This window comes from Castor canadensis, chromosome 13 (assembly GCF_047511655.1).
Source record: "Castor canadensis chromosome 13, mCasCan1.hap1v2, whole genome shotgun sequence".
Taxonomy (NCBI): domain Eukaryota; kingdom Metazoa; phylum Chordata; class Mammalia; order Rodentia; family Castoridae; genus Castor; species Castor canadensis.
The window spans coordinates 123,031,541-123,175,719 of NC_133398.1; the positions used below are offsets into that span (position 1 = coordinate 123,031,541).

Below are 144,179 nucleotides of genomic sequence, written 5' to 3' on the forward strand. Positions count from 1 at the left end.
ATACACAACACCTCTGTCCTTGACTGTGGTCTTTTTCCAATCTCAATAGTCTTTTAATGGACCCCCAAGCCAACCCTCTCATGTCCTCCCTCAGGGTGATGTTCCAACACTTTCTTCAACTTCTCTCCCACTGCTTTCCCTCTCACTCTTGCCCTAGCTAGAGTCACTCATCTATCCATTGTAGGGAGGTCAAGCATCTTAATAATGCCACACAAGTCTACACACAAGAAGTAATCCTCCCTAAAGTAAAAGAGAAAATACAAACTCCCTGGCAGGGCAATATACAATGTGTCATGCCAAGACATTGCTTACCTCTTCAGTGTGCTCTTCTACTCACTTTCTTCATATCCAGCAGTCATAGATGATATTTTTTGTGTTACCTGATCTCTCTGCTTGGACCACCATGCTCCTTACCTGGCTTCATTCTCTCAAGCTTGATTTTCAAGAATCAGCTCAGTCTTCAAAGACTTTTCTGACAAGTCCTTCTTTTTTCCTCCAGCTTGGGATGGCCTTCTCATGTGTTCCCACACCACCCATATGTAGTTATTAAGATGTGTTCTCCTCAGAGACTGTGGCCAGGGCAATGTCTCATTCACCTTGCTGTTGATGCTTAACGTAGCACAGGTATACAACAGGCACTGTTTATTAAATGCATAAACTCAATCCCCTTCCTTATTAAAAACCCCAAGTATGGGCACTTTCCTCCCTTGGATAGTGATGAGAACTCCCAAACCAACTTCAATTCTCTTAGTTTACCTTTTACCAAAAATGTTTGTTTTTCCAAAATTACCATATTGGTGTTTTGGTATTCTTTTGTTGGTACTGGGGGTTAAACTCTAGACCTTGAGTTTGCTAGACAGGTGCTCTACCATTCGAGACTCTCCACCTGTCATTTTTTACAGAGGGTTTTTGTTGTTTTTTTCCCCAGATAAGGTTTTGCTTTAAGCTTGGGCTGCCTTAGACACCGAGCCTCCTCTCTATGCTTCTCCTGCATGGCTGGGATGACATGGAGTCTTGTGAACACTTCTCCCATGCTAGCCTTGAACCCCGATCCTCCCGAACTCCACCTCCTAAGTAGCTAGGATTACAGGCTTGAGTCACCATGCCTGGTCCCTATTGGTGTTCTAACATGAAAAAATCCTCGTGTTGGAGTTGTGTTAGTTACTTTTCTCGTTGCTTTGACAGAACACTTGACATAAAGATTTAGTTGGCTACTGTTGGGAGATTTCAGTCCCCAGTCCTTGGCTCCACTGACTCTGGGTCTGTGATGAGGCAGAACATCATGGCTGCAGAAGCCATGATGTGGAGGAGGAGGCTGTTCACCACATGGTGGACAGGAAGCAGAGAGCCAGCAAGAGACTGGGGACCAGGTAAAACCTTAAAAGACATGTCCCTAGTGGCCTGCTTCCTCCAATGAGGCCCCACCTCCTAACGTTTTCAGAACCTCCCAACATAGTGCCGCTAGCTGTGGACCAAGTATTGAAAACGTGAACCTCTGGAGACATTTTCTGTTCAAACCATAAAGGTGTATGGAATCTGCTTCCTGAACTATACACAGTTTTACCTTCATAGTATTTGTCTGTTCTTGTCAGCTTTAGACTGTGGCCTATTATTCACTTAGTACATAGAAGTACAGTCCTTAGGTCCAGGTGTTTGCAGCACCACACAACTCCTATGAGACCATTTAGTATACCTAAAAGCCCTTCTGTATGCCATATTTTCCCATCATGTATGTCTTCCAGTGTCATCTGCATCATGGGGCTAGTAAGGGCAGTCTTACAGAACTGAATAGGAAAGCATATGCAAAATATGTCTCAGAGGGCCTGTCACAAGCATGAATTTGCCTCCTAAATTGTTCTGCACATCCTAGGAGAAGGATTGATTTCTACCGAGCTGTAAGAGCTAATAGGACCACTTGCAAAGTTAGAAAAAATAGGATGTAGAAGCTGTACGTTCATTCTTCCTTTTATGGAATGCGATTTTATTAGGTGCAGCAACGCACTTAGGTAAGATTATATTTCTCAGCTAGGTGAGGCCATTTTGCTAAGTTTCAGTCTGTAAGCTACAGATAGTTGTTGGGTGGAAATTCATTTTCAAAGGCCTCTTTAAAAATAAGGACATGATGGCTAGAGCTTCAACTACCATTTTAACCATTGAGGCACACTGATGGATGGAAGGAAAGCTATAAGGATCACAGAGCAGAAAAAACTTGGGTCCCTAGGGCAACTGTCCAACTTTCTTTTATGGGGGGGGTTGGAAAAGAAACCTTAAGAATTTAGGATTTGGGAATTTGGGGGTTTCTGTTACAAGCAGGAGACACCAGTCACTTAATTAACTACTGAGCCCTACTCTCATCCTCGGGTTCCATTCCTTGGAGGATTTCTATTCCTTGCTCTATTCCTTGGAGGATTTCTAGTCCCAGCGTGACACGGCCTCCTAGAGTCCCCACACCGTCCCCTCAAACCTTCTCCGTCCCCATCTGATCAATTCTAGTTTTAGGCGGTGCCTTCAAGGTCCCCAGCATCCTCCCCCTGGCAGCCCGCGCCCATTCGAAAGGGCTGGGAGCCGCCCGCGGCGTCCCTAGTTACCTCGGGTCACCATTGGCTGCCGTGTGTCACGTGCTGAAGACGACGATTTCTATTGGTTAGCGGGCGGGCGCGCGCGCGGGGGCGGGCGCGCGCGCGGGGGCGGGCGCGCGCGCGGGGGCGGGCGCGCGCGCGCGCCGGGGACGCGGCCTCATCCAAGAGGCCGGGCTTGGCTGCTGTGTGGCCCGTGCGCGCGCAGAAAGGAGGACGTTGTCTGGCGCGCCGGGTGGGGACGCCTCTGTCCCAAGGTCGCGGTGGGGTCCGCTGGGCCCGGGGCGGCACGTGAAGGGTGCACTGGGGCTGCAGCCAGGCCCTCCGCCCGGAGACCCAAGGGGCAGTGCCCCGCCCCGCCCTGTCTGCCTACGCCTCCCGGCCCTGGACGTCGTGCAACAGACCCGCTGGCTCGAGGGTCTCAGAAGCCGGAGAGCGAAGCGCGGAAAGAGGTTGGGAATCCGCCGCCAGTTGGCTACACGCGCCATATGACCCCCAGTTTATTCCTTTCAAGTGTCTAGTTGTTACGTGATGCGTTTTCAAGACACATCCCTCGTGGGGAGGTGGGGGGCGGGGGGACGGGGACGCATGAGCCTTAGTGCAGAGATCTTGGGGTTCAGGGTCTCGTATTCAAGTTCCGGCGGGGGCGGGGATGGGGAGCACCCTCCCCCACCCTCAGTCCTGCCAGAGTGATGTGATCTTCTGATTTCTCGTGAGAAATTGAATATCTGGATTTTTAGGTCAAATCTCTTGGTTTTAAATGTTGGCAACTAATTTTAAAGATAAAGTGGGGAGACAGACAAAAGATATTTGCAAGCTGTTTCCAGATTGACAGTTTACGACGTTTAAATGAGACTAATCCTGCCACTAAGTTAGGTGACCTTTTGCAACAGATGGTAGGGACACTGGGACAGAAATTTAGCGTTGTTAGAGCACTGCTAAGTCTTGTAAAAGTACTGATAATATATTTCAACCACACTTTTGAAAGTTTTTTTGTTGTTGTTAATTATTGTTAAAGTACTGTTACTGATAAACCTTTGTCATAAGCACCTTTCAGAGACAAACTGTCATAACTACCACTTCCACCTGAGGGAGCACTTTGGCCCAACAAAAAACCTATGATTGATGCAAACACAATCCTTCATCTGCTTGATAACTGCACCATGATTGGTGCAAAGAGGAAGGGACTGTTGTGATTGGTGCTGACACTCCCATTTGGGCTATCTAAGCGGCTCTTCAACTCTGTGAGCAGCTAGGAGACAACTCTCCTGCTGCCCTCCTGATGTTATGACATCAGTTCCCAATAAAGGCTTTCTCTCCAGTGGTCCTGCTCACCTTTGCTGAGCTGGTAATGAGAAGAAGCAGTGGTGGCAGGCAGGAAGTCCCCCTGGCAACAGAGCAGCAGTGAAGCTGGCAAGCTGAGTGACCCAGGGCAAACTGGCATGAGAGGGAGGGGTCGCAGGGGAGAGCTGTGACACTCAGGGCCTAAGCTCATCTGGGGTACAAAGAGCTATAACACTTGGGGCCCTCAACAGTGGAAAGACCCCTCCAGCCTCAGGAACGGTAACACAAGGCCCAAGTCCCTGTGCTGCCTTAGCTGTCAAGGGCCTTGGACCAAAACCCCATGTTGCCACCCTAGCTGTCAAAGGCCCGAGGCTGACTGCTCTGCCCACTGTCTTCCACTCTGCCACCTGCAAATACCTGCAAGGTCCCCGGATAACAGGAGGAAGCTACTCCTCACTCACCTGTGATTTCTATGTGGACAGAGCAAAAGAACGTCAGCCAGCTAGTGTGTAACACCTTGACTGTCACTTTTCTGGATGACATGCATTCTCAACATGGATGAAACTGGTCATATTCTTGGGGCAGGGCAGGTGAAGGTCTTGGGTATTACAGGGTCTGTGGCCTTCCGATGGGCCATAGAACATGAGCATATCTAGTACATCTGTGGCACTGAAATTTTATGCAGCAGCAAATCTGGGAAGAAAATGTCAGAAAAGGCTTCTGGGAGAAGCGGTGGGGGAAGGAAAAAAAGGCTGAGAAACACTGTTTTAGGGAAAGTTAAGCAGGCATTCATGTGGCAGTTTTGTATGGTAAAACGGCTTAACTCAAACTAACCCTCACAGACACAGAGGTAGAGGAACCTGAGAAGTCATGGGCTAAGTTTCACGCTTGGCTCTGTTGAGCTGGTCATACATGTACACGTACATCCACACACATTTCCACAACAGAGTGTCATTCTACTTCCTTATGAGAAAACTGAAGCTTTCCAGGGCTTGGATGAGTTGCCCTAATCAGCTATTAACTAAAAAAAACAATTTGTTAAACACATGGATGCGTGGACCCAAAGCCACTCACTCATGTCTCCTAACCTCCTGTCCAGTTGTATCCAGACCCCAGGAATACCACTGGGTATCTTTGACCCCAGGAATACCACTGAGGCTTTTCAAAAGTGTGAATTTCTAGCTCTCACTCCGGAAATGTGGATTGAGTATTTGAGTCTGGCCTGAGATCTGCACTTTAACAACCTTCCTAGGTGATTCCAGGAACCATTTTGAGAATAATTTCCCACCCAATCCCAATGCTGTCATTGGTCACATTTAAGAGACTCAAATTTCTCATTCCAAGCAGTGCTTCCATCTCTTCTTCCAGGCAGGTTGACCATCTTCCCATCCACAGCCTCCTGGGTAGCTGGAACTACAGGCCTGCACCACCATGCCTGGCTTATTGATTGACTTGAGGGGGTCTTACTCAATTTTTGCCCGGGCTGGCCTTGAACCATGATCCTCCTGATCTCCACCTCCCTCATAACTGGGATTACAGATGTGAGTCAGTGGGCCTGGCCTTGTTTTTCATTTTTATATGCACTTCCTTCAGAGCTGCTCTGTTTTTTTAGTCTCCTAAAAAAAAAAGCTCAGGGCATCTGTTTTAAAGTTAATATAAAACAAACTTTGAAACACCATGAAAAAAGTTTAAAAACCGCAATTCACTCATTCTAACAGAATGATATTCGTGGTCTCTTTTTCAGGTTCACAAAAATTTAGAAAACTTCTCTTAGGAGATGGGCTTGAACATCAGACTTTCCATTAGAAATAGAAAATTATCTTGAAGCTAGCTTTTAATTGTGGGTCTTAGTACTGGGGATTAAACTCAGGGCCTCCAGCCTCTTATCAACTTGAGCTGTTCCTCAGTCCTTTTGTTTTTTAGTTTGTTGTTGAGATAGGGCCTTGCTTGCTTTTGCCTAGGCTGGTCTTGGAGTATGGTCATCCTGTCTGCTTCCTGAGTAGCTAGGATTACAGGCATAAGCCACCATGCCCGGCATGATCTTATAAAAATCATATAGGAAGAAGACAGTAAATAAAACAGTATAATTATAGATTGCGATAAATGCTATACGGATTATCTATAGACAATGTCAACAAAGTTAACATGGCTAAAAAATATGTACCTCACTGAGTTTAAATTTGTGACGATATATTAGGAAATTCTCTGAAACTCTTAAATCTCAGTGAAGATTGTGAAAGTAGATTGTGTGCCAGAAAATGGGGGAATTTAAGGAGCATAATTGAGAGTACAGTTAAAACATTTCCAAGCCTAAAGAGTTTCATGGTTGATCCAAGAGACATAATTTATAATTCTTCCATAAAATGTCATTGTTTTGATGATTGTTTGGCTTAACTTCTATGATGTTGTAATTTTATTTTCCTTGGAAATCATTCCCTTCAATAACAATTAGTGTGGGCACTTAGTTTGTTAGAAAATTGTGTCCAAAGAGATCTCTCTCAGTGGTTTCTCTAAGATTGTTTTATATTTTATTGTAAATTGACAATTTATAATTTTACATGTTTGTAGAGTACAAAATGATCTTAAGAGTTTTGACTAGCATGTGAAATAATTAAGTAATAGGTAACACTTCGAATATTTTTTATGGGAAAAACATTTGAAATTTACTTTTAACAATTTTGATAAAATACAATATCATTGGCACAATGACATAGTCACCATACCCCCCCTTAACTCCTCCTCTCTGAGACTGCACCTTTTGACTGTCATCTCACCATTCTCTCCTCCACAGCCTCTTAACTACCATTCTACTGTCTACTTTTATTATCTGCATTTGGCTTATTTCATTAGGATAGTGTTCTCCAGTCCTACCCATGTTGTCACAAATGACAGCATTTCCTTCTTTTTAAAGGCCGAGTAGTATTCCATTGTACGGATATGAATGGCCTTTCCTGTAGCTGTCAATGTTGAGGGGCATGTTGGTTGATTCCATAACTTGGCTATTGTGAATAGTGCTACAGTGACCGTGGGAGTGCAAATGTTGCTACCACAAACTGATTGCAAATCTTTTGCAGTGGGATTGCTGGATATCGTGTATATATCAGTTTCTTTGAGGAGCTTCCATATTTTTCCATAATGGCTGTGCCAATTTACATACCTGCTAACAGGGCACACTTGTCTTTGGAGTTTTGGTGACCATCTTCACAAGCACAAGGGGATACCTCCTCCTCGTGGTTTTCGTTTGCATTTCTTTCATGATTAGTGATGCTGAACACATTTTCAGATTCCTTTTGGCCATTTGTATGTTTTAGTTGGAAAAATTTCTGTTCAGGTCTTTTGCCCATTTTTTAAGTTTTACCCACTGTTTTTTTTTTTTTTTTTTCTTTCTTAAACCATTGAGTTGTATGAGTTCCTGGTGTGTTTTGGATATTAATCCCTTACAAATAAATGGTTTACAAATATTTTCTCCCTTTCCATAGGTTGCTTTTCATGTTGTTGATTGTTTCCTTTGCTGTGCAGAAGCCTTTTTAGTTTAGGGTACTCCTAACTTGTTTATTTTTGCTTCTGTTGCCTGAGCTTTTGGAGTCACATCCAAAAATTCATTGCAAGACCAATATCAAGGAACTTTAGCTGTCTTTTTTCTTCTAGGAGTTTTACACTTTTAGTTACATTTAAGTCTTTTTATTATCGTATCATTGTTGTACTGATGGCACACTGTGACATTTATAAAAGTTCTTACAATATATCATAGTTGAATCCACCCCCTCATCATTCTCCTTTATTCCCCCTCCTCCCTCTCCTGGAATAGTTTAACAGGTCTCATTTTCCCATTTTCATGCATGAGGACATAATATTTCACCACATTCGCCTCCTACACCCTTTCCTTATAGCCTCCTCCCTCCCACTGGTACCAACCCCCAGACAGGACCCATTTTGCCTTCCTGTTCTCCGTTTTTGAAAAAAGGCATTTTTGTTTGTTTAAGATAGCTGTACAGGGAGTTTCATTGTGACATTTTCAGGATATTTGTATTATAACCCGAATTGGTTCATCCCCTCTATTTCTCTCCTTTCTGTCTTGGTTCCTTTCTTCTGGTTTAAACATTCTATATTCATTCTTGTGTAGAAAGTACATCAACCATGTTCACCTTCTTAATTTCCTTCTTTTACTCTCCCTCTCCCTTTAGTGACCTCCCCTTAGCGTTAATCCATTTTGAGTTTAATTTTATAAGTGGTGTAAGATAGAGATCCAGCCTCTCTGCCCCTCCCTCCCTCCTTTCCTCCTTCCCTCTGTCCTTCCCTTTGTCACTTCCCCTCCCTCCCTCCCTTTCTTTTTTGCATATGGATATCCAGGTTTTCCTAAGCTCTTAATTAAAGAGACTGTCCTTTCTCTATTGTTGTGCTTGGCACTCTTTCCAAGTATTAGCTGACATATATGCATGGGTTTACTTAGATTATCTTCTTTGTACTGGTTTAAAATCTAACATTTGTCTTCTGGGTGGTAAACCTTATAATCAATGACTATTTTACTTTTTAATTGGCTTATATTAATTGTACAAAGTAAGGGGTTTCATTGTGATTTTCCTTAATGCACATAATGTACCCTGATCATATTTACCCCTCTATTACTTTTTCTTCTCCCCTCCCCTTTTTCCCTATTCTGGTAGTTCCCTCTTTACTTTTATGTCCTTTGCCCTCCTTAGAGTCTAAATATGAGAAAACATGCAACACTTGCTTTTGTGATTGGCTTCTTTCACTTAGCAGGAAGATCTCCAGTTCTATCCATTTCCCTACCAAAGAGACAATTTCATTACTATATATGGCCAACTAAAACTCCATCATATGTGTGTGTGTGTGTGTGTGTGTGTGTGTGTATATACATATATATATATATGTATATACACCACATTTTCTTTATCACTTGGCCATTGTGATAGTTCATTGGGTAAACATGGATATGCAGGTATCTCTATAGTAAGGTGACTTTGATTCTTCTGAGTGTATACCTAGAAGTGGTATTGTTGGATTATATGAGAGTTCTATTTTTGAACTTTTTGAGGAGCTTCCATACTGACTTCCATAGTGGCTAGATTAATTTACATTACCACCAGCAGTGTCTAATGTTTTTTCTTGATGATAGCCATTCTTACTGGGGTGAAATGGACTCCAAATGTCATTTTGTTAATGAGTACCTTTCTAAGCGGTGGGCTCTACCACAGGCCATCACCTAGTCTGATTCTGGCTGCAACAAAAGCACACTTCCTATCTTTGATCTTTCTGTATGAGGATGAATAAGTGTCAGTCTCTTGATCAGACTTCCCTGTCTGGATGCTATAATGTTTATACAGCACAGGGAGCTGGCCACTGTAGGTGGAGATGTGTTAGGAGAAGACCCACAAATAATTACTTAAGGGAAACAAAGTCATGTTTTTTTGACGTCAAAAGAGTAATTTCTGTTGATTATAGTTCAAGTAACACTATTTGTTCTACAGACACCTGTTTCATCTTTTAATTTATGACATTCTGCCCTTCAAAAAGAAAGTTGCCTTTCCCTGTGTATGAACTCAGGACATTTTTTTCCATCAAAAAAAAATTTTGAGTACTTACTATGAGCCAGGTATTGTAATGGTTTAAATGGATCTACTATAGGATTCCATGGAAAATTCCTGCATATTTAAAAAGGGCTGTGTGACCTTAGCTGCTCATGGAAACATTTTCTTGTTAAGATTCACACCTTTGCAAAGTCAGCCTTGATAGTTTTATATATATATATATATATATATATATATGCATATGTATTTATGCAATATAAGATTACGCATTTTTTTATGATAAGGTATATATAAACTATATATACCATCATCTCCTAATAAAGACGCATCCTATTCAAGATGGAAAAAGTTGTAGAGAATTTACATTTTCTCCATTTTCTTGAGTTTTAGGGATTAAATTGCCTTTTTAAATTGATGTTATGTTTTTGTTTTCTTCTGTTCCCAATACTGTTTGCCAAGAAGTTTGTAGTATAATTATCTTTTTTAAAGTAACATTTTTCTTCTAAAGATAATTATGTATTTAGAAAATAACAATCGGAGAACATAAAAAATCCACCTATATAAAAGAAAACCCAGCTATAACCCACCCTGTCAACATTTTAGAGTATATTCTTCCAATCTTTTGTCCATGTTTTCTATGTAAAAATGAGGTCACTTCTGTATTATATTTTGTATTTTGTAGTCTTCATCTAGTAATATATAGTAAATAAGTATGCTTTTTCTCGTGATTCCTTGTTTTTTAAATTAATTTATTTTTTGGCAGTATTGGGGGTTTGAACTCAGGGTCTTGCACTTCCTAGGCAGGTGCTCCACCACTTGAGCCACACCTCCAGCCCTCCAGTTCTTTTCTAAACAGATGTTTTGTTGTTAGAACTGGGATCAGAAGAATCCTTGTAGTAATTCACTGTTCAGGATAAATTCAAAAACCTAAACTGCCGAGCCAGGAACAAAATCCATTTTTTTCCTGTTCCCTTTATTAATTCTTCTCTCTTCCCCCTCCCAGCCTCATCACAGGAGGGTTCTATTGAGGTGTTTCCGAAGGAAGAGCTATCTAATCAGACATGTAGTCACACTGTAGTTCTCTTTTCCAACTTTTCCAGCCAACCCTTCAGAATGTTCATTGTTTTATTATTTTTTACTTTACTGCTCCTTAGAGGGAAAGCCTTGAGACCAAAGTGAAGAGAATTTTGACTAATAAGGGGAAATAAAATTGTATGCTAGTGGTCCTCAAAATTGTAGGTAAGGGGGAGATATTTCAATAACTATGTTTAGCTGGTGGAGTGGCTTTAAGTAGTAGAGCGCTTGCCTAGCAAGTGTGAGGTACTGAGTTCAAATCCCAGTACTGCAAAAAGAAGTCTCCAACTCAACAAATATGTTTAGAGTTGAGTAATAGATAGTCAAGTTTAAAATTTTACATTCCAAAAAAAGGCCCCAGAGTCTATTTTGTCTCTTATATATGACTTTGGTCTTTATAGCAGTTTGTTATATTTGGCTGCTAGTGTGCAAATGTATGTAACTGTGTTTTGAAATAACTCGATATTTTGTCTTCATTCTAAATGATGTTATAGTCTATGAGAATTTGTATTAAAATAATTCAGACCACAGATCCAGTTTATACTAGATATTAAAAACTGGTAAGAATGCATGTTAAAATGTAGCATGAAAATTCCTTAAAATGTACATAATAGTAAACAGTTTAATTATAATCATTTAAAAATTGTGTTTTTATTCCTAAAAAGTAAAACTTTGAATTTGAAAATTTAGCAAATACCAATAAGACAAAAAAAAAAAAAAAAGGAAAATTAACTTGCAATCCCACTACTGTTAGTATTCTATTAGTTTACTGATCTAGTTTACCTTTCTCTCTCTTTTTTCTTTGTGGGATTGGAATTTGAACTCAGAGCCTCGTGCTTGCAAAGCAGGCTCTGTACTGCTTGAGCAACATCTCCCGTCCATTTTGCCCTCATCATTTGGAGATGGGGTCTCCCCACTTATTTGCCTGGGCTGGCCTTGAATAAAAATCCTCCAATGTCAGCCTCCCAAGTATAATTCTAGAATTACAGGAGTGAGCCACTGGTGCACAACCTTTCTCTTTCTTAATCTGTGGTGGATTCTATTCATAATGATTATATAAATTACATCTCTCCTGTGAACTTTTCAACCCCTGTTAAAAATAAAATTTCAACAACTTCAGTTTAAAGATCTAATCAGCTCTTGTTAGAGTCTGGCAGCGTCCCATCTGGAGATTTGGAAAGGCGCTCCTGTGAGCTGAGTGGAGAGCTGGCTTTATAGTAGAAAAGGCTGAGGAAAACAGAACAAAGGAACAAAAGCAGATTGGTCTTTACAAAGTTACTTTCCTTTGACAGTTAAGAGGTTTTCCATATCAAACAGCTCAGTTAAACTGAGCCCCTTGTGATTGATTGGTTGCTGTGAGTCTGCCTGTGTTTGGAAAATTGTCTGCTTTAATATTCATTTTGATGACCCAGAATTTAGCACATGTGACTCCATTTAGGCCTGGCCTGCTGGTCCTGGTACAAGAGCTCAGTCTAAAAGGTCAGTGTCTCTCATAATTTTATCTGACATCCTCACTATTGGAATGGACTGTGTATGCATTATAAGTATTTCTTTTTTGGGGAAAGTTCTGAGCATCAACCCAGGGCCTGATACATGCTAGGCAAGCACATACCACTGATTTACACATCCAACTTTTATCTATTTATAACCTATTGTAAGAATGGATAGTCTTATTCCTAAGTAATGGTCAGAATTTTTTTTCCAGCCTGTGTATAAACTGCAGCAAGTTTTTAATTCCAGGTTTACTTCCCTTAGAAATCTGTAGTCATCTGAGCTCTCATGAGTCTTTGGAAAAAGATATGGTTAAACTAACTTTTTAGATTTGTTTAGTTACCTGAATAATAATAAAATAATTATAAAATTTTAAAAATGTAGAAACATGTAAGGAAATAGTCATCCATACTGCCATTGTTAGCATTTTGTCAGTCTCTGTCAAGTCCCCTTTGGATGCATACTTATTTTTATGTAGTATATATGGAATTTTACATGATAGACATTTTTACCAATTTACATTAATTTTTAACATTTTAATGTGTTGCTACGATAATGTACTACAGCAAGTGCTAGCACATGTCTTTCTCAACTCCTCCCTCCTGAGGTTTCCTAGATGCTGACTATCTTGACATGGATAATTTACCATCATCACGATCATTTCCTGAATACTTCTCTTGTATCTGGTTCTTTCTATCCGTGGCCCACCTGGACAAGCTTACGTCTGCCGTACCCTGCCGAATACCACTTCTCTTTGTCCCCATGCCTGATTAGCCTCCATGCTCACAAATCCTCACACCCTGCTCCAGACTATGTGCCTATTTTGCAAAGGCCCTAGCATGCCTTCAACTTAGCCTGCCTTATTTTGTCAGGAAAAGGCTATACAGAATCAACTGACTTTAGTTCAGTGCTTATTTTCCTTTGAGCAAAAGCTCTTTGTAAACACAGATGATAAGCAAGGACCACAGGGAAGGTTTCTCTCTCTCTCTCTCTCTCTCTCTCTCTCTCTCTCTCTCTCTCTCTGATTAGTTGTGTGTAATCCCTGGTGCACATGGGAAAAGCATTCTCATTTAGATCCTTTTCTTTTCCATCTGATCCAAATAATTAGACAGCCTCAAACATGGAAAAGAGTTCTTTTAATTACTTGTGGATTTTGAAGGGTGAATGCCCTTAATGATTTAAATTGTTATAAACAGATGGCAGCATAATTACACGTTTAGCTTCTGCCTTCCAAATTCTGTTTTCTAAGTGATTATTACTTGGATCAGTTGTAGACCTCCTTGATAGACAAATCAACTTAGTCCCTCAAATTAGTGATCACACAGATAAAATTGAACAAATTTTTAGATTAAAATTTAAACTTCTAAATGTTTATATTGTTCTAAAAATTAACTTTTCTAGGTGATGATCAAAATACAGAATGACAGTATTCTTTTGTTACATAAATTATGGTGAAATATATTTCTTTCAGGAGAGTGACTCTTGTTGTGTTGGGTATTTTGGAAGGACATCTCAACATATATTAATCACTTTGTGCCAAACATTAAGCCCAATTCAGCCTGTTACAGAATTTACCCTTCAGCTGGTTAAGGTGACTCTAAGCCTGTAATCTTAGCTGGTTGGGAGGCAGAGATCAGGAAGATTGAGGTTCAGTTAAAGCCCCACCTGGGAAAAGTGTTCACAAGACCCTATCTCGACCAAAGTCTAGGCATGGTGGTTCACATCTGTCATCCCAGCTTCATGGGGAAGCACAAATAGGAAGATATCTGTTCAGGCTGGCTTGGGCATAAAGCGAGACCCTATCTCAAAGATGACCAATGCAAAAAGGGCTGCAGAGTAGCTCAAGTGGTAGAACACCTGTCCAGCAAGTGTGATGCCAAGTTCAATGCCCAGTACCCCCTAAAAAAAATTATCCTTCATTCCTACCTAAATCTATCTCTCAGGTCATACTGATCAAATCTGATTCCTTTTCCATACAACAGTCCTTTGAATTCTTAGATTCTTTATTCTTTCAGTGTATTCTTTCAGCCTGTTTACTGAAAAGTTTTAAAAGTCAAAGACTTTTTAATTTATCCTTGTACCCCTCCCCATATCTCTGATAGTTCTTGGCACCCAGTAGGGGTTCAAATATTTGTTAGATTTAATTGGACTATTGTTCGTGTGTGCCTGTAATCTGGTTTCTTCCTCTCTGCGCATGCTCCAGTTTGTCCCTTTTAATCTGCAGTCCTTGTACTTTGGAAAATGCACTTGTGCACTGACATAATTTTATGTAAGTAAAAGATGGAAGCCAGATGGTACACAACTGTAATCCCAACTATTTGGGAGGCAGAGATAGGAGGATCACAGTTCAGGGTCAGCCTGAGCAATAGTTAGAGAGACCTCATTTCCCAAAAACAAACGTGACATGGTGGTGCATGCCTGTTATCCCAGCTACTAAGGAGGCAGAGGTAGGAAGATCACCGTCTGAGGACAGCATAAACAAAAATGTAGGAACCTATCTAAAAAACAAGCTAAAGCCAAAAAAGGACTGGGGGTGGCTCATGTGGTAGAGTGCTTTTGCCTACTAGCAAGTGCAAGGGCCTGAATTTAAACCCTGTATTGCCAAAAAAAAATAGAAAACATCAAAGATGACTTAACTTTATTATTGAATGTATCAAAGGTTTTTGTTTTGGCCATTTTTAACTGACTGCATTATTCATTTTGTCTTTTTTAGTGGTAGTGGGGTTTGAAATCAGGGCTTCCCGCTTTTTAGGCACCTCCAGCCCATACTCATGTTGTTACTCGAATTATTCCAGCTTCTGCCGCTGGGGGCTTTTTCAGTTTACTCCTGTATCCTTCTGACATTCCCATCAGATTGTTTTGAGCACTTCCCTGTTTGGCGGCACTAGGAGATGCTCCAGGCTCACCTTGAATATTCCCTGCTCCAGCCCCAAAACCAGCCATTTCAACAAAGATACCTTAGAAATCAGATTTTCTCTGGCGCTCTCACCCAGCTGGGGTATCATTGCCTTTGGGCTCTGTCAGTGCCCAGAGCTAAGAAACGTGCACGTATGTTAACCTTTGTGTGCACACGTCTGTATGGCAGTGGTCCCTCTTACCCATGGTTTTACTTCCCATGGTTTAAGTTATCTGTGGTCAACCACAGTCGGAAAATTCCAGAAACAAACAATTCATAAGTTTTAAATTGCATGAGTAGCTTAATGAAATCCTGTGCCCTCCCACTCTGTCCTGCCCTGGACATGAATCACCCCTTTGTCCAGCGTATCATGCTGCAAAATCTACCTGCTTATTAGTCAGTTAATTGTAGGCTGCCACAGTGTTTATGTTGGAGTGCCTATGTCGTTCTCGTTACTTCTCTTGTCACGTGGGGATCAAATCATCACACATCATCTCGAGAAGAATGAGTACAGTATGGTAAGGTATTTTCAGAGAGATTCATAACTTTGCCTGGTTTTATCCTGTTATTGGCATCTCTTATGGTGCCTAATTTGTAAATTCAACTTCCTCATAGAAATCCGTGCCTGGGAATTGTTACTCTGCATGGTTTCAGGCGTCGCTAGGCGTCTTGGAACATTGTACTAAATGCTGTGGATAAGGAGGAGCTCCTACACTTCACTTTTTACTCCTCAGGGTCTGTTAAGCTAAATAGGAATTCACCCTCTGTTGTTGATTCAGACATGGTTCATTCTGACCTTTCTTCCTATCTGTCTTCCCAGTTCCCAGTGATATACCTAGATCCTATCGTTCACCACCTTGTTGCTAATTTTTCAATCCCAGTATACGTGTACAACAGGATCTGAATTGTTAACTTGTACCACCATGAGAAATATTACCTGAGGCCCTGAGTTCAGACCCCCTTACTACAAAGAAGAATTATTTAGTTACAGTACAATGCTTATGTACTTTCCTTTTTCTTTCTGGGTTTCCATTCATTTCCAGTGCTACTCACACCTCTTTCTCGCTGTTCCCTTCAGTGACATTTGTAATACAGTTAAATTCTTTTGTCTTCTATGCTGGAATCCACCCTTCCTGTGGATTAACTTGCATTTAAAAAAATGACATTAAATTCATTCTTTGTGCTGTAAAGCTCCACAGGTTTTGACAAATAGATAACATCATGTATTCATTACAACAGTAAGAGTATTTCAAAATAGTTTCTTCTCTGAAAATAATTTGTGTTTTACCTAGTCAGCCCTCTGCCCTTCTCAACCCCTTGCAAAAACTAATGTTTTCTGTCTCTGTTCTTTTATCTTTTCCAGAAAGCCATATAAGTGGAATCAAATAGTGTGTAGCCTTCTCAAGCTGGAATTTTTCATGTAGCATAATGCATTTCAGATTTATCCATATTCACAGATTAATGGCTCTTTCCTTTTGATCATACAACCATATTCCTAGTGTGACTGTAACATCCTGGTTGTTTTCAGTTTTGTACAGATTCACGTGCAGTTTTGTTGTGTTTTTTTGTTTTTTTGTTTTTTAGTGGCATTGGGTTTGAACTCAGGATTTCATGCTTGCTAGGCAGGCACTTTACTGTTTGAGCCATGCCTCCAGCCTCATGTACAAGGTTTTGAGTGGAAATAGTTTTCAAATCAATTGGGCAAATACCTAGGAACATCATTTCTGGGTTTCATGGTAGGACTTGACTTTATAAAAAACTGCCACATTTTCTCTGAAGTGAGTATATCATATTACATTCATTCCACCACAATGAAAGAAAGTTCCTTTGCCAGTTCTCACTGTTTACCAGCAGTGGTTTTTGCATTCTTACCATTGTAATGCACGTGTAATGGTGTATCATGGTTTTAGATGTCACTTCCCCTGTACTGAGCATCTTCTTTTATACTTCTGTGCTGTCTGTATATTTTCTTAAGGTGTGTCTGTTCGGGTCTTGGGCCAGGCTAGTGGAAACTTAATCATATACCATCAAAATTTTATTTGTAATTTTAAAGTTCAAACAATACACAAATGTGTAAATGGAATAAAATAGGATATATTCTCTCTTCCAAACCTAAATCCCTTAAATAACTGGTATAAAAGAATGGTACACATGCTGCTATTTTTTTCCTGATGCTTCTAGCAACACAGATGCATTTTTCTATTATTTTAAGTTTTTTCACATAGATATGACTACACTGAAGAACTCTGCAACTTGCTTTTACTTTACAACTCATCACTGTGTCACTTACCATTGTTCACAGTGGTAAGTTAACTTTCTAGGTCATTCCATGTGAATCTAGTTAAAAACATAACTGGTTTATATTCCATGAGAACTATATGCTAAAACAGACATGGTGGTTCACACCTGTAATCCCATCTACTGGGGACACACTGGCAGAAGGATATCAAGTTCAAGGCCAGCCTGGGCAAAGTTAGCAGAGACTCCAACCCAAAAAATTAAAATATAAAATAAAAGGGCCAGGGAAGTGGCTCGAGTGGTAGAGCACTTGCCTAGCATGTGCAGGACACTGGGGTCAATCCCCAGTACCACGAGAGAGAGAGACTAATTTTTTTTGTTTTTTGAAGCAGTATCTCACCATATAAACCAGGCTGGCCTCGAACTTGTAGCTTGAATTTGCAGTCCTCCTGCCTCAGCCTCTCTAGTGCTGGGATTATAGGCATGCACCACCACACCCAGATTATGCTATAATTTGCTCTACCATTTCTTCCTCAAAAATTCTGAAATTCTTACCAATCTTTTTCTACCACAATGATACCTTAGTATATGAAAAGTGAATGTACCTTTTCACACGACAGTGGCCTTAGGGCACACACACTTTCTCTTTTCCTTAAATAAAGTATTCCATATAGAAATCTAGAGTATCTATAATTGCTGATCTATAAAGAGAGGAGAGAGTACTGGTCCATTTTAGGAATGTTGTCATTTTCTGTCGATCTGGAACCTTTTCCCTTTCCTCCTCCCTTCTTTTCTCCCTCATTTTCCTCCTCCCTGCTCCCCCTTTTTTTTGTGGTCCTAGGGATTGAATGCAGGGCCTCACACATGCCATGGGCATGTACCACTGCACTACACCCCTAGCCCACCCATTTTTAAACTGAGTTGCTTGTGTAGTTGGATACATGACATCTATCACTACGTAATTTACAGATATCGCTCCGTCTGTGGCTTGTCATTTCATTCTCTTCTATCTTGCACAGAGCAAACGTCTTTAATATTTAAATCCAGCTAAAATTTAGCATTTTAAAGCTCATGAGCAAATCCAAGGCCACGTGGAGGTTCTCCTGTATGTTCTAGAAGTGTCATAGCTTTTGCATTTACATCTAGCTGTATGGTTGGTTCATTTTGAGTTAATTTTCATGTAAGGGGTGATATTCAGTTCATTGCAAATGCCTCCCATCATTTGTTAAAAAGACCCTTCTTTCTTCAGTCCGTTGTCTGTACGTCTTTGTCAAAATTGAGTTGACTGTATTTTTCTGGATCGATTTCCAATCTCTCTATTCTGTTCCATTGATTGATGTGTCTTTTTTTTTTTTTTAACCCTTCCATACTCATTGCTGTAGCTTTACAGTAAGGCCTGAAATTTGGTAAGGTGAATCCTCAAACTTTGATTTTTTTCCAGGATTGAATTGGCTAATTTGGTTCCTTTCTTTTCACCTTATCATGCTCCCAATATTATTTTACTCTTAATATTGGAAAACTATTTAAAAATAGTTTTCATTAGGTTGTTGTCACATAAATTTTCGAGTAAGCTCATGCACGTCTATAAAACACTTAGCTAGGATTGCAATATGTGCTTTCTTATACTTATAAATCAGTTTCGGGAGACCTGACATCCTCACTGTGTTGAGTCTTCAAGTCAAGAACACAAAATCTGTCTCCACCTATTTAGAATTTCTTTGATTTCTTTTATTAGTGATTTGTATGCTTCTAGATCTTGTGTACATTTTGTTAGACTTTTACCTAGGTATTTCATTTTGGGGAATGCTATGATAACTGTATTATTTTTAAAATTCAAATTCTAAATGATATTGCTGGCATATAAGAAAGCAGTTGACTTTATTTTGGTACAGAGGATTGAAGCAGTTGATTTTTGCATATCGACTTTGTATCTTGCTGAACTCATTTATGTACAGTAGTTACTTGGTAGATTCTTTGAGGTTTTCTGCATAGGCAGTCATGTTTATAAATAAAGATGTCTATGGGCCAGGTATGGTGGTGACACTTACAATTTTATCTACCCAGGGGGCAGAGATGGGAGAATTGTGGTTTAAGGCCAGCCCAGACAGAAGAATGTTAGTGAGACCCTATTTCAAATGACAAAGTAGGTCTATAATCCCAGCTAGGCAGGATGTCGAGGTAGGAGGACTGTTCTGTAAGGCTGGCCAGGCAAAAAGTGGAAGACTCTACCTGAAAAACCTAAAGCTAAAAGGGCTAGAGGCATGGGTCACATGGTAGAATGCTTGCCCAGCAGGAACAAGGCCCTGAATTCAAACCTTAGTACTGGCTAAATAAGTAAGTAGACTGCTTTCTTTCTTTCTTTCTGATTTGTATGGCTTTCATTTCTTTTCTTGCACACTTAGCTAAGACTTTCAGTGTTAAATAAAAATAGAGAGGACATCCTTGTGCCATTCCTCATCTTAGGGAAAACATTGATGTTTTCCATATTAAGTGTGATGTTAGCTGTGATTTTCTAAAAATAGTTTTATTAGGTTGAGGCAGTTCTTAATGTGGTTTTGGCATTAGGTTAATGCCAGTCTTATAGAATAAGCTGGGAAATTATTGTTACTCCTCTATTTTCTGAAAAAGATTGTAGAATTGGTATTATTTCTTCCTTAATGTTTTTTGGAGTTTAGCATCTGAGTCTGGTGTTTTCTTTTCTTTCTTTCTTTTTTTTGGATGATTTTTTAGTATTAATTCAATTAATTTTTTTGAGGGGGGGCATAAAGGCATTCATATTATCTAAATCTCTTAGAGTGAGTTTTGATAGTTTGTGTCCTTCAAGGAATCAGCCCAGTTTTATCTAAATTGTAAAATTCATATATATAAATTTATTCCTAGTTTCCTTTATTGTCTTTCTGATGTCCACAGGATTAGTATGATGATCCCTTTTTCTTCCTGATGTTGGTAATTTGTGTCTTTTCTCTTTTTTTTCCTTTCTTTTGTGGCATTATGGGATTTGAACTCAAGGCCTCATGCTTGCTAGGCAGGAGCTACTGCTTGAGCCACTCCACCAGCCCTTTCTTTTCTTTTCTTTTTTTTTTTTTTTTTTTGGTGAGTGGTTTATCATTTCCTTCCTTTCATTGCTTTAGATTTAATTTTGTTTTATTTTTAAATTATTTTTAATTGTGGTGAAATGGACCTAACATAAAATTTACCATCTTAACCATTTTCAGTGTACAGTTTAGTGGCATTATGTGCATCTACAGTTGTATTAGTCAGCTTCCTGTTTTTGTAACAAATACCTAAGATCAATCAACTTAAAAGGAAGAAAGATTTCTTTCCACTCATGGGTTTAGAGGTTCCTGCACATGATCAGTTGGCCCTGTTGCTTTGGGCCTGTAGCAAGAAAACACATTATGGCAGGAAGCTCTTACCTTATGGAGGCCAGGGAGCAAAGAGTAAGGGTCCCACATCCCCCAGTCCCTTCAAGGACATGGACCCAGTGACCTATGACCTCCCACTAGGCACCTCCCACTGCCCCTCCCTCCTCTTTCCACCAAGTCTGTGTTAGGGTCTCCGTGCTCGCGTGGCAAGTGCTATGCCACTTGAGCCATGCCCTCAGCTTTTTTGCTGTAGGTATTTTTCAGGTAAGGTCTCACATTCATGCCTGGACAGCCTGGTCTGCAGTCCTCCTATTTATGCTTCCTGTGAACTAGAATCTGGGATGACAGGCATGCCCACTGCACCCAGCTTTTGTGGAGTTGGGGTTGTGTGGTTTTTTTGCCTGGGCTGGTCTCAAACCACAATCCTTCCTAGCTCTGGCTTCCAAGAGCCACTTATAAATAGTCCAAAATTTAAAAATTTCTCTTGAGACTTTTTAACCCTTGTGTTATTTAGAAGTATGTTATTTTCCAAATATTTCTAATGTTCACCTGTCTTTCATTATATTCTAGCTTAAGCTCTTATTGATTTCTAGTTCAGTTTAGCATGCTCTAAGAACATACCTAGTGTGATTTCCATCCTTCCATGTTTGTGAAAGTGTATTTTATGTCCTGGAATGTGACCTGTCTTGGTGAATGATCCATGTTCAATTCTGTTGTTAGATGGATTTTCTACAAATATCAATTAAATCAGGTTGATTGTTAGAGCTGGTCAGGCCATCTGTGTCCTTACTCATTTTCTGCCTACTTTGTCAATTACTGAGAAGGGGGTTGAAGCCTCCAACTATACATAGTGGATTTGTCCATTTCTTTTGGTTTTGTCTTCTTCTTTCTATAAAGTTTATATTTTTAATTTTTGGACTTGGGTGTATGGTCAACGTTGAGTGGATTTTTGTAGGTGATGTAAGGTTGTTTGAAGTTCATGGGTTTGCACGTGGATAGCTATCGCCTTCACATCTTGTCAGAAAGCAGGTATCCAGCAGCTGAGTGTATTTCTGGACATTCTGTCTTTGTCCCATCACTGCATTGCTGTCTTTCAGCTACTGCCTTACCACCTGTATTACTGTGGCTTGAAATGTTTTCTTCATTTTCAGTTATTTTGGCTACCCCAGGTCCTTTGCATTTCCATGTAAGTTTTAAAAATTGGCTTTTCAGTTTCTCTAAAAAGCCCCATGGGATTTAGATTGGATTGTGCAGGTCTGTAGGTCATGAAGGGCAAAGGTGATACATTCATGTCTAGTCTTCTGAAGTGTGGGTAGAGCAGAGCTTGCTGTGTATTTAGGGCCTATTTACTTTTTCTTCCTTTTCTTTTCTTTTTGCACTGCTGGCGTTTGAACTCAGGGCCTTTACCTTGAGCCACTCTACCAGCCCTTTTATGCTGGCTGTTTTTGAGATAGGGTCTCACAAACTATTTGTCCAGGCTGGCTTCAAATCACAATCCTCCTGATCTCTGCCTCCTGAGTAGCTAGGCATGAGCCACTGGTGCTCGCTCTATTTAATTTTTCTTAGCAGTTTTAAGTACAAGGTTTTTATATTTTTGTCAGATTTATGCTTAACCTTTTTGCTTTGTATACGCTTGTGAATATGTTTTTCATTTCTATTTCATTACTCATCCTTATTGTACAAAAATATGATTAAGTTTTGTGTGTTGATTATGTTTACCATAGCCTTGCCACATTGGCTTATATCTTACAGATTTTTGCAGACTTCACTGAGTGTTCTACATACACAGGTGAAAATGTCATCTCTGAATAATCATTATTCCACTTCTTCCTCTCCAATAGGAAGCCTTAGATTTCTTTTCCTTGCATCATTTCTCTGACTAGAACTCCATGCCGTATTGAATAGAAGTGGTGAGGGTAGACATGCTTGTCTCAAGAGGGGAAAAAATGAAAATGTGACCTACAAGAATTTGTGAGCAACACCTAAAGCAGTGTGGAGAGGGATGCAAAACTGCAGTTTAGTCAGTGTAATTTACCATATAACAGGCTGAAGAAAAAATTCACGTGATTATATCAATTGATGCAGAAAAAGCAGTTGATGCAACTCAACTCCATTATTTTAAAAAAACCTCAAAAACAAGGAATAAAGGAGAATTGCCTCAACTTGGAAAAGGGCATCTTTTTTCTTGCAGAAAGTACAGAAATACAAGAAAAATTTAATTTAAACTTACTAAAATATTTATCCTGCCTTCTGGTTGAACTTGTTTATTCTAGTAGTGTTAGTAGATTCCTTAGAATTTTCTGGATATGTTATTACATCATTTGCAAAAAGAAAAATGTTTACTTCTTTCCAGTATGGAAGACCTGCATTTCTTTTTCTTACATTATTGCACTGGCTGAAACTGCCAGCACAGTGTTGAATAGAAGAGTGTGTCCATGACTTGTCCCTGATCTGGGGAAAGCCCTTTGCTTTTCAGTTAGGTATGATGTTATTTGTGAGTTTTTCATAGATGCCAAGGAGACTCCTTTAAAATTCTAGTTTTTGAGTGCTTTTCTCTAGAAAAGATTTTGGACTTTGTTAAATGCTTTTTCTTTTCTTTTTTAAAGGACTCATTAATTTGCAAGGGGGTTTCATTGTGACACTTCCATAGATGTGTACACTGTACTTAACAAGTTCACCCTCTCTATTATACTCCTGTAGTCCCTCTCCCTCAGCCCTCCCCCTTTTCAAACAGTATTTAGTGGGTTTCATTATGCTGTCTTCCTATGCTGGCTGTATATAACAATGTATTTCAATCCTGTTCACCCTTTTCCCTCTCCCCTCCCTCTCACTTCCTCCCAGACAATTCCCATTTTATACTCATGTCCCATTGTTACTGTTGTCATTATCCTTTTAGGTTTACATCCCTCATATGAGCAAAACATGCAATATTTAGCATTTTGAGCTTGGCTATCTCACTCAACGTGATGATCTTCAGTCCCATCCATTTTCTTCAAAACGACATAATTTCATTCTTTATGGCTGAATAATATATAATACTCCATTGTGTATACACTCTACATTTCCTTTATCCATACCTGTTGTTGGGCACCTAGCTGATTCCAAAAGTTGGCTGTTGTGAATAGTGCTGCTACAAAACATGGGTGTACAGGTATTTCTTATGTTTGATGATGTACACACCTTCAGATATATGCCTAAAAATGGTGCAGCTGGGTCATAAGGTAGGTCTACTTTTAGTTTTTTGAAGAACCTCCCTATTCATTTCTTTTTTTTTAATGGGTAAACTTTTTTTAAAAATTTTTATTTTATTCATATGTGCATACAATGTTTGGGTCATTTCTCCCCCCTTGTCCCCCGCCCCTGCTCCCTCCCTTACCCCCCCTTACCCCTCACTAACCGGCAGACTATTCTGCCTTTATCTCTAATTTTGTTGGAGAGAGAGTATAAGCAATAATAGGAAGGACCAAGGGTTTTTGCTAGTTGAGATAAGGATAGCTATACAGGGAGTTGACTCGCATTGATTTCCTGTACATGTATGTTACCGTCTAAGTTAATTCTTCTCGAACTAACCTTTTCTCTAGCTCCTGGGTTTCCTTCTCCTATTGGTCTCAGTTGCTTTAAAGTATGTGCTTTAGTTTCTCTGCGTTGAGGGCAACAAATGCTATCTAGTTTTTTGGGTGTCTTACCTATCCTCATACCTTCCTTGTGTGCTCTCGCTTTATGATGTGATCAAACTCCAATCCCCTTGTTGTGTTTGCCCTTGATCTAATGTCCACATATGAGGGAGAACATACGTTTTTGGTCTTTTGGGCCAGGCTAACCTCACTCAGAATGATGTTCTCTAATTCCATCCATTTACCTGCGAATGATAACATTTCGTTCTTCTTCATGGCTGCATAAAATTCCATTGTGTATAAATACTACATTTTCTTAATCCATTTGTCAGTGGTGGGGCATCTTGGCTGTTCCTATAACTTGACTATTGTGAATAGTTGCTGCAATAAACATGGGTGTGCAGGTGCCACTGGAGTAACCTGTGTCACATTCTTTTGGGTATGTCCCCAAGAGTGGTATTGCTTGATTATATGGTAGGTCAATGTTTAGATTTTTAAGTAGCCTCCAAATTTTTTTCCAGAGTGGTTTGTACTAGTTTACATTCCCACCAACGGTGTAAGAGGGTTCCTTTTTCCCCGCATCCTCGCCAACACCTGTTGTTGGTGGTGTTGCTAGTGATGGCTATTCTAACAGGGGTGAGGTGGAATCTTAGTGTGGTTTTTATTTGCATTTCCTTTATGGCTAGAGATGGTGAGCATTTTTTCATGTGTTTTTTGGCCATTTGAATTTCTTCTTTTGAGAAAGTTCTGTTTAGTTCACTTGCCCATTTCTTTATTGGTTCATTAATTTTGGGAGAATTTAGTTTTTTAAGTTCCCTATATATTCTGGTTATCAGTCCTTTGTCTGATGTGTAGCTGGCAAATATTTTCTCCCACTCTGTGGGTGGTCTCTTCAGTTTAGAGACCATTTCTTTTTAGTTTTATGAAGTCCCATTTATCTATGCTATCTCTTGGTTGCTGAGCTGCTGGGGTTCCATTGAGAAAGTTCTTGCCTATACCTACTAACTCCAGAGTATTTCCTACTCTTTCCTGTACCAACTTTAGAGTTTGTGGTCTGATTTTAAGATCCTTGATCTATTTTGAGTTAATCTTGGTATAGGGTGATAAACATGGATCTGGTTTCAGTTTTTTGCAGACTGCTAACCAGTTTTCCCAGTAGTTTTTGTTGAAGAGGATGTCTTTTCTCCATCATATATTTTTAGCACCTTTGTCAAAGACAAGTTGGTTATAGTTGTGTGGCTTCATATCTGGGTCCTCTATTCTGTTCCACTGGTCTTCATGTCTGTTTTTGTGCCTGTACCATGCTGTTTTTATTGCTATTGCTTTGTAATATAGTTTGAAGTCAGGTATCGTGATAGCTCCAGCATTGTTCTTTTGACTGAGTATTGCCTTGGCTATTCGTGGCCTCTTTTGTTTCCAAATAAATTTAACTGTAGCTATTTCAATCTCTTTAATGAATGTCATTGGGATTTTGATGGGAATTGCATTAAACATGTAGATTACTTTTGCAAGTATAGACATTTTTAGTATGTTGATTCTACCAATCCATGAGCATGGGAGATCTCTCCACTTTCTATAGTCTTCCTCAATCTCTTTCTTCAGAAGTGTATAGTTTTCCTTATAGAGGTCTTTCACATCCTTTGTTAAGTTTACACCTAGGTATTTGATTGTTTTTGAGGCTATTGTAAATGGAATTGTTTTCATATATTCTTTCTCAGTTTGTTCATTATTAGTGTATAGAAATGCTAATGATTTTTCTATGTTGATTTTATGTCCTACTACCTTGCTATAGCTATTGATGGTGTCTAGAAGCTTTTTTTTTTTTCTTTTTTGTCTTTTCTTTTTTGGTGCTGGGATCGAACCCAGGGCCTCACACATGCTAGGCAAGCGCTGTACCACCGAGCTACATCCCAGCCCATCTAGAAGTTTTTGAGTAGAGTTTTTTGGGTCTTTAAGGTATAGGACCATGTCATCTGCAGATAGGGATATTTTGACAGTTACTTTACCTATTTGTATTCCTTTTATTCCTTCTTCTTGCCTAATTGCTCTGGCTAGGAATTCCAGTACTATGTTGAATAGGAGTGGAGATAGTGGGCATCCTTGTCTGGTTCCTGATTTTAGAGGGAATGGTTTCAGTTTTTCTCTGTTAAGTATAATGCTGGCTGTAGGTTTGTCATATATAGCTTTTATAATGTTGAGGTACTTTCTTTCTATTCCTAGTTTTCTTAGCGCTTTTATCATGAAATGGTGTTGGATCTTATCAAAGGCTTTTTCTGCATCTATTGAGATGATCAAGTGGTTTTTGTCTTTGCTTCTGTTAATGTGGTTTATTACGTTTATTGATTTTCGTATGTTGAAACACCCCTGCATTCCTGGGATGAAGCCTACTTGGTCGTGGTGAATAATCTTTTTGATGTGTTGTTGAATTTGGTTTGCCATTATTTTATTGAGGATTTTTGCATCAATGTTCATTAAGAAGATTGGCCTATAGTTCTCCTTTTTGGAGGTGTCTTTGCCTGGTTTTGGGATAAGTATAATACTGGCTTCATAAAATGTGTTAGGCAGTTTTCCTTTGCTTTCTATTTCACGGAACACTTTAAGGAGGGTTGGTATCAGTTCTTCTTTAAAGGTCTGCTAGAATTCAGCAGAGAATCCATCAGGTCCTGGACTTTTCTTTTTGGGGAGACACTTGATTGCTGCTTCAATTTCATTTTGTGTTATAGATGTATTCAGGTGATTATTGTCCTCTTGGTTCAGTTTTGGATGATCATAAGTATCTAGAAATCTGTCCATTTCTTTAAGATTTTTTAATTTATTTGAATATAGGTTCTCAAAGTAGTCTCTGATGATTTCCTGGACTTCCATGGTGTTTGTTGGTATCTCCCCTTTTGCATTCCTGATTCTACTAATTTGGGTTTTTTCTCTCCTCATTTTAGTCAGGTTTGCCAGGGGTCTGTCGATCTTGTTTATTTTTTCAAGGAACCAACTTTTTGTTTCATTAATTCTTTGTATGGTTTTTTTTGTTTCCATTTCATTGATTTCAGCTCTTATTTTTATTATTTCTCTCCTTCAGTTTGTTTTGGGATTTGATTGTTCTTGTTTTTCTAGGAGTTTGAGATGTATCATTAGGTCATTGATTTGAGATCTTTCAGTCTTTTTAATATATGCATCCATGGCTATAAACTTTCCTCTCAGGACTGCTTTTACTGTGTCCCATAGGTTCCGGTAGGTTGTGTTTTCATTTTCATTGACTTCCGGGAACTTTTTAATTTCCTCTTTTATTTCATCAATGACCCCTTGTTCATTAAGCAATGAGTTATTCAGTTTCCAGCTGTTTGCATGTTTTTTGTCTTTATTTTTGTTGTGAGTTCTAGTTTTATTGCATTGTGATCAGAATGAATGCATGGTATAATTTCTATTTTCTTATATTTGCTGAGGCTTGCTTTGTGCTCTAGCATATGATCTATTTTGGAGAAGGTTCCATGGGCTGCTGAGAAGAATGCATATCTTGTAGAAGTTGGATGAAGTGTTCTGTAGACATCAACTAGGTCCATTTGATCTATTGTATATTTTAGATCTAGGATTTCTTTATTGATTTTTTGTTTGGATGACCTATCTATTGATGATAGTGTGGTGTTAAAGTCTCCCATGACCACTGTGTTGGAGTTAATATATGCTTTTAGGTCCTTCAGGGTATGTTTGATGAAATTGGCTGCGTTGACATTGGGTGCATATAGGTTGATAATTGTTGTTACCTTTTGGTCTATTTCCCCTTTTATTAGTATGGAATGTCCTTCTTTATCTCATTTGATCAATGTAGGTTTGAAGTCTACTTTGTCAGAGATAAGTATTGCTACTCCTGCCTGTTTTTGGGGGTCATTTGCTTGGTAAATCTTCTTCTAGCCTTTTATCCTAAGCCTATGCTTATTTCTGCCAGTGGGATGTGTCTCCTGTAAGCAACAAATTATTGGATCTTCCTTTTTAATCCAGTTCGTCAAACAGTGCCTTTTGATGGGGGAATTAAGTCCATTAACATTAAGTGTTAGTACTGATAGGTATGTGGTGATTCCTGTCATTTAGTTATCTTAGTTGTTTGAAGGTTTGATTGTGTGTATCTAGATCGAGGTTACTCTCTACTTTCTTGCTTTTTCTTTTCCTATAGTTTGGTGCTGCCTGCCCTTTCATGGTTATGTTGAGTTTCACATTCTGTGTGCAGAATCCCTTGAAGAATCTTTTGTAATGGTTGGTTGTGGTCATATATTGTTTTATTTTCCACTCTTCATGGAAGACTTTTATTGCTCCATCTATTTTGAATGATAGTTTTGCTGGTTAGAGTATCCTCAGGTTGAAGTTATTTTCATTCAGTGCCTGGAAGATCTCACCCGAAGCTCTTCTTACTTTTAATGTTTCTGTTGAGAAGTCTGCTGTGATTTTGATGGGTTTACCTTTGTATGTTATTTGTTTTTTGTCTCTTACAGCCTTCAATATTCTTTCTCGAGTCTCTGTACTTGTTGTTTTAATGATAATATGCCGCGGTGTAGTTCTATTTTGGCCAGGTCTGTTTTGTGTTCTGGAGGCCTCTTGCATCTGTATGCGCATAGATTTCTCTAGATTTGGGAAATTTTCTGTTATTATTTTGTTGACTATATTACGCATTCCCTTTACCTGCACCTCTTCTCCTTCTTCAGTGCCCATGATTTTCAGGTTTGGTCTTTTGATGGAGTTGGTGAGTTCTTGCGTTTTCTTTTCACAGGTCTTGAGTTGTTTAACTAATAGTTCTTTGGTTTGTCCTTTAATTACCATTTCATCTTCGAGTTCTGAGATTCTGTCTTCTGTTTGTTCTATTCTGCTGGATTGGCCTTCCATTTTGCTCTGCATTTCTGTTTTTTCTGAGGTTTTTCATATCCGGAGTCCCTTCCTCTTTAATGTTGTCTATTTTTGCCCTGAGTTCATTTATCTCTTTATTAATTGTGTTCTTTGTTTCACTTTGGTGTTTATACAGTGCTTCAATGGTTTCTTTTATTTCTTCTTGTGCTTTCTCAAATTCTCTATTTTTGTTGTCTTGGAATTGCTTGAGTGTCTCCTGTACATTTTGGTTGACCATATTCAGTATTATATCTGTAAAATTCTCATTGATTACTTGGAAGGTTTCTTCTTTCACATTATTCTTGTGGGCTTCATTGGGTTCTTTGGCATAGTTTATCTTCTTTTTGTTCAAGTCTGGATCTGAGTATCTGTTTTCTTCATTTCCCTCTGGTTCCTGTACTAAATTTTTGCTGTGGGGAAACTGGTTTCCCTGTTTTTTCTGTCTTCCCGTCATTGTCCTTGGTATTGTTACTGTCCCTGTACTGTGTGCAATTAAGTATTTTCTAGCTTGTAATAATAGCACTGGTGATATTTAGAATGGAAGGGTGAGAGGAGAGGGAAAGCAAAGAAGGTAAAGAAAAAGGGAAGAACAAATAAACAAATAAGTAAAACAAAACAAAACAAACAAAAAACCATGTCAAAGATATAAACAGGGAGAGATAATGTAGTAATCAACAGTAAGCTAAACAGGCATTAGAGATACAGAGGATTAAAATTAAAAAAAATCTCCAAGTTCAAATGCAGTAAAATTTCAGTCTTAATAATTTTGGTGTTAGTCCCTCAGCCTCCAATCCTGGAGATGGTGTCTCAGAAGTAGTTCTGTTGTCTCATCTAAGGGGAAAAAACTGAAAAAAAACCCAAAAAACCAAAACACCCCAAGGTGTCCCAAGTTCAAATGCAATACAGTTTCAGTAAGTTTTTCACCATGCAGGTGTAGTTCAGTTGTTGTCTCATCAAAGGAAGAAAGGAAAAAAAAAAAAGAGTCTGGAGACAGGTGTGTGAATTTCTATCTGTGGCTGTGGCTCACCTGCCCACTGCTGTCAGGCTGCTGTTGCTGGCGGCTTTATTTATGCAGATCTCAGGGGTGAGCTTAGCACTCACCTGGCCCTGCAGGCTTTGTTTACTCAGCGTTCTCCTGGGCGTGAGCCACTGCTACAAGCTTTCCCCTTTCCAAGCAAGCTTCTCCCACTGGCTTGTTTATTTACAGTTCATGTGGGAAGTGGGCCTTGCCCCTCTGCAGTGGGGCTTTCCTCACACTGCCTCTTTTACAAGCTTTCCCTCTCCAAGGTTGCTGGGCGGGGCCGCCACTCCTGCCTTCTCTGGCCGGCTTGTTTATTTACAGTTCCGTGGGGGGTTGTCCCTCCCACCCCTTGGCGCTCAGGGTGCCCTGCCATCTTTGCTATGTGTCTTTTTTGTTGTTGTTGTTTATTCAGTTTGTTTTTTTCTCTTTTTTTCCCCTGGGTGGGGGTCAATCTGTCCAGGGGCCTATGCTGATCTGGCCTAGGGTTGTTTGTGGAAGTATCACATGCCACTTAGCTCACCTGGTGGTCTGCTTCTCTTGAGCCTGGAGGAGCTGATGTCTAGCAGCACGGGAGCCCTCCTGGTTTCTCCGTTTAACGTGAAGTGGAGATGCTATGCATGGGCTGGGGGTGTGGAGGTGTTGGAGTTTTGCCTCTTCTTAGTGGTTTTTCCTGTAAGGTGTATCTCCAGCGTCTCGCCAAGATTTTACTTTAGGAAGCACGCGTTCTGCTTCCTCCCTCTAGTCACGATCTTGGAATCTCATCCATATTCATTTCTTTAGTGGTTGTACTAGTTTATGTTTCCACCAACAGTGGATGAGGGTTCTTATTCCCCACATCATTTACTGTCTGTTTTCTTGATCATAGCCATTCTGGCTGGGTTGAGATGGAATTTCAGTGTTGTTTTGATCTGTATTTCCTTTATGACTAAGGATATTGAACCTTTCTTCTTGTAATTATTTGCCATTTGTATTTCTTCAAAAAACTGATCAATCCGTTTACTTATTTATTATTTGACTTATTTGTTCTTTTGGTGTTTAAGTTTTTGAACTGTGTATATTCTGAACATTAATCCTGTTTTTTCCATGCACTTTTAAAAATTATATTATTGGGATACATTGTAACATTTACAAAAGTTCTCACAATATATCATAGGAATTCACCCCCTCCATCATTCTCCTTTATGCTCCCCTCCCCCATTCCTGGAATAGTTTCAAGAGGTCTCATTTTTCCATTTTTATATGAGTACAGAATATTTCCACCACATTCATCCTCCTACACCCTTTTCTTCTATCTTCCCTCACCCTCTGGTCCCAATCCCCAGACAAAACCTGTTTTACTGTTCTTAAACATTAATCCTTTGATGAATAGTTGGAAAAAATTTTCTCTCATTCTGTGGGCTGTTTCTTGATTCTGATAAATATTTCCTTTTAAATTTGATGCAATCACATTTATCAATTCCTGGCTCTTATTTCCTGGGCAATTGGAGTCCTAATCAGAAAGTAATTTTCTATGGCTTTATTTTCAAATGTTTTCCTGAAGTAGTTTCAAAGTTTCAGATCTTAGATTAAGATCTTTGACCCATTTTGACTTGATTTTTTTACAGGGTGAGAGATAGGGGTCTAGTTTCAGTCTTCTACATGTGGGTATTCAGTTTTCCCAGCATGCCTTATTGAAGCTGTCTGTTCTCCAGTGTATGTTTTTTGCTTCTAAATCAGATGGCTATAGCCACATGCATTTATTTCTGGGTCGTCTATTCCATTGTTCTTTGGTGTCTGGTTTTGTGCAGTGCCGTGCTATTTTTGTTACTGTGGGTCTGTAGTATAATTTGAAATCTGGTATTTTGACACCTCCAGCATTTTTTTCCCCCTCAGGATTACTTTTGCTCCTTCTGTGAAGAATGACATTGGGGTTGATGTGAATTGCATTGAATCTGTAGGTTGCTTTGGTAGTATAGCCATTTGCAAAATAGTAATTCTGCCAATCCATCCAATCCATGAACATGGGCAGTCTTTCAGTCATCTAGTGTCTTCTTCAGTTTCTTTCTTCAAGGTTTTATAATTTTTGTTGTAGAAGTCTTTCACCTCCTTAGTTAAGCTTATTGCTAGATATTTTTTGAGGCTATTGTGAATGGGGTTGCTTTCCTAATTTCTTTCTCAGCTTGTTCATTGTTGGCACATAGAAAAGCTACTAACTTTCATATGTTGATTTTATATCCTGCTACATTGCAGGAAGTGTTTATGAAATCTAGAAGTTTTATGTTTTTGGTATACTCTTTAGGGTCTTTTAAGTATAGGAGCATATCATCTGCAAATAGGGATGATTTGACTACTTCCTTTCCTTTTTGAATCCTTTTCATTTCTCTCTCTTGGGGATTCCAGCACTATATTTAATAAGAGTAGGGAGAGTGGACACACTTGTCTCATTCTTGACTTTAGAAGAAATAATTGGTTTTTCCACATTTAGTATGGTGTTAGTCTAGGTTTGTCAAAGGTAGCCTTTATTATGTTGAGGTATGTTTCGTCCTTTCCTACTTTCTTCAGAGCTTTTATCATGAAAGGATGTTGAATTTTATCAAAGACTTTCTCTGCATCTATTGAACTGATAGGTGATTTTTGTCCTTGATTTTATTTATATGCTGTATTGTGTTCATCGATTTGGGTATGTTGAACCCTCCTTGCATCCCTGGAATGAAACCAACTTGATCATGATATATGATCTTTTAAAATGTGTTGTTGAACTTGGTTCGCAAGTATTTTATTGAGAATTTTTGCATTTATGTTTATCAATGAAATTAGTTTATACTTTTTTTCAGTTGTAGTAACATTGAGTTTTGGTATCAGGGTAATACTGGTTTCCTAGAATAAGTTTAGTGGCTTCCATCCTTTTCTATTTTATGGAATAGTTTGAGGAGCACTGGTGTGTATTCTTCTTGAAAGGTCTGGTAGAATTTGGCAGTGAACCCCTCAGGTCGTGGGATTTTCTTTGTTGGAAGACTTTATTACTGATTTTTTAATATCCTTTTGGTTCAATTTTGGTAGGTCAACTGCATGTAGAAATCTGTTGCTTTTAGACTTTCCTGTCTGTTAGAATAAAATTTCAAAGTATTTCCTACTGATCCTCTGAATTTCATTGATATTTTTGTGATAATTCCCTTTTTCATCTCTAATTTTATTAATTTTGTTTTTTTCCTACCTTCTTTTGGTTAGTTTGGCTAAGTGTTTGTCTATCTTATTTATCTTTTTAAAGCTCCAACATTTTTCCCCATTGTTGGTTCTTTGTAATTGTTTTGTCTCCATTTCATTAATTTCTGCCTTGATCTTCTTTATTCTTCCCGTCTACTAATTTGGGGTTTGGTTTTTTTCCTCTTTTTTTCTTTTTTTTAGGAGTTTGAGATACATCATTACGTTATTTATTTGAGGTCTCTCTGGGGGTCCCCCCCCCCAATTGGTGCTAATAGCTATATGCTTTAGTCTTAGCACTGCCTTTGCTGGTTCTGACAGGTTGTGTTTACATTATCATCAGTTTTTTAGGAATTGTTTTTTATTTCTTCTTTTACTTCTTCCATGACTCACTGGTCATTTAGCAGTGTGTTGTACAGTTTCCATGTGTTTGAATATTTTCTGTAGCTGTTGGTATCTAGTTTTATTCTATCATGATCTATAGAGTACAGGGGTTATTTCAGTTTTCTTATATTGGTTAAGACTTGCTTTATGTCCTAAAATATGATCTGTTTTGGAGAAAGTTCCATTGGCTGCCTAGAATAATGTGTATTGTGCAGCTGCTGGATGAAATACTCTATAGATGTCTATTAAGTTCATTTGGTCTTTAACATTGTTTAATTCTGAAGTTTCTTTGTTGATGTTTTGGTCTTGGTATTGAATTCTTCTACTATTATTGTTTCGAGGTTTATCTGTGCTGGTATGTGCAATAGTATTTGTTTTATGAATTTGAGTATGACAGTGCTTGGTGTGTTTATGTTAACAATTGTTATCTATTCCTGCTGGATTGTTCCCTTTATTTATATGAAGTGACCTTCTTTGTCTCTTCTGACTATTTTGGTTTGAAGTCTGTTTTCTCAGATAAAAGTAGAGCTACTACTGCCTGCTTTTGGGGCCCATTTACTTGGAAAATCTTTTCTCATCTTTTTGCCCTATGCCGGTATTTGTCTTTGTAAGTGAAATTCATTTCTTTTTGTTTGTCTGTTTTTATGGGACTGGGGTTTGAACTCAGGGCTTTTCCCTTGCAAAGCAGGCATTCTATTGCTTGAGCCACACCTCCAGTCCATTTTACTCTGGTTATTTTTGGAAATGGGGTCTCAGGAACTATTTGCCCAGACCGGCCTAGAACTGCAGTCCTGATCTCAGCCTCACAAGAATCTAGGATTACAGGTATTAGCCACCAGCACCTGGCTGAAATTCATTTCTTAAAGGTAATAAATAATAAGATCTTGTTTTTTAATCCAACCCCCCCCCACTGAATAACTTTTTATTAGAAAATTGAGACAGTTAATACTCAGTGACATTATTTAAAAGTCTGTAGTATTTCCTGTCATTATTTTGTTTTTGTGATATTTGCTTCTTTCCTAATCTACTTGTTTAGTGGGATTTATTCTTTTCTGTATTTTCTTGATTGCATTTATCTTCTGTGTGTAGGCCTCCTTTAAGTATCATGTGCAGTGCTGGTTTGGTGGTCATTAATTCCTTTAGTTTTTGTTTATGGTTGAAGGTTTTTATTTGTCTTTCAGTTATGAAGAATAGTTCTGCTGGATACAGTAATGTAAGTTGACAGTTATTTTCCTTTTAGGGCTTGGAATATGTGATTTCATGCCCTCCTTGCTTTTAGAGTTTCTGCTGTTATCCTGATGGGTTTGCCTTTATATGTGACTTGTCACCTCTCTTGCAGCTTCCACTATTCTTCTGTATATTTAGTGTTTTAACTATAATATTCTGGGGGCAGTATTTCTTTTCTGATCTTGCCTGTTTCGTGTTCTGAAAGCCTTGTATTCCTGGATAACCCTCTCTTAAGACTAGGGAAGAGTTCTGCTATTATTTTATTGAATGTGTTTATACTTTTTCTCCTTCTTCTTTACCCATGATTCTTAGATTTGCTCTTTTAATGGCATCCCAGAGGTCTTGCATGTTCCATTCATATTTTCTTAGTAGTTTGTCTTTGTCTGATGGATATAATTCCTTGACTTTATCTTCAGTCTTAGCAAGGCTTTCAACTGAGTTTTTTTATTTGAGTTATTGAGCTTTTTTCATTTCCAGGTTTCCAATTTGATTTTTTCCCAGGACTTCTATATCTTTATTGAATTCCTCTTTCATAACCTGCATTGTCTTCCTTATTTCATTCATCCTCTTATTTATATTCACTTTAAATTTATTGTTATTTTTATATGTCCTCTTTAATTTAGTTGATCATTATCATCAGTGTTCTTTTGAGTTCATTGTTTAAAATTTCATCCATGTCACTATCATTCAAATCCTTTATCGTGGAGTTTATGACTTTTAGAGGAGACATGTAGGCTGGTTTTTTCATATTACTTATTTTCTGTGTTAGGATTCATGCATTTGAGGCCAAGTGTTTGGTTGGTTTTATTCTCCCATGTCTTTTCAGTTATAATCTTTTATAATGTTTAAGCTAGGTAATGGATGGGTTGTCACGTATTTTCCCGTCACTAGACTGAGTGTGTGTAGCTCATAGTCCATTCAATCACAGTACTCAGGACACTGAGTCCATCCCCCTACTACACTCGGAGAGGAAGCTTAGGCGCAGGAGCAATCACAGTTGCACCCAAGGTGAGAATACGGCAGTCCCTATATGGAACAATTCCAGCCACTGCTACAGTATCTTCAGAGGAATAAAGCAGCAAAAATAATACTTCATGAGCTAGGAAGACCATAGCTAGTAAGAGTAGTAATGGGAAGAAGATAACAGGAATAATGCTAATGAATATTATAAGGTATATGGTGCTATAAGGCTGGAGTGGGAGGTGGCTAAGGTTAATAGAGGGGTAATGAGAAAGAAGAATGAGATAAATAGAAAAGGTCTAGCTAAAGTATATTGAAAAAGAGGAAAGAAAAGAACAAAAAGGGATCTATCTAACTACCTACTTAAAAAAAAAACGGCAACAAAGAGGGATTGTGGAAGGGAGAATAGAGAGAGAATAAAAATAAGTGAGAGAACTACTCTAATTGTAGGTGGAAAGAAAACAGAAATTGGGGAGGGAAATAAGAGAGGGAGGGAGAAAATGGTTAAAGATTGAATATTAAAGGTAGGTATTGTGGCTTACATGTATTATCTGCAAAAAAAGAATGGGGAAAAAGAAGAACTAAAGAGCAGGCAAGAGAGAACAAAAGTACTCGTACAAACATACCAAAAAAAGAAAAATGACCAAAAAACCCCGAAAACCAAACAGTATTTTCCCCATTGGCCTCTAGTGAAGCTGTTACTGTTTTAAGTCTGAATCAGTTAATCCAGGTATAGCAGCTGATTTGGAGGCTTGGTTCAGTAGGAAGTTGGCTGCTCAAAGCCTTGGGTTTTTCCCCAGTGCAGGAAAGTAGCTTTAGACTTCTGATTACAAGTTCCTGTGATGGTTTCTGGGATTCAGGTTCTCAAGCCCCAGTCCCCAGATTCTCCACTTAATGTATTGTTCTCTAGACAGGTGCTGTTCCTGAACCTCTTCCTTCCCCTCCTGAGTAGCTGGGATTACAGGCATGCTCCACGATAACAAATGTCCTGTTCATTTTGAAGGATATTTTAGCTGGATATAGAATTCTTGGTTGACTATCCTTTTCTTTTCATCCTATTGAAGAAGGGGTAACTACTCTCTTTTGACTTCCAACTTTTTTTGGTATGTATGTTACTGGGGCTTGAACTCGGGGCCTTCACCTTGAGCCCTTTTTTGTGATGGGTATTTTTGAGATAGGGTCTTGTGAACTGTTTGCCCAGGGTGGCTTTGAACCTCGATCCTCCTGATCTCTGCCTCCTGAGTAACTAGGATTGCAGGTGTAAGCCACCAGTGCCTGGCTTGACTTCCAACTTTTCTGATGAGACAGAGTCAATGCCTTCTTTACAGTCCTATGCTGGACTACACTCAGTGTCAGTGTCTGTCCTCTAAAAAGTTTGTTGAGATAGCTGATCTATTGATAACTGCCTCGTGCTCCTTCCTCTGTAGCCTTATTCTTTTTAAACTTTCTGTAAGATCTTTTCACCATGGTCCCAGGAGGAAGGGGAGGCCAATATATGAGTGCATTCACCACTTACACCCAATGTCCTTTTCAGTGTTTAACAGCTAAATAGAACCCATGAAACAGACCATCCCAATAGCTTCTGTGCTGTTAGATAAGTACACAGTGCTTACCTAATGCACTGCTTCTCAGAGGATAAGCATCACATGGAAACTGAGTAGAAAGGCAGGTTCTTAGACCTACTGAGTCCACAATCCTAGGGTCAGGGCCCAGCAGGTTGGGTCTTTAAGAAAGTCATCCATGTGATTATCATGGGTGTTGAATTAGGAATTGTCCATCCTTGATGAGTTTGGAAATAATCTGTCTTTGATTTGAGGTTGGTTCAAACATAAAGAACCAACTAGCCAGGTGTGCTGCTAATGGGAAAATGATAGGGAATATGAAACAGCTTCATCTATTGTTAACATCTTACCTCATCTGTTTTATCAAAAGGTGTTTTCTGAAGACCCTAAATCAAATAGTACATTTATATAAATGATGAAATAGCAGGGTTCCTGCTGAAGTGTTGTTTTTCTGTGACCTGTGACAAGTCTCCCAGGAGCCTTGGAGTCTCCCCTCAGATGTATTTTAGATATGAGGTCACAGAAGCTAGTGAAGTTAATAGGGAACTGCCAGATAGAGTGTATTTTTAAGGTGCCCATATTCCTCTCCCTGAGGACTAATCTTGTTTGGATGTTGTAGGGTCTGAAAAAAGAAAAGTTCTTCTTAAAATGTCACCTGTCTGCCCCTGGGGGGTAATTTAAGAAGAAAAGGGATTTGATACAGCTATGTCATTTTTCTTTTTCAGGTTACAAATTCAGAGGACATTTCCATTTTTTTTTTAAAGTCTGGGTTTTTTTGTTTTGTTTTGTTTTGTGGTGGTACTGGGATCTGAACTCAGGGCCTCATGCTGTACCACTTGAGCCACTCTGCTAGTGGTTTTGTTTTGTTTTGCTACATAAAGAATCATAATGCATACTTTAATTCTTTAGGAACAAAATACTACCATGATATTAGAAGGCTGTTTTATAACATTGGAGCCATGTAGACCTAGATAAATCTTGACTCAGCTAAACATGATGAGGGGCTATAAGTAAAATATGTAACTGGCATTTAGGAAAGTGACCTAAAGGAGACAAAATTTGGGCTGGGGGTTGAAGTTATTGTCACCATGCATATTTGACTTATAAAGGAAACAGAACCATCGCAGAGATGTTAACAAATGTACCCAAGATCACAAAGCTAGTAAGTGCCAACTAACCTATTGCAAGTGTATTTGTATTTTACAGTCTTACACTGGAATCAGTGCATTTCTGTTTCTGTAAGGAGAGAGGAAAACAAATTGTATAACTAGGCTATGTTCCTGAGATTTGTCTTTGGGACAGCAGTGAATAAAGATTTGGAGGAAGGCTCACAAAATTATCTCTACAAAGCAAAACAGACTTGAAAATCTTGCCATGGAATGGAAGATCTCAGTTTCTTGGAAGCAAACAAATTATAAATGAAATGAATGGTGCAGAATCCAGTACAGCTTGTTTAAAATGCACAGAATAGCAATGAATTTTTTATTATGTATGGTGGGGTCTGTTAAATAAAAGTTAGGGAAGCCCATTGATTTGGTCTAAGGTTCTGTTCTAGGCCCCAGCAGACCAAACAAAATGGAACCACTTGTGCTAAGTGCCACATGCTCAAACTCAAACTTCAAAAAACAGGAAATCCCCAAATAGGCCAATTTGCTGAAACAAATGAATTTTACAAAATCAACCAATTCACAGCAGCCAATATAAAGAGGCCTAGTCAGCCAGGCATGGTGGTGCATGCCTGTGATCCCAGCATTCAGGAAGCTGAGGCAGGAGGATTGCAAGTTCAAGGACAGCCTGAGCTACAGACTGAGACCTGCCTCAAAACAAACAAACAAAAACAGCAACCAAACAAAGTAAGGTAACCTGATCAAGCTGAGGGGGCACGATAAATAGTCCCCTCTGTTTCAGCCTAAGCAAAACAATCTGAAGATAGACTGTTGTTTGTACTGTGCCCTTTTCTTGTCTCTGCTAAAGCTGCCTCATAGGACTACTTGTTCTGCCACACCCAGCAGACCTTTCTGTTTCATAAACAGAATGCCACCTGCTTCATGAATCACTAATAAAAAGCTAACTGGGTCTTTAAACTCAATTTGTTAAATTTTGTCCTTTCTTGATTTTGTTTTTGTAGTGGTTCAGAGCAAAAAATGAGTTGAACCATGTGAATTTGACCCCCAGCTCTCCTCCCCAGTATCTTTGTGACTTTAGGCAAATTATTTGACTTCTCTTTGTCATAGTTTCCTCATCTGTAAGATGGGAATAATGCATGATCCAGCACTTATGCTCCTTGGTATCTTAAATGAGCTAAAAGTTTAACTCTGCACAAAAAATTGCAACAAGTGTTTATAATAGTTTTATTAATAAGTGCCAAGATGCACTTTAGTAGGTGAATGGATAAACTCTAGTACGTCCACACAGTGGAGTACTATTCCATGCTAGAAAGAAATGAGTTATCAAATCATGAGGAGACATTGAGAAACTGTGAACGCATGTTACAAAGTGAAAGAAGCCTGTCTGAAAAGACTCCATACCATATGATTCTCACTATATGACATTCCAGGAACAGGCAAAACTGTGGAGCAGTGAAAGACTAGATATTGGGAAGAGGGAGGGATTAACGGGTGGAGCGCAGGGAATTTTTAGGGCAGTGAAACTCCTCTGTATGGCACTAAGATGACAGATACAAATAGTGATATATTTTTCTAAATCCATAAAATGTACAACAAAGTGAAGCCTAGTATATGCTAGGGATTCTGGGCGATAGTGATGCATCAGTGTTGGTTTGTCAGTGATAGTCACCAGTGTACCACTCTGTGGGGAATGTTGATAGTGTAGGAGGCTGTCGAGGGGAGGGGAAAAGGACAGCAAGCCCGTGGGAAATCTCTTACTCTCCACTCAGTTTTGCTAAAACTGCTGTAAAAATAAAGTCACTTTTAAAAAATGGGAGTTACAGTGGTACCTCGCTAATTGGATGTGGTGAGTGAGGATTCACTGAGGTAAGATCTGTAAGGCACTTGGACACTGTCTGGCATGGATGGGCTTATGTGATGTGGTTATCAACGTGTTATGAATGAGCATAAAGTACTTATATGGCTTTCAGGAGTTCACTATGTACTTGGGCTCCCATGATTGCTTTCCAGACTCTGATATCAACAGTATTGCCTTAACGTGGGCACCAGACCTCCTACATCAGAATGATCTAGAGTGTAAGTTGATAAAGGACCACTCTTATGTTGCTCCAGAACCCAGATGTGTTGAGAGTGGGGCCAAGGAATCTGCATTTACACAAGCATTCCCGGGCTGAGTGCTGGTGCTAGAGCATCTGGGAAGGATTGTGCCACGTCTGACTTCTGGACACTTGCTTCACACAGTGCCCCTTGAATTCTCTCCAAAAATTATTCATGGAGGTTCTGGCAGAACACCTGGTATCTGGAAAATAAAAAGGAAGGTAGTGATCTAAGAATTATTCCGTCCATCTCAGAACCCAGTCTCTATGTAAAATGACTTTTTTATGAAGTAGTACATTTTTTTTATGTGTCCAACTCTTACTTCGTGACTATTCTTAACAGGATGAGTAATAGTTCACTGCTGCACTTAAGTTTTAACTAGTAGGTAATTAGTGAGTGTGTGACAACAGTTGAGTCATTTTAGGGGCCTTTAGGGATAAAAGCAAACTGTAGGATAGAGTAAGCAAAATGCTTGTCATTGTATGAGGAAATTACATAATGTGTAATTGTGTAGTGAAATGTCATGATTACTATTCAAACTTTCCTCCTTATTCTGTGGCCAGGCATATGAAATAACTCAGTTGTGAATGGGTAATGTTTCCATAAATCTTCTTGTAAGCTCAGCCATTAGTGTCTACTAGCAGGACATTTAGACAGGTAATGAATAGAATCCTTTACAAATTCTTATGAAATAGATGCAAAATGAAGTGAATGGACTAGAAAGGATGAAAGTTCAGATAACAAGCATGTACTGAATACCTCATGCCAGGTATTGTGCTAGAAATGCACACACAACACACATGCACAGAATCTTTTTCATTCTTATGACCCAGGAAAGTAGATATTGTAATCCTCACTTTATAGAAGAAATCAAAGCTCGAAATGGGTCATATGGCTGACAATGAATAGAGTCAAGATTTAAACACAGAACTTCCTACCCTGTACTTTAATATACTTAAGCTGTAATGTTTGATCGGTGGTTATGTGCAGTTGTATTATAAATTGACATTTTATGCAAAGGCAGCATATAATGGCACCATTTCAGAGTTCCCCTGGATTTGAGTTATTCCAAGATGACTGGGAAGATTTCCCCTGCCAACCAAGATGAAATAAGAGAGAGCAGACAGACTGCCCCAGCTTGGCTAGAAAATTGGACAACATACATGAAAAATGACTTCTGGAACTGGAAAGCAGGCAGCTCAGGGCTTCAGTCTTAAGAAGAGAAGTAAGTAAACACAGTGAGTTTGGGATTGCACCAGCTGTCTGTTTCCCTGAGGGCTGTTGCCAGACTCTAGCTCAGGGAGGGGGACCAGCCCAAACCTTCCCAGAGATGCAGAGATGCTTTGCTGACCTAAGGTGTTTAGTGGAGTACTGAGCCTCAACACAGACTACCTAAGGTCAGGAAATGAGTAAACAGAACCATTCCCTGGGCTCTCAGCAGCCTGGCAGTTGTCCATGCTCCCAGCCCAAGTGGGGAATTACCTTGCAGAAGGTGGAATCCTTAGAAAGATGTGGCCTTAGCAGTAGGTTTAAATTAGCCAAAAGTGAAGGGTGTTCAGAAGCAGTCCCAGCAAAACTTTAAAAGCAAGCCTAGAAAGGATCCAACTGATTTTGAATAACTCCTCTAAGGCAAAAAAGAAGTCAGTAGTTGAGATCTATTAAGTAAGTGATGGGGACCTCCTTTAGGAAGGTAGGCTGGAAGGGGTTAGGAAAAGGAAAGGATACTGAAGAGTGAAGAGGATTGAAGTATCCCACACACACGCACACATATAGGTGCACATATATATGAAGACAGCATAACGAAACCCACCAAATGCTCCCCTTTTTGGAGAAAGGGGAGGGGAGGCATAGGAATATAACAATATAATGGAGGAGGTGAACTTGTTCAGAGTACACTGTACTGATGTGTGGAATCACCACAATGAAGCCCCTTTGTATTAATGTATACTGAATCAAAAATAAAATTAAACTATTAAAAAAAACCAGGAATAAAGTGTTACAGCTATTTAGACAAAGAGAAAGGCTGTTGAATTTGTAGAGCAGTGAAACTGAGGCAGCTGGACTCCCAGATCGAGGCAGATTGGCAACCACAAGCAGAACAGGAATCTGCACGGAGCACTGTAAGGGCTGTGCAAATACAAGGTGAGCTGATTTTCTGATACAACTAAGACCTTAAACGGTTTTGCAATTTTCCCTATTTCTTAAACTTACATTTTATTATATATATCAGACCTTTGAAAATTGGTAATTTAACTCAGGTTATTAGACCATTAAAGAAAACCTCCACTGGTTTTTTTTGGTTTTTTTTCTTTTTTGCAGTACTAAAGATTAAACCTAGGGCCGCGAGCATGCTGGCAAGTGCTGTACCCCTGAGCTACACCCCCAGCTTCCTCCGCTGTTTTTCCAGGGCAGATGAATTACTTTTTCATAAAAAGCATGTGTTCAAGTTGGTTAGTTTAAAAAAAAGTATTGAAGATTTCCAACTATAGATACTTTGCAAATAATTTTTTTGCTTTATTTTTAAATTCTTTGAAAGTGGACCATCTTTCATTCTATAGATTGACTGTTATGTTTTGGCAATATTATTGTTAAGCTGTAAAAAGACGTAACACTGTCATCCCAAAATAGTGAACATTAGCTTGAGATACACATCTTGAACTAAACTAGGCGTTTCTCACCAGAGAAGGCACTAGAGCCAGAAAAGGTAAAGGAAAAACTGCACAATTTGAACTATATGAAGAAGTAGGGTTACTAGATGAAATACCATTCCCATAATTAAGACATAATAAAGTAAGCCAGGCGATGGTGGCTCATGCCTGTAATCCTAGCTACTCCGGAGGCAGACATCAGGAGGATCAAGGTTCGAAGCCAGACCAGGCAAATAGTTTGCAAGACCCTATCTCAAAAAATCCCATCACAAAAAAGAAGTGGTAGAGCACCTGCCTACCAACATGAGGCCCTGAGTTCAAAACCCTAGTACTGCCAAAAAAATAACCTGTTACTAAAGTAATTTGTAAAAGATTTGTTTATAAGACAAAGAATTGACATACATGATGTCAATTCTATGACGATATCAGAATTGGCATAAGTGAGAAAAGAAAGGGGCAACAGTTCTACTAGGAAAAAGGGCAAAACTTTGAAGCAATGCTTCATTTATAGGAAATTCTTGAGAAAAATTCTCTGGAAAATACACTACTTTACCAAGTGAAATAAAACAATAATGAGATGATTCTGCTAAGATTTAAATATCCGACATTACTGAGGGGAAGAGAAAACACTCACCTTTTGATGATTTCTGTAAATTGGTTGGATCTCTCTGGGGGGGCGCAGTGGATTGGTGTTAGGAGCATCAGCTTTGCAGGGTAGATCACATGGCCTAGACAAGGTTTCCTAGCTGAGAAAATGGAGGTAACAATAGTGCCTACCTCTCAGAGTAAGTCTATGGGAAGGACGTGGACTTTGTAAAGTAGAGCACTCACTATAAATCCTGGTACATGACACGCTTGATTTTAGCTGTAGGAGGAAACCTGTATATTGAAAGGTTCCATCGGGAACTACTCAGATGAACGAAGAAGGCCTGCTCCCAGTGTGCACCCTTGCACAATCTCAGAACACCAGAGAAAGATCGCACAGTTTACCTGTCATAAATCTCAGATTGCCATCAGACTTCTCAGCAGCAGTATCATTTGCTGGGACACAGTAGCACAGTACTGTCAAAATTCTGACAAGGCATAGTTTTCTGAAGTAGCTTTTCAAGAATTCTGTAAGCGGCTAAGTTATCAGCCAAATATATGGATAATACAAAGAAATTTTCAGAATGAAAAGACTTAGAACGTTTACCCTTTATGAAAAAAATTACTGGAGGATGAAACAACTCAAAGTGAAACCCAAGAAACAATAGCTGCAACTGGGGGAGGTGTTTTAAAAAAAACCCCAGGCTAACCCACTTTGTAGTAGGCTTTGTTACAGGAGGAATACAAAGATCTCAGGAAAAATATCCTCAAAAACAGGTAGATGGTATGATTAAGATGTTGGATGATCAGAGAGTTGTGATGAAGATTTATTTGCTTTTGTCAGGAAGAAAAAGGCATCTAAAACACAGCGAGAATGTACTGTTCAAACTTGGAATAGTATATCCTTGTAAACAACAGAGGGAATGAGAGAAAACCCATCCGATGCTGATGCCTGCAATATTTTACTTTGAGCAGTACAGGTTTGGTGATAAAAGATGACACATACTTTTTTTCCTGTATGAGTCAAGTGCAGTTTATGTGTATAGATTACATGTGTGTTCAGAGTATACAGTTATGTTGTATTTTGTCTCATATTTCAGAATAAACCTATAAACAAAGCATAAGAAAATGACATTAACTGAGACTTAACTATTAAACATCTTAATATAATAGTAAACAGGGGAGAGGGAATGGACAGGTAAATTAATTTATTTGTTTTACATAGAATCAAGATGCTATTTAAAGACCATAGAATAAGAGATGGTTAAAGGATATTATTCAAAATTACAAAGACAACCATATTGTGATATGTTAAATGGGCAGTGGCTTGGCATGGGGGAGATAGGATAAATGAACCCATTTCTTCTTTTTTATGATAACATAAAACTGAGTGTGGTGGCACATGCCTGGTGGTGGGCAAGAAGGATCTAAAATTCAAGGTCAGCTCAAGCAAACAGCATGACTACACAGGAGACAGTTAGGTAGACATGTTTCATTCCATTATAGCCGAAGAGCAAAGGGTAGAATGAGGTGAAGCTTCACCAAGAAAGTAATAATGCCTGGCCCTATCTTGTTACCAGTGTGCTCTCACTCAAAAGCTGGGGGCACTTCAGGAGCGTCAGGAACCTCCTCTGCCACATAGTTCGTAACTCTCATCTGCAAAACCCAGGGCTTAGAATCCTGAGTGTGCCAGAATTCCACGATTTCAACATGGTTATAATTATTTTTCTTATCAAGATATGCTTTAAGAAAATAATCCGGATTTATGAAAACTGATGTGGTAATGTATCCTGTAAGTCTAATTTTTTTAATTTAAATTTTTTCACGGTGCTAGGGATCAAGCCCAGGGCCTTGCACATGCCAGGCAAGCACTGTACTACTGAGCCGTGTTCCCAGCCCTCCCCGGTCTTCTCTTGATGGATATCCTTTCAAATGACGTTTTCCCTAATGAGCATCCTGAAACAATGTGTTCCAGTAATCCATTCACTTCGTGCTTTTATGTAACATTCATTTGAAATGTTAAGCAGATTATAAAAATTTGCATTAGTTAGTATGAAATCCAATTTGGGATATTATTTAAATTTCAGGAAGCATTTTCCCTTTTTATCTCATTTTAGACCACCCCTATGGTTTTAATTTCTGTATTTCTTTTGAAGGGACACAGTTTCATCAAATAGAACTTCAGATTTTCTACCTTTTGAGCATTTAAAAATTGATTTTAGAAGTAAAATTTTAACAAATTTGATTGTTAAAGTATCACTGAAATTTCTGATATTTTCTCATAAGTATGAATGCTCTAAGGAAAAATATTAATTAGGGCTGAGTTGAATCACTATGGCTAATTTACTGGTGCAGGAAATTTCAATAGGCTTTTAGAGCCTTTTAAAAACTCATACCATTACATAAGCTGATTATAGTACTTGGTCATTGATGCGCAAATAACAAACATGAGTTTTCAACAAAAAATAACTAAGCCTTCCGTAGACCCTAGACCTTGGTCAAGAACTTCATGGACCACTTAATTATTGCCGGTGGACTCCCAGACCCCAGTTTTCAGGCAAGAAAGAGATAAAAATGATCACTGTTTCCTACCCTTGGGTAGATAAGGAAGTCTATATTGTGGCTTCTACAAAGATGATTGCCCGGAAATTGACCAGCACACAGGAAGCAACTCCATGGTGAAGAAACCTCCTTGTTACAAGCCTGCTACTGTGGCACCTTGTGAAATTACACAATCTCAGAGGCCCACTGATTTTGTGATTCACCAACTCCCTGTCTAGTATCTGCTACAAACAATTGCTCAGGACTTCAAAACAGATGCAGCTGTTGATGCTTTGCAGGAGGCAAGTGAGGCCTATGTAGAAGGCCTTTTGAAGACACCATCCTGTGTGCATCCGTTCTGCCCATGTAGCAATTTTGCCTGTCAAAGACATCCAGCTAGCACGGCACATATGTGCAGAGCGTGCTTAAGAATCCACTGGAGTGGGAAACACTCCATTCTCAAAATAAAAAAAAGTTCTCTTCATCCTGTTAATGGTAGTTCTGGATGTTAGTTCTCTGCTCCCTGCCCCCCACGAGATCAAAAGGTACCTAAATATATGATTGTGAATGGAAAACAGGGTACAGAAATCAGGTATTGGCAGTTTTCACGTTTACATCTGTATGTGAATTTTTAATATAAATGCAGGTACACAAAGCAAGTAGAAGTCAAAATGTTTCCATGGACAAGTCTCAACTGTTCAACTTCATAACAGTTACAAGTAAACCTGTTAGAAATTTCTGGACAGTGCCAACATCGGGGTTTGTTTCATTTAATTTATTTAATTTTAAGGTGCTTGGGGTCAAACCTAGGGGCCTGTATGCTAGGCAAGTGCTCTACTGCTGAGCTATATACCTCAGCTAGGATTCTTTGAACAAGTTAATTTCTTATTAACAGAAAAACAAAATTAGCTAGAATTGTGTATTACTTTCTCATGTAGCATGGTAAAACTTTTCTGTCTAGACTATATGCTTGCATTTTATGAAAATAATTTTATATAAAGTTCCATAACTGATAAAAGACATGAAAGTAAAAGGAGGACTGTGAGGGAATGGGAGGAAGTTATAAGGGAGAGGAGTGATAAAAGAAGGTAACGGAGGTATCAAAATACATTATATACATGTATGGAAATGTCACAATGAAGCTCATTATTTTATAAAAATAATAAAATACAAAAATTAACAGCTGATAGTTCTTTGTTTTCATCAACATTTAAATTGAGGTACAGTTAATCTGACTACTAGGTTGGAGCACACGCCTGTTTTCCTAGAAGCTCAGAAATGTTGAGATCACCTTTATTAGTTTCTTTCATTTGCAATTGGGAAGTAGTCAAAAAAATTGAACCCAAATCTGAAAAGTTAGGATTGCCTGCCATGTGTATGTTAACCCCCTGAAATGGTTTTTACAACTCTGAAATAGGGAGTAAAAGCTGCTTCGTATATTTGTTAGGGAAAAGGTGTCAATGTTAACATCTGACACTTAGTAAGAACTTAAGAAAGGCAAAAATTTTTGTGGGTTTTTTCTTTTTGACATACAAAAATTTACATCTGGGCATGATTACACACATCTGCAGTCCCAGCACTAAGGAAACTGAGGCAAGAGGACTGTGAGTTTGAGGCCAGCCTGGGCTATATAGCAATACTCAGTGTCAGAAAACAAAACCAAAGAGACTTCCTTAGCTTTCCTCATGGAAGCTGTGCTACTTGAGCACCCTGGCAGTCAGTCATATAATTTAGCATAAAGCTAGACAAAGACTTTCAGCTACAGATGACGTCTATAAATGCAGTAAATATCACCTGGTACATCTCTATTTTGTACAATAAGAGGTTCTGCCCAGGATACCCTCTTGTTCACAATAATTATCACTTCCTGAGCCTAGTTCAAATGCTCTTTTCTCCATGAAGCCTTATACCCACTCTCATAAGCAAAAAATTATTACTGAGGTATTTTAGATTTTATTGTACTAAGACTTCAAAAACTTATATTTTTTATACTTACAGTATGTACCATTCTGGACTAGCGACATTTCAGGTATTAGTGACTAACTGCTGATGTGACTCAGTGGTAGAACGCTTACCTATCATTTGTGAGGCCCTGCCAACAAGAAAAAGAAAGAAAATAAACAGAAAAGAAGTGGTATCAGTAGCCACTTAGCTACTGACTACCATATTGACAGCAGGTGCCTAGTATATTATGGGTGATTAATAAATGAATATCACCTGGGCCAGTTTGTTTTTTTTTTTTTTTTTTAAATAACCTTTTTTTCCCCAACAGACTACCATGGCTGCAGGAGTCTTGCCTCAGAAAGAACAACCATATTCCACTTTGGTGAATAGCAGTGGATATGCTGCAAACATGGAAGGTAAAATCTATTAAAATACTTTTTCTCCCTTTGTGAAAACCAGTATTTAATAAAAGTAACTGAATGGATGTGAAAGAAAAGGCTCTGTTCTGCATTTGACAATCCCAGCTCCAGGTATTATTTAAGGCCTTTTGTTTATTTCTGTCTTGCCATTTTGACCTATTAGAATTCCTTTTCAAAGCCCTGAATAATGATCTTGGCCTTTTAAGAAGGGATGTTGTAAACAGTGTTTGCCTCCTGCATTATTGTTTTAGACCGAGATTATGCGTTTGTTCCTATCATCAAACTCCTACTCGCAAATCAACCTCTCATTTCTTTCTCCTCAGTTACTTGCAAGTGTCACTTACAAAGCACATCCAGAAGCACTCAAGCCCTTCTTCTCCCAGTGTTTTGTTTTTCTCTCCTCTGTTCCCTTCCCACGCTGTTTGGCTTTTTCTATGACACCCATGCAAAAAGTATGCTATGACTTGTTTGCTGTCATCACACTTTGCCCTTATTGGCTATGTTAGTCAACTTTCAAAATACCTGAGAAAAATAAGCTTATAAGGAGGAAAAGTTTATTTTCGTTGATGGTCTCCAAGGCTTTGATCCATGGACAGCTGTTGGGCCTATAGTGAGGCAGAACAGTATGGCAGAAGCACGTGGCAGAGGAAAGTGCTCACCTCATAGTGACCAGGAAACAGAGAAAGGGACTAGGGTCCCACATACCATAAAGGGTACACCCCCAGTGACCTAAATTCCTTTCACTGGGCCGAACCTTTTAAAGGTTCCATCATTCCCACTAGCACCTTTAGTATATGGTTCTGTTGGGGCGGGGAGGGGCGGCGCATTTAAAATCCACACCATAACACTGGCCTTGCTGTCTGTCATCACCAGAAGAGATGTGAATAATTTCTTTTGACAATGCTCTGTACTGTATTTTTTAACTCCCCACTCAAGGCTTTGCCCAAGGTCACTTTAGTCCTGCTGAATAAGGAACTTTGCAGGATTTCTTCCCAAAATATGGATTAGATGATGCAAGAGTAGAGGAAGAGTCTAACCAAAGCTGTTGTTAGGAACAATCAGTTCTTAAAGTTGTGTTCTTATTGGAATCTGGCCACTCCACCAGGGGGCACTGTTTTCCGTCAAGAAAACCAGTGTTTCTGATCTCGACTAAATTCCAAATCCTTGTAGATCTTCCTTCATCTGTGCTATGTCTAACTCTGGAGGCGCTAACACTACTGGTAACTACCATTTGTGGACAGCTCTCATGTGCCATATTTACCGCAATAATGGTGTCTACTTTCTGCTTCCCTTACAGGATATTTTTTCTCCTAAGTAACAAGTCAGCAAATCTAATAGTCATCAAACCTTTTCCCCTCTTCCTTCTTCCATTGGAATGTTACTCTTAGCTGGTATTTCTCAATAGAGGTTCTGTGGACTTTTAGGATGGGGCAGCTCTTCATTGCACAGGACAGCCCTGAGCAGTGAGTGGATAACATTTAGCATTCCTTTTCCCACCTACTAACTCCAGTAGTGTCCCCAGGTTCCAGTGACAACAGCAACAACAAAACTCTCTACACATTTCCAAATATTCCAGGAATGTTGTACTACCTCTATTGTGATTCACTAGATAAGCTCATTGTTTCTAACCTTTCAAAACAAATCTTTTTGGCAGTACTGAGGTTTAAACTTGGGCCTCACACTTGCTAATCAAGTGCTCTCCACTTGAGCCATTCCCCTGCCCTGTTTTTTCTGTTTCAGTTTTTAAGGAAAGTCTCACATTTTTGCCTGGGGCTGACCTTGAACTGGTATCCTCCCGTGTAGCTGGGAGGACAGACATACGCCATCTCACCCAGCTAATTGGTTGAGAGAGGGTCTTGTTAACCTTTTGCCCAGAGCACCCTCAAACTGCAATCCTCCCGATCTCAGCCTTGTAAACAGCTGGGATTTCAGGCATAAGCCAGTGTGCCTAGCTCAACAAATATTTTTAATTAAAATTTCCCTCAGTGAATAAATGCAGCTAATGTTTAATTAGAAAAATTCTGGAAACTATTTTTACTTTGTATTAACTTTCTTAATATTATTACAGCCGTGATTTTGACATTGTTACAGTCAGGGTGCAGAGCATTTCCGTCAACAAGCTGACTTGCACGTGGCTCTGTTCCCTGCCCGCTGCTAGTGTTCCCAAGCTCTATCAGTTTGTCATTTCAGGAAGGTTATGTGGATGAAATCACACATTACCTAACCCCTTAGGATTGGCTTTTATTTCCCTCAGCTCACTTCCCTCCGGTTTCATCCCAGTTGGTGTGTGCATCAGTAGTATATTCCTTTTCTTTTTTTGCAGTACTAGGGCTTGAACTCAGGGCCTACACTTTGACCCACTCCACCAGCCAGCTCCCCCTGCCACTTTTTTTAAAATTTTGGGTATTTTCAAGATAGGGTTTCACAAACTGTTTTCCCAGGCTGGCTTCGAACCACCATCCTCCTGATCTCTGCCTCCTAAGTAGCTAGGATTACAGGCATGAGCCACAAGCACCTGGCAGTATATTCCTTTAGGTTGCTGAGACATATCACAATGTGTTTATGCATTTCACTCATCAAGGGCATGTCTGTCTGGGTTGTTTCCAGTTTGGGGCTATTATTAATGAAAATACTCTGAACATTCATGTACAAGTTTTTATGTTAAGATGAATTTTATTACTCTGGGATAAATGTTCAAGAATGTACTTCCTAAGTCATATGATAGTTGCATTTTAATTTTAGATGAAACTACCAAACCGTTTTTCCATTTTCCAGAGCGGTTTTCCTATTTTACATTCTTACCAGCAGTGTATAAGTGATTAAGTTCCCTGATTCTTGCCAGTATTAGGCATTGTGATTATTTATTTTAGCCATTTTAGCAGGGTAGACTGACACCTCTTTGTGGGTTTGTGTTTGTTGGTTTGTTTTGTTTTTTTCAGCTGGGGATCAAGCCCAGGGATTCGTGCATGTTATACCAGCAGTCTCCCGTGGAGCTACATCTCCACTCCCTCTTTGTGGTTTTAATTTACATTTCCCTAATGCAAGTTACATCCAAACTTTGACCCACTATTTAAGAATGGAAGGGAGCTCATTCATCTTGGCTAGTGATAACTATCTTTTTATGTGTTTATCAGTCATCTGTGTGTGCTCTTATTAACTGTCTATGCATGCCTTTTGTCCACTTTCATATTGGATTGTTGGATTTTTTTTAACTGTTGGGTGTTAAGAGTTCTTTATTTAGTGTAGACGTTAGTTCTTTCTCTGACATGTGCTTTGCAAATATATTTGCCCTGTCTGTAGCTTCTTTCCATGTTCTTCATATGATCCTTTTATGAGAAAAAAATTAATTTTCTTAAAGACCGGTTTTCCTTTTGCAAATTATACTTTTGGTGTCAAGTCTTAAGAATTGTTTCTCTATCCCAGTGTCCTGAAGTTGCGCGGGTGTGTTTGTAGGTTCTCTTTTCTGTTTCATTGATCTATATGTCTAACCCTCCACCTATCCCCCCCTTTTGGGATGACTATAGAGTGATTCTTCCAACTCATTTTTCAAGATTGTTTTAGCTAGGATCTCTGACTTTGTCTATAAATTTTAGAATAAGCTTGTTGTCTATGTCAATAAAAAACCTTGCTGAAATTTTATTGAGAAATAAACCTAAAATCAACTTGAGAAGATTGCCATCTCTACTATGTCGACTTCCAATCCATGAACCCAATATGTCTCTCCATTTATTTAGATCTTTTTTTAACTAGAATTTTAAAATTCAACATATAATCTATGTTTAAGTTTTTAAATTTTTATACTTTAGTATTTCATTTTCTTCAGAATGATTGGTGTCAATGTTTTTAATTACAGTTTTCACAGAATTTTTTGTTTGTATATAGAAATACAGCTGATTTTTGTGCGTCGTCCTTGTGCCCTACACCTATACCCTGAGCCCACCTAAAAGTGCTGGGAGTTTCTGGAGATTCCTTATAAAATCACAATTTCAACAACATTACTGTTTGGAAATAAGGACAGTTTTATTTCTTCCCTACCAATCTGTATGCCATTATTTCTTTTCCTTGCTTATTGTTTGACCTAAAACTTCTAGTCAGCAGAACACTAGAACAGAAAAGAGACATCATTGACTTCTTCCTGATGTTAGTGGGAAAGCATGCAATATTTTACCTTCCTGTATGATAGTAGCAATAAGTTTTCTGTAGATGCTCTATAGCAAGTTGAATTAATTCTCCTCCATTCCTAACTAGTTAAGAGATTTTTTTTTTTTAAATTATGAGTGGGTGTTGAATTTTGTCACATAGTTTTTCTGTGTCAATTGATGCAATTATATGATTTTTCTTCTTTAGCCTGTTGACATGGTGGGTTATAGTGATTGATTCTTGGATGTTGAAACAGCTTTACATACCTGCAGTGAGTCCCTTTTGATAATGGTGTATAATTCTTCTTATGCATTGCTGGATTTGATTTGCTAATATTTTGTTGAGGATTTCCTTTTTGCCCAAGTTCAGGAGAGATATTGGACCATAGCTTTCTATTTTTGTACTGTTTTTCCTTTTGGTCTAAGAGTAATCCTAGCCTTATAAAGGGGGTTGGGAAATGCTCCCTTCTCTTCTGTTTTCTGGAAGGTGTTGTATAAGATTGGTGCTCTTCCTTCCTTAAACCTTGGATGGTTTTCTCCAGGGCAGACATATAAACCTGGAGATTTTTGTATATGAATTCAATTTCTTTCATTTTTATTGGCCTTTTCAGGTCATTTCATTTACATTTTGGTAGTTTACAGTGTTTAAGGAATTGATCCAGTTCTTCTAAGTTTTCAAATGTATTGGCATAAAGTTGTTTGTATTACTTCTTACTGTCCTTTAAATGGATGGGAGATCTGTGATGATAGCCTGTGCTTCATTCCATATACTGGTGCTTTGTGTCTTCTCTCTCTCTCTCACTCACTGGATGTGTACCAATTTCACTAATTTTTTTCATAGATCCCGCTTTTTGTTTAACTGACTTTCCCTATTGTTTTCCTGATCTTAATTTCCCTGATTTATGCTCTTATGTTTAGCCTTCCAATGCTTGCTTTGTGTTCATTTGCTCTATTTGACTTGGGTTAGAGTTTCAATTATTGACTTGAGACCTTCTGTCTCCAAAATAAGTTATAAGTGGTAGTAATTTCCCATACAGATCTGCTTTAACAGTGTTCCATGTGTTATGATGTGCTGTAGTTTCATTTTGATTCAGCTTTGTGTGTTTTGTAATTTCCTTTGAGAGTTCCTCTTTAAAACACGAATTATTTATAAGTTTGGTGTTCAATTTCCAAGTCTTTGGATATTATTCCTATTGTCTTTCTGTTACCACTTTTCTAGTTTGACTCCATTATGGTCAGAGAACATTCTCTCTGAGATTCCAGTTCTTTTAAAAAGTAATGCCAAGGTACATTATAATTAAAGTCCTCATTGAATAATTTCAACACATCATGTATCTGTTGATGGTTTTTTTCTCACTCAAGTTGTGATTTTCCTAGTTATTGATGTGACAAATGACTTCCAACTGTATTCTGGACATTTTGGGCCTGATTTTTTTTCTCACTTAGCAGACATTCTCTCTATTGAAGTATGGCTCAGGACCCAGGTGAGAGTGACTCAGCTTCCCACTCACCCTTGCTGACACCCTGCCAACAAAAGCCGAGGGCTTATTTACACTGCCTCATTGCACGTGGCTGAGGTGGAGTTTCATCTCTCCCCGCAGCTCTGTTAACACCTTCCTGCTGAAAGTGGGACACTGCCTGCACAGTCATGTGGCCTTTGAGTAGGGTGTCAAGTCAGCTCCATGAAGAAACAAAAGCAGGTGATGCTATGGGCCCATTGCCATCTGAGAAGGAGGCAGTAAAGAGCAACTCACACCACTTGTACCACTTGGTTGCTGCTCGTTGTGGTTGAAACCCATCTCCCTGCTGGGCCCCACGGAGCTCAAGGGAAGAGGAGGTGGGAAGTGCAGTGCCAACTGTCTCACCTCCTCCTCCTCCTTCTTCTCTCCTCATGGGTACCAGTGAGCTGGGAGCTCGGCTCCCCGATTGGACCCATTGACACCAGGGAGTTGGGGTGGGGAGAGAATGTTGACCCTCCTGCTTCACCCCACATTCTGCCTCCTTAATGGCAGGTAAGGGAGGGAAGGCGCAGCCCCTCCCTCCCCCAAGCTCCACTGATACTGGGAGAGACAAGAGCGTCAACTAGTCCTGCTTCATGCTGCATTGTTCAGTCTTGTTGCTGCCATGTGGATATGGAGGTTCGTTTCCCTGGGCCTCACTAAGGCCAAGGCTTAGAGAAAGTAGCCTCAGCTTGCATTGCCTTGCTCAGTTTCCTTGATGCTGCACGGGGATAGATGACCGGTTCCCCACTGGATCCTGACATGGAGGGGATGGTGAGCCTTGTGTTCACTAGCTGTGCTTCAGACTCCCCTGTTAAGACTTGGTGCAGGGTGAGGATAGAGGGGCTCAGCTCTCTGCCTTGGCAGAGAAATTGTAGCCCTGCCCACTTCTGCTTGATGGAGGATGGGAATTCATCCACCACTCAGCCAGTGAGTCCATCCAAGTGCCACTCACTTCTTCCAAATGGCTGTGGAAAGTTAGCACCCTGGTCAATCCTCTGTAGAGGAATTGAGGCACCAGATACTACTTCTGGACAGGGAATGGAAGATTAGCTTTGCTTATCCTTCTGACACCATCTGATGATTGCTTCCTGTTCATCCCTTTCAAAACTGTGGTGTAGAAGAGGACATGGCAAACATCATTGGTGTTTGACTGGAGGAGCATGAGTATTACTAAAAATATTTTTGATAGGCCAATTTTCCCTAGACCTTTGGCTGGGAGAACACAGCCAAAGCTTGCTCTGGGTCAGAGTCTTTTGCAGCACCCTGTTTGAAATACATGTGAGGCAATCAGGAATCCCAGGATGTCCACAGCCATACTGTTCCTCCGGTCCTGAGGTCCCTAAATGGTCATCCCTGTGCTTGTCCATTCTGTTGTGTCCAGAGTTTTTTTAGTTGTAAGACATAGAGCCCAGGAGGATTGGGGCTATTCTATCTTGAGAGTACTAGAAATCTACCTGGCAGCTTTTTTATTTATTCATTAAATCATAATCAGAGCAGGAGGGAGCATTTTCTCTATGGTAAAGTTCATGACAGTTCACTCATTTAAAGTATATAATCATCTATTGTTGGTGTAGTCACAAAAAAAGAGTTATTCAATCAGTACCACAGTCAGTTTTAGATTGTGGGTGCTTATCACCCACCAACCACTGTTCTTCCTCCTCCTCCTTACTAGCCCTAGGAACCATCAGTCTGTCCAGATTTCCCTTTTCTGAACATTTTGTGTAAACAGACTCATACAACATGTGGTCTTTTGTGATTGGACTATTTCACTTAGCCTGGTGTTTTTCAGGGTTCATTTGTGTTGTTGCAAGTGTCAGTATTTCTTCCTTTTTATTGAATCACTTTCAATTGTAGTGATATTCCATATTTTTAATGCATTTATCAGCTGATGAACATTTGAATTGTTCTTACTTTTTGACTATTGTAAGTACTACTGCCTTGAATGCTTGGTGGACATAAGTTTTCATTTTTCTCAGGTGTATACCTAAGAATAGAAGGCTGGGATATACTGTAACTTACTTAGTCCTTTATGGAACTGCCCTAATGTTTCCCAAAGTGGCTGCTCCATTTTACATGCCTGCCAGCAATGTATGAAGACTCCTGTTTCTTTATATCTTCATCAATACTTGCTATCTTATTTTTTTATTATAGCCATCCAGGTAGGTGCGAAGTGGTATCTCGCTGAGATTTTAATGTGCATTTCCCTAATGACCACTGATGTTGAACATCTCCTCATGTGCTTATGGACCATGTCTGTATCTTTTTTAGAGAAATGCTCATTCAGATTTCTTGCCCGTTTTCAAAAATTACTAAACTATAATTCACGTACTGTAAAATTCACCCCTTTGAAGTAGTCATTGATTTTAGTATCTACACAAGGCTTTGCGATCATTAATGACTGGTAAACCCAGAACATTTTCATCAGCTCAAAAAGAAATTCTTCCAATTAGTAGCCAATTCCCATTCCACCCTCTCCCTGGTTCCTGGCAACCACGAATCTACTTTTAGTCCTTATGCATTTGCCTATTTAGGGCATTTAGTATAAATAAGACAATACAATATGTGTTCTTTTGTGTCTGCCTTTTTGAACTTAGCATAATGTTTTCAAGGTTTGTCCAGGTTTAGCATAACTACATTTCATCTATTTTACTGCTGAATAATATTCCATTTTGGATATACCTCATTTTGCTTATCTGTTTGGGTTGATGGCACATGGGTTGTTTCTGCTTTTGGCTACCACAATAATGCCATTATGAACATTTGCATATATATTTCGTGTGGATACATTTTTTATTGCTTGAGTGGAATTGCTGGGTCACACGGTCACTGTATGTCAACCAAATGGTTTTGATTTGCATTTTCCTAATGACTATTTATGTTGAATATTTTCTTGTGCCCATGTGGCTATTTGTGTATCTTCTTGGAGAAGAAACATTTGTTCAAATTGACCTTTTTTATTGTTGAGTTGTAAAGTTCCTTATACACTCTGAACACTGGTTTATAATATTGACCTTTCTCTTTGTTCTTTCTGGTTTTCTTCATTTATTCTTGGGAGTTTTGAGTTATCTTGTGTCACTTCCTTACGTCAGCATAACTTCTACTCCCACCACTTCCTTCGGACTTGTCATATAGACCACATTTCTATATGTTATAGGTCCAACAACAGAAGGGGAAAGCAGCCTTCAGAATGGGAGAAATGATTTGCAAATCATAAAGAGATTAATATCCATCATAAATAAAGAGTCTCTAAAACTCAACAACCAGAAAAAACAAAAAGATACACAAAATAAGCACAGGAAAAGATGCTCAACATTATCTAGCCATTAGGGAAATAGAATTGAAAGCAGAATAAGAAATCCCTGCTACTATGCATGAGGCAGAGATTGAAGGATTGCAGTTTGAGGCCAGCCCAGGCAAAAGTTAGTGAGACCCTATCTCAGAAAACAAGCTTGGCATGGTGGTACATATCTATAATCCCAGCTACATGGGAGGTATAGGTAGTAGGATCTTGGTCTGAGCCTGGGTTGAGGTAAAAAATGCAAAAAAATAACCTAAAGCAAAAAGGGCTGGAGGCATAGCTCAAGTATTAGAGTACTTGCCTACTAAGTGTGGGGCCCTGAGTTGAAACCCTAGTACCTCCAAAAAATAATAATAATCCCACCAGATTAGGATAATAGCACTGCACCCTCAGGAAGAAATCTGCATACAATAAGGTGGAGAAATGGGAACCCTGGCATATAGCTGGTAAGAATATGAAATGGAGGAGCTGTTCTGGAAAACAGTATGGAAGTTCTTCAGTGTAAAAGTAGAGTTGTCAGATGATCAGCAGTCTAGCTATATTCACAGAAGAACTGAAAGCGTGGGTGTATCTGTACACCCACGTCCACAGCAGTACTGTTCATGACAGCCAAAAAGAAGAAGCAACTCGGTTGTCTGTCAGTAGAGAAAAAGATAAATGAGATGTGGTCTGTGTGTCTAAGTGTTACTCAGCCTCTGACAGGAAGGGGATTCTGACACATGCTGCAGCAGCCAGTAACCAAGGACAAAAGCCGTATGATTTCTTTTAGGTAAGAGTAGTCAAACTGACAGAGACAGAAAGTAGAATGTTGGTTGCCAGGGACTGAGGGGAGGAGAGGTAGGGAGTTGTTGTTTAATAGAGTATAGAGTTTCAGTCTGGGGAGATGAATCATAGTGATGGTTGTACAACAATGTGAATATACTTAATACAAAAGAACTGTACAATTAAAACGGGTAAAATGATAAATTTTATGTTACCTGTGTTTTATCACAATTAACAAAAAAGGAGGAGGAGGAGACAGGAGCTGCCCCTTCTTTTCCCTTCCTGTCTGAGCAGTTCTGAAAGCCACTGTGTGGGGCCGAGCAAAGTTAGCATCCAAACCAGGGTATAGGGTGAGGCCACAGTGCTGAGGCCCCAAAGGGTGAGGGGGAATTCATACGGGGCGGAGGAGTGGTGCAGCCCAGCAGTGATGAAGCTTGTTCAAGGTCATGCCTGCGTGGGAGGGCGACCTGGCCCAGGGTATCACGGCGATCCTCCTGGGATTTTAGAATACAGCAGGATGGGGGAGCACCCACACGGGGGAGGTGACAGCGACGACATGAGGCTCCAGATGCAGCCAGGGAAGCATTCACATAGAGGAGCAGTGGCAGCAGTGATGGGAGGCGGGCTACATGTAGGGACTGGGAGCCAGTGTTCTCAGTTAGAGGGACTCTGTGAGGCCGGCTTGGGATTGGTAGTATCAGGATAAGTTCTTAGTTTTCAATATATATAAATGTACATACAAAATAAATATAGATGTAAACATACGGTAGGTACGTGTGCACGTATATGAACGTGCGTTCTTTAGCTCTGTCCACCAGGAAGGCCGGATGGAAATAAGACCCTGGCAGCACTGATCACACCTAACAAGCAGACACTGATTTCTAGACACCGTTCTTCACTAATAAATACCAGGGCTTCTTGACTCCAATCATGATGAAACGGACATATGCAAATTGAGAGACATTCTGCAAGATGACTGGCCTGTACTGTTCAAAAAATGTTAAGGTCATCAAAGGCAAAGACAGACTCAGGAGCTTGTGCTAGAGTAAAGTAGATGAGTCAGGACAATAAATGCGAGGCGTGACCCAGAACTGGCCCTTCCACTGCAAGGAGCACCTGTTGGGTAACCTGTGAATTTGGAGTGAATGAAATAGAGGGCAAGTGGTAATGTCTCACATGTTTTTCTGACTTGTGGGAGTTGTGAAGAGTGTCTTTGTGGGAGTAATGAGACAGCCTGTTTGCAACTTACTCTCAGTTAGTTCAAGAAAAAATAGTCTTTGGATTATATTTGTAATTTTTCTTCAAGTTTGAGATTGATTAGATGAAAATAAATCCTCTCAAAAATATTCAAAATTGCCAGTGGCTCAGGCCCGTAATAATGAGAAACTAGAGGAACACTTGAAAAACAGAAGACTTAATCTAAATTGGGACATTCTTGGAGGAATTCTATGTTCAAAAATCCAAATAATTGAAAACCTTTATAGTCAAAAAAATGCTTTGTCGGGGGGGTGGTGTGGGAAGAGGGAAGAACTAGAACCAATATGTAGACAAATGGACTCAACTCAATATCAGAAACCATTTTGAGCTAACGGTTGCCCTGTAAGAAGTGACCCTTCTGGTAAAATAGGTCTTTTCCAGGGGTGAGTGTCAGTGGGAGGGGGTGGGCATAAGGAAAGGGTGAATATGGTGGGTGTATTTTGTATTTGTATATGAAAATAGAGAATGAAACCTGTTGAAATTGTTCTAAGAAGTGGGGGAGGGAGAAAGAAGGAGCACATGGAGGGGGTAAATCTAATTAACATATATTCTAAACACATATGAAAATATCACCGTGTTTCCCCCAGTAAAAATATTATGTGCTAATAAATTTAAAAAAAAAAATAGTGAACCTCCAGTCACAAAAAGGGAAAACATGAAGCTGGAAAGTCAGCATTGCAGCAGAATTCCTGAAAGTGACTCGTTTGTGCACCTAAGAATGAGAGTGGATATACTTCCATCTCCCACAAAGCGACAGGTCTGTTGTGTGAGTCTAGACAGTAAAGAACAGCCCTTGCTGAAATCTTGAATGTAGAAGGAAATTCCCAGTCCTTGGTGGTCCAGATTTGCTTAGGATGTTGGGTGTTTGAATCACCTCCTTGTAGAAATTAAAGAGGTAGAGGCTGAGTACTCAGTGGTGCTGTGTAGTAGGCTTGTTTTTATTCTGTCTCTCAGGAGTATGATCATTCTGCATTTTCAATGACCATATCTCATTTTGTTCTTTGATTGTTATTCTAAATTTGGTTGTCTGACTGCCTGACTGCAAATCCACCAGTGGCCACAGAGGTGCTTGGTCTGGAGACCCCAGCATGACAGCTACCATCTTTCTGCTGCTCACTCAGTAGTACAGGAAGTACAGGCCTGGCTGGGTGGATTTCCTCTTGTGTTCTTTGCCTGCCTTCTCTTGGAGCCTGCTTTTTCTCTGGTGACCCCGTATTTGGAAGTGGGGAGAAGAATGAGACAGGAAGTAAGGCACAGTATCCTATGATTTTTATATTAATGAAATGAAGAGAACCCAATCTTTTTCGTATGTACTCATTTAGAAAAATACATTGTCAGAGGGAATAAAATAGATTCTTTGATCTGCCAGTAAATTCTAGCTGTGGAGGAAGAAAAGGGAAGCAGAAAGATGAAGAGGGTGACATTGTAAAGACTCTGTGGCCTCCATGTTATCTGTTAAGTGTCTGTGGTAAGCATGGCCTTCATAAAATCACTCTCACACGGAAATATTTCCTTGTTATGTAAGACATGAAATGGAAATGAAAAGTCTTGCAGCTTCTGTTTATCTAAAACTATGGCTTCTGCTTTTTTTTCCTATTGATGATTTTAAATACAAATGAAAATGCTGTCTCTCAGAAGCTAAACAATTCCTCATTAGCAGTTGATAATTTGTCCTAATTTAAGTTTTTAAACTGATTTCTTAAACATTTTTATTAGTACATGATAGTTGTACGGGAGGTTTTGTTTTAACATTTTCATATATACATTAAATTGATTTTTTAAAAATGGTCAAACAGATATGCTGTCTTGACAGCATGTGTGAGACCCAGTGTGGGTTTATATAACTAGCTAAATGGATCCACACAATTAAAGAGTATTTTGAATTGAATACAAAAGACCAGTTTGCTGCAAGTATAAAGTCTTCTGTTGAAGAATTCGAACACAGCCCCTTCAAAAGTTGTTTGCATGATTTTTCCGGGCAACGTGCTGTGCGTAACAATGTGCTTAGAAGGCAAGGGTGGTAGAGGCGGTGAGAGTTCTGGAGCAAAGGAGGTTGGCACAAAAGCCGATCAGAAATATATAGTATCCCTGCATTCTCATTTTAATGCTGTTTTTCACTTGACCCCAGGAAAAAAAACATGCATTGAGTTGCTGAAAATGTTCCTTCTTTCTGCTTCTTTCTACTTGGTTCTCAAAATGTACAAAGGCTCAACTAAATAAAAATAGGAGCTCTGAACATTAATTTTGCTCATCAGTCATATCGTTCCTAGGAATTTAGTGAAGGAGAAATGTATAAATAAAAAGGCTCTAGATCAGCTGGAGTTCTGGCTCAGATGACAGGGTGCCTGCCTTGCAAGTGGAAGCCTTGAGTTCAAACCCCAGTACCACAAAAGAAAAAAAAAAAGATCTAGTTAGTTTGAAAAGTTTACTGTCTTATTTTTAAATAAAAAGCATTGATAAGGAACCCAGATGTCTAACAGTGAAGGAACAATTAGGTAAATTGTTATGCATCAAATTAATGTGTATTAATCATTGTACTTCCATGAAATGAAAATTATGAAAAGACAAAAGCAGAATGGGAAAATGTTCCTATAGTGATAGGAAGAAGCACGATGTGATGTACAAAGATGGGGGAAATCCACAAGTATACAGACAAGTTGGGGAAGAGAACCAGGCTAGCATTTGGACAGGGACTGAATGTATACCTCCCTGTTGGAAAGCCTTCCGTGATATAAATAAGATATAAATTTTTAAAAATGGATTGGCTGTGAATTGGGCATTTCACCAAGGCATAATTTTAGAGCAGCTCTTCAGACAAGTGGGGAAGTGAAGGCTCATGCAGGCGTCTCTCATGCCCACAGGTGGGCACAGTTCCACTTGAACTGCCAGATGGAAGCAGGATGTGTTCCCAGCTCCCATCGTCAGCACGCTGAGCAATCATGCTGAGAAGGCTGCTTTTGCCTGGCACAGTGGCAGAGTACAGTTTGCACTGGACTGCATTTCCTTAGGCCCCGACAGGGACACCAGCTGTGTAGTAACTTGGGTCAGCTCACTTGTTAGGTGTTTATTTGTGGAGAGCCCAGTTCTCAAGATTTCACAGCAGAAATTATTCCTGAGATGTATGTATTCCTTAGTTTAGTCCAAATAAGTCCTCCCCCTCACCAAATTTAATTTTCATTCTCAGTACAGCCGGAAGCAGAGTCACTTTGGACTTCTCTCCACAGCTGCCTGTCGTGTAGGTTCCCCAGCACCACTCACTGACTGACACCTCCTCCTTGATGCTTCAGATACCTGCGCCTCCAATGGAGCTGGCTGGATTGTCTCACCTGCGCATGGGCTGCGTGGGAACTGGCTGCAAGATCTCACCAGCCGCTTGAGCCAGAGTCCAGACATCACCTCCAGCACCATGGCAGCCCACGCCTGAAGTGTCCCCAGCCCCATAGCCACTTCCCTTGTCAGGCCACAGCATAGCCTTCTCACCCCTGCCTCTCCAAGGCAAGGAACTCCTGTTTTTGAAAGGCATAGGTGCTCGTAGTTACTCATACTCGTAACTAATAGTTATTTTCCAACAGGGCGCAACCAAGAATTGGGAGTTCATATTCTGAAATAAAAACAGGAAATTAACTGTCTTCCGATACGTATATCAGCTCTAAAATGTCACTACGTACTCCATCCAAGTGATCTTTTAGCAGTTCTTATCAAGAAGAATGAGGGAGCACTTGGTTAAGAAAAATTAAATGATCATCTAATATTGTTGTAAAATATCCACTTGCTATCCTCTCCATATCTTTTCGCGCACACATTTGTGGATCACCGTCTCCTGTGTTGTCTTGAGGGTCATGTGTGCCTAGCCTGGAATATTGCTCAGGTTATTCCTCCAGACAGGGAAGCTGTGCTTTCTGGATTGATATAAAAAACTCCTCCCGTGTCTATGTATTAAATAACAAGGGCATGACACTACTACGCATGGAGTAGGAATTGGAGCACCAAATGCCACTTCTCTGTCCCAGTCTTATTTGACAAAAGCACATATTGTTGGGGACTGAGGGTGGCAGTTAAGAAGAAGCTAGCTTATAGCATTTATAACCATTAAAAGAAAACAGAAATGAACCTTATCTAAGGCAGCAGCTCTGTTTCCATTTGTGCACGACTGAAATGCCATTTGTGCAGCGAGAATGAAAGAAGAATGCGGGTGCAGCCTGACATTACCAAGGGAGAAGGCGGACAATGTACGCATTGGTGGTGGTTGAAGTTTCTGTTTTCTTTCCATCCTTTATCCTCAGACTGCAACCTCCTTATCATCTAATTCCTTTAAGAATGTGATACTTCAGTGAAATTGCTTCATTTGCTCCAAGACATTAAAGCTTTCTCCTCCATAGCAACAAAAGACAGAGAGTTGTGTTTTTGAGTTTCTGATGAGGCCTACCTACTTGTAACTACTTGTAGTTATTCATAACTGTTCTTGTCCAACAGGGTACAACCAAGAATTGGGATTTCATATTCTGAAAATAAAATATGAAATTAACTATCTTCCGGTCATCTATCAGCTCTAAAATGTCCTTACTTGTTCTATCCAAGTGTGCCTTTAGCAGTCCTTATCAACAAATGTGGGGCGGTACTTGGTTATGAAAAATTAAATGATCTTTTTATCTTTATTATCTTTATTATAGTGAACGTTTTATCTACCCTGTTCCAAAGAAGCATAGAAAAGATTTTTTCCCCCAAATATCCAGAGACAGGCTTAAGGGATTACAGAACTTAAACCTTGTAAAGGTGTAAAAGGCAGTATTTGCATCAGAAAGCCATTTTCTAAATTTGTTACAATACTTTAGAAGCAATTCTTTGAGCAGATCTTTAAGTGCATTTGAGAAGCAAAACAGAGTAATCTAAGTTAAGGAATAATCTCTTTAAAATGCATATTATCTTTCAGTATACTTGAACAAATTGTCCAAAACGCAATCCATTCATGTAGGATTCTTGCCTGTTCAGATCTAAGTGGGAATCAGTAGTTTCTTTGTTGGTCACTATGGAAACGAGTCAGCCTATCCTGAATAGCTCTTAGATCAGACAGAGCGGTGCCTGTGTCTCTGTACTTCCTCGCTGAGCAAGCCAGGACTGACTGCTCCCTGCCTCCTCCAACTCTTACCTCCCTGGAGCTGGTGCCATGCAGTTGCAGGAGGCACCCCGCCGGCCCTCAGCTGTGCACTTCCTCAGCTCCTTCCTGCAGGGCCGCAGGCACTCCACTTCTGACCCAGTCCTCAGGCTACAGCAGGCCCGGCGTGGCTCTGGCTCTGGCTCTGGCTCTGCCACAAAGCTGCTGTCCTCGTCCTCTCTCCAGGTGATGGTGGCTGTGTCCTCCGTCAGCCGTGCAGAAGGGAACCCAACTTTTCCTGAGAGAAAAAGTAAAGCTCTTACTTCTTCTAAATTGCTACACCTTTGTATCTAAATTTATGAAATGTGAATAGGTTGTGTTGTGTTCATACCTTCTTAAATATTAACAGTTAATTCTGCCATACTTTTTGCTATCTATTATGCCAAGAAGTTGAATGGATATGTAAGAGGAGATAACATGAGTGAATATTTTGTGGTTGTTCATTAAAAGTATAGTTTTTGAATACAACTATCCCCTTGAAAAAGATCTGCTTTTACGATTTCTTCCTTTTTTTATGAGTATAATGTGTGGAGATTATTGCATGGGAAAGGTTTTTAAGTTTAGCGGAAGGGGATTTAGCACTGGCTCATTGCCTACAATCCTGAGATTAAAAGAAACTGTTTTCAGTGCTGTCATCCCACTGGGAGAATGGGATTTTGAATCTTCCCTTCCTCGTATGTTTTAGGAAATTCAGGACGTCCAACACCGAAGTACACAAAAGTGGGAGAGCGTTTAAGGCATGTCATCCCTGGACACATGGCATGCTCCATGGCATGTGGCGGGAGGTCATGCAAGTACGAGAACCCAGCCCGCTGGAGCGAGCAAGAGCAAGCCATTAAGGGGGTTTACTCGTCTTGGTAAGTGGTCTCACATCGCTATGTACGGTGAACAAAGGAGGAGCTGTGAGCTGGCAGGCAGGGGCTGTGGAAGGAGCAGTGTGGGCTTCCAAGTCCCCTTTGGAAGCCACCCCTGACTTCACCCCTAGACCAGCTCATCTATAGAATGGAAATAATTAAGCCAAAACCCATAGGGGTATGTTTGTAAATTAAGTAACATGATTTATGTAAAGTGTCTAAAAGAAATGGGCAATTAGATAGCTCTTAAATTTCAGAAATTTCTAGAAATAATAAAAATATGCAGCTATAAGTTTGAGAAAATAGTGAGATACAAATGTGGTTCTTCAGTTTCCTGCAGGTTAGCTGTGTGTGTGTGTGTGTGTGTGTTACCGGGGCTTGAACTTAAGACCTACACCTCGAGCCACTCCACCAGCCCCCCCCACACACATTTTTTGTGATGGGTATTTTCGAGATAGGGTCTCATGCACTGTTTGCCCAGTCTGACTTCGAACTGCAGTCCTCCTGATCTCTGCCTCCTGAGTAGCTAGGATTACAGGCATGAGCCATCTGCACCCGGCATCCTACAGGTTAGCTTTTACGTCGCTCTTTGGTGTTCTTATCTTCTGTCTGTAAGGATGAATTTTCATACATACAAAAATTACTCTTCAGTCTGCCTTAGTTGCAGTGACACAGGTTGTAAGTTCAGTAACAGTCGAAGGTGTTTGCATTGTTTCTGGTGTATAAGTGCAATTCATACCATTCTTGAGTCATACTGCCTTTTACTAGTAATAATAAACTGGTGAGATAATCTTTTTTGATAGAGTGACATCTGAAAAGCACTGATAATCAAATCACATTTGAATCACACTTAGAGGGACTATTTAAAGAATTCTAGCAATGAATCATTTTCAAATTAGATATTTGTTGATTTACATAGCTTATACAGCTTATCTGACTTGCAGCCTGTACTTTTTTATACTGGATTTGCTGTGACATCCAGAGTGATAGTTTGGAATCCACTGTCATTATTGCTGTCCATAGATTATGTTCAGCTCTATCACAGTCACAGTCATGGCACCAAGACGCAAACATTGAGAGACATAGTCAGACAACTAAAATTTTAATAATACAATTTTAGAGCACATTGATATTTTTGCTTTATTATTGATTAAACCATGTGAGCCTTTTTCACCTCTGCTGCTTTTATATTTATCTCCCCTCATATTATCCTAATACTAGTAAATTTGGGGAATGCCAAAACTTTGGGGTCCACGTTAAATTGTATACATTGTTCTAGAGGGGAAGGTGTCTTTCGGATCCTACCCTGCCAACCTAAATGTCATTACTCCTCTGAGATTCATGTGACCCACAGCCAGCAGTGAAGGTCACCAGGTCCCTGATGAGAGACTTAAACAGAACAGAGTAAAGCCAGCAGCCTAACAAGAGTGATACCCCTCTATTCAACCTCTGTTCATCCATTCATTCATCCATGAACATCCATTTGAGTACAGGACAGGCACTATGAAAAATGCTTTCAAATTATTATCACTCACTTTCACACAACTCTTGTGTGTTGTTGATTGTATTGATGCTCCAGAGAGGTTAACTGTTTTGCTTCGCAGCTAGAAAGTAAGAAAGTCAGCATTTGAAACCAGACCCAATTGACTTGGGAGCCCATATTTTTTGCTAAACTACAACTCAATATTTATTTGTAACCATAGACCAGGGTTCATACTAAAGACTTTTACATTCACATCATATTGGATTCTCACACCAACCCTGTGAGGCAGGCATTACTGTCCCCGTGCAATGTCTCAAGTAACTGAGGTTCAGTTAGTTTAGTAATCAGAAGTGTCTCCCAGGCCCTCCCCATTGGATAAGTAATGAAGACTTGTCACCTTTGCACTAGCTGAGGTTTCTCCATTACGTCTGCTAGAATCTCTTGAGAGTCCTTAGGGATATTTTATCAGAATCCATAAATATTATATGGTCTAGATTTTTTTCTCCAGGGATCTAAGAAGCTACAGGGTTTCTCTAATCATGATGCAAAATTGAAGCCAGATTTTTGTATAAGGATATTCTTAGGGAGTTGTTAAAATCATAGAAATAAATTATCAGTCCTGAAGGTAGAACTTTCTGGATTCTGGGTATCTCACCAATCCCTCCTGCATCTTCAGGGTCACTGACAATATCTTGGCCATGGCTCGCCCATCCTCTGAGCTCCTGGAGAAGTACCACATCATTGAGCAGTTCCTCAGGTAAGTGCCGCATTGCATCACTCACAGCTGTAGTGAGCAAACCTGTGTGGTTTTCTTTTACTGTGTGTGCCATCAAGTGAAAAAGTGCTTGCATTTAAAAAATAGACCGTGAAGACATTATTTCAAAGCAATGACAAAGTTTTTAGAGCAATTATTAATGTTTATTAACACAGAAATTAGCTAATTTTTTAGCTCCATCTCTCAGTGTGACCAATTGCCCTTTTTCCTTTTAGTCATGGCATAAAAACAGTCATCAATCTGCAGCGCCCTGGTGAGCATGCTAGCTGTGGGAACTCTCTGGAACAAGAAAGTGGCTTCACATACCTTCCTGAAGCTTTCATGGAAGCTGGCAGTAAGTTCCTTCCCACCCTCTTCCCTATGAATTATCAAGACACTTTTGTCCACTGGGCTCTCAGGTTAAAGAGGTGATGGAACTAAACACCAACTCATTAGCAGCAGGGGTTCCAGAAAATGAAAATGGGCAATCTTTGACCTTAAATGATGCTACTGTTCTTTAGCCTTGCTGTCGGAGTGCAGGGTTTCTCTTTTTCTGGTAAGAGGGATGTTGTGAGGAGACCCTGCAGTAATAAGTCTCCTATTCAGTAATGGCTGCGCTTTGTCAGACACTTTTACCTCAGTTAATCCTTACAGTAGTTGTGTAACACAGTTGTTTCTGTTTTGCACACGAGGCCACAGACAGAGTTATCGTGTTGCCTGAGACCACACAGCTTAGCAGTGGTAGTGAAGAAAGGAACCTGGACAGCTTTTTTTGCTGTTAGACCTGCTCTAGAAGGATGTCTAGGATTCTTCCTGGGGCAGACCCAGATGGCCTTAGTCACAGGAGCGTTGCGATGGAGTCCACTCAACACATGTTATTCAGACCAGGCCAAAGAAGATCAAAGTTTAGCTTTTTCTTTTTTATTTGTATCCCTAAGTGGAAAATCCATATATACTATCTTTAGCCATTTATCAGTATTTTAGACACATTTCCATGCTTAAATAAGAATGTGTGTTACTTACTGCCATAGCTGAGTAACTTTTCCATGGGCCAGTGACTTTATTAACTTCTAATTCTACTTTTTTATAATTCTTTCCAACTGAATTTCATCAGGAACTGTCTTAAATAATACAGAAATGCTTTATGAGCCATTTACCAATTAAGCTAACTGAAAATGTAAAAAGCCTGTTATTTTAGGCTTGTGCCTTCTAAATGTAAACTTTGGCATTTGGCCCTTATCTCACAGCCTGTACTTTGCTTTCCCTAGTAAGTTACTCTTTACTATAAAAAAAAAACAAAAAAACCAAAAGAAAACCCCAAAACTCGCACTTTTCATAAATTCACTCATTTTATTCAAATGTTTTTGTAGGTATTTTTTTTTCTGAATGTTAATTTTGTTTTTCTTTTACTGCCTAGTTTATTTCTACAATTTTGGATGGAAGGATTATGGTGTGGCATCTCTTACTGCCATCTTAGATATGGTGAAGGTGATGACATTTGCCTTACAGGAAGGAAAAGTAGCCATCCATTGTCATGCAGGGCTTGGCCGAACAGGTAAGTTCTAGGAGTGGTTTCCTTGTATTGTAGGCACACTTAAGCATGTAAGGAATAAGATTTCCTAATTCTAATTCTAAAAATAAATAATTTCTAGAATCCTATCCAAGTTTCAGAGTCAGCTGGAAGAAGATAAGTAAAAGCTATTTGAGATGTTTTAAGCTGATAGTTACAGTGGCCTTATGTTGGTGAGCATATTGTTAATGGCACAGATGAAAAAAACCATAGCATTTAAACAGGTTTCTAAAACTACTGCTTTCTTATGTAAAGGGAGATATCAATACTTCATTTTATTACATAATGTCTTTTAAGAATGCAATTTTTCTTAACCAAAATAACCAGGATAACAGCAAGCATTGTTTTATCTGCTAGGTTGTAAACATTTTACATCTGCTGCCTTTTAAAACCTTTAGCAACAGTGTGAGCTGAAGAAACTGCAGTTTGAGAGAAGTTAAGTAATTTGCTCCATTTAGTAAGTGGCAGGTGAAGATTTACATCTCTGGCTGTCTGACTCCAAAGCTCATGTGCTTTTTTGCTTTTGAAAATGTAAGGACTGTGCTTGTGAAGGAGGCTTTATCTGTGCATAAAATTCTACATAAAAATCAGTGATTTTACTTAAACACTCAGGACAATCTCATTACACTGCTGGCCCGAGGACAAAAATAAAGGCCCTAGAGTTGATATCGTTATATTGTGTGGTTTAGTCTGAACACCTAGTGTGCACCACACCTGTGGTTCAACTCCAACCTCAGGTACCTATGTGCCTGCCCGGGGATTTCTCAGCTGCCTCAGAGCGTTCTCAGGGCTGGGACTTAACTCAGCTAGGGATCATTGGCACTTAAAGTCAAGCCGAAATGCCATTTGTTCCTGAAGACTGCACACGATGGTGCTGTAGACACTTCATATATTTTGTACATCCCAGTGAGAAAGATACCCTACTATATAAATCTGAGAGCATGCAATTTTCAAATGTTCTGGGTTTCAGGCATAATAAGATCTTTACAGACTTATGAATCACACAGGTGTCTTCGACTTGCCTGTAATATTAATTGACTATTATATTTGAATTGATTAATATTTTCATTAGTTATCTTAATTAGATGTTCATTGATAATATCCACACTGTTTAGCCTGGTTTCTTAATACTACATGCTAATGAAAAAACCAGAGTTATATTATGGTCTGGGTTAAAACACAGATTAATATAGAATTTTTTTGTTCCTGAAGAATTGTCAGGAACAAAAGTAGGCTATAAATGTGAATAACCCTCAACAAAGAACTACCTAAGTAGCGTGCCCAGCTGGGACATTCCAGTGGTTGGTGGCAAAGATGGCAGGGTGGGAAGTTCCAAGCACAAAGTGCATGGATGAATTGAATGGAATTTTCAAGAGCTGTTCAGAGTGGAAAACAGATGATTTGGCTTTCTTCCATGTTGAAGCTGGGCAGCAGGAGGCTAGATGGGCCAGGCCAGATCCTCTGCTCAGTCATGCTTTCCCTACTCCATGCTTCCTCATGTGCCAGCTTTGTGCCAGCCCTTCTCTGAGTCCCTGCTGGCTCAGTCACAGGGATGGACTGCCATGCAGTCAAGTAGATAAAAGTTTCTGCAATAAGGGGAACACAACAATAATGAACACACAAAATGTTACAAAATTAACATTATGACTGTCCTTCAAGTGTACTTGTGATTATATGGTTCCTGACATATATTCAAGTTTTAAATTATCAAAGACTGACAGATAAAACTAAAAGCTTTTCTCACGCCATTGTCCTCTTCTTCACTGTTCAGGTGTCTTGATAGCCTGTTATTTAGTTTTTGCAACAAGAATGACTGCCGACCAAGCGATTATATTTGTGCGGGCAAAGCGACCCAATTCCATACAAACCAGAGGACAGCTGCTCTGTGTCCGAGAGTTTACTCAGTTTCTGACTCCCCTCCGCAATATCTTCGCTTGCTGTGATCCCAAGGCACATGCTGTCACCTTAGCCCAATACCTAATTCGTCAGCGTCATCTGCTTCATGGTTATGAGGCACGACTTCTGAAACATGTGCCAAAAATCATCCACCTAGTGTGCAAATTGCTGCTGGACTTGGCTGAGAACCGGCCAATGGTGATGAAGGACATGTTGGAAGGACCTGGACTCTCTGCTGAAATTGAAAAGACTGTGTCTGAGATGGTCACAATGCGGCTGGATAAAGAGTTACTGAGGCACAACAGCGATGCCTCTGACCCGTTCAGCCCCCCTGCAGTGGCAGTGGAGTTTGAGAATCAGGATGTGATTGTTCCTAATGAGCACGAGTTTGACCCTCTTTGGAAAAGGCGGAACGTTGAGTGCCTTCAGCCCCTGACTCATCTGAAAAGGAGGTTCAGCTACAGTGACTCAGACCTAAAGAGGGCCGAGGCTCTCCTGGAGCAAGGGGAGACTCCGTGGACTGTGCCTGCCCAGGATTTGCTGTGCCACAGCCTCCAGCTGCAGAAGCCTGTCAGCCATTGTTACATCACACCATCTCCAGAGCTAGGTTTAAATAAGGAAGCATTGGTTCGCAGTACATTTTCTTTCTGGAATCAGTCTAAATGTGGAGGCTTGGAAGGACTCAAGGATGATGGATCGCCACTTTTCTATAGGAAGCACACTGCAAAAGAAATACAACGGAGTAGAACCTTCTCTGTGGGCATCTGTTCACATAACCCTGGGGAACTAGTCACACCCAACTTTGCAAATGTCCCCAAAGATCCAAACCCTTCTCACCAGCAAGTGCCCCACTGTCATTGTGAACCTTGTGGTGGTTGGGACCGAAGTTCTGTTGAGGAGGAGGGCAGGACTCCCTACAGCACTCCAGACGGTGGCTCCACGCCTAAGACACAGTTCCTATTTGGACACGAAACCCAGGACAACAAATCCCTATCTGAGCCTGAATTGAGTGTCGAAGCAAGGAGAATACTGGCAGCCAAAGCCCTCGCGAATTTAAATGAGTTTGTAGAAAAAGAAGAAGTGAAAAAGAAAGTAGAAATGTGGCAGGTACTTCAATTTCTTTTAATTTCATATATATATGGGAATAGTTATGTCAGAACAAAAACATAACACGTTTTCCAGACTTATTTGGATATGTTTGCATCATGCTTGACTTTCAAACTTGAAGCTTCCCAGTTATGATGTGAACTGATGGTGTAGAAGTGGCACAGGGTAGTTGTGCAGCTTAATTTAAATTGCTGTGTGCAGGAACACACTTAGCACAGGGTTTGCTTCATACATCAGTGTTGGTAACTTCCTTCTTTGCTTCTGGGTTTGTGGCCACCCACCCCACAGAACTGACCCAAAGTAATCTGAGGCCTGGCACAGGAAACTGCACCTTGGGAACCACTGATCCAGGGACATAAATAAAGTCAAATAATTTCCCAAAGTGTATTGGCAGAAGTGTCAAATGAGGTCTGTCTTCTCAGCCTCCTCTGCTGACTCCAAATGGAAAGTAAATGGGAATGTCCACAGGAAAGTAAATGGGAATGTCCACAGGCCTCCATGTTGTCTCTCGTTATCTGAAAGGAGGATTTTGAAGTCCCTTTCTTGGCTCTTACTTACATTAGATATGACATTTTAAATTTTCACCCCTTTTTGTGTTGTGCCTTGACTAGGAAGAGAGTCTTAATTCATTGTCTTTTCCCTAAATGAAGGACCATCTGGTCTAGAGAAAAGTCAGTCCTTATAAACCTACTTAACAGCAACAGGTAAACTGCCCAGCATGGGGCTCACTGGGGCGTCCTAGCTCAGTGAAATCTTGACTTGTCAACCCTTAATCTACTGTGAATTACTTTAAAAACTACCATTAACTGAACAAGGCGTTTCTAAGAGTGCTAGTGTCTTTCCGGATGCAGATGTGAAAATAATATTTGGAGCTTCACACTAGCTTACAGCTGCATGATGGGAGAAATCCATCTGAATTATAGTGTTTTGCCTAACAAAAAGTTAAATGTGTTGTTTTCTTCTAAAATGAATTGCTTTCTTTATTTCATAGTCTAAACTGAAAAAATACTCCATTCAGTCAGCAAGTGTCTCCCGTGTATCATCACTGTGTGTCAGCAGTTAGCAAGTGGCCTGGTGTGGCTGCTCATGCCTATAGTTCTAGCTGCTTGGGAAACTGACATGAGGATTGCCATTCCAAGCCAGCCCTGGCAAAAAATTAGCAAGACTTCAGTAAAGCAAACCAGGCATGGTGATGCACGTCTGTAATCCCAGCTACGTGGGAGCAGTGGTAGGAGATTGAAGTTTGAGGCCATCCCTAGCCAAAAGCAAGACCCTACCTGAAAAATAAGTAAAGCAAAAAGGGCTGGGGGCATGACCTAAGCAGCAGAGCCCCTTGCTTAGCAAGCATAAGGCCCTGAGTTCAGACCTCGACACTACCAAAAAAATTTTTGTTTAAGTTAGCAAGCACAAGGATCTTCTGTTTTAGATCAAGGATATCACACACCCACTCCTGGGTCAGCCCTGTGTCCACCTCAGCCAAATGCCCACATGAGCTGTACCTGTGCTGCCTAAGTACAGTTTGCTTTTGCTCCTACATGCAGCATGCTTGAAAGCATTTTCTGGAGGTGAACCACAAACCTTTGAGATAGTTGCCCGCCTTTTGTTTTCCTACCTAGATTTTATTTTAGATCTTTCAATAGTTTTTAAAAAGCAGCTGTTGAAACCCCAGTCCCACCCTCAACAACCCCCCCCCCCTCCAAAAAAAGCAGCTGAATTCTGGTAAAAAGCAATACAAGCATTATTTGAACAGTGCCACCTGTGCCTACAGTAAGACTTCTAAAGTACACGTTCACATGTATTATTTCATGTGGATTTTTTTTCTAAAAAAATTAGGACATATTCATTGTGACAATTCTGAGTAGGCTTACATTGTACATTGCTTAGATTGCCCCACCATCTCCCCCCCAGCAAAACCCTCCCCAACCCACTTAAAGCAATTATAAGAGGTTTCATCATTGTATTTCATATATGCATATGAAGTCCATTGACCATATTCCCTCACCTTCATCTCCTCTGTTCACCCTCCCGCAAATACCCCCTCCACACACAACCACCTATTTTACAGCCCTGTCTTTCATTATCAGTTCCAAAGTCAATGTTCAAAGGGGTTTCTTGACGTATCCCCACTGTGAGTACACTTTACTCTGGTCAGTTCAACTCTTCATGTGATTTTCACAGAAGTCCTGTAAGGCAGGTGATGCTATTTATAGATCCTTTGTTAGCCTCATGAATTCAGTACACAATGAGATTAAGGGCCACAGAGGTTAGGTGACTTGCTCTTGACATATGGCTCGTCTGCAGCAGGGTGCAGCTTTTCATCTTCTTCACCACACTAGAAAGGCTCACAAAGCATCGCGGTGCAGTAGTCATTTTCACTAAGAGAGGGTGTTTCAGCAGTGTCAGTTCTGCCCCCTTATCTCCTCTTTAGCTGCGTAAAATTGAATCAAAACCTACTCTGTTCCATACATGATCTGCAAGATAGGAAAGAATGCAGACAACTGAAAGTATTGGCTTATTTATAAGATGATAAAGAGAAACTCACTGCTGGAGAGTCCTCGTGGCATGGTCAACACAGCTGGAGATGGGCAGACTGGGTGGGGCACCTCCTCTGCCATTTTCTAGCTTTGGGCTCCCAGGCGAGGTATTTCATCTCTCTTACATTTACCTGTGTGGGGCCTCACTGTGGGGTTGCTGTGAAAGTTAGAGATGAGTCATGTGCTATAGTTTCTGTCCCACCAAAGGCCTGCTGCAAGTTACTGGCCATGTAAATGACTGAGTGGTAGCAATTATTACACTTGTTACTATAGAAAATTTATATTCAATTTACAAAAAAATGAATCTGAGTCCCATCAGAAATTAATTAAAATTCTCATTGCATTTTTACCCTGCCCTCTGTGAGGTGAAGTTTTAAACTCTCATTCTTAAATTATCTCCAGGTGTTTGGAGTATTAGCAAGTTATTTTCACCCTTGCAAATTCCAGGATACAGAGTTTGTTATTTGGTTATAGGATCCTAAAAGGGCATTTAAAAGAAATACTACATTTACCAGTTTTCAAGTAGTTTTTCTTTTTATGCACTTTGAAATTTCAGTCAAAAGTTTTTCTTGAGTTCAAGGCCCTCAGTTCAAACCCCAGTACCACCAAAACACTTTTTTTATTAGAAAAACAAAAGTTTTCTTGAGATCCCAGGTTAATTTAAATGCCCCTGTTATTTTTACTTTCTCATCTACCATGCTATTTCATTGCAATCAGCACTTCAGTTTTGTTCATCAGACGTCTGAGAAGGAAGACTCTCTTCCCTCTTCGTGAGCTGCCTCTGTGGTTTCTGAATGGAGTACAGCCCTGCCCACTTTAGCGTCCTTCCTCTCAGTAATCAACCAATACCATGGGAGGTGGGAATGAGTGTCACACAGGGAGACTGAATTAGCCCTGTAGCCCCACCTGGAGGTGCAGGGACAGAGAGGGGTCCCAGATGGCACCTCAGGGCAGCCTTTGGACCATCCATTATGGGTCCAGGTGTCTCTCTCTGTCTTTCCCTGTCTCTGTCTAATCCTTCTTCTCTTCATTTTTAGAAAGAACTAAATTCCCGAGATGGAGCTTGGGAGAGAATATGTGGTGAGAGAGACCCTTTCATTCTGTGTGATTTGATGTGGTCTTGGGTGGAGCAACTGAAGGAACCTGTTATCACCAAAGAGGATATGGACATGTTGGTTGACAGGCAAGCGGATGCCGCTGAAGCCCTGTTCTTATTAGAGAAGGTAAAGGAGCTGTTAGACAAGTTAATGAATTATCTAAAGCTCTCACTGTAAGTTTCACACACTCAAAAAAAAATCATTACAAAAAAGAAATCATACAGAATCACTTATCTAGATCTAATTTAATAGTTTTTCCAAGAGAGAAAAGGGAGGGCCTGGGGATGTAGCTCAGTGGTAGAGAGCTTGCCTAGCATGTTCACGACTGTCGTTTGATCCCCAATATTGCAGAGAAAAACAGGGAGAGAGAAAAAAAAAAAAGAAAATGACACACAGCTTAAACATTTAGAAAATACAGAAATCAAAAGGGGCCACCAGGCATGGTGGTACACATCCTATAATCCCAGTACTGAGAAAGCAAAGGCAGGAGGATTGTGAGTTCAAGGCCAGCCTAAGCTACACAGTAAGACAATCTCAAAAAAAAAGAAAAAGACCAAGGACTAGGGGTGAGGTGCTTATTTAGCATGCACAAGGTCCTGAGCACCAGGGATGGGGGTTGGGGGTGTCCATAATCCTAGGAGAGTCACATTAAAATGTTTTCAAATCGTTTAATTTTATCAATGCATAGTTTTAACTTAGTAAATACCATTTTAGCATACGATTTTGTACTTCATTTTTGCTTAAAAATAAAACATGGTATTTTCTACAAATAGTGTAAGCTTCGCGTAGATAGTACCGCATGCCTGGGGCTCTAACTCTGGGACACGCCATCAGTGAACCACCTTTTCACTGGTGGGCATTTGCACCTACTTACTTGTTTTGAGCATGTTTATAGGAAAGCTATTGAAATAGGTTGGAATATGCACTCCTTTGTATTCTTACAAAGGGTATGTGTCACACATATACACATTACATATATATGTATACCAAATATGTATAAAATATAGACCATAGAAAAGAAAATAGGAATGGTTATGGAGATTGCCTTTAGGGAAGGATGCTATGGGACGATGGATCTAGGAAGGGAAGGGAACTTCCTTTCCATTGTAGGTCCTTTCACACAGAATTTAGGTTCTTTTGCTGTTGTTTTGTTTTGCTTTTTGCAGTATTGGGGTTTGAACTCAAGGCCTCACTCATGCTACGCAGGCAGTTTACCACTTGAGCCATACCCCACCCCAAAATTTAGCATTTTAAGCCATATAAAGGTACTAAATTTTCAGTTAAAAGTAGTCTTTTTTTTTTTTTTTAGGAAATGTTATTGAATAATCAGCCTTGAGTTACCTACTATGCTATGGTCTAAACATGGTCACAGCATCGTTTCCAAGGCTTCACTAAAGATTTGTCACTACCACGCACACATGCTTAGATACAATATGCACACAGCTGCACATGCACACACATACTCTCACATGTACACCAACACACGCTGTGAAAACACATAGGTTGTACAGTGCACACCCTTTAAGATAAAATTGTCTATATTTGGAATCCTTTTCTTAGGATATTTTCTTAGCAATTAAATTACAGAGATAAAACAGGAGGTGGTGATAGGGAGATTAACCTTTGTTGGGCAGACATGGGCCAAGCCCTTCAGGAAATAATTTCCATTGTCACTTCTGTTCACCTTCGTATTGCTTGAGATCGAGGGCCTTTTTACACACAAGGGAAGGTGAAGCAGCTTGCTCTAGGTTTGCAGCATGTGTCAGGACTCAAACTTGGATTTCTGACACAGTGCATACATTTTATATAACATCATGCTGTCTGTTCTACCACAGTTCACCCCAGCTTATATGTAGAGGGCATTTATGTTGTTTGGGGGTCTTTTCCTTTTTTACAGGCATTGTGGTAATAATCTGTGCTTACAGGTTTTTCTTAGAGTAGGTTTCCAGAAGTGAAATTGGTGCTAAGTCTTTATGGGTTGCTCAAGGTGATGGCTTTTCTCCTTTGCTGAAGTAGACCCCCTCTTTACAAAGTCTTCTTCTCACCCCATCAGGTTGGGGGCTGCCTCCTTTGGTCTGCATTGCTGCTTCAGGGCTGGGCTGTGACTTTCTTCATTTGCCTGCTCCTCCTGCCCCTCATCCCCAAGCATCTGACTACCTGGTACTCACTGCTTAGTGCTCAGATCACTGTGATAGGTCAGATCTACTAACTGAACAGAAATGATTACATCCAGAAACAGAAAGGGGGGAAATCTATTCAGTGTACTGCAGGAGAAACATCTGGCTTAAAATTGCACTGACCTTCACATTCAGTATGCTACAACTAACCAGCTTTGATACTGGTCTCCTGAAAGGTTTTCAGACTATATTAACAAATAACGGTAAACACTTGGTAGAGCTCTTGGGTGATATTTCAGCCTTTGAGATTGAATACGGAGTCACAAAGTAATTGCTCACTCTACAATTGAGTTGCTTTCTTGAGACATTTTCCAGATAACTTTTGATTATGATTTCTGCCAAAACAGGGCCAGCATCAGACTATCCTTTGCGTGCTGCACTGCATAGTGAGCCTGCAGAGCATTCCCGTGGAGGTAGAGGACGCTTGCCTTGCCCGTGCTATTAAAGCCTTCACTAAGGTGAGTCACACTCCTCCCTCCCTCCTGTACACCACAAATCAGTGCCATCTTTGTAAATCAGGAATCCAGAGGTCACCTTCCTCTAAAATAAAACCTTTAGTTGTGTTTCCCTTGAATGGAAGTGTGTTTGGCATTTCTTCTAAGTTGCAGAGTTTCCAAAGGCAAGTACAGAACAAAGAGCTTTTATACAGGAGGAGAGAGAAGCAATTGGGTGTTAAGTATTTTAAATCATGTGCCTAGTAGGAGTGAGACAGTGTTTTCTTGTCCAGCAGTTCTACCTTGGGTTTAAACAAGAAACCATCTATTGAGAATTAAACTGCCAACATGGACAGTTTGGTGCTATGTCCTGGTTGCCAAATCTTAAGCACAGAGTTTTATTTTTTTTTTTTTCATTGTCACATGGTTTATTTTTTTTTTCTTTTTTTTTTTTAGTTTTGCATTTTTTTTTTTCATTTTTCTTTTATTATTCATATGTGCATACAAGGCTTGGTTTATTTCTCCCCCTTGCCCCCACCCCCTCCCTTACCACCCACTCCACCCCCTCCCGCTCCCCCCCTCAATACCCAGCAGAAACTATTTTGCCCTTATCTCTAATTTTGTTGTAGAGAGAGTATAAGCAATAATAGGAAGGAACAAGGGGTTTTGCTGGTTGAGATAAGGATAGCTATACAGGGCATTGACTCACATTGATTTCCTGTGCGTGGGTGTTACCTTCTAGGTTAATTCTTTTTAATCTAACCTTTTCTCTAGTTCCTGGTCCCCTTTTCCTATTGGCCTCAGTTGCTTTAAGGTATCTGCTTTAGTTTCTCTGCGTTAAGGGCAACAAATGCTAGCTAGTTTTTTAGGTGTCTTACCTATCCTCACCCCTCCCTTGTGTGCTCTCGCTTTCATCATGTGCTCATAGTCCAATCCCCTTGTTGTGTTTGCCCTTGATCTAATGTCCACATATGAGGGAGAACATACGATTTTTGGTATTTTGAGCCAGGCTAACCTCACTCAGAATGATGTTCTCCAATTCCATCCATTTACCAGCGAATGATAACATTTCGTTCTTCTTCATGGCTGCATAAAATTCCATTGTGTATAGATACCACATTTTCTTAATCCATTCGTCAGTGCTGGGGCATCTTGGCTGTTTCCATAACTTGGCTATTGTGAATAGTGCCGCAATAAACATGGATGAAGCACAGAGTTTTAAAAAAAAAAAAATTCCTCTCTGCACACCTTTTGGCAATTTTTCCTGGCTAAAGAAAGAAGCCGGGCTCATGCCAAGAGACTATGTTCCCCTCACCCTTCAACTGATTTGTCTGGTACATGTCACATATATGAGACAATGTCATTTAACAAAGAACTCAGCTTTTGAATGGCATTGTGTTAATCACTGATGTTAATAGCAGTTATTATTTGCATTCACTCACTCATTAGGAAGATTTGCCCGTTCTCTTTCCTTTCTACAGTTTCCACATTTCCAAAGTGGCCTCCTTATTGCAGGCTTCCTGGTTCTTTCTCTGGATTTGATGGCACTGGGCACTCAACATCTTTTCAGTTTCCAGTCAGCAGTCTCAAGTCCAAATCAGTTGGTTCCTTCCATTCACACTGTCATAGACTGAGAAGCCAGCTACCCATGTGAAATGGATTATAGCTTGCCATTTTAGAAGTAAACAATTTCAAATGTTATTAATGTTAATAAGTAATTTTTTTGCATATAGGATGAATACTGTTGTTAAGATAAAATTAATGAATTTGGGAAAAATTCTTAATACTGGCCCTCTTGCAAAGCAGAAGGAAGTTTTTTTACAATGTCTATCGACTTTTTAAGGGGATAACAATGAAAAGTTAGATGTATCAGTTATTTGAAATCTGTCTCTAAAAATATTAGAGGGGCTGGGGACGTAGCTCAGTGGTAGAACATTTGCCTAGCACATGTAAGGCCCTAGGTTTGATCCCAAGCACTGCAAAAAACCAAACAGAAATACTAGAAGACTGCTATCCATGGGTCTCATATCCATGCACAGTGTGATAGCTGAGGCACTGGCAGCTACTCCTGCTGGGCACAAACTACATTCTCCTGTCTTCCTGTGTAATAACAATAATGTCTCCCTTACAAGATACTGGGATTTTAGAGCTGGTGGCATAACTCAGTGGTAGAGAGCTTGCCTAACCTGCATGCGGCCCTGAGTTCCATCCTCAGCATTGCAAAACAGGGGGGGTGGGATTTCCTAAGATTGGGCTCCCCAGCTGTGATGCAGAACCCCTGCTGCACAGCCTCCATCTGGGCCCTTGTCACCTCAAGGAACTTGTGGATAGGGGTACCTACAGGAATCCAAAGCACACACCACTAGGAGGAATGAGTTTGCTTGCCTTTGTCTCAGGAGCCTCGTGTCTTCTACCGTGCCCGTGACACAGACAAGCTTGTAGGGCAAAGCCTCAGATCCTTTGCCGGTGTTGCCAGTGGGGGCAGCCTTCCCTTCGTCAGAGCTCATTTGAGTAGGAGCAGATCCATGAAGGGAGAAGCTGGGAACCCAGGCCCCGGTCCTTTCCCAGTGGGCCACACATTACCCTGGGAATAGTGCCAGGTACTTGCTCTGGTTCTCTACCGTACAGTCACTTCTCCCCAGAGGAGAGCAAAGAACCCAAGCATGCGCACGTGAAGCTTTCTCAGCAGGGAGAACAGAATCGAACTTTTACTGAGGCCTTTATATATACAAAATGTGTTAAATACACGAGTGTAAGATTTCATTTGCCGTCACAAAAATCCTAAGACAGTGGATATTGTAGGAGGAGGAAACTGAGGCCCAGAGAGGGAAAGTAGGAGATGGGGATATATAGCCAGCAGGTGGAAAGCCAGGCTCTTAGTGCCACAAATACAGCTAATGTGTTTTGTTTTACTGAAGGAAACTTCTCTTACAACATCAATGATTAGTCTCAATTAAAAATGCACTTCACACTCACTGATGTTGACTTTCTTTGCAGCTAGCTGTATGTGATCATGCTATATACACAGGCACTAGATGTAACTGTCCAGTTTTCATCAAAAGTTTGGCATTGACATTATTGGCAATTCTAATAGTAATTAAATTAAAAATGTGTGGAATTTATTATGTATATTTTAAAATTATACATAATTTTGTTTGTAAGTCTTAGTCTTTTTCCAGTCCCCTCTTTTTTCCCCAAATAGAGAATGATTTGAATTCCTGTTACAGTATCCTGAATAGAACTTTTCTTTGCCATCAGGTTAATTTTGACTCTGAAAATGGACCAACAGTTTACAACACCCTGAAGAAAATATTTAAGCACACATTGGAAGAAAAAAGAAAAATGGCAAAAGACAGCCCCAAGCCCAGCCTCTTGTGAAGCTGACTTTCTCCTTGTGATGCATATTTCAGACCTAAATTTCCAGATACCATCTCTGTTTATATGTAAACAAGCTGAAGTTTGTGGAGTTATTTTTTTCTCATAGCACTTTATTTTAAATGCCATTGGCTTGTGCTGAGGATGATTATTTTTGTTTGGAGCAATTATTTATTTTTAAATATCCTTGAGCTATGTCTTAGTCCTAAAAAATTGCCATAAAGTTGGTGCCACTTGCTTTTATTTATTTGACTGAATTAATATTGTTCTAGTAACTTTTAAAGTATGTGATGTTTACATCTTTATTCTTTTTGACAATTTGGAAAAGAATAATTCTTTCCAAAGACTTACTTTCTTGACAGAAAACTCAGCCTAGAGTTTTTACCAAATAGGTCATTTTAACAGTAAAAATTCACTGTGTAGCCATCCCCCCGGACACACGGCCTAAGAAAGTCACCAAGTGTCTTACATTGTTTTATATTTGTTACTAAGAAGGCTATTAATAATCTTTAAAGGACTTTTAAAACTTGTTTGAAGTTTTTTGTTTTTCTTTTTATACACATGATAAAGGGTTTCAAAGTGTATTCTTTCAGAGTGATTTAGTTACTTCAGTGGATTGACTGTGGAGTGATTGGAATTTTTTTACTTGTAGAAAGTAGACTTGTTCTTTGTCAGGCTCCCAGACAACCTCTCCAGCCTTGGCTGTCACAGGAGGCGGGAGCTGTTCTCAATACACTAGGCCTTCCTCCTACTCCTGAGTTGCTGCTGAGCCAAATCTCCTCCTAACAGAGGAAGTGGGATGAGAACCTGACAGTGTTTGAAGTTGCTAAGGAGCAGGACTTGCCTTTGTTCTCCCAGGGACTCCACAGAGAGGACAGTAGTGCTGGATGGGGTGAGGGAGGGAGGTTCATTGTGCCAGCCCTGCTCTCTCTCCAAGCACTGCAGCCACTTTTCAGAGGTGACTGAGCTGGAGCAAGTCAGGGCAGAGCTTCACTAGCACTGAAGCCTGGCCTAGGCCACACACTCTTAAACCTGCCATCTCACAGGGCCACCTGCCTCAGGCTTCTGTCTTTAGCTATTTTTTAGCTATAAAAAAGATAGTTTTTAAGTCAAATTTGACCCCGGGTTGCATTGAAATAAGAATGGGTGACTGTCTGAACTTCTTGTGGGCCAAACTGACTCAGCAATCAGAGTCCTAACTTTTATTTAAATTAAATCAATATGTGGGAGTAGCAGAGACTGAGTCACAGAGAGGATAGTAGCTTTTTCAAACTATCAGACCAATTCAAACTGCAGAAGCTCCTGCTTAATTTTCAAGACGGAATTCCAGGGGAAGCAAAACTAATTTGGAACAAATGAAATTTCTCCAACACCTGCATTTCTGAATTTTATCAGCTATACATCAAAAAATATTTTAATCATTGTCGGTGTCACTAGCTCTGATAGTAAAGGCTAAATGCAGTTTTCTTCCACACTGTTTGAATTTTTTTGGGAAATCAAATTCAATGCGTTTAGTGAACTGACTTGCCCATTCCTGAAATATCTCTCTTTTAAGTGCCTAGCCTGGGAAAAGAAAGGAAACAATTACATTTTATCCCAAGGTACGTTATAAAAATAGAATTTGTACCAAAAAAATAAAACGTTTGTCTTCAGGTCGGCTGATGACACCATGGAGCTTTTGATTGACTTTTTTTCTTTCTTTCCTTTTGACCAAAAAGCCTGCTATTTGCCTGTGTGTCTGAAATACTTGTTTCAAATTATAGCACAGTCTCATTGTGATCACAGCACTGCTGTCTAAAAACCTAAGCACACCAGCCTGAAAATACATGATCAGGCTATATTCAAGTATTGTATTTATTTGAATAAAAATAAACAGAACAACCGTCATCCTAGTCTCTTACATCTTTCCTTGATGCTCTTGGGCTTTGTGCACTCCATAATGACAAAGATGAGGTCTGCTTTTAGATCATCCTGAAGGGCGGACTGAGTTAGAGGTTAAGCAGTTGATCAAGCTCCAGCTAGTCACCAGTCCTTCCTCACTTGGTTCAACATGACCAAGAACAGAAGGTGAGTTCTAAGAGGAACGGCTAAGAAAAGTCTTCAGGTAGACAAGATCCTGTCTTCCTGTCTTCGAATGGACCAGGAGTTCTTTTTTTTTTTTTTTTTATTCATATGTGCATACAATGTTTGGGTCATTTCTCCCCCCTCCCCCCACCCCCTCCCTTACCACCCACCCCGCCCCCTGTCTATTTAGCCCAATACAATAATACCAATTACCACAATGGAGCTAGTCAATGGTAGAGCATAATGAGCCTTCATTCGAAGTCAGTCACTAAAAACAACATCCCAATAATATTTAAATATCATGAAATCTTTGCAACAAAGTTTCACAGATCCACTGCAGTTTACATGGTGAAAGGATGTTTTAATCCTTTGTTCCTACTTTCTCTATGAAAATGAAAAGCCATTTTACCCTTAGCTTGCCTATTTGGGAAGATGTTAAATTTTTACAATAGGTTCTTACTTACCTGATAGTGGATTGCAGTTTGTCCCAGTGTACTTGGGTTTTGATTCAGTGAATAGCTTTGTCATTTTATTTCTCTTCTTAAAAATAAAAAACAGGCTACCCAGGCTTTGATTTAAGTTGATCCATATGGAGTGTCCATTTTTGTACATAAGAAATGATCAAATAATAGGCCATCTTATATTGTTCAACCTAATATTAAACTAAATTTTCCTGGGACTGGGATGTGACACTTACTGAATTTTGGTGAGGTCTAGATTAAATGATCAATTGTTTTCTAACAATATCCTGTACGCTTACACTTAGTTCTCTTTGACAAGTACAAGAGATCAATATGAAATCCACATTCTTACAGCAAGAGGTTTGTGCCTACTCTGTGCTTGGCTCTCTGCTGATGGTGGGCATGGCTTTTGGAATCATTTATTCAGTCATTTATCCCTTCATCCAGAAGCCAAGGAGCTATGGTCTGAATGTGCCCCCAAATTGGGGTGTTGGAAACTTAATCTCCAGTGCAAGAATGTTGGGGGTGGAGCCTATTTGGGAAGTGTTTAGGTCATGAGGGTTCCATCTTCATGAGCAGAGTAATGCCTTCATAAAAGTGCTTAACTGCCATGTGAGGAGAGTTTTTCTGCCCTCTGGGGGATGTAGCAGTCAAGGCACTGTACTGGTGGCAGAGTGCAGCCCTCATCAGACCCTGGCCAACACCTTGATCTTGGCCTTACCACACTGGAGAATGACGAGTAGTAAATACCTGTTTTCTCATTACAGCAGTACAAAGTGGACCAAGCAGTGGGGTGTTGCTATAACAAGTACCTAAGAATGTGGAAGCAGCTTTGGAAATGGATAACGGGTAGAATTTGGAGCAGTTGTGAATCAATTGCTAAAAAAAAATCGTGCCTGTATTGCCATTAATGGAGCATGACAATTCTGGCGAGGGTTCAGAAGGGAAGAGTATAGCTTAATTCTTCGAGAATGTCTTAATGGTTGCAGTTAGAATGATAGTAGAAATATGGACAGACACTGAAGACCATTCTGATGAAGTCTTAGTGGAAACAAGGAACATCTTGGAAATTAGGAGAGAGTCCATCCTTGTTAAAAAGTGGCAAAGAATTTGGCTGAATTATGTCTGTTCCTAGGACTTTGTAGAAAGCAGAACTTAAGGCTGATGAACTCAGATATCAGCAGAAGAAATCTCTAAGCACCGAAGTATTCAGGATGCTGCTTAGTTTCTCTTACCTTCGTGTAGTCAAGTAGAAGAGAGAAACTATTTGAAGACAGAGCTCATGACAGTGAGGCAGAACAGAAAGATCAACTGCTTGACTGTGTAAAGAACAAAAAGGGTGTTTAGGAGAGAAAACCAAGCAATCCTTTGATAAAGAAATAAGTATGACTAGAAAGAAGCCTGGTGCATCAAAACAAAGGGAGAATGATTTTTCTATTTCTCTGAAGAATATCATCAGAATTTTGACAGGGATTGCATTCAATCTGTAGATTGCTTCCAGTAGTATAGCCATTTTCACAATATTATTTCTGCCAATCTGTGAACATGAAAGGTCTTTCCATCTTCTAGTGTCCTCTTCAGTGTCTTTCTTGAGTGTTTCATAGTTTTCATAGGTTTATTCCTAGGTCTTTATTTCTTTGAAGCTGTTGTGAATAGGGTTGTTTTCCTGATTTCTTTCTCAGTCTGTTTGTTCATTATTGGTTTATAGAAAAGCAAATTATTTTTAATGTTGATTTTTTGTATCCTACTTTGCTCTGTTTATCAGATCTAAAAGCTCTTTTGGTAGAAACTTTAGGATCCTCTACATATAGGATCATATCATCTGCATATTGATAATTCCACTTCTTTTCCTATTTGTATCCCTTTTATTTCTTTTCTCTTGCCTTATTGCTGTGGCTAAGAATTCTAGTACTGTATTAAGTAAAAGTGGGGAGAGTGGACACCCTTGTCTTGTTCCTGAACTAGAAAAAATGGTTTCACTTTTTCCTTATTTAGGATTTACATAGAGCCTTTACTGTGTTGAGGTATGTTTCTTCTATTCCTAGTTCTTCAGGGCTTTTATCATGACGGGATGTTGAATTTTGTCAAAGGCTTTTTCTACATCTATTGAGAGGATCATGTAATTTTTGTCTTTTAATTTGTTCGTGTGCTGTATTATAGGAATTGACTTAGCTATATTAAACCATTCTTGCATCCCTGGAATGAAATCAACTTGCTTATGGTATATGATCTTTTCAATGTGCTGTTGAGCTTAGTTTGTAAGTATTTTATTGAGAATTTTTGCACCTATGAGGGAAACTGGTCTATGAGTTTCTTATCTGGTTTTGTATCAGGGAAATACTGGTTTAATAAAATGAATTTGGTAGTGTTCCTTCCATTTCTAATTTTTGGAACAGTCTCAGGAGCATTTGGTATTAATCTCATTTAAAGGTTTGGTAGAATTTGACTGTGAATCCAATGGTTGTGGGCTTTTCTTTATTGGAAGATTCTTTATTGCTGCTTCAATTTCATTTCTTGTAATAAATCTGTTTAGTTGGTTTATATCCTTTTGGCTCAATTTTGATAGATTAAATGCATCTAGGAATTTATCCATTTTTTTCCAGATTATCCACTTAATAAACTATAGGTTTTCAAAGTATTTCCTAATGATCTCTGGATTTCTTTGGTATTGTTGTGTTGTCCACTTTCTCATCTCTAATTCTATCAATTTGGCTCTTTTCCCTCTTTCTTTTGGTTAGTTAGCTAACGGTTTGTCAATCTAGTTTTCAAAGAACAAACTGTTTTGTTTCATTTATTCTTTGTATTGTTTTTGTAGTCTCCATTTCATTAATTTCTGCCCTGTTCTTTATAATTTGTTTCCATCTGCTGCTTTTAGGTTTGGCTTGTTGTTTTTTAAGAGCTTGAGATGCATCATTAGGTTATTTATTTGAAATTTCTCTGATTTTTTTTAATGTAGGCACTCACAGGTATAAAATTTCTTAGCACTGCATTTGCTGTGTCTCGAAGATTGTGGTAAGTTGTGTTTTCATTTGCTTCTAGGGATTTATCATTTCCTCTCATTTCTTTGATGACCTACCGATCATTCAAAAATGAATTGTTCTATCTCCGTTTGTTAGAATATCTTTTGAAGTTTCTTTTGTTGTTGATATCTAGCTCCATTCCATTATGTTCTGATAAAATACAGGAAGTTATTTCAATTTTCTTGCATTTCTTAAGACTTGGTTTATGATCTATTTTGGAGAAAGTTCCATGGGCTGTTGAGAAGAATGTGTATTGTGCAGCTCTAGGGTGGAATATTCTCTAGGTGTCTATGAAATCTATTAGATCTATAGTGTCAATTAATTCTAAGATTTCCTTGTTGATTTTTTTTGTCCAGTTGACCTCCCTATTGGTGAAAATGGGGTATTAAAGTCACTCACTATTATTGTGTCAGGATCTATCTGAGATTTTATTTTGAGTAGTGTTTCTTTTATGGAATTGGGTGTGCTGCCATACAGTGTGTATGTTTGCAATAGTTAATTCCTCCTGATGGTTTGTTCCTTTTATCAATATGAAGTGATTTTCTGACAAATTTTGGCTTGAAGTCTACTCTGACATCATGATTTTTGCCAGATTCAGTTGGTGTGAGATGATATCTCAATGTGTTATCTTATTATGTTTGTGATTATGTGTTTCTTCTTGTGTGCATGTATATTTCTATTATTCTTCTTTCAAATTTTTATTATCATAGACTACAAATAACATAAGATTTACCATCTTAACGACGTTCAAGTGTACATGCAATCCATTAGTATTAAATATAATCACAGTATGTAACCATCACCACCATGTGTCTACATTGCTCATCTTGTCGACCTAAACCTGCACCCATTAGTCAATAACTCCGCACTTCTCTCACACCTAAACCCCTGGAAGCCCCATTCTACTTTCTATCTCCGTGATTTCGACTACTCTTAGTAACTATATAAGTATAATCATACATTATTTATTTTTATGATGTTTATTTAACCCGTATGATGTCCTCAGGTTTCATCCATGTTGTAGTATTTTGCAGAATTTCCTTCATTTTAAAGGTTGAATAACACTCCATTCTATGTCTGTATCATATTTTGCTTAGTCTTTCATCTGTTGCTGGACACTTGAGTTGCTTACATATTTTAGCAATTACAAATAGCTATTATGAATAATGTTCTGTGGATATGGATCTATAAATATCTCTTTAAGACCCTGCTTTAAATTCTTTAGGATATATAGATAGAAGTGGAATTGCTGAATTGTATAGCAATTTTTTGAGGAGCTGCCATACTGTTTTCCACAGTAATATACAATTTTATATTCCCACCAATTCACAAGAGTTCTACTTTCTCTACATCCTCACCAACACTTGTTATTTTTTTTATAGTAGCATTCCTAATGGGTATGAAGTGGTATCTCATTGTAGTTTTAATTTGAATTACTCTAATTACCAGTGATATTGATCATCTTTTCATGTGTTTATTTACCATCTTTATATCCTCCTTGGAGAAATGTCTATCCAGATTCTTTGCCTATTTTTGAGTTGCATTCTTTTTGTTGAATTTTAGAAGTTCTCTATATATTTTGGATCATAATCCCTTACCAGATATATAATTTACAAATATTTTCTCCTATTCTTTTAATGTACATATTGTTTAAACTTTCACAAAATCCAGTTTCCCTATTTTTTCCTTTATTGCTTGTGTCAAATTCAAGAAATCACTTCCAAATCCTATTGCGTGAAGTTTTTTTCCCCTATATGTTCTTCTAAGAGTTTTATTGGTTTAAGTCTTTGATCCATTTTGAGATAATTTTTGTATACAACATTAATGAGGGGGTCCAACATCCTTCTTTTGCATGTGGCTATCTAGTTTTTCCAATATCATTTGTTGTTGCAAAGACTGTATTTTACCCATGGAATAATCTTGGCAACCTGGTCAAAAGTCATTGACCATATATGCAAGGGCTCATTTCCTGCCTCTCTACTCTATCCTATTGTCTTAAGTCTAGTTTTATGACAGTGCCATACTGTTTTTTGAGATCAGGAAGTGTAAGTTTTCCATATTTGTTCCTTTTCAAGATTGTTTTTCGCTATTTGGGGTCCCTTGAAATTGCATATGAATTATAGGAGAGTTTTTCTATTTCTAAAAAACAAAAGTCATTGGAATTTTGATAGGGATTGCATTGAATCTGTAGATTGTTTTGTATGGTAGTGGCATTTTAATTTTAATCCATGAACAAGAGTTATATTTCTTGTATTCATATCTTTAATTTATTTCAGCCATATTTTGTAGTTTTCATTGTAAAAGTCTTTCACTTTTTTGGTTAATAAAATTTATTATTGTTGCTGTTTTAAAAGAATTTCTTGGTATTTCCCTTTCAGATTATTCATTGTTATTTTATAGAAATCCTACTAAATTGTATGTGTTGCCTTTGTGTCCTACTGCTTTTCTGAATTTGTTATATCTAACAAGGTTCTTTTGGTAGCTTTTATTTCTTTTTCTTGCCTAATAACTGTGGCTAGTATTTCCAGTACTATCTTGCCTTCTTTCTGATTTTAGAGGAAAAGCTGTTAGTCTTTCACCATTGATTATGATGTTTGCTGTGGGGTTTTCATGCTTTTATTTTGTTGAGGTATTTTCCTTTTATTCCTACTTTTCAGGGTGTTTTATGATTAAAATATGTTGGATTTTGTCAAATGCTTTTTCTATAGCAACTGAGAGATCCTGTGAGATTTTTTTTCCCCTTCATTCTGTAAGGTGATATAGTATGTTGATTGGCTTTTGTATATTGACTCATCCTTGCATATCTTGAATAAATCCCATTTGGTCATGGTTATATGTTCCTTTAAAACTGTTGCTTAAGCTATGTGGAGGCCCAGCCGCTGCAGACTTGCCTGAGCTAGTGTGCATAGGAAGCAGACTAAGTGTGCTTCTTCTCTGAGCAGCTCAACCACAACAGGATCTCCTGGGATTTCTGTCCCCCTGCACTCTCCTCTCCAGGAGGGTGTGCGTGCCAAGGAGAGCTAATAACAAGGAGTGGCATGTAAGAGAAGTCCCAGTAAACTGCAAGGCAAGCTGCCCCTCTCTAAGCAGCCAGCACCTCCTGGAGGCTTAGGGTAAGCCTCAGCCACTTGTTTTTAAATTAGGAAAATTACTGAATACATATTATGTCATATCAGTGTGCTTTTTTGGGGGGGTTGAATAAAAATAACATAAAATGTTAAAAAAAAAAAATAAAAAAAAAAAATAAAACTGTTGCTTAGTTCAGTGTGTTAGTGTTGTTTGAGGATTTTTCCATTAAATGTTCATAAGAGAATTCCTGATCAAAGAATGGCTAAAAGGATTCTCTAAACAAAAGCAAGTAGTATCAGAAGAAGACTTGGAACTTCAGAAAGGAAAAAGAATATTGGGGTGAGTAAATGTAATGTCTGTCCTCATAATAAGTATAATATTAAGTTGTATTTAATGGTTGAATTAAAAATTATAACAATATCTGATGGCTTTTAAGGTATATAGATGAAATACCTAAGCCAATTTTGCTAAAGAACTAGCACTTTAATTAAAAATTATAAAACATCAAGACCAATAGACTGTGCTAAGTGACACTTGACTATATGTAAAACCTAGAATAATCACTAGGAAAACTACACAAAGTGATGTACTCAAAAACCAAAATATGATACCTTAAAAGCAACTGAGGCCAATAGGGGAAGGGGACCAGGAACTAGAGAAAAGGTGAGATCAAGAAGAATTAACCTAGAAGGTAACACACATGCACAGGAAATCAATGTGAGTCAATGCCCTGTATAGCTATCCTTATCTCAACCAGCAAAAACCCTTGTTCCTTCCTATTATTGCTTATACTCTCGCTACAACAAAATTAGAAGTAAGGGCAAAATAGTTTCTGCTGGGTATTGAGGGGGTAGGGGGGAGAGGGAGGGGGTGGGGTGGGTGGTAAGGGAGGGGGTGGGGGCAGGGGGGAGAAATGACCCAAGCCTTGTATGCACATAGGAATAATAAAATAAAAAAATTAAAACAAAACAAAATATACTGGGGTGGAGTTTTTTGAAAATAAATAACCCACAGGAAAGGAAGAAACAGGACGAGAAACACAGAAAGCAAGCAGAATACAAATAATACAATGGCTGACCTAAGCTCCACCATCCAATAACTAACTTAAATTCAAGTGGCCTAAGCGGCAGCTTGACAAAATGAATTTTGACACGATTAACAACGTACTCACAAAAACAATGTAATGGGAGGTTAAAAGTAAGAGGGTAGAAAAGGATATATCATGAATACATTAATTTTTAAAAGCAGGTGTTAATATCAGATAAACTGAATTAAGAGCAAAGAAAATTACTAGACACTGCACAATGATAAAAAAAAAAAAATGAGGCTGCCCTACCAGGGACACATAACAATCCTATATACACAGCACATAATAGAAGCTTCAAAATAAATGAAGCAAAAATGGGTGTCACTGAAAGGAGAAACAGATAAGTGTACAATTATAGTAGAGGCCACTAACACTCCACTCTTAGAAGTTGATAGAAATGGTAGACAGAGGGCTGGAGATGTAGCTCAGTGGTAGAGCACTTACCACTGAGTGCTAGACAGGAAGTCAGCAAGGACATAGAACAGAAACACACACACACACACACACACACACACACACACACACACTCTACAATGGTTCCTACTGCTGTAGTCCTAATTTTGTCTCAGTACCCTTTTGCTCTTCTAAAAACTATCAAGTTCCTCAAAGAAGTTTTGCTTATGTGTATTATATCTATTGATAATTATATATTAGAAACTAAAACATGTCTAAAATAATTCATTTAAAAAGAATATAATAAACCCACTCTGGAAATGTTAACGTAAATATCTTTAGGAAAAACCACTATATATTCCAAAATAAAAACAAATCACTTAAAAGAATGCCTTTTGTGCTGGGCATCAGTGGCTCATGCCTGTCATCCTAGCTACTCAGGAGGCAGAGATCAGGAGGATTGAGGTTCGAAGCCAGCCTGGGGCAAATAGTTCACAAAACCCTATGTTGAAAATACCCATCACCAAAAAGGCTGGTGAAGTGGCTCAAGTGGTAGAGCACCTGCCTAGCAAGTGTGAAGCCCTGAGTTCAAACCACAGTAACGCAACAAAAAAGAAAAAAAGAAAGAAAAAGAATGGAAAAATATTTTTAACACTAACGCAAAAACAATTCTTGTTTAATAAAACAAGACTTAAAACTATATTCTGAAAAGTCTTCCATTTACATGGGAAAATCATCCCACCTGACTACCAAGGAAAACAATGCTAGGAAAGCTGTTGGGTTTTAAAGGGAAAAGAAAAACTCCTTTGGACAATCAGATAAAATGACCAAGAAATGAAGCCAGATTGGCACCAGACTTTTCACAAGCAGCACCATGCCAGAAGACCATGACTTAAGAGTTTCTCATTAAGATTCATATTTACCCAGAGTGATCTATAGTTCAATGTGGTTCTCATCAAAAATCAACAGTATTTCTTTTCAGAAATGGGAAAAGAATTTTAGATCAAGCCTATGCTATCTTTATATGTAAGGACTACAAACTCGTATGAATATAAAATAACTTAGGGGATATTTTCCACTTAGTCCTTCCTGCAGGTCAAGTCTTGGTCACTTGATCTTCTGTGGTGCATGAGTTATACAAAGAAGCATAAAATAAATATCCATGAACCTATGCCAACATAAATAGATAACTGAATAAGAAATAAGTTGGGGAGACGAAACAAATCTGTACAGAAGTATTCCAAATTAATTTATATAGATTCTCCTCTCTCAACTTATTTAATAACTCGCTGTAATGCTTTATTAATGTCGCTGTCATAAAGCAACAGATGGAAGAGAGCAGGAATGAGGAATCGTTTTATTGTTTAAAAAAACCTGACGTGATTAAAGTTAACATCGGTGATATGTTATGATGGCAGCATGTGTCCATGACCTGATGTGATGACTCTGTAGCTCTATGCTCTTCCTCCTGAAAGCCCACAACCCCTGAATATGAGAAAAATATTAGGCAAACCCAAACTAAGAGACATTCTGAAAAAAACAAAACAACAACCAATATATATATATATATATACCATTGGGAAGTGTTTAAAACCAGGAAGACGATCAAGGATAAGGGAGTAAAATTTTTTTTCTTGGCTGGAACTGGTGTTTGAACTCAAGAGCTTCGCACTGGCAAAGCAGGAGTTTTACTTCTTGAGCCACACCTCCAGTCCATTTTGCTCTGGTTATTTTTGGAGATGGGGTCTCATGAACTATTTCTCTGGGCTGGCCTTGAACCACAGTCCTCTGGATCTCAGCCTCCCAAGTAGCTAGGATTATGGGTGTGAGCCACCAGCGCCTGGCTCAGGTCAAGGACAAGGGAAGTCTGAGAAAAGGTTGTAGACCAGAGGTGGCTATGGAGACATGATGACTAAATGTAGCATGGCACCCTGGATTGGATCTGCAAATAAGAAATAGACATTGAGGAAAAATTTGTGAAATCTAAATAAAGTCTTGACTTTAGTTAATCACAGTGTACCAAGTGGAGTACCAAGTGGTTTTTTTTTTCTTAGTTGTGACAAAGATACCATGGTGATGTAGAATGCTAACAACAGGAAAACAGGAATACAGGAATGCTCTGCATTACCTTGGCACCTTTTCTGTTAACCTAAAATGATTATAAAAAAATTAGTTTTAAGAATGACAGGTTTAAGGTGTGCCTCCCCTGCAATTCACATACCGCAACCCAACCCTCCTCTAATGCGATATATTTGGAGATGGGCCCTATGAAGATGTGACAGAGGTCAGCTAGGTCATGGGGATGAAAGTCGATAGGGCTCGTGCTGTTCTGAGAAGAAGACAGCAGAGCCCCTTCTCCACCAATATGAGGACACAGCAAGAAGGCAAGTGTCTCCTAGCCAGGAAAAGAGCCCTCTGCAGGAACCAACACTGCTGAACCTTGATCTTGGACTTCCAGTCTCTACAACTGTGAGAAAATAAATTTCTGTTCTTTAAGTTTGTGGTATTCTGTTCTGGCAGCCTGAGCTGACTTAATGCAAGGTGTGTGACTATACAATGGTACAGATGTGCCCAGGATGCTACTGGAAATCAGCATAAAAGAGGGACAATAAGACATTATAAATTCCTGATGGCACTATACACCACAATCTCTGAAATATTTGTCAAAAACCAGATCCTGAATCACATCTAACTATAAGTGTGGCAATCATGTTGATGCCACCAGAATATCCATTCTCTAGGAAACCATACAGGGCAAAGGACCTGTTTTCCTCAATAAATAGCAAGGAAGAAATTAAGAGAGGAATCTCTAGATTAAAAAACGCCTGACTGCCAAATACAGTGTGTGGACCTGGTTCAGATCCTGACATGAATGACCTATGATAGCATAGTGATGGTAGTAACAGCTAGATTATATGATGATATCAAGGAAGTATGGTCTTTTTGTTTTTAAAAGAGTCATATATTTTAGAGATACAAACTGAGGTGTTTATTCACAAATGATACAATGTCTCCAATTGTTTAAAAAATTACCTAGTAGCTGAAAAAGTGTCCCCTTAAGATCTGAAAATAGAAAAGTGAACAGAGTTACAGATGAAACAAGACTTGTCATAAATTATTCATTGTGAAGCTAGGTGGAATATGTGGGGATTTATTATTTGATTTTCTCTATACTTAGTACAAAACTTTGAAAAGCAATATGTATAACGTGTTTTTTTAACTTACACAAACTATATATGACTCCTCTTCCATCCAAAATGAAGTATCAGGGACCAGAGTTACCTCTCTCCTGTACAATTAAATTCAGACACACACACAGTATCACCACCACCACCAACAACAGTATTTAAGACTCTGGTCCTCGGGCAACAAAAGGCCTCCTTGAGAGAGAGGATGTAAGAACCCTTGTAAAGGGCCCAAATGCTACAGCTTTCTGCCTTGAGAGAGTCCCCAGACAGTAACAAAGGGGGAGGGAACTGAGGCAGAGCATGGCACTTCCCTGTGTTAGGGAGAAGGAGCTGAGATCAAGCAGCTCCAGTTGATGGGACAAAGTCCAGAGAGGAACAAGGTGCACAAGGCAGAAAACGCCGGCAACCTGCAGCTGTTATGCAGGAAAAGAGAAATGGTTATCATCTTAAAAGACAGAGAAAAAGCACTTGATAAAACCCGACAGGCATTCTTGACAAGAGAAAAAAGTATTCAGAGGAAGGAATGTCCTCAACCTAGTAAAGAGCATTTGCAAGAGTACCACCCTACGTAATGACAGATTCCTGAGTGCTGGCCCCATAGCACCAGGAGCAAATCAAGTGACTATACTTCAACCTCTCCTACTTGACACTGCAGTGCAGACTCTTCCTTGTGCATTTGGGCAACAAAATGAAATGAAGTCATGGAAAGCAGAAAGTAAAAACATTTTATGCTCAGACATGAGTGCCTGTGTAAAAAAACCTGATGGAGCCTGGCATGGCGCAGTCATGCATGCCTGTAATCCTGGTGTTCGGGAGATGGAAAAACCAAGGATGGCGAGTTCTGGGCCAGCCTGGGCTACATAGTGAGACTCTGTCTCTAAAAGAAAGAAAGGAAAAAAAAAAAAAAGAAAATCCAATGGAGTCTACAGAAACTACCAGAACTAAGAAATGAGTTTAGCAAATGGAGAGATGTAATATCATTTTAGAAAAATCTATTGTATTTTTCTGCTTCTTTGAGGCAGTATCATTATGTAGCTCAGGCTGACCTTGCATTCGTGATCCTCCTGCCTCAGCCTCCTGAGTGCTGGAATTCCAGGTGGGTACCACCATGATTTTCAATTATATATCTAGCAATCCAGATGTAAACTTAAAAACTGTATCATTCACCACCAAAAAAGGTGAAACACTAGGAAATAAAACTGCCAGAAAATATGACAGACATGTCGTATTAACTCCTAAGGTGACCAAACTTGGTGACTTAAAATAATGGAAATCTATACTCTCACTGTTGTGGCGTTCCGACGTGTGACATCAAGGTGTTGGGAGGGCTGAGGTCTTTCAAAATGCACTAGGGAAGCATCTGTTCCATGCTCTTTTACCTTCTGTTGGCACTAGACAGGCTTTGGTGATTTTTGTCTTATAGCCAAAACATTGCATCATTCCAGTCTTTGCTTCCTTTTTTTTTTTTTCAAGTCAGACGGACTAGGGTTCCACACCTTCAGTGGTTTTTTTTCTTTATTCATATATTCATATGTGCATACATTGTTGGGGCCATTTCTCTCCCCTGCCCCCGCCCTCTGTTCACCACCCCCTCCCCAGCTTCCAGGCAGAACCTGTTCTGCCCTCTTCTCCAATTTTGTTGAAGAGTAGACATAAGCAATAATAAGAAAGACAAAGCGTTTTTGCTAGTTGAGATAAGGATAGCTATACAGAGATTCCATTCCTTCCATGCACACGTGTATTACAACCTGAATTCATTCATCTCTACCTGACCTCTTCACTACTTCCCAATCACCTCGCCATATTGACCTCTGTCGTTTTAAGGTTACTGTATTAGCTCCTCTGCAGTGGGGACATCAAACACTTTCAAGTTTTAGGTTTCCTGCCTATCCCCATATCTCCTGTATGTGCTCTCTCCTTAGCATGTGACCCAAATCCAACAACACTGCTGCATTTGCCCTAGATCTAAAGTCCACATATGAGGGAGAACATACGATTTTTGGTTTTCTGAGCCTGGCTAACCTTGCTCAGAATGATGTTCTCCAGTTCCATCCATTTACTTGAGAATGATAAGATTTCATTCTTCTTCATGGCTGCATAAAACTCCATTGTGTATAGATACCACATTTTCTTAATCCATTCGTCAGTAGTGGGGCATCTTGGTTGTTTCCATAACTTGGCTATTGTGAATAGTGCTGCAATAAACATGGGTGTGCAGGTGCCTCTGGAGTAACCTGAGTCGCATTCCTTTGGGTATATCCCCAGGAGTGGAATTGCTGGATCATATGGCAGATCTATGTTTAGATTTTTAAGAAGCCTCCATATTGTTTTCCAGAGAGGATGCACTAGTTTGCATTCCCACCAGCAGTGTTAAGAGGGTCCCTTTTTCCCCACATCCTCGCCAACACCTGTTGTTGGTGGTGTTTTTGATGATCTTTGCTTCCATCTTCACATCATTTCCCTCTCCCCCTCTCTCCCTGTGTGTCTCGTAAGAGTAATCATTCATGGATTTAGGGCCTGTCTAGATAATCCAGGATGATCACTTCATTTTAATATCCTTAATGACATCTGCAGAGACTTTTTCTTTCCAAATAAGGTCACATTCTCAGGCCCTTAGTATAGGGACATGTCTTTTAGTAAAGTACATGATTCAGCTCACTTTACCTGCATACAGAAAGCTACAAAATAGTGCCTAGAGGAAATAAACTGACTTTAACTAAAATGGAGTGATACACCTTGTCTGTGAGTCAGAGGACTCAAGATTATTAAAATGCCACCCCTCAAAGGATATTTTACAGCAGTGCTAATCAAAATCCCAGTAGGCTTTTCTTCTAGAAATTGACAAGTTGATTCTAAAATTCACTTGGGAAGACAACGGACCTAGAACAGCCATGACAACTTTGGAAAAATAAAAGCTGGAAGCCTTAACACTACCTGCTTTCAAAAGCTATTGTAAAGCCACAAAACTATTATAAAGTATTGGCATAAATATAAACACAGAGATGAATGGAACTGACCAGAGTTTAGAGACAGACCCACACATATATGGGCACCTGGTTTTCGATAAAGATGCAGAGGCAAGGCAGTGGAGAAAACATAGTCTTTCAACAATGGGGTTGGGATAACTGCACATTCCTATGCAAAAAAAAAAAAAAGAATTTGAATTCATTTCTGACATCACAAGAAAATCAATTCAAAATGGATCATAGACTTAAATGTTAAAAAAAAAATCTAAAGCCAAAATTCTAGAAGAAAACAAAAAAGGCAAACATGTGTGACTTTGGGTTAGCCAGAGATTGGTTACATACAACATCCAAAGTATTGTTCTTAAAGGAGCAGGTTGGTAAATTAGACTATATCAAAAATTAAAACCTCTGCTTTTCAGAAGACACTGATAAGAGAATGAAAAGATGAGTGGCAGGCTGGGGAGGAATCTTTGCAAAGCATATATCTGATAAAGGACATATTTGCATCCAAGCTATATAAAAATCTCTCAAAACTGAACAATAAGAAAAAAAAGCAAACTTCTAAAGACATAAAAGGTTTGACTAGACCACCAAAATATAGAGCTGGAAAATAAGCACATGCAAAGATGCTAAGTATCATTAGTCATTAGTGAAATGCAAATTAGAACTAATGGGATAGCATGCACACCTTTAAATAGCTCAAATTTAAAAGCTCAAGTGAGAGAAGTCAAGCTCAAAAACCCAAATACCATGAGTTCTCACTCAGGCCCTTACAATGATGGTGGTGATGGTGGTGGTGATTACAATGATGATGGGATGTGAGTGTAAAATGGGGACTTTCTGGGAGGATCTGTGGGAGGGGGATGGGAAAAGGAGAGGGTGCTAGAGGATGAATAGGATAGAAGGTTATCACACACACACACACACATGCACACACAGAGAAAGCATAAAGAAATCCATCAAACACTGCTCACAAAAGTGGGGTGGGGAAGGAGGGTGGGAAGTTAAGGGAATATAATAGAGGGATAAACTTATTCAAAGTACACTGTAAGCATCAACGGAATTATCACAATGAAACCCCTTGCACTATTAAGGTATGCTAAATAAAAATGAAATAAAATACATAGCAAGTGTTGGTGAGTATGTAAAGAAACTGAAAGTCATATACTGCCAGCAGGGATATACAATGGCCCGCTCACTTTGGAAAAGTTTGGCAACACCCTACAAAGTTAAACATACTCCTAGGTGATTAACCAACAGGAATATATCCCTACAGAGACTTGAACATGAGTACTTAATAGCAACTAGAAAAATGAGAAACACACTAAATGTCCGTGAACAGGTAAATGCATAAGCAAGTGGAATACCTGTTTGGGGAATACTGTTCAGCAATTAAAAAGGAATAAGCTGTTGATACACACAGCAAGATGAATCTCAACATGATTATACCAAATGAAAGAAGCCAAGCCCCCCCCCCCCCACCAAAAAGTGCATGCTATATGATTCCATTTCTATAAAACTCTGGTTAATGTAGTCCTCTGTGGTAACAGAAGGCAGATGTATGGTTGCCTGGGTGGGGAGAGGGGTAGGAGGGAGGTCTTAGGAAGACCTCAGGAAACTTTTACACTGATAGAGACATTCACTATACTAATTGTGGTATTGGCTTCATCCGTGTATCCAGAAGTCAAAGCTTTTACCACATTGGGGCTGGAGATGTAGCTCAGTGGTAAGAGAACATGCTTAGCTTGCCAGGCTCTGGATTCAATCCCTGGCACCATGGAAGTAATACTAATAAAAAACAAAAACTTAACAAATTCTCTACTTCAAATGCTGTATGTCAATTTTAACTTCAATAAAGCTGTTAAAGTATATTTGTAAAGAAGGAAGAAACACATCCTGGAAGGAGGAACATTTAAGTGGTCACGGTATGGGGCTTGAGATGAGGAACTTGGGCTTTGACTGTAGTATTTGAATTTTCTGACACAAATTCACTGCATTATTTTTCAAAGTTAAAACATATGTCTAGCTCACAACTGCTCTGTCGTCTGTTGAATCTTCCGTGAACCTCTATGAGTTGTAATATTTTTTCATTAGGAGTTTTGTACTCCCTGAAATATCTTTAAATGAACTGAAATTTATTTCTTACTTAAAATGTTGGGTTTTTTCCCCTGAGAGTTTATGAAGGACTGAGTTTGGGAAAAGTCTGCATTGTAACAGATGTCTTACATTCCCGGCTCCTCAGTTCAGTCTCTAAATATTACTTGGTGTAAATAAAGCACTATTTTTCTAGACTCTGACTAATGCATTTTTTTTCTTTTTTGTTTTTTTTTGGCCACCGCCCATTCAGGAACACAACCTCTATTACCAGATGTTTGGCTTCCTGCTTTCTAGATCTAAAAGTTACAGAGGAGATGTAACTGTTCTAGCCACATGAGTTCTTTGGTCAACAATTGAAAATATTGACAGTCATCACTGATGAATGAATTTGAAGGTGCAGAAATGTGCATTTCAGTAAAGATGAGGAGAGGCTGCTGCCTCACTGCCTAACACTGGACAGAGAGGGAGGCCAGGCCAAGGCGTTCAGAAGCCTCCTCTGCAGGAATTCTGACACAACGCCTCCTGGCCATGGCCCAGAAACTGAGTCATGGAGAATTCCCACGTGCAAAATAAACCTCAGGCTAATGAGAAATGGTACTTTAGAAAGGCCTGAATTGGGGCCATAAATGAGAGATTTGTATGAAATAGGGGGCCATCTGAATTCTTTGCCTCTGGCTCCCTTATTTTGTCCTTCACTTCACTTGGAGCAATTTTGGCACCCACCTGTCCCCCCCCACTCAGTTAGGGACACAGTAACCACTGGGTGCCCTTGAATAGCCCACAGGGAAGAAAGAGGTGAACCTGGGAATAGACTGTAGCCCAGGCAGGACAATTCCTTACCATGGAACAGGCTAAGTCCCGTGGGGCCACAACTACTTTGGAAAGTTAAAGGAAGAACCCAGGGGAGGAGACACTTGAGCTCAGCTTTGCAAAGCAGTGGCAAATGTGGACAAACAAAAATTTCTGTTCTTTTGTTCCGAGAACAGTAAATAAGGTCAGGTGCTGGTGGCTCATGCCTATAATCCTAGCTACTTAGGAGGCAGAGATCAGGAGGATCACTGTTCAAAGTCAGCCAGGGCAAAAATAAAGACCCTATCTCAAAAATACACAACATACACACAAAAAAAATGCTGGTGGAATGGCTCAAGCAGTATTGTGCCTGCCTAGCAAGTGTGTGGCCCTGAGTTCAAACCCCAGTACCACCAAAAAGAAATAAAAAAAAAAAGAAGAGCAAATAATTCTGGGTTGCAGCACCATAAGCTGAGGCAGAAACAAAGTTGGACAGAGCAGGTTATTTTAGTGACCCTTTTCAAGGACCACAGCTCCAAGATTGTTTTCAAACCCACAGACACAGGTAAGCAAGAAATATTACATATCTTTACTGTCTTTAAATCAACCCAGTGTTGACCCCAAGCTTCCATCTTCCTCCAGGCTGGTGAAATACCTTGTCTCAGTCATCCCAGGCCCCCAAGATTGCACCAAAGTTCAGGGGCCAGTGCAGCTCTAGATGCTGGGCTAGGCGTTCTGCTCCCCTTCCCCCAGGCTCCTCTGTGCTCCCTGTGCGCAGGGCTAGAGCATGTGTATATATCCTTAGAGTCTCCACTGTTCCCAGAGGCCAGTCTTCCCTAGGCTGTTCACCAGCCAGACTATGGACTGACAGCCGGGCCACCCCCATTCCACAATGACCACAGGCATCCTGGTAAACAGGGTCCAGGAGTTCAGAGACCTGTCCTCTAATTTGGGATCTCTCTTGACTCTAAGGAAGTAAGGTAGGCTGGCTATCTACTTCATTCATAGATTCTGGGGTAGGTATCTTTCATCTTTGACTCTGATCCCCATGCCCTCAGCTGGCCTCAGGATCTCTTTCTACTTCTCTCTGCTCTCCCCGCAGCCTCTCTAAAGGGCACATACTCAGCTCATCCATTCCCCACTTCAAATCCCAAGATCTCCCTGGCTTTGCTTGACAGGTACCAAAATGGACTCCAGCCAGAGCCCAGCTTGTCCCCTGCAGTCAGGACCACAGTCCTGGCATCTTGCAATGGAATAAGACTTACTCAATTTTATGTTATGTTTATTTTACCAGTATTTTTTTAAATGAAAGAAAGAGGCAGTGCTTGCCCCACATGATTGTCGTAGGATTAAGTGGGGTGATGTGTGCAGAATGCTGAGTGCAACACACAGCATCCAATAAGAGTTCAAAAATAACCCCCAATTGTCTCTAGATCTTCAGTCACAATTTTTCAGTCACCTCTTAAAATGTACAGTCCAGCTGGGCATGGTAGTACATGCCTGTAATGCTAGCACTCAGGAGGCTAAGGCAGGAGGATTATGAGTTTGAGGCCAGCCTGGGCTACATAGCAATACCCAGTCTCAAAGGGGAAAAAAAGTGCAATCCATACCTCTCCATGGGGCAAACACACATTTGGGCTCATTTGGGATGACCAGGAGCAGAGCCCAAGCCAAATCTTTTGGCCCTCTGTTGGTGCTCCCATGCACAGTGGCCTGACAGGAGGGAGCAGGGGTGGGACAAGCTGTGACAGGCCATCACAGCTCCAAGAGTGATCTCCACTTAGAAAGTGGGGCACAGAAAATGAAAGTGAGGATTTGGAAGCTTTGCATCAATCTGACAAAATCTGATGACTAATTTAAAAGTTGGTTTGTATTCTGAAAACTGTTGAATATTAGGGGAGCAGGGTGATAGAAAGAGTAAGTAAAGGGGGGAATCTGACTAAAGCACTATATATATATGAAATACCAGAGTGAGTGATCCCTCCCTTGAATAATCCATATACTCCTAAAAAACACGTAGGACAGAAAGGTAAAGCAAGTCCTTCCTAGGGGAGAGTACCAGTGGGTGGGGCAAGGGGAAGCAGAAAGAGTGAGGAGGGCAAATATGATGAACTTTGTATTCATGTAAAAAATAGAATAATGACACCTGTTGAAATTGTTCTAAAGGGGGGTATGTGGGAGAATGATGGAGGAGGCAAACCCAGTTAAGATACATTGTAAGTATATATGTAAATGTCACAATGAATCCCCCTGTACAACTATCATATGCTAATAAAATTTTTTTTACAGAATTTTAAAAGTTAGGTTTGTATTATGGATGTTATTTAAAAAATTTTTTTTTCTGGCAATTTATTTTTATTTCATTTTAAAAAAGCATTGATCTGGCTATACTAGAATTTTAAAAATAAATAAAAGATCCCTTAACATAGACGGTTTGAGAAGCCCCGAGCTAAGCAATAACAGGTCCATTCCTAAGTATCAGTGGCTTAGCCAACAAATGCTGGTTCCTTTTTTAACTTCCATGATGACCTGCTAGGCACCTCTCTTCAGGTATGAAGATCCTCAGCGGAGTGCTGAGGATGCCAGAGTTAACTTGCAGCCTGCTTCTCTGTGTGCCAGGACCAGACTGGGCAAAGAACCCCAGGGAGGCTGGGAAATAGAGTACAGAGGTGGATGTTATAGACCATGGCCACTGGCCATGCAGATGCGAGCCTGGGCTCACAGCAAGTCCCGCTCCTAGAATCTATGCTTCTGTAAAGAGGTTTTTGTTCACAGTCATCCAGGGTTTGAATCCATCTTTGACCCATGCTTGCCCTCTCTTTGCAGGTCTTTGGAGCTGCCATCAGCTCCTAGTGCAGTCCCCAGCACCCAACTCTTTCCTGCACACCATCAATGATGCCCTGTGTTCTCCGTGTGCCTGGGAAACAGCTCACGCTGTTAAACCTAGCCACTCACTGTCTGATCCTTTCTCCCCTGCTGTCCTGCTCCATGCCTTAAACCCCAGTGATTCTTTTTCTGGAATTCACCTCTCCTCTGCCCACTCCTTCACATTCGCATGTCCAAATGCTACCCAACCTTCAAGCCTCAGCCTCAGTGCCAAGTCCTCCAGGAAGAGTTGCATGAGCCACAAGCTAGCAGTAGCACTGCCAACTGATAGTGGCTTATATCTGAAAGCTGCCCGTCCTTACTTACAGTAAGTTTCCAGCAAGCTGGTTCCAGGATTCTTTCAGCAACTCACTGATGGGTTGGACTCTGCAGACCTTGAGAGATTTCCTTCTTTTAAAAAAAAAAAAGTATATATTAATTGTACAAAATAATGGGTTTCACTATGATTTTCAAGCATGTATATGATGGATTTTGATCATACTCCCCCCCATTGCCTTCTCTTGTCTCCCTCCTCCCCCTCCACTGGTTCTCTTCTCTTTTCAACTATTTTCTTGTCTTTCCTTTTCTTTTTTAAATCTAGATTCTGAGCCAGGCATGGTGGCTCATGCTTGTAACCCTAGTAACTTGGGATGCAAAGATAGGGAGGACCACAATTGTGGTCCAGGCCACCCAGGGCAAAAAGCCCACTAGACCCCCATATCAACCATGAAAAGATGGATGCAGTAGGGCACACCTGTCATTCCAGTTACCTGGGAAGGGTAAATAGGAGGATCATAGTCAGGCTGACCTGAGCATAAAGACAAAACCCTATTCAAAAAAAAAGGGAAAACAAAAAGCTGGGTGTGCCACTCAAGTGGCAGAGTGCTTTCCTGACAACCCAAAGACCTTCAGTTCAAACCCAAAAAGTTAAAAATAAAAAAATAAATCTAGATTCTGCATAAGAGAAAAACGTGATATATGTCTGAGTCTGGCATATTTTGCTTAACCTGATGATCTCCAGTTCATCAGGATCGATGATTCGATCCTTCTTTATGGTTGAATAATATTCCATTGTGAATATAGACCACATTTTCTTTATCCTTCCATCTATTGACAGATAGATTCCATAATACGGCTATTGTGAATAGTGTCATGATTTCTTGATCATAAGACAGATGCTAGAGTTCAATGATCTTCCAGGAGATGAGAAATACAGAATGAATTAGTAAGATAAAGTAACAAGCCAGAGACCATATATGTACAGAATTGTGGAACAGTAGGGATCCAAGATGATGACTTAGCTCAGCAGACCCTGGGTGTAAAAACACAAAGAACAGCTGGAGGCTCCTATCCCAAGATGGTCCAGCCAACAGATGATGGGATGAGAATGGAGCCTGGAGTCCTATCCCTATTCTGAATGTTCCCTTTTCCCTGCTAACTACTTACATGGAAATGACTGTACACAAGAGGGGCTGAATTCCAGGAATGTTTATCTTCTAAATTACAAAGGACCACAAACTTTCTGTAAAAAGCCAGCAAGTAAATATTGTAGACTTTGTGGACCACAGATGGTTTCTGTTGCATATCCTTGACCTTGTGGGGGCTTTTCTGCTTGTTTTCACAATCTCTTAAAAATGCAGGAGCAGTGCCTGGCTCCTGAGCTGTATAGAAAGGAGTGGTGAACTGGATTTGGGCACTGGCTCCCTGACATGTCCTGACTTCCTGACTTCTTCCATCCCGAAGAAAGTCTGGCCATGGATCTATTGTGACCTGGCTCTAGGAGTGGGATTCCATGACAGTTCCAGAAGTCTAGGGTGCCTGTGTACAGCTGATGGCTGTGGAGGTGCTGGGTGTGGTGTTGACCTGCACCCTGTGCAGGGTGCTGCTTACACCCCCAGTTTTGATATTCTCCTGCTCCCATACTTTCTACGAACAGTGCCTGGAGATGGTCTAAGTTTGCCAGAACTGCACCCATGTTGATAGGCATACCTGCTATCCAGTGTGCAGAAAAGCAAGAGAGATGAGGCACCCTTCTGCTGTGATGGAGGCAGATTTCTTTCTGGCCAGTGCTCCTCAGACCCTGGTCCATGAAAGAACTAAGAATATTGGGCCCCCACATAAAGTCTGAAGGGCTGTGAGTAAAAGGTTTCACCTATAGATTTAGAAGACACTGTGGTGCTACAAGGGGACATGTGTTGTGGCTTGATGTTGAAGATAACTTTCTCTTTTACTTCTCTCCCTCCCTCTCACCCTCCCTCCCTCTCACTTTCCCTTTCTCTCTCTCCCTCCCCTTCCTTCCTTTCTTGCCATACTGGGGTTTGAACTCAGACTTCCACACTTGCAAAGCCTGCACTCTACTGCTTAAGTCACACCTCCAGTTCATTTTTCTCTGGTTATTTTAAAGATGGGGCTTCATGAACTATTTGCCCTCACTGGCCTCTATCCAAGATCCTCCTGATCTCAGCCTCCCAAGTGGCTAGGATTACAGGCATGAGCTACAGTGTCCAGCTGAGAACTTTCCAACAGAGCTGCCAATATGCTGATTTTCACTTGGCCCATTTGTGTTGGGGGTTTATGATCACCCAGTAGGTACCTTGTCATGGTGGCAGGACACCAGAGAAACAGAGACAAGAAAGACCCAAGCTTTGTTTACAGTGTGAGTCTACTATGTGTCCCTAAAGACAGAACAGCTTCAGAGCAGGTGACTGACCAATGTGGGTGGAGAGGGCATTCCAGAGACAGTAGCAGATACCAAGGCAAAAACAAGGGGTCCTTGAAAAAGAGGTGTCTAAGAGTTGGCCAGGGAATAAGAGAAGCTTCAGTGTAAGGTATTGTGAATGATACCTGAGATGTTAGGGTATATACCCATATTAGTCAGCTTTTCATCATTGTGACACAATACCTTAGAAAAATCAACTTATGAGGAGGTAAGGTTATTTGGCCCATGGTTTCAGGGGTTTCAGTCCATAGTCACTTTGTCCCATTGCTTTTGGACTTGTGGCAAGGCAGCACATCATAATGGACGTGTACAGCAGGAGAAATCTCTTCAACTCATGGCAGGCAAGAAGGAAAGCGAGAGAGAAGAAGGGGCCAGGGTCCCAACATCTCCATTGAGATTAGGCTCTGGTGACCTCACTTCCTTCCACTAGGCCTCACCTCTTAAGCTTCCATCACCTCCCAGCACTGCCACAGACTGGCAGCCAAGCCTTTAGCACATGAGTCTTTGGAGGACATCTCAGACCCAAACCATGTATCACTGGAAGAGTAGGGTAGCATTTTTCAAAGAGGTCTTACATGTCAGGCAAAAGGCTTTGCATTTTCTTCTGAAAGCAATGGGGATCCAGTAAAAAAAAAAAATTTGTAACATGGAAAAGGTTCTAACATTGACTTTAGAAAGCACACATTATACATGCGTTATAGACTCTTAGCTTTGTGCTATTTATTGCCACAACTGGGATACAGGAACCATGATTAGTGCTTCTCCAAGCTCTTTGGCCGTTGGTGAAAGGAAGGAGAAAAATATAGAACAAATAGGCTGCAGAAAGAGGGATCTTCTTTCTGGGATTCTGGAAAGGGCTTCCTCAGAATGCCAGTGACACCTGACATTTACTTCCTCTCCTATGGCTGAGCACCTCACTAACAGCTCATTCCCCATCTCTTCTCCCAGAGGGACCTTTAGTTTCTTGGTTGTGACTTTCTTTTTTTTGGATGTACTGGGAATTGAACCCAGAGCTTCACACATGCTGGTCAAGTTCTCTATCAGTGAGTCCTGGATTGCAACTTTAAAGTAACGTTCTTTAATATCTATTTCTCCTCCCAGCAACTAGAACAACAGAGCCCTCTGATTTCCCTCTTTGTAAGGCGAGGCTGTCCTTGTCATCTCCTCTGTTTTCTAGCTTTCCTCCTCCCTGGTGAGGGACATGGAGACCCTCCGACTCACAGCCCACAAGGGACATTGTAGAGCAGACAGAAGATATACTGAAGTCTTTTGCTTCCATTTTGCTGAGGCTGGATTTGGAGGTGGGCGGGTCCTGCAGATGTGGTCCCCCAAGAGGAAGATGTGACACAGAGCAGGTGTAGACAAGCTGGCCTCACCCTGACAGAACATGGAGCAACAGGGAGAGGGACTGCCGATTGCACCTGTGTCTTAAGGAGCTGGAAAAGAGCTTCAGATTGAATGGATGCAAGGAATTGAGAGAAGAAGACAGAAGAAGATCAACATGCCCAGCTCTGAAGGTAGGCCTCTGGGACATTTTCAATGTTCTTTGATTTTCTTTAACAAGAATGAAGACCCAGATCCCAGGTGCTGGTGTTGGGGTTCTGACAAGTCCATCTTTCATGGAGACTTCTACAACAAGGGCATTTTGCAGTGGGTGCTAAGCAGGTGCTACAGTTTAAATCTGAAATGTTCTCGTAAGACCCATGTGCCTTTAAAGGCTTGGTCTCCAGTCTATGGCACTATTGAGAGGTGGCAGAACCTTTAAAAGGTGGGGGCTGGTGAAAGTCAGTTAGGTCACTGGCGATGTCCCCTTGATGGGGATATTAGGACCCCAGATTCTCTGCTCCTTCTGCTCTTTTTGCTTCCTGCTGCCATGAGGTGATCAGCATTGTTTTATAATGTACTCCCCACCATGATACAGTGCCTCTCCACAGGCCCAAAAGCAAAAAGGCCAACTGACCATGAAGTGCAACCTCTGAAACCATAAGCTAAAATAAACCTTTCTTCCTTACAAGTTGATCGTCCAAGGTATTTCATCACAGTAGTGAAAATCTGACTAACACAGCTAGGATTCAAACCCAGTCCCATCTCCTCTCAAGTCCATTTCTTTTCTCATTCTAGAAGAACTGAGACATTCCAAGTGAAGTAGGAAAGAAATCACTCTCTTGCACCACTTATGATGAGCCCATTAGATCAGGAGACAATTGCCATTGAAAAGATAGCTTACTATTCTTAGGTCCTAAGAGGAGAGGTTGCACCACCCACAGGGGCCATGCAGGGAATCACCCAGGTGGGTCAGGAGGCAGAGGGAGAGGGGAACTGCGGGTAGCAACCCTTACTATGGAAAGAATAGGCAAGGCAGGATAAACAAGCTTAGGCTTGCTAGTTTGAATGAGAGGCCTAGGGCTGTACGTAGTTTTCTGGTACCTGGCCCTGGAATAATGAGGGCAAGTGGATAGTGGCCCAGAGTGTGATGTGGAAGGCTATGGCTTATGGATTGGTTCCATTTGATTGATGCATTTTGAAAGGAGCACTCACAAGGCAGATATGAAGTACATGCTTATAAGCCCAGACCAAAGCAGAAAGATTGAGAGTTTGAACATAGCAAAATACCATTTTAAAAATAAACAAAATAACAAAAAGCACTGACAGGTGAGTCCTTTACTGTCTCCAGGAATTGGCCAGCCTGGGAGGGCAGACCCTGCAGATTCAGCAAGACCCAGATCTGAAAACATCAGAACACAGGTGATAACACACACAGTTAGCACAGCTTGGTCTTCCATGCCTGGTTCTAGTGTCATATTTTGGAGATTTGGCCCTAACCTCTTCCTCTCCCCAAGAAGACTTAGTTCTTCCTTCTCTGTGGTGCATCCAAATGGCACAGACATCAACTGTGAGCTTTTTCTTCCCCACCAGGAGGCACAGAGTTTACAAACCACAGTCAAACAATAAAAGAACAGAGGTGTGGCTCAAGTGGTAGAGCCCCTGCTTTGCAAATGCAAAGCCCCAAGTTCAAACTCCAGTCCTACCAAAAAATAAGACTAGAAGAGCACAAATTCCTGTTATACTTGGCAAGATTTGTAGTAACTTTCATGACAGATGATAATAGTACTACACCAGCACCAGCCTGAAGGTGTCATTTTGTGAAGTCTCTCACAACCCTTTCCCTTCCCCCCCACCACCCTCCAGAATTTTGAGACAAGGTCTCACTATGTAGCTCAGGTTTGTTTTGAACTCGCAATCATCCCTCCTCAGCATCCTGAGTGCTGGGATTACAGGCGTGCACTACCATGCCCCACATCAGCCATTTCCTTTTAAGGTCTTATCAGCTTTCCCTGGAGTGGGAGATATGAGTTCTTTTCTCCTCCTGGACGATGTTTATTTGCCTAGGAAAAGACATGTCTCAGCTTTCCTTCAAGATGAGGTGATAATCAGCCATGGGAATTTGCCACAAAGTCATACTGTCTCTGTTTTAGGTCATTTATTTGAAGGAAAAAGGAACAAATGGGTTTCAGAATGCGTTGGAAACATTCAAGGAAGCATTTGAGATGCTTTACGCCAACAAGCAAAACCAACTCACTCAAACGCATGAAAAACATGGAGAAATCATGAATCTGATATTAAATCACACTTTTACTGTTTTATTTTTGCCTTGCTGCCTAATCTGTCAAACTAGTCAGATATAGTTGGAACCAGGTATTTCCTCAGGAGTAAATAGAGGATTACTTTGCAAATAAGTTCACACTCAAATGTTGACATTCATTCTTCCTTCTTACCAACAGAACCCAGGGCTGTGTGTGTGTGTGTGTGTGTGTGTGTGTGTGTGTGTGAGACCTGTGTGCCCTGTGTAAATGTGCACTGAGGATTTAAGGGACAATATGCAGAAGTCAAAAGTCACATAGTTATAGTGAAGTGCCAATTAGGTTTGTGCCAATTCAGCTATGTTTCCTTGAGGTAGAGAGAGAGTAGGAGAGAGAGAAAGAGAGAGGGAGAGAGAGAGAGAGAGAGAGGGATGAATGTGACATTCCTCTTGTCGGTTCCTGCAATGCCTATGAGAAGTAAGCAGTTTGGAGAACCGAGTTTGGCTCTGATGTCTGGATATTCTGCATGAGTTTTTCATGCCATCTGTCATAGCAACCCTTGATTACATTCCGTGAAATGCTCTGTACGTTGTAAATTTATGCACATATCTACAGTGTACCTTACACAAAACCACATGTGCTCTATAATATATTCCACAGTCCCTCCCTAAGGAGTCTCCAAAGGAAGGTATAAATTTGTTTCCTTTTGGCACTGACTCTAGGATGGATCCCTGTGTCAGATGTGACACCTCATAACAAATTCTTCACTATTGACAATGTACACTGAAAACTCTCAGCACATTTGATTTCCCCAACAACTCCGCAGGGGCAGAAGATGTCAGTGTTTTCCATTTTTCATCAATTAATGTAGCATCAGTCACCAGGTGAAGGTCCTCATAAAGCTATGATCAAATGTAAGCTAAGTTGGTGAATTCTTTAGAAGAAGTCAGAAGTATTTGTGAGTCTTCATAATTTCACTGTACCTCGAAGTTATTTGAAACCAACTTCCAAAGCATAGATGTGGCCCTGAAAGAGGTCTTAGAGCTCCAATTCAGAAGTCTGTCCTCATAGGTCAAGGTCTCTGTGATTCTCCTCTCTCAACCAACTGCCTGGGTGCTTCAGCTTTCATTGGCCTCTGCTTCTTTATTCTAGCTCCTACTTCTCTACTGAGGCATTGCTTGGGAGAGGCTAGATTAGGCCAGTGAGAGGACACAAAAGAATGGGATAAACTGAGTTATTCCCTTCTGGACTCTGCATTTAAAAATCAGTTTAGTTGGTTTGTCACCAGTCCTCATTGGTTCTGTCTCATCTTCTGCAATCATGTCTCTCTAAGAGGAAAGAACAGGAAAGAGGAAAGAGAGGAGGGAAGATGGCAGGGGATGGCTCCTCCTTGATCCATTCCATCTGCAAATGTGCCCAACTCAGTTTGAGCCCTATAGTGGGGCTCAACTTCATTTGTCAAGTCTCTTACAATATTATCCATAGCTACCATGTGCTTAACATCTCTCAAGTATCAGGCACTACCCATTTAATACTCACAACACCCCTCTGAGGTAGTGGTATGGCCTGTGGAAAAAGCCTTCACCTTGGATTCAGAAAGACCTTGACTTCTAATCTCTTCTAATCCCAGTACTGCCTGCCCCTGGCAAGTTACTTAACATCTTGAAGCTTTCTGAGCTTCTTTTTCCAGGCATACCATAAAATAACAAGGGCGACATGCCACTTCCTAAATTATCATCAAAGCATCAAAGTACTGCCATCACTTCTGTTCTCCACATACTGGGGATCTTGGTGCAATTCACTTAATACCTGCTTAAGAATCCACTCAGAATGTCATCGGCCTGGATTATAGCAGACCCTCTGTAGGCAGGCTTGGAATGGGAAGAGAAATAAGATTCTCTGACATCCCCCACCCAGTCGGATGTGTCTGAGTGATGAAGAGCCAATATGTGCAATGTTCAAGGTCTTTGGGGACCGCTGGTCACACCAGGCTGCCAAGATTGCTGACATGAAGAAGAGAAGAAAGCTACCTTTACCAAGGACTCTCAGAGTGTGCTGAACAGAGCCAACAGCATGATACAGGCAAGGGTGGTTCAACTCACATGGTTCATGTCCATTCCATGTAAACAGCAGGATAATGTCTGGTTCCAGTTCAAACAGTCTTCTCTTCAGAGCACTAGGTGGACAGAGGCAGAGCTTAAATGCAACAGTGGTTTTACACATTGCCTTCTCTAGAGACAAGCTCTTGAGTTTGTCCTGAAATCTGTCAAATTTTGAAATGTGCACTTCAGAAAACAGTGAATTCTGATTGCTTTAAGGGTTTCCAAATATGGAAAATTAACAGCAGCCCCATGGCTCCACTGGTCATTTTCCTAATGGAGGCTGAATGCAGTGACCCCGAGTTCACTGGTATACCCTGTTGGGAATGGCAGTCCTGATGATTTCTGAGTTACCTTCAGAGTCATTCTGTAATTGTCTTGGGCAATAGCTCCTGGATTTTGTTTAGATGTTGAACTAAAGAGCCATCTTTATCAGATGGCTCTTTGGCCATACCTTTGATGTTTTTCCCTGAATGTGCTCTTTAATATGGTACAATGTGGTTAGGCTGAGAATTTATTGAATATTTTGTTATGCCACCTTTACTGAACAATTCTACCTTTAAGTCATTTCCCTTTTCTCATGTTTTATAATAAGCTGTCAAAAGAATACAGGCCACACCTTCAACACTTTGCTTAAAAATACCTTTAGCTAAATATCCAGTTTCACCATTCACAAGTTCTATCTTCCACAAAAACTAGGACACCAACACAATTCATCCAAGTGCTTTTCCACTGTGTAACAAAGATAATCTTCCCTCTGTTATCCAAAAATGTTCCTTATTCCCACCTGAGGAACATGTTTTCAGGCATATTTCCACCGTATTTCTGCCAACAATCTTTTCATGGCCATGTAAGTAGGAAGTTTGGGACCTTGTCTGCAGCTCTCCTGTTTTCTTTCTGGGCCACAGGTGGTTCTGGTGAGGGCCCAGAAATCTAGCCCATACCACTGAACTCTTCTGGCCTCTACCCATCACCAAATTCCAAGACCACTACCACATTTTTAGGTTTGTTACAGCAGTCCCCACTCTCAGTACTACTGTACTGTCTAGTCTGATCAGGCTGCTATAAAAAAAAAAAATACAGGGCTCAAACTGAAGGGATGGCTTAAGAGATAGAGCACCCACCTGTCCAGCAAGCATGAGGCCCTTAGTTTGAACCCCAGTACTGCCAAAAAAAATTATATATATAACTGAGTTCAGTCCACAGATTGAAAAAAATATAAATTAGGTAATTGATTAACAACAAACATTTACTTCCCACAGTTCTGGGTGCTGGGAATTCTAAAATCAACGCAGATTTGGTCTCTGGTAAGAGCCTACTTCATCATAAACAGTGCCTTCTTGCTCCATTCTTACAGGGTGGAAAAGACAATATAGCCTTTTTTCAGTCTCTTTTATAGGAACACTAATCCCAATAATGACATTTCTGCCTTCATGACCTAATCATCTCCCCAAGTCCCTACCTCCTGTATTATCACTTTAAGGGTTATATTTCAATATATAAATTTACAGGAGACATAAACATTCAGGTGATTTGCAGATACCTTCCCCACAGTGTGTTCAGAAGCTCCACAACTCTTCTGTTTAGGGATGTTATGGAGGTTTCATTATATAGGAATGATTGATCGAATCATTGGCCACCAATCTTGAGCCTCTCTGTCCTCTCCCCAGAAACTTGGTGGGGTGCTAAAAGTTCCAACCCTCTAGTCATGGGGTGGTCTTTCTGGTGACCAGCCCCCAGCCTAAGCTATCTTAGAACCCACTGAAAGTCACCTTCTGAGCTCAACCAGCATGATGGAAAGGCACAGGTTATAGATAACAAAAGATGCTCCAACCATTCCCATCATTCAGAAGATCCCAAGACTTTTGGGGCACTGGACCAGGAATTGGGGACAAATACCAAACTTTATTTTCCATTATGCCACAGAACAGAACAGAACAAAAGCCATCTAGGAACACTTGCAACTAACATCATATTTCATCTTAGAGCTGAATGTCAGAGCTGGCAAAGTAGTAGAGCACCTGCCTAGCAAGTGTGAGGCCCAGAGTTCAAATCACAGTACCACCAAAAGAATAACAATCTGAATGTCTTCTTCCAATATCAGGAAAAAGAAATGTCTTTTATTGCTATTCAGCATTGCACTAGAGGATTAGTCAAGGTGATTAGACAAGGAAAAGGAATAAGAGCATCAAGATAGGAAAGGAAGAACTAAAACTTTTTATATGTAACTGCCATCATGTCTGCAAAAAAACCTAATGAAAACAGATAAGCTACTTAGAACCAATAGGTGAATTTAACAATAATGGAGGAAATGAAATTAATATATGAAAATTGGGCTAATCATGGTGGCTCACACCTGTGAGAGGCAGACATCAGGAGGACTGCAGGTGGAGGCCAGCCCAGGAAAAATATTCCCAAGACCCCATCTCAAACAATGAATGGGGACAGTGGCACACACCTATCATCCCCAGCTATGGGGGAATCATAAATAGGAAGATCACAGGTCAGGCCAGCTGGGGTGACCCTACCTCAAAATAACTAATGGAAAAAAGACGAGCAGAGTGGCTCAAGTGGTGGAGTGCCTAGCAAACATAAGTCCTAAGGGTTCAACCCCTAGTATCATCGAAAAAAGAAAGAAAGAAAATCAATTGTATTTCTATTAGCAACAAATTAAAATTTGAAATCTTAAAGTATCATTACAATATCACCAAAACTGAAATGTTCTATGTAGAAATATTATAAAATATGTGAAATATCTATATTCTGGGAACTATTAAAACTGAGCTAAATAAATGGAGAAATGTGCATTGCTCCTGCACAAAAAGACTCAATATTCTTGAGATGTCAATTTGCTCAAACTTGTTCTATACAGTTAATGTGAATGTAATTAATACTCTAGCAGTTTTTTAAAAGAAATTGACATGATGATTCTAAAGCCCACATGAAAAGGCAAGGGTTCTAGAATAGCAAAAATAATTTTGAAAAAGAATAAAAATTTGAAGGGATAACACTATCTGATTTCAAGAATTATTATTAAACTGTAACAATCAAGAAAAATGATATTGGCATAAAAACAGACAAATAGAATAATGAAATAGAAGAGTCAGGGCTGGCAGAGTGGCTCAAGTGGTAGAGCACTTGCCCAGCAAGCATGAGGCCCCTAGTTCAAACCCCAGTACTGCAACCACAACAAAAAGAAGAGTCCAGAAATGAATCCACACATATATGGGCACCTGCATTTTGACAAAGCTACAAAGGCAATGCAGAGGAGGATAGTGTTTTCAACACATGATGGTATAACAGTTGGATATCTATAGGCAAAAAGGAAAGGAAGAAAAGGAAGAAAAAGGAGGAAGGAACAAATGAAGGAATGAAAGAAGAAATAAACAAAAGGAGACAAAAGGGAGGGTGGGAAAGGAAAGAAAGAAGGAAAGAAGGAAGGAAGGAAGGAAGGAAATAAATGAACCTGCATCTATCCCTCATACTACATGCAAAAATTAAGTCTGACTAGATCATAGACCTATATATATTATATGTATTAACACCTGGAACTATAAACTTTTAGAACAAAATACAGGAGAAAATATTTTCAAAGTACATGTCTGATTAAAAAAATAATGAATATATAAAGAACTCTAAAACTCAATAATAAAACAAATAACTGAAAAAATGAGCAAAGTATTTATACAGTCTCTTCACTAAAGCTCTATAGGTAGCAAAGAAGCATAGGAAAAGCTGGGTGCCAGTGGCTCACACCTGTAATCCTAGCTACTCAGGAGGCAGAGATCAGGAGTTCAAAGCCAGCTCAGGGCAAATAGTTTGTGAGACCCTATCTCAAAAAACCTATCACAAAAAAAAGGGCTAGTGGAGTGGCTCAAGGTGTACACCTTAAGTTCAAGCCCCAGTACCACCACCAAAAAAAAAAAAAAAGAAAAGCACATGAAGATGGGCATTAAGGAAATATAAATAAAACCTAATGAAATACTGACACACACCTATTAGAAAGGTTAGACTATACGAAGTTACGAAGTGTTGGGAAGGACATGAAGGAATTAGAACTCATCCTTCTCTTGGGAATAATTTGCAAAACATTTTGGCATTTAAAAAAATGTTAAACATAGAATCTATTCATTGTATTCCTAGGTTTCTGAACATATGAGGATAGGAAAAGTCGTTGTACACAGACTTGTATACAAAAGTTCAAAGTAGCTTTTTAAAAAAAACAGACAATAGGAATGTTCAGATGAATGAATAACTGAATCGATACACACACAATTCATAATGGAATGTGAAAATATCTTAGTGTAAGAAGCCAGACCAAGAAGAGCAGGATTTTCATTTATATAAAACTCCCAAAAGTACAAACAAACATCCTATTATAGAAAGAGGGTCAATGATTGCTTGGGAACAAGAGGTTGAGGAGGGAGAAAATTACAAAAGACAGTGAGAAATTTTGGGGCGTGATGTGTTTGTTATTTTGATTATGGTGATGGCTTCAAAACAGCAAATAGGTTTTAAAGCTTATCAAATTGTACACTTTTATACATCAATTATACTCCATAAAACTGAATTGGGCTTACTGAACTTCTAGCAAGCATATGGTGTTATCAATAAATAATGTATATGCTTTCCTCATTTGTTCATTCATTCAAATATCACTCCTGTCAGCTGCTATGTGGTATGATAGTGAAACAGTGCACAACAGTGAGCAAGACAGAGGCTGCAGCTCTCCCTGCTTACCAGCTACATTCACTCCCCTGAGTGACCCATCAACACCAATGCAGACACTCACTGTCCAACCCACCTCTTCTATTGCTCTGGCTCCCTCCCTCATATCTCTGGCCTGACCACAGTGGTGGCTCCAATGGGGCTCCCTATGCCTCTCTGTTGCCCTTCACAGCCAGAGTGATCAGTGAACATTTTAGATCCTGCCATTTCTTTGTTCAAAACACTTACATTAGCCAGGTGCCAGTGGCTCATGCCTGTGATCTTAGCTATTCAGGAGATGGAGATCAGGAGGATCATGGCTCGAAGCCAGCCTAGGACAGATGGAGTAGCTCAAGGTGTAGGCCCTGAGTTCAAGCCCCAGTACTGAAAAAAAGAAAAGAAAATCTTTACATTATTTCAAAGGTTGCACACAACACTATGATACTTTTATATGTACTATTTTGAACTATGATCCAAATTCTCATCAAATGAAATCCCAGTCTGCCTGCAAGAAAATGTGATGCATATATAATATTCCCCCTTTATCTATGGCTTTGCTTTCCATGGCTTCAATTACCTGTGGTCAACCATAGATTGAACTATTAAATGGAAAATTCTGAAAATAATTAACAATTTAAAATTGGACATCATTCTAAGTAGCATGAAGAATTCTCACATGGTTGGTTCCATGCCACTTTGGATGGGAGTCATCCTTTTGTCCAGCATAGCCACACTATAATTCTCCACCCGTTAGTCACTTAGAGCTGTCTCAGTTATCAGGTTGATTACTAGGGCATTTCAATGAAAAGTTATTTTACTAATAATGGCCCCAAAGGGCAAGAGTAGTGATGCTGGCAATTTTGATAGCCAAAGGAGGCTGAAGAGAAGTCACAAAGTGCTTGTTTTAAGTATACTCTCACATCATCTCAGGAAGAGGAAGAATGAATACAGTATAATAAGATATTTTGAGGTTATCTTCACATAACTCTAATATGGTGCTATAATTATCTCTAATTAACTCTAATATGGTGCTTTATCATAGATAAAGGAAAAAATAGCACATACAGGATTTGGGAGTATACCCAATTTTGGGCATCTACTGGGAGCCTTAGAACATATCTTCTTGTGGATAAGCCAGACTACTGTAGAATGGAAGACAACCAATTGTTGTCTAAGGAGGAAAAGATAATAGGAAGGACAGAGAGGCAGATCTGTTAAGTGCCCTTGTGTGCCTGGCCAGGTGCCTAGTACTGCATATGCACCATCTTAGTTTTCTTGAAAACATGGATATAGGGCTACCCAGCTAATAAGAGCCAAGACTTTCTGTGAGTCTGCATGACTTTGTCATGGGTGCACTTTCCTCTGAAATGGCTGTTCCCATTGGAGAAGAGCTGATCTCTGAATATTTGAGATGAACTGGAGACCACAGATCCACCAGATGGGGCAGAGCACTGGACAGACCAGAGTGGGAGGTCTTGATGATTTTTCTAGAAACATTACACTAGGTCGATCTGAAATTTCATTTCCCTCAAAATTATTTATGTAATTTCTGCAATTTGGCTATATTCTTTCAATAAAGAACTGCATTTGGCTGTAAAAGTCCATGATTAGTGGCTGTAATAAAATAGGGGTCCTATTACTTAATGAAATGCCCCAGGTAGTAAGTGGAAGCTGGCTGACTTGGGGGGCCCTGATATTCCCCACTCCTTTGATCTCAGCTATGCTGTGTCCACACTTCTCAGCATAGAGTGACAAGACAGCTGTCCCGTGTGGGCATCAGGACCATGGGCTTGGCAAGGGCAGAGGTCTACACTTGTCCCAGAGGCACAGCCCCCCCCAAGACTTCTGCTTCTATCATACCCCCGACTGTAAGGGAAACATGAAATGAATATAGTATTTTTAGTTACCCACATTACTGCCCCCAAAGATTTGGGGCTCTTTGGGTAGAAAAGAAGCAAAACATGGATACTGGGCAGGTGACCAGTAGCATCTGCTATGCCTCAGTCCTCCCTGTCTCAATTTGAAAGGAGCTTGAGGCCTGGTAACCTGTTGCCCACCTACTTCCCTGGAGGTCTTTCCTGAGGAGGTGCACTTGCTCCCTTCCCAGGATAGGGAGAGGCTCATCTGGAACTATCAGCTGGTCAGCACCTAGACCATGCTGGACCCCGTGGTAAAATGCCTGCTCAGAGGTGTCCTGGACCAGCTGACCACCTTGAAGGAGGGGCTAAAGCTGAAGCACTACTCCAAGTTGGAGAGACTCCAATGGCAGCCTGGGAGCTCCAGGCACTGTGGCGACTCTACCTGCAGATGAAGGCGCTCTTGTGGCAGTACAGGCGCGGAGTGCAGTTCCTGCAAGATGCCCAGGGCTGAGATGAAGAGGCTCATGGCTTGCAGCATGTGTCCCAGGTCCCTGCCAAGGACAAAGTGTCCATTGAACACTGTTTTCAGGAGTTCATCAAAGGCATAGACACCACTGACTTGTTCCTGCCTGAATATGAGCAAAACCTGGCCACCACTGCTTGGCTCCAGAAGGCCTGGCGGCCTGGCTGTGTGGTGACAGGCGGGAGGCCGGAACAGGCGCTGGAGGAGATTCAGTGCTGGGTTTGATGCCAAAGCCAGAGGAAGTCGCCAAGCTTCCTGGGGAACCATCTTATGCTTCCCCTATTTCTTATGCTTCCTCTACTTCCCCTATTGAGGTGCCCTCAGCACAGAGAAGTGGCCTTGAGCTGTGGAGTCAACCATGTAAAGTCCTACCTTGTCTTCAGAGTGTCAACAACTTCAGTCATTTTGGCAGCAATAAGACAGTTGCTAGACTTCACTTCTTAAAAAGAAGGGGATAAAAACAGACTCCACATTGTGATTTCTCTCTTGATTTGGGTTATTCTGCTGCTAATTGGTCATCCAAAGCTTTTCTCCACCTTTACTGCAAACCTGACTAAACAGCTTATAGCTGGAAGCTAACATAGGCAGGCTTTTACTAGTGGGGGCTACTGGGTGTGCCTAGGCTGAAGGTGGTATTAGGGCACTTGAACGGAACAGCACTGGGCTCTTATTATTTACTATGCAAATTTTAACTCAATTGAGTGACAGATACGATGGTTCCTTAGAAATGAAACCTTTGGCTAGCTCTCATCCGTGCCTTTTTTTTTTTTCCCCATCACAATAACTCAGTTTATTGAATGCTTACTGAGCATGATTAGATGCTTTATGTTAATGAGTTAATTTAATTCTCAAAATAACTAAAAGAGCAGACACAATTCCATTTGATAGAAGGAAACTCTAGGTCTGAGAATCTAAATAACTGGGCTGAGATCACACAATTATTTAAGTGGCAAACTATTTGCCAACTCAAAGCCACCTGGCTGAACCTGATTCCTTCCAGGATACCCTGAAATCTCGGAAAGCAGTATCAATTTGGAACTATCCCCTTAAAGAACACTGCTACAGGTGGGGCGCAGTAGTTTAAACCTGTAATCCCAGCTACTTTGGAGATTGGGAGGAGGAGACTGTGGGATGGAGGGGGTGTTGCAATTTGAGGTTTTCCAGAGCAAAAAAGAGTTTGAGAAACCCCATGTCAACTAATGGCTGGGTGCAGTGGTGCACACCTGTCATCCCACGTATGTTGGGAAGCACAAATAGGAAGATCAATGTCCAGGCAGTCCTGGGCATAAAGCAAGACCCTATCTCAAAAATAACCCAAGCAAAAAGGGCCAGTGATGTGGCTTAAGTGGTACAGTGTCTGTCTAGCAAGAATGAGACCCCGAGTTCAACCCCCAGTACTGCCAAAAAGGAAACAAAAAAGATCCCACTGCTACAGTTCTTCAGGAGGGGAACTCAATCCTTAATTCCAGTTCACCAGGTTTTTTTTCTTGTTGTTTTTTTGTGTGTGTGTGTGTGTGAGGGAAGTCCTTGGAATTGAACCAAGGGCCTCATGGCTTGGCGCTGTACCACTTGAGCCATGCAGTCTCCCCGCTGCCTCCCAAGCCTTGTGTCTTTTTTTTGTTTTTGTGATAAGGTCTCACTAGCTAACTTTGCCTGGACTGACCTCAAACTTGTGATCCTCCAGGCTCCACCTCTGGAATAGCTGGGACCAGGCCACCAGTTTTTATTAAACATCTATGAGAAAGTTCATTAAGTATTTATGGAATACTTAGTGAGTGCCTATTATGTACAAGCATTGAATTGAACACTTTACATACATTACAAGAACACCATTCCACCTGAGGAAGTAAGCATTAGAGTACTCATTGTACAGAAAAAGAAACTGAGGTCTAAGGAGATCAGTGATTTGTCCAAAACTGCAGAGCTAGTAGATGGTAGAAATGTGATTTTTTTTTTTTTTCTTTTTGGTAGTACTGGGATTTGAACCCAGGGCATCATGCTTGCTAGGCAAGCACTCTACTGCTTGAACTATACCCTCAGGCTGGAAATGTAGATTCTGAATGTTATTCTCAAGCCCATCCTTCTAAACTTCCTCATTTTTTGTTTTTGTTTTGCGGTACTGGGGCTTGAACTCAGGCCCTTGACCTTGAGCCACTCCACCAGCCCTTTTTTGTGATGGTGTTTTCAAGATAGGGTCTCATGAACTATTTGCCCAGACTGGCTTAGAACTGTGATCCTCCCGATCTCTGCCTCCTGAGCAGCTGGGATTGCAAGGTGTGAGCCACTGGCACCTGGCTAACCTCCTTCTTTTTAATAATGAGTGGCTGCAAGTGACGGAAACTTCACCCAGCTCCCATTGGGAAAAGAAGGAAATGTGTCTTCTGACACTTACTGGGGAAAGGGTTGGTTGGCCTCAGGGATCTCTGCATGCAGGGTCTCAGCTTCTGTCACAACCCTCTGCTTTTCGTCTCTGCTTCTCCACTCTTGCTTCTGTCCTGCAGATAGGCCTCTTCTCACCTGTCATTATGGCTTGAGGGCTGAAGTGAAGAGTGCTGTATTCTCCTAGTTCATTTTTAATACAATCCTAGGAAGGAAGTCTGATTGGCCACATTGACTACTGATCCTTATAGGACTGACCAGCCTGTGTTATCCACTCACCTCTGTGGCTAAGGTGTGAGGATTGACAGCCAAGGCCAAACCCCATGACCAAAGTGGGGCAGGAACAGTGCCCCAAAAGAGGAAAGTGTGCTTTGAGTCTAGAGGACAATCTTAGATGACTTTGGGACCAAGCCTGTAATAAAAATGAAGCAGGCTCAGCAGTGACTGTGACAAGTAGCAGAGCCCACACTGCACATAAAGAAAATATTGTCATGTTGGAATGCAGACTGAGTCAAGCCAGAGATTCCAATTTTTTTGAGAAATGCAAGAAATCCATCTTTTTTTTCATGTTAAATGTCTTGATTCTTTTGAATGCTGTCAGCTAATTAAAAATAGATTTAAAACACTGTGTGGGTGTAACAAAGCATTTCTGTGTACCAGATGTGATCCCAGGCCATGGCCAGTTTGCAAATCTCTGGTTGAAGTAAATAATATAATAAATGTCCGTGCCATCACAGGGTTTGATCACTGGAGAGAGGGGATTCTGCTGTGCCTTGGTGTCTCTGCTTGCGGATGTTCCCTTCTTCTGCTGCGATTCCTCAGGAGATAGAACTTCCAGGCCCAGAATGTAGGCGCTCCTGGAGTCACGGGACACTGAAGTGGGTGAGGTCTTGGAGGACACTGCCCAGACATCATCCAGCTGCTACACAAAACCCAGAGTATTAGCCAGGCTTATCCACAGAGCCTAGGATATGCAGAAGGCCTCCAATTTACAGTGGGCCAAAACTCCATCATAAGCTGAGGAACGCACACACGTGTGCACATACGTATTATTACCTCATATGATTATGGAGGCTAAGAAGTCCCACATTCTTTCATCTGTAAGCTGGAAGCCCAGGAAATCTGGTATAAATTGAAGGCCTGGGAGCTAGAGAGCCTGAGGACAAGGCTCTCATACATTCAGGTAGAGGGAATTCAATCATCCTCTACCCTTTTTGTTCTATTCAGGTGCTTGAGATTGGATGAAGCCCACTCACACAGGGGAGGGCGTGTTTTCCTCAGCTCACCAATTCAAAAGCTAATTTCTTCTGGATACCCCCTCACTAACATACCCAGACATAACACTTAACCATCTGGATGCCCAGATATCTGGTTTAGTCAAGGTGACACATAAAATTAACCATCATATTCAGGAATAAGGGCAGAGAGTATAACCTATGAATAGTGGGGAGATCAAGAAGCAAATGGATCATCTCAAGGTCAGGTGATGAGTGTAAGGCCAGAATGAAAGAGGGCAAAGACAGAGCACTGAATCTTAATTGGGGAAAGGGGCGAGGCAAGGGGGAGGTCAGAGATCATTTGTAGAAATGTGCATGCTTTACCTTGGTTGTTTGGTTGCAAACAATACAGACTTGTTTGCCTAGTTCGAGAAAGGTGGAGGGAGGGCTCTGTCCTAAGGTTGTATACAAGATGCAGAGTCCAATCATGAGATAGCAAGGCCTCAGCAACATAGCTTGGCTACTCTAGGAATCTCAGGTTGCAGAAGTTTGCTGGTCTTAGGATTCAGTATCTCCATCCAGTTCTCTTTCTGGGCCCGTCTTGCTGCTTCTCCCTGGGTTATTCCTATTTTCTGTGGGCCGTGACTTTCACAGCCTAGAATTCTGCTCAGGAAAAGGGGAGAGGAAATGCCCTTCCCTTGGAGGACAGAACTCAGAAACCTCACCCATTAATTCATCTCACCAGCCAGAACTTTGTCACATGGGAACAACCAGGGAGGCAATTTAGGTCTATGATCACCTAAAAACTAGGTTTCTGTTTACCATAGGAAAAGGAGACAATGGGAACAACTAAGTCTCTGGCATAGCTTTTGTATTTTCCTGATTATGAAAGCAATATGAACCCAAAAATGTATTAAGACTATAGAATCATGGGTGGGTAACTCCAGAGCTAACTGTCGTTTAAAGTTTCAGGGATATTTATATCCTTATGTCTCAATGTTATACCCTGATAATCTTCCATTATCAAAAAATACAGATTTATGCTACCATCCTAGCTTTTCATGGCACGTTTGGGTCATAACTTAATCAGTTGTTCATGGCTAACTGGGAGATGGGTGTGATGTAAGGTGATTATATACAAATGATGACGGCCTGTGGAGAAATCTTTGTATATGTGTCCTGTCATTTTGTAGGCACGAATTCTTAGCAGTGGTCAACTGCTAGATTAAAAGCTATGCACTTTTTAAAGATTCTGACTCCTGCTGCCAAATTGCCCCTAAAGAGTTATATAAATTCACTCTTTTGGTTCCTCTATTTCCTTCTATAATGCCACTAATAACTGAGAGATGAGAAAAATTTCCTGTTTAAAATTCTTTTGTGTATTCATCTGATTTCTTTCTGTTTTTTGGTGGTACTGGGGCTTGAACTCAGGGCCTACACCTTGAGCCACTCCACCAGGCCTATTCTTGTGAAGGGTTTTTCGAGATGGGGTCTTGTGAACTATTTCTCCCATCTGGCTTTAAACAGTGATCCTCCTGATCGCTGCCTCCAGAGTAGCTACGATTACAGGCGTAAGCCACCAGCGCACGGCATTCATCTGATTTCTAATGAGGTTGGGCATTTTGTCACATTTATTGGCTATTTTCATTTCTTCTTTGAACCACTGGATATTCTAATTAATGTTTTAAGAACTATTTTTTTCCAATTTGTCACTAGCATCTTAAAGCTTTTAAAAATTCACTTTTCCTTTATATGTTCAAATCTACTTGTCTTTCCCAAGTGGAATCCATTGGGTGAACTTCAAGGGTGGGAAATGAAGCATGGATGGGAAAGCAAAAGAGGATGTATATTATACGCACTTTTCCGAACTTCACAAAAATTATCTGTTGAACATGTGAAAACATTAGGAGCGCTCTTGGGTACTATATGCCTCTCCCTGTAAATTTCTTCCAGGACACATGGACCCACCAGCCTGTACTATATAATGGAAGTCCACAGAACCTCTTAACTCTAATACTCAACAGTATTTCTTTCTTTGTTACTATTTTCTTCCAGCTTCATTCAGCCTTTTACCATGGCCATCACATTCCATTTAACACCACCCTACCTCTGTGCCAGGTACTTGGGATAGACTTGAACACCCCAAGTCTCTGGTTTTGGGAGTTCCTTGCTTTCTACAGATCAACCCCTAACTTCCCTAGAATGCCAGTGAACCCAGAGAGCCTGTTTTCCCCTCTGTAGACAAATTTTCCAGGTTTCTGAAGACTGCCCTAAGTGCTACTCATCCTGCAAGTTCATTTTCCTCCTCTTAGTTTCTTCCTCACTTTAGTCCATCTTCTCAACTCCTTTGACATTTATGTTCTGAGTGCTGATAGCTGGGAGCATCTGAGCTAGAAAGTTTAAGTGCATTGTTGAAGTGTAAAGTGCTATTTTCCCTAGTTCAATTGTAATGAAGGGTCAAGTTTGCTTTTTGTAGCTAGAGTGCTGTGTACAAATTCACCATGAACTAATCAAAATAAAGCTAGAACGCTGCCTTGGGGCTAGCAACTATAGACTCTGTTTTAGATAAATTTTAAAATAGAGAAATTGTTTTGAAAAACGATTTAAGCCAAGAATCTTCAATGCACGAGATAGAAAAAGTAACAAAGGGACATAAGTTACATCTTGGGCAACATAACTCTTTTTTTGACAGAAGGGCAAACTGAGGGACAGAGATAAGGCTTGGCCAAGGCCTCCTACAGGTTTTACCGCAGCTGAAGAGCGAGAGACCGAGGCAGAACCCGGACCGTGGGACGCGCACGTGGAAAACGCTCAACCAACGCTGCAGTCACCTCGCCCAGCGGGCCGAACTAACAGCAGCCACGTGACGCAGCCTATTCATCACGCGCGGAGGGCGGGACCTACAGGATACCGTCCCCGCCATTCTCACTGTTCTCCAATAGGGAGCAGGAATCTGGTCAGGATGGGCGGGCAAGATCCGCCTCCTCCGCCCTTCAGTGGGGTCCGAGGGAGCCTAGTCGGCTGAACCGAAAGGGTGCAGCGCACGTCAGTCACAGAGCCCCGCCAATAGGCTCACGCGCTGGCCGTGGCGCCCGCCTCCGCATCGGCCTCCCGGCGTTCGCACTGCCTTCCCTCAGGCCGACCGCGGCGGTGCCGGCCCCGCGCCTCCATCCGGGTCCTTGCGCGCTGCTCTCCGGGCGCGGCGGCAGACGGCCACGGGTGCGAGGGTCCGTCCATCCCCGCGGCGGTGGCTTGCGCCCTTCTCCCGGAACCTAAGGTGGGTACAGCGGCCGTGATGGCGAGTGCGGGGCCGTCGCCATTTTTTGCTCCCTCATGCTCGCGGCGGCAGGCGGGCAGGAGGAGAGTTGTGGGCCGACCGGTCGTGGCCTGAGATCTGTGGGGGGACCGGGCCCCCTCTGGCGGGCGGGTGGCTCCGGAACGGGTGGCGAGCGGAGCCTGTGGGCACCCAGGATGCGGGCGGGGGAGGGGTGCCGCGTGGCCGTGGTGGCGCTGCCCCAGCCCCCTCTGCTTCCCGCCCAGTTCTTTGCCGACGGGGCGGGGGAGGGGGGGGTCATTCTTCACATTCCTTACCCCGCCCTTCCCCCCCGCCCCCCCCCGCTTCAATCAAACTTGGGGCGGGCGGAAGTTCCGCCCCCTGGCTGGCGCCCGTTGGTCGGCACCGCCTTCCGCCGTGGCGTGACTGGTTGCAGGCGTTGCCAGGTCCGTGTGACGTCATTTCCGCCGTCAGGTTTGTGGGCCGGGGAGACCTTGGCCTTGGGGGTTGGGATAAAGGAGGGAAGGTAGGAAGTGCGGGGGGAGGGACCGGGCGGGAAGGCGCGGGCGGGGAGGGCGGGAGAGTCAGGGCTGGCTCACTGCCCCTGCTCTGTTCGGCCAAGTGCGGCCTGCAGTCCCAGAGCAGCTGTCATGGCTGGAGGTCCGCTGCGGCGGCCGTCCTTGGTGAGGGGGAGGGGAGCTGGAGACTGGGAGGAAATTGTATCCCGGGGGTTGGGGTCACCGGAAGCAGCGCTGGCCTTTTGGCCCAGGCGCTGCAAACTCTTGGAACCTAGCGGCTTTCCTGAGGCTAGCTAATGAACTTCCCGGCGCGCTCCACTGGGAGCGATGGGATCACCTTGTGTCCTTGGCCAGCAGTGCCCTGCGGTGTTCCAGCTTCTTACAGTAGGTTTTGTGTCAGAGCCGGTGATGTGTATTTCACTTACCTTTCAGCTTTCAGATACAAGGTTTAATTATGAGAGCTGGCAAGTGGGAAACAGACTTTAGAGACAGTGTTACAGTCTTTTAACCAAGAGACTGAGGTTGAGATGTTCTTTTTGTAATTTCACTAATAAGTTTTGCTTTCTGGCACTGTAAGGTTAAAACGTTTTTTTACGGTTCCTATGTATTTTTTTGCCCTGATAACTTCGCGATATAAGAAAATTGCCCAATTTCAAACATGAAGTCTAGAAAGTAAAATGAGTGCTTTCATCCAGGTGTTCCTGCTGATTGGCAGTCTAGTTTCCTTTACAGTATATTCAGGGGGTATGTGTAATTACAGGAGTAACAGCTTGGAAGTTCTTTTGAGTTTTGTGAGGGTGTTTGATTTGTTTTTCACGGCTGATAAAATACATTACTTTGAAGCCTAAGAACTTTTAAAGAATAGGCGAATATTTAGTCAGTTACGACTAAATATTTTAAAATGTGTTACATGGGGACAAGAAGAGTTGGGAGTGGGGAAAAATTTAACCTTTTTGGATAATTGGACTGCAGAGATAGTGACAACTAGAAGGTATTTTTCTTTATCTTGAAACAGGCTATGGGTTGTTCGTCCACCTTCCCCCACCCCCAAACACAATTGAAGTTTCATTGAATTTGAGACTCAGTAGTTTTGCAAGTAGGAAAGTGAAGGGAGATACAAAACACCCAGTTATAAAAAGAAAGCTTGTAAATGATTTGAATTCGAACACAGTGAAGATATCTGCACTAGGCAAGTTGGCTTCAAATGTTACTCCCTAAAGCATCCCCCCCATTTCCAGCCATTAAATATTTCTTGGTCTAGAATACAGCACCGTAGATGTCTGTTACCTTTTTATTTAAATAGCTAAGTACAGTGGGAATTAGTATTAAGAAAACTAAACCATTGTCTCAGACTCTCCTGAGTCATTGGGTCATGAAACCACTTTAGTGGGTGTGATCAGAATTTTCAAAAAGCAAAGAAAGTAATAATGTGTGCATGAAATAGTGTGTTGATTCAGTTAAACACGTGTGCAAAGTATTTTGTGAGTTTCAAAAAAGGTTAGAAGCTGGTGGCCTCTGGTAGGATTACATGCCTGTAATCCTAGCTACTCAGGAGGCAGAGATCAGGAGGGTCCTCATTCAAAGCCAGCCCCAGGTAGATAGTTCTTGAGACTCCATCTTGAAAATACCCAACACAAAATAGGGCTGGTGGAGTGGCTCAAGTGGTTGAGCACCTGCCTATCAAGCATGAGGCCCTGAGTTCAACCAAAAAAAATTTGGAAAGCATTTTTAATGAGTATTTTTCTGATTTATAGCACCCATGTTCTCCAATGAATATTAAAAACAGCCCTCTTTATTTATATTACTCAGTGCAACATGTTCCCTTCACTTGAGTTTTTATGAGTTGGGAAATAGATTTGCCATCCAGGACTAGCATGTGTTTTAGTCATGTAATGCATTTTATAGCCAAGAAGGTTTTATTTAAACTCTAAAGGATCTTTTCCGTCCCAGAATATTAGTTGCCAATGATTTTTTTTCCTTGTCTAGATGAGAATAAAAGAATCTCCAGTTATGAGTTGTCAACATTGCCTCATGTGACCTCAGGACTGGAGTAACCTAGTCCTTTCTGGTCATTACTTGATCTTTGCCTGCATGGGTGTTCTATTCATTGCATAATCACTTACAAGTAGACTAAATTAAATAACTAGATAGGATGAGAGTCTATTTTTTTTTTTTTGTACTAAGTTTCTGAAATCCAGAGTAAATTTTATAGAACGGCACATAACACTGTGCTAGTCATATTCTGGGTGCTCAATATTAATGGCTTCCGAAAGTATAATGTAATGCTGGATTGTCTAACTGGGTTTTCTGGGGCTTTTTGTTTTTGGTGGTGGTAAAGTTTTATCCTTTGCTCTCCCATTGAGCCATGTCCCCAGTCCTTTTTACTTTAGGTATTTTCTTAAATAGAGTTTATTCCTGGCTGACCTAGGCTATCCTCCTCCTATTTAGGCTTCTAGCATAGCTGAAATGACAGGCACTGGCCACCTTGTCCAGCTTTTATTGGTTGAGAAGGGTTCTCTTGAACTTTACTTACTGCCTTGGCTGCCCTCCAACCATCTTCCTACCAATGTCCACCTTTGAGTAGCTAGGATTAAAAGTGTGAGTCACCATGGCTGGCTGTTTAGTTGCTTTTTTCAAAAATGAGATTTTGCTAGGTGAATATTTGCAATTCAAGGTAGCAAAAAATGTCTACACAGGCACATTTCAAATTCAAGAAAGTTGTATTAGGTGATTTTTTTTTTAAGCTAAAAGTTGTAGGTAGTCTAAGGCTATACCTTTGTTTTGTTAGGAATAAGACATTTTCGATGTGTTTTAAAATGAAAGGATGGGTATGATTTGGAGCATTTTGTTCTAAGGAGTTATCCATTTTCTACTTTGTGTTAATATTTGATTAAAGTGAAGTTAGACTGTGTGCTTACATGGGAGAGAGAGACCAGACAGTATCCTCACCCCAAACCCTATACCTTATTTTCATTTGGCCAATTACATGATTGCCTAATGCCTAGAAGGAACTTTTTTCTTAGTGAATTCACTCTTCTACATTATAGACTGAATTGTCTACTGAGGATACAGTTAATTTTAGCAAATTTTGTGTAATTTAGATTAACTAGAACCTACCTTTTCTTGGCTTGGGGGTTGTGTAGACTACAGTTTTTTTCATCCTGGGATGAAATAATAGCATGTTTAATGATCAGTAGGAAAAACAAACCAACGAAGTTGTATTCCCTGCCTCATCCTAAGTATTTACACACACAACAGTCACCATTTGCAGCAAAATTTATTTAGGTATACAGGGGTAGCATAGAACGTGACTGTGGTAGTAGGGAAATTGTAGTAAAAGTAGCATTGTACGCTGGAAAATTTACAAAGGAACACAGACTTGGCATTGGTTACCTCTTTAGCAGTTTTCGGAATCTAGATATACTGAAGTAATCAACAAGAGCATTTCAAATATCTGCTGTGTACCTAACAGTGAAGGAAAAGGCCCTTTTAAGAACTCTTACCTAGTTCTATAACTTAACATAAGCTTCAGGATTAGTGTTGAGTATGGTAAGAAATTGAGACCTTAGAATGAGGTTAACTTTCAGTAGAGAAACATAAATCTAAAACCTTCATTATTTTGTCAATTGTGTATAAATTCTCATTGCTAGAAATACTGCACGTGCTTTATCAGAGGAAGCAAAATACTATTGGAGAGTTTAACACCATTTAGCAAGCATCAGCAGATTATTTCATTAATATCCAACTAAATATTTGAGATTGAAGGGAATCAATACTAGGTGGCCAGTGCTCTAATTTTGATTTGTATGTGATCGTCAAGAAGTGAAAATGAGTGGTGAGACTCAGAGGAAATAGTTCATTTTTCTTGTACGTGGTTTATTTTACTTGTTGAAAAGTTAGGCAAAAATGAAATTTATGCAACCATAGTATGGAATGTGACTAAAGGTTATGTAAGGTAATGAGTATATTAACTTACCATTGCATAATGTGTGTGTAGTTCAACATGCTGTACACCATAAGCAATTTTTTACCAATTTAAAAATTAATTACAAAAAAGTAAAGTTAGTAATGTGAATATTTAATATGCGTCATTATGGAATGTTATTTGATATAAACACATATAATTTAGTCATAATCAAATTTGCCTCTCTACAGTATGTTTTAAGTAAGAATGTTTGATTGTCCGATATGTATCTTAGTTAAGTTCTTACACTTAGTTAACTTCTAGGTCACTAAATTGCTTTGCATATGTTCCCTTACAACCCCACGAGGTGTGAATGTGACAGTTCCCCAATTGGAGATGAGAAATAATAAACCTGTTCCAAGAACATAGCCACTAAGTAGCTGCTTGAGTCCAAAAATGTTGTCCTTAGCCCTTTACTATTCTAGCACTTTGAGCTGAAATGAATTTTTATGATATATTTTTGTATATTCTTATAGGTTGAATTTTGATTTCTAATTATTATAATTTTAATGGGAGAATAGTTCCAGTTGAAGATTGAGACATAATGTGAGCCAGTATAGAAAATGGATTAAGCAGTGTATTACTTATTCATAAAGAATTGCCTGGAAGATCAAATTTTGATAGTTTGAGCTAATAAACTATATCCTGCCTAAGAATTTAAAGAGAAACCTAGAGATTACATGACATACCTAAAGACATGGTAAGTGGAGAGCAATATTCAAACCAAGTGTGATTCTGAAGTACACTTTTTATAAACAGAAAAATACCAAGAACTGAATGTGCACTAGTTACCTCACTCTTTGCCAGTATCCAAGCACTGTGTTCTGTGATCAGTGTTTTAGGATTTTTACTTAAATGAACATTTCCATGGGTTCTCATAATTAAATTCTAGTGTGTGAATTACTGTTAAACTGTTTCTGTTAAGCTGGCTAACCAAATATTGCCCATCCACTATTAGATTTTAGTTTGCAACATTTGCTCAGATCTGTTTTTCAAAACCACAGGGTGAGAACAATTCTATTATAAGTTTATAAATAAAATGTAGAAATACAGGAGTAAGGAATAGTATTGATTTGTAAACTCTTTTTGCATTAGTATTATGTGTAGACATGTGAGTGCTGTTTGGAACTATAAAATATTTTTCTTCCTGTGGGTTACAGAGAAATGGAAATAGTTGCTGTAGTGAATAGTGATGCTGTATAGTAGATACCTACTCTACCTGATTATTTTTGTGTATATTCCTCCCGCCCCCCCAAAAAAGTGAGAGTTGTGGTAATAGCCTTTACTACATAGAATTACTAGATTGATTACTGAGTTGAGAAAAATAGTACAGAGTAAGCATGTTACTCTCAACAAGATTAAAAAATAGTGTATTTTAGGGGCAGAGGTGTAGCTCAGTGGAGCACTAGCCTAGCTTTAGTGAGGCCTTGCATTCTATCCCTAGCACTGAAGAGGCATGTTAGAATTTTTTAAGGGCTCACTTTTTTCCCCCAATGATGGGAGATCAAACCCACCATCTTATGCATTCCAGGCAAGCATTCCTTCAGCCCTAAACATGTTTTAAACAAAAAAATTGATTGGAAGTTAAGTGTTGAAATAGAGAACAATTCTTGTTCTGGGGAAAGATTCTAGCTTAAGGCCTGATACATATTTTTTCTTTTTTTAGGGAGAGGCTACAAGTACGTACCTTGAGTCATCTGGCTTTGTAGACTCGAAATGCGCTCACGTAAAGTGTGCTGTTTGGAGAGTCACTGCTATCTCCTTTTGGGGTAAGTTAAACTTCTATAGTACCAGTTTTTATCCAGAGATGGATAAAAATGGGGCCTTACATACGTTGGATGTATGGTAAATCTTTTCCTCTTTTTCTTACAGATAGTTTTGTCTAATGTTATTTGTCCTAGTATTACAACTAGGAAAGCTGACAGACTAGAAAGGCTGAATTACTTGTAAAAGGTTTCAGTGGCAGTGACTTGATTAGGTGCAGGACTTGAACCTTGGTGTTTTGTTTATTCCAGATAAGTAATGCTGCTGTCACCCTTTGTGTATAAAGATTTTTGTTTTGTTTGTCTTTGTGGTACTGGGGTTTGAACTTGGGGCTTCATGCTTACAAAGCAGCTGCTTTGCCACTTGGGCCACACTTGCAGTCCATTTTGTTCTGAGTATTTTGGAGATGGGTTCTTGTCTGTTTGCCCAGACTTGCCTTGAACCACAATCCTTCTGATCTCAGCTTCTTAAGTAGTGAGGATTATGGATGTGAACCACCTGTCCTCTGATTTTTTTGGGTGGGGGGGAGGGGGGCTGGGCCAAGATCCATCCTATTTTACACTTCTCGTAGCTGTAACGATAGGCACATGCTACCACACTCAGCATTTTCTGTTGAGATAGAGTCTCACAACTTTTGCCCATGTTGGCTTGGAACTGCATCCTCCTGATCTCAGTCCCCTACTACCTGAGGTGACAGGCATCCATCACCATGCCCAACTGTTGGTCGAGATTGCGGTGGGGGGGGGGGTCTCATGAACCTTTTGCCCGGGCTGACCTCAAACTGGCAATCCTCCCATGTAGTTAGGATCATAAGTGTGAGACCCTGCTCTCTGCTAGGTATTTTTAAAATACGATCTTGCATGTGTGCTGGGACTGGCCTGAACTGTGATCTTCCTATTCATACTTTGCAGGTAGCTTGGGTGTGAGGTACATGACACCTTGCCCAACTTTTTATTGGTTGAGGCAGGGGAGGTTTCATGAATTTTTTGCCTGGGGTGGCCTCAAACCTTGATCTTCCTGGTCTCTGCTTCCCATTCAGATCTCTTGAGTGAGTATATACTTAGGAATGGAATTACTAGGACCGTATGGTGAACTAACTCATCAACAACCAGTTTTTACTCATCAACAACCAGTCCTTACCAACTTTGCACTGTTTTCTGTTAACAATCAATTCTCCAATTCTGGATGCTTAGGTGGGTGTCCTATGATTCAGTTTTATTCTGACACTACCTGGAGTTAGCATAGATTTCATACACAATCCTATAAAACTGCCCCTTCTTCAGATTCCAGTTTCGAGTCTTAGGGTGCTGTCTGAACTTTTAATCAACTGGCTGTAAGTTGAGGGGCTTCCAGCAACTCCCTCCTTAGGCTCTTTCATTTCCTAAAATGGCTCACAGAAAACTCAGGAACACAGTTTATGAACTATCACTGGTTTATAATAAAATACACAAATGAACAGGAGGTAGGGAAGGTGAGGTCCAGCAGGATTCTAAGTCTGTTTCTGTGGAGTTGGAATTGTGCCATCTTCTCTGCATGAGGATATTTGCTGACATGAAGCTCTCTGCACCCTGTCATTCAGGGGTTTTTATGGAGGTTTCATTACTTAGGTATGCTTTATAACATCATTGGCGATTGATGATTAACTCTGTAAACTCTCTCCCTTCCCTGTAGGTTGAGAGGAAGGCTGAAAGTTCCAACCTTCTAAACATGCTTCAGTCCTTCTGGTGACCAGCCCCCATCCTGAAGCTGTCAGGGGCACTCAGTCACCAGTCATCTGATTAGCACTAAAATACATTCATCACTTAGGAGGGTTTTAGGAGCAGGATGCCAGGACCTCCAACTGGAGACCAAGACCAGGTATCTATTTCTTATGTCATACGTGGTGATTGTTTAACTTTGTGAGGAACTCTTAAACTTTCCCAAAGCAGTTGCACCATTTCACTGCTCTCACCAGCGGCCTGTAAGATTCCAATTTCTCTACGTCCTTGTTAACATATGTTGCTAACTTTTTGATTATTAGCCATCCTAATGGATAATGAAAATGGTATCTCATTGTGGTTTATTTTGAATTTCCCTAATGACTAGTGAATAATGTTGAGCATCTTTTCATGCACTTATTAGCTGTTTGTGTTTATGAGTCATATCTTTGCTAAAATATCTATTGAAATGGTTTACCTTTCACTAAATTAGGTTATTTTTCTTAAGTTACTTTGGTATGTGGTGTGAAGTGTAGGGGTCCAGATTCATTCATGTGGGTTTGCAGTCATCCCAGTACTGTTTATTGAAAAAAACTATTCTTTACCAATTGAATTTCTTGATGCCCTTGTGGAAAATGAGTTGGCCTAGTATAATGGGTTTATTATTTATGAGCTTTAAATTCTATTACATTAAGCTATATGGCCTTATATATGTTTGCAGTAAAAACGGCATCTTTTGGTTACTGAGTCACTGCAAAATATATATTTTAAATATTAAATGTAGTGCCTGCCTTAAATCTTTGTAGTAGCTACTTAAGTTTGAAGTCTGTAAATTGAAGATTAATAGTTAACATGATTTAGATTGAGGTGTTAAGATTTTTTATTGTAAAACTGCACTGGTCGTTTTGCTTGGTTTACAGGTATTATTATACCAGTGCTTTAAATATCTTGGATGCTGCCTGTGCTCCCCCATCCCTGAAGCACCTTTCTAGCTAAAAGAAGAATCCTGACTCTTGACTCAGATCCAGTTGACTTTGATTTTCTGCTAATAAGACCAATTAGTGTTTGCTTAGAAGAATTAATGAGTAGTTCCTTTAAAAATTAGTCTCTATATTTTAAATGTCATTTCTTTGTACATTAGTGCTTTTTGTAATGGATTATGTATGATGTTAGATGGCTTTTAGGTTTTGAAGTCATTAGATTTTATGAGGCATTTGTGTTCCTTTGTAATGACTGTTGTTTTTCAAGGAAGAATAAGTGATTTGATGAATTGATAATACAGTTTAAGTATCCTTTATCTGAAATGCTTGAGACCAGAAATGTTTTGGATCTAAAATACCTCCAAATATATAATGGGGTATCTTAGATGGGACCCCAACCTAAATGTGGTTCATTTATGTTTCTCCTACACCTTCACACATTACTTAAAAATAATTTATGCAATATTTTTAATGTGCTTGGCGTTTTGGCCACAACCTATCACATGAGGTCAGGTGATTTTCCTCTTGTGGCTTTATGTTGGTGCTCAAAAGTTTTGGATTTTTAGATGGGGGATATCAACCTGTAGTATCATACATAGTAAGATGATTTCTGAACCTTATAAATACTGTATTAGGAATGGATTTAGATAACCAACCATTATATGTAGCATTGATAAAATACAGGAAATAAAAAGAAAGCATAGTGTAGATGATACGTGTAGCAAAAATGTCAGTTAAACTTTATGTTAACTGTTCAAGTTAAAGGAATTAAAATGATCTAATACTTTCTTTTTTCCCCATTTCACAGGGAATCAGGATTACCAAGGAGACAGCCTTCCTGTGGTACTCAGCTGTGGTTCTTCTCAGCATTCACCCTGGATGGTCTCTTCACTGTGGGATGAGGTAGTAGGTTGTATAGTTTTAGGGTCACACCCACCACTGGGAGATAACTATACAATCTACTGTCTTTCCTAAGGTGATGGAAAAGTCTGCTTTCAGATGGCTTCATAGGGTCAATAACTAATTGTACAATATTTTAAGATTTACTTGTCTGAAAAGGCATTTGCTTATACTGCACAAGTTAAAATTATAAAATCCTTATGGGAGTGACTGTACTTTTTGTTTATTTCATTTCTGTATATCAGAATAAATTTATGCTTTATTTTGATTGATGCTGATAATTTATGTTGAATTTTTTTTTTTAAAGAGATTGTATTCCATTCCAGAAGAGAAGATTGCTCACTCTATCAGAGTGAGGTAGTAGATTGTATAGTTGTGGGGTAGTGATTTTACCCTGTTCAGGAGATAACTATACAATCTATTGCCTTCCCTGAGGAGTAGACTTGCTGCATTACTTTGTTTTTATCTAGATAATATGAAACTCAGATGAACTGTTGTTCTTTGCATTTACAGTTATCAGTTGTTAATTTTCTCCAAGTATAGTAGATACTGTGATCTAAGATTTTTAATTTTTGCATATGATTCAGAAAATTAAAATAAATCAAAAATCTTAAAGAGTGGAGAAAGTAAGTATCCTTCAGGAAATCTTAATAGGGACACAGGCGTTTTTAATTGAAAACAGGTTCATTGCTCTGCATCCTGGTACACATGTCTAGAATAAGATTCTGGGTGGTAGTGGTACATAGGAACTGGAAGGGCACTATGTAAACTAAATTGGAGTCAGGTGCATTATTTTATTCTGAGTTTCGGGTGGTGTTTGAGAATGCTTTAAACACTGCTTCTTTGGTGTATGGATTTGGACAGGCTTTATTCATTAACCTGATAAAGGAGAGATGGGCTCTGAGTCTACCCTTGCTCCCTGGTAAGTTGCAAAGACCTCAGCTTTGCCCTCAAAATCTGAAGTGGTCCTTTATTGACAAAATGGGATTACCTAAAACTGTCGGTGGGAAAGTCAGTAATTTGTTACATTAAAGAAAATATGAAAAAAGTATTAGAAGAAGGTACTTGTCAACATCCATGAAGGCCCAAAAGCCTTTTTTAGTACCAAACTTATGTCTTGGACCTTAGAACCAAGCAAAGCAGAAAGTTCCCCATTTTAAGTGCTTGCTGTTTAAACTACTTTGGGAGAAGAAGGAAAAGAGGCAAAATATGGGGGTGAGGGAGAGGTCACCTCTTCATTTATTTTTTTCTTTCCTGAATCTTAGTATCTAAGATGATCACAGTGGATCTCTACATGAAGCAAAACTGTCCCTTGAATGTGCTCAACTCTGGTGATTTGTCCTATACCAGATTTGGGCTTTTTATTTCATCCCTAACACATAGATTGACACTTGCATGGAGAATTGGTCTTTGTTCTAAACTGGACATAGATAACATTGGGGAAAAACTGACACTCGTTGCCTTTTGATGTGCCAAAGAAAAGCAGAGTGTTTGAGAAATTCTCATTGGCTTAGTCTTTGTTCAGTTGGCAAATGTGCATAATCTATCTGCTAAATATGTGGCATGTACAGTTACGGAATTTTAACAGCAGGAATCGTGATCCGCATTTGCTTCTGTTTACTGTAATTCAGGGGTCAAAATAGAAACACCTTCAAGGACACAGGAGGGGCTGACTAACTCATTTGTTCCAGTTGATAGGTCACAAGCAGGATTTATTTACAGTGTCAGCTAATTTTTTAGTTTATCAAGAGAGGCTGGATGTTTTAGGAAATTTGATATTTGAGTTTTGATAATTAAATATTTTAAATAAAAATGTGACTCCAATAGGTGGACTGAGTATTATACTGATTTGCATCCTCTAATGTAAATGAATTATTTTCTTACTCTTAAGGTTTGATTTTAAGCAATACCTTTGTGGCTTTTACCAATATCGTATTGCCAATAACTTTTAAGAGCATCAGTGAGAGAACATTAATTGGTTAAATTTAAAAACAAAACTCAAAAGAGTAAAGCCTAACTTAACAGGTGTGTTGAAGTACATCTGCAAAGTAGAAGACCCGCAAGAAATAAGATGGGTTCCTAGGAAGAGGTAGTAGGTTGCATAGTTTTAGGGCAGGGATTTTGCCCACAAGGAGGTAACTATACGACCTGCTGCCTTTCTTAGGGCCTTATTATTCCACGGTACTGTGTTTTCCTTCCTACCTCACTTTGGTGTAAGCAGAGTTCTTTATGCAAGTTTTCTTACAAATGAAAACATTGCAGGAATACCAAAGACCAGCAGTGTTTGCATTAGTGATGAGTAAACAGCAGCATGGTGCCAACATAAATTATTGGCAGCTAACTAATGAGAATTTGAAACTTCCAAAGCATGCCTAGTTGCTTATGTGTTGTAACTTTGGGGTCACGGAAAGGTTTTGGAAAGTAGAGTTTTTTTGTGTTTGATTTTTGTGTAAATTAGCCTCTCTGTGACCTAGAGACTTGTCAGCTACTCCTGTCTGTAGCTTCTACATTATGTCTGAAAGAAAACATTTAACAAAACTATTGACCTATTTTTCTGTTTCTTGATACTTTTGTGAAGTTTCTGGATTTCTTTTGTCTTCTGAATTTAAAATTTAGGGGCAACTCTTGAGGTAGCATTGCATGGTATGGGAGAAGAATTGCGCTGAGTGGCTCATTGCATGTAATTGAGTGTTTTATGTATGCAAAGATTAGAAGGTCAATAAAAATGAAAATAGTTGCTAGGACAGTAGAGTTATATAATTCAATAAAAACATTAACACTTTAAAACTTGTGCTTTTTTTCTTGTTTTTTTTCCCCTCCCATCAGTGCTTAGGGTCAAACCCTACCTTTCACATGGTAAGCAAAACACTGCTGCTTGAGCTACAAGTACTTAATTTCCTTTTTAATTAGCAACAAGCTGCTGGTTGTAGTATTATTCACAGATGTATTTTACTAAAGCTACTTCCAGCTCTTCCAGTTTTGTAAACAACTTCTGTAACTTTGTACATACAATTACATCTGCTTAAGGGACATCCTTCCTTTATTTATTTGAATAGCTTTTGTTCATTGAGTCCGGTGCAAGCAGGCACTACCTTGAAAAGCTCATCCTTTCTCATTTCCCCAGTCTGATTCAAACATTTACCATATGAGGAATGGTGCTAGTTCTGCATTATCATCCTACGGTAGTTTTACTTTTTTTCCCCAGCTATTTAAAACAGTAGTAATGTGTTTGAAAGACTCCAGGATGTAAGGTTGGAGGGGAATTTAGTGCACCTTACTGTCCTCACCTCTCTTCAGAAAATGTTAAATGAAAGGAGGAAGGAGGTGGGTTTTAATACACTCCTCTGGCCACTTTGGATTTTAAATTTCATTTGTAGATATAGTTGGGTATGGCTTCTAAGGCATACTGTGGTTATTTACAGTCAAAGATTTAGAAATTAAAAAGATTTCAGTACAGTAGCAAAACTGCATTAACTTCCTGTATACTGATTTAAGTGCATAGGAAAAGCAGAGAGATGAGAATACTTGAGAAAGATTAAAGGTGATTTTTCAAAAACCAGTATTCCAAAATTTCTTCCTTAAAAACTAGGAAGCAGTTTTGTATTTCCCTTATTAAAATACATAGGTCACAGTCAGCCCTCATTTTCTTCTTACTCATTTATTTAATTTTCCAGATTTCTGTGCTCCTGTTTTGTGTGTTTCCTAGCTTTTCAGCTGTTGGGATCTTGTGGGAAGAGCTGGAAGAGTAACTCAGGAGCCCTTTTGAAGCTGGACATCATTTCCTTCAACAGTGTTTGCTGGTTGAATGACCTGAAGGAATCCATTAGATTCAGATTCCTTGGGGTTCTGGAATCCTGCTTGCTTAAGCTCTATAATACTTAAATAATAATTAATTAATACTTAATTTTTAAGTTGGACCTAAAAATTTTCCCTTAGGCAAAAGTGTAGGAGCTGAGTTAACTGCATTGAACTTCTAGCAACATTAGCAAAGTTAGGGGAAGGCTTTCAAAGAAATGAGGTAGCTCACTGCTGGGCTGGACTGTTACTAGTATCCTAGATATTTCTAGCTTTTTTTCTCCCCTTGAGCACATGGCTTCGGTGTTTTGGAGACGCCTCTCACAAAATGACTTGCTACAACTGGCCTATCTTTGTTTAGGTGTGACTATGAAAGGGAAACTGCTGAAGACACATTTTAACTATTAGACCCATTTAAATTAGCTCAGAAATGCCACTTAATTCCTTTACATGTCATCAGTTGGAATTGTCACATTAGGTTGCAGGAATATCTAGTTGTTTGGGGAGCAATCTAGGATATGGAAAATTACTTGGATGGATTTGGGGCAGTCCAGAAGTAGGGAGGGGGTAGATAGCTGACTTGCATAATTTCTCCAAGGCATGTCCTGAGGAGAACACAACATTTCTAGGGAAGCCTGTGTATATCAGGACCCCATGGCTTGTGATTAGTTGCAGGCACTATTGCTTACTCACATTCCTTCCTGTAAGGAAAGCCTTAATTTTGTTGCAGTTTGGATCCTTAATCTCAGGAAAGGTGCACTCCCTCTTGGGTTGATGGGCAGGCAAGTGACCATATGTGACTAATGAGATGTAAGGAATGATGTAACGGGGTTTCATAGTACATTTCTGGAGGAGAAACTGCCTTGTGCTGCATCCTGTTGCTTGAGTTTGAATGTGGTTTTGTGATCAGAGCCATCTTTTGATCATGAGATAGGTCAATAATGCTTGCTTAGAGTTGGGCTGATGAGCTATACCAGCATTTGCCCTCTTCAATATGTGAGAAATGCTCTGTTGAGTGGGTGCTGTTTGTTTCTGAGAAAAGTTCCCCTCACAGGGCTCCCACATATCCTAGGGATGTCCAGGGTAATACCCTAAGTGCGTGTCATTTTGAGTAAAGATGCTAAGAAGCCATTACACTAGGAAGAAGCCTTGTGGCCAAATATGAATGATAAGACAATGGGTCCCTTACACTTCATGACAGGACCCTGAGCATTAGCTGATAGCAGACACCATGTCAGAGGCCTGGATTTTACAAGTGGCAGTCAGCAAGAATCAAGCACAATACGGACCAGACACCCCTCCCTGGTGCTAAGCCCTTTGGAAGTTTGGATCACCCTAAATATTTGACAGATGATTCTCTTAAAATTGCTTTAAAGCAAGACACAAATGGAGGCAAGTTTGAGAACTGCTGCATTCGGAAAAAGGAAGGTGAGCTTGAGATGGCGGCTGAATAATTCACTCCAGGGATTGGCTCCCCACAGAAACACTAATCACACACCCAGACACTCTCACAAGAGTTAAGGAAACCAGGTGAGAGACCACAGTACCTACTTTTAGCATCATAAAAGCATTGAAGGCAGGAAGGAAAGAGTTGTCATCTTCGTCCACAACTCTAAACCATGTAGCAGGGCTCCTGCATGGCTTAAGCACTCCTGCTTGAGAATGCAGTGGGAATTTAAATCTAGACCTTAGACTTGAAACCTACTACCAGGCACAGCTTCATTGCCCTGTCCACAGGCTGAAAGGTACTGACTACTGGCCTAACTCTCAGGCTCTATTTCTGCCTCTTTAATTTTTTCTTCAAGTCTCTTCTGCAGCCTTCCCATGGAAAGGCCAGGATTGATTGATAAACATGTTTATGATGAGGGATAGAAACTACCCCCCCCCGAGGAACAGCAGAGCCTTGCAGGACAGACTGCCTCCCAAATGAGGACAATTACTTAAAATGGTGAGACTGTACCTTGGAGCAGGAGTAATTTCAATGGAACCAGATGCTCCTCTCAAGTAATGACAGCTGTAACTTCTCTGAACTCTGCCCACACCCCCAACCCCATGCTCCCCTCCCACAACCAGAACCAAGATGATTGATCAGACCATTGTCCTGGCCAAGATTTATTGCCTTTTCAGCTATGTGTACTTACCACCCTTCTTTTGTCTCCCTTGTCTATAAAACTTTGGAGATAATCTTGGAGTCACTTTTATGTGTCTTCCTGATGAGGCTGCACTCAAATCTCTTTTTCTACCATTCATCATTACTCATCTCTTTGGTGTGTTGTTGGTCTTACCTGGTTTATTTTGGGATTCCCAGAGCTAGGGCTTTTTGTGCACAGACTGAAGCTCTGGACCCACATTGGTCAAATAGCCCGAGGACTGCCCCAAGGTCAGGCAGCCGTTGGGTAGGGGCAGGAAAATGAGTGTAGGACAGAAAAATGAACATAGGATTTTTGCCTTGGGACTTAGTGCTGCACCTCATGTTGTAAAGTTCAGCACCATGCAGAACTCAAAGGACTTTGTCCCCAGGTGAGTGCTTAGGGATAGAGCCTCCAGACGTACTCTGGCACCAGGCAGAGACTGCTTTATAGGGATGAACTTGTGTTTAGTCTCTGAATTATTGGGCCAAGACTTTTTTTCTTTTGGTACTGGAGTTTGAAATCTACCTCACACTTGCTAGGCAGGTACTCTGCCACTTGAACCATGCCTGAACCGTTTTGCTTTGGCTATCTTTGAGATAGGGGCTCATATTTATGCCCAGGTTGGCCTGGATCATCCTATTTCTGCTTCTTAAATAACTAGGGTAAAGGCATGCTTCACCACACCCAGCTTTTTATTGGTTGAGATGGACTCTTAAGAACTTTTGGCCCAAGCTGGCCTCATACTCTTGTCTTCACCTCAAGTAGCTAGGCTTACAGGCTTGAGCCATCACACTTGGCATGAAACACATCCCAGGAACTGCCTCCCTGATCCCTTTCCCAACCTTGGACAGCACAGGGAGACGCAGGAGTGCACCAGCAGAGTGTGTGGAGAGTAATGTAAGACAGGGAAGTGAGCCCAGTACTTTTGCCTTGGAACTTCATGTTGGGCTCTTAAAAGCCCCCAGTAAGTGCTAATGAACAGAGCCTCTACACTTGCCTTTGTGTCAGGTGAGACCTGTATTTACAGTCACTTGGACTTCTATTCTGGCCAGCATCACTTACACTGTGTCAGTCTTGGGCTGTGAGTACACCACAGCAGTAGGCACCCAGTAACAGTTTGGACCCTGGTGCCCTGCACTGCTGTGTTGGTATCAGAGGGTTGTGGACTTGGTGTGACCTAGTATTGCAGCATTGATGGCTATGGGATTGCCCATTCCATCCCTCTTCGAACCTCAAGCAGCATGGTTTGGAGGGAGTAGTTGCTTGTGGGGAAGAAGGCAAAGGTACTGCCAAGTTGTCACATAGGAACCCAAGTGATTCCTCTGCAATAAGGCCCCGAGTGGGGATTCCATGGTACCTCATCACAGCCTGGTGACTGGACCAGGTATTTGGGCTTGCCCCAGCCCAGGCAAACATTTAAGTGAAGTTTCCTTTTTAGGTACTCCCTCCATTCTGAACGATAAGCCATCTGCAGATTTGGAACAAATTTGGGCTTGGGGTAGCCTCTAGCACTGAAATTAACAACAGCTCAAAAATGGAAACCTAAAAAATTGATACTGAATGTGCCATCTAGTATTGAAATAGCAGAAGAGACCACAGGTTCAGTGTATCTGCTTATATTTCGCTTATAATGTTTGAAGGACAGGCATAAAAAGCCAGGTTATGAAGACTAAATACCTAATCCTTCAACTGTTGGATGAAATTGCATGCCAAGAAACATAAGGAACTTTATGGAAGGCTTGACTTCAACTAATGGACAAAATAGGGCACCAGAAAATGACCACTGATAAGTGCAACCTCAGAAAATTCAGAGTAGCTGGTTTTAAGGAAACTCAGTGAGCTTCAAGAAAACAAATAATAGCTAGGCAGGGTGGTTCAGAACTGTAATCCCAGCTATTTGGGAGATGGAGGCAGGAGGATTATGAGTTGAGGCTAGCCTTGGCAAAGTTAACAAGACCCTTTCTCAAAAATAAAAAAGGGATTGCGTATATAGATCAAGTGGTAAAAGTGCTTGCCTAGCAAGCACAAGACCC

The 144,179-nt window shown here is 40.2% G+C and overlaps 1 protein-coding gene and 2 long non-coding RNA genes across 6 annotated transcripts; 2 read left to right on the forward strand and 1 right to left on the reverse strand.

The window, feature by feature from the left end:
- Positions 1-2,733: 2,733 nt before the first annotated feature.
- Positions 2,734-83,926, forward strand: Ptpdc1 (protein tyrosine phosphatase domain containing 1). 2 transcript variants are annotated; one of them, XM_074052527.1, is made up of 10 exons: positions 2,734-3,028; positions 48,558-48,645; positions 65,444-65,615; positions 67,772-67,852; positions 68,086-68,204; positions 69,267-69,404; positions 71,191-72,422; positions 75,994-76,179; positions 78,578-78,688; positions 81,923-83,926. In XM_074052527.1, exons 2-10 carry the CDS (start codon positions 48,564-48,566, stop codon positions 82,040-82,042), a joined length of 2,241 nt encoding a protein of 746 aa, XP_073908628.1. In that variant the 5' UTR covers positions 2,734-3,028; positions 48,558-48,563; the 3' UTR covers positions 82,043-83,926. The 2 variants fall into 2 exon arrangements, with proteins under 2 accessions (XP_073908628.1, XP_020021548.2); XM_020165959.2 differs by lacking the exons at positions 2,734-3,028; positions 48,558-48,645 and adding an exon at positions 64,571-65,008.
- On the reverse strand, positions 74,345-119,716 carry LOC141415584 (uncharacterized). 2 transcript variants are annotated; one of them, XR_012440565.1, is made up of 5 exons: positions 119,446-119,716; positions 117,394-117,528; positions 112,441-112,514; positions 104,366-104,449; positions 74,345-74,893 (listed from the first exon to the last, which is right to left on the reverse strand). It is a non-coding gene; the product is annotated as an uncharacterized lncRNA (long non-coding RNA). The 2 variants fall into 2 exon arrangements; XR_012440564.1 differs by lacking the exon at positions 74,345-74,893 and adding an exon at positions 96,966-103,822.
- A 7,342-nt stretch (positions 119,717-127,058) lies between these two features.
- On the forward strand, positions 127,059-139,006 carry LOC141415583 (uncharacterized). 2 transcript variants are annotated; one of them, XR_012440562.1, is made up of 4 exons: positions 127,059-127,079; positions 132,545-132,647; positions 134,314-134,499; positions 136,128-139,006. It is a non-coding gene; the product is annotated as an uncharacterized lncRNA (long non-coding RNA). The 2 variants fall into 2 exon arrangements; XR_012440563.1 differs by lacking the exon at positions 127,059-127,079 and adding an exon at positions 127,128-127,298.
- The last annotated feature ends 5,173 nt before the right edge of the window (positions 139,007-144,179 follow it).

Bases quoted from the DNA above. Each gene is read 5' to 3' on its own strand.
- Ptpdc1 (XM_020165959.2), top strand. From the start codon at position 64,771: ATGCAGTTGCAGGAGGCACCCCGCCGGCCCTCAGCTGTGCACTTCCTC. The intron at 67,853-68,085 runs GTAAGTGCCGCA...TTTTCCTTTTAG, and splicing joins ATCATTGAGCAGTTCCTCAG to TCATGGCATAAAAACAGTCA. The intron at 72,423-75,993 runs GTACTTCAATTT...CTTCATTTTTAG, and splicing joins AGAAAGTAGAAATGTGGCAG to AAAGAACTAAATTCCCGAGA.